The sequence below is a fragment of the Lutra lutra genome, chromosome 13 (assembly GCF_902655055.1).
Source record: "Lutra lutra chromosome 13, mLutLut1.2, whole genome shotgun sequence".
Taxonomy (NCBI): Eukaryota; Metazoa; Chordata; class Mammalia; order Carnivora; family Mustelidae; genus Lutra; species Lutra lutra.
The window spans coordinates 76,759,876-76,904,054 of record NC_062290.1 but is presented as its reverse complement, the minus strand read 5'-3'; the positions used below and the strand labels follow the sequence as shown (position 1 = coordinate 76,904,054).

Sequence of the window (144,179 nt, the reverse complement as noted above, 5' to 3'; positions counted from 1 at the left end):
CAGCTCTCAGAAGAAACCACAGCACTGAGTGTGGGCTTCCGGAACCCTTGTAGAGACCTCTCATTCCAGCACAGTGCTCCAGGGAGGAGATAGGGCTCCCTCAGGGGGGCTGGCCAACAAAAGAAATAGTTAAAGGATAAAGTCATACCAGGCAAGACGCCAAACCCCAAGTAGCCCTGGGGGGGTCACTGGCTGAGGACCAGGCTGTCGGGGGCCTGCCAACAGGTCATTTATGCAGTACCCTCTGTGCCTACCACTGTACTTAGTCAACTGAGACCATAGTCTCTGCCCAACACTCGGGGGCATGGTGAGGAGAAAGAGAAGAGGCTCTGGAGATAGAAAGCTGTGCATTCAAATGTTGTTCCTACCATTAAGTATCACGTACCCAACCTAAATATCCAAATGCTATCAAAAGAGAGAGAGAGGGAGAGAAAGGCGGAGTGGAAGAAGGAAGGGAGGAAGGGAGGGAGGAAGAGAGACAGAGAAAGAAAGAAAAATGCTGTTATAAGAACTAAAGGGAACACATATTTAAAGCATGATTCTTTGCACACATGACTTTTTAATATATTAGTGCCCTTCCTTAAACTGACTCACTGTTAACATAAGGATCCCTTTGTTACTTAGCTCAGAGGTCCCAAATTTGTGCAAAGTCACATAAATTAGCCCTACTATTGTCCCCAAATGAATATAGATCTCATAAATACTTAACATGTTGAGAATTGGTCACCTTGGTGAGGGCAATGAGGAATATCTTCTGTTGAACACATCATGTTCACCTGCAAATGTCTTTGATGACCATGTCCCTCATTGCTTGCAAAAGCCTTTTATATTTTTGACTTTAAACTTTCAAATATCAGAATCCTAGTGCCATAGAAGATAAGGTTCTAGTCAGTCAGGCCTAAATGAAAATCTCAGTTCTACGAATTACTAGTTGTGTGGTTCCAGAAGTGTCATTTCATCTCTGAGACCCAAAGTCCTTATTCATAAATGAAAATATCTATACTGTATGAAGTATAAATATTAAATGACATCACATATTTGACATTATCCAACACAGGACGTACTCATTATCTTCATTCATTCATGAATGTATCATGAATGTATCAAGCACTTTGAATGGCCAGGAGGTACTCTGGGGACAGGAGATACAGTCATGGACTGAACAATGGCTTGCCTTCTTGGAGCCTTCACTCTAGTAGGGGAGCAGGCAACAAAAAGATAAACAAATAGATTTCTCTCAGCTGGAGCAAGTGCTATAGAAAAAAAAAAAAACAGCAGAGTGATAGGATGAACAGTGATAAGATGGTGGTGCTCAAAATAAACAACAGATTCTTTCCCCTTTTGCTCACATGGTTCTCTTTGTGAACCCCAAAGTCTCCCACCCGCTGAGCACGGGCCTCCAGGAAGGAAAAACAAGAGGTTATAGTCTGTTGAATAGAGTCATCTGACATCCTTTAAGTAGAGTTGTGGACACCAATAGAAGAGTCTGTGGTCAACAGTATGGACAGATTGTGGGTCGCTTTGGAGACCCTTGGAGACTCGTAGCTGTCCTGTCTCCAGGCTTGTCATGGTTGACACTACAGAGGCCATTCTTGGGGAATAACTCTTCCCCCCAAAGGAGGCAGTCCTCAATAATGCCATCTTTGTTGCAGCAGAACATCAGTGACCTTGTTCTGAGCTGGGTCCAAGCTGAAGGGAGAGAAGGGAACGGCCAGCTGTGAAAAGATCAATTTGTTTCCAATCCACTCTTTCTTACCGTCAGAGCGGCTGGCTCCCCACATTGGCTGGGTCTGTCAGGGACAGATGCCAAGTAGGGCACAGACTGAAGAAACACCCCCTGTTCCCACTGAAGCAGGAGCATTCAGCCTTCTGAGCAGTCTATGGCATTAGCCATCACCCGGCTGTCTTGCTTTTGGGAGACCCAGGCTGCGGTGGCCAGGAGAGAGCCTTCAAAACTCTAACTGTGCAATTCCTCTTGTTCACATTTGAAAATACCTAGGGTTGGCTGGATGTAAGAGAGTTAGCCCTCCCATATAGCATAGTTTGGAGTGTAAATAGGTGTAATCTTCTCCATGTGACAATATCGATGGGAACTGAAACCTTTGTTGCAACTAGTCCACTTCTAGGAATTTCAAATAAATTTGCAGAAGTACAATAAGATGAAGCCACAGGGACGTTTACTGCTGCTTTGTTTGTACTAACAAAAGCCTGGAATCAACTGAAAGTTACCTTACAGCTTAAAAAAAAAAAAAATGAGGCACATGTAGATTTATGTAGAAAGGAGACCAAAAGAAAAAAAGGGTAAGGCAATATGGATGGTAAAATCCATTTGTTATATATGAAGTTAATCCCTCCATCCATGTGTAGGTCTCATTGTATCTCTGCTTAGACTTCTGTCTAATCACACCCCAGTTCTAGTATCTGATAATACTCAGGTGGCAAAAGGACTCATGTAGGGCGCTCTGAGTGTGCAGGATGTTAGGGATGAGTGGAAACCATCTGTAGATGTAACAGCATAGTAAGAGGCCTTGCAGGCCTCTGCTAACTCCACTCTGTGCATCTGTTTTCCTGGACTGGGATGATGTAGAATCCATAGCCAGGTGAGTGGAGAATTGCTTATATGGTTTTGGCTTTTCCTGAGCTCCTTCTGGATGAGTAACTAGGACCACCCAGTATTTTCAGCATCTTCATAATGGTTGACCCAATTCCTTCTCTCAGCAAAGAGCACAGAGAACTAATGTGAAGGAACCCAAAAGCTCTCCCTAAAAGAAAGAAAAATCCATATTTGCACCAAAAGAATTTTCTCCCTTACAGCTTTAAAATATCCAAACACTTGCCAGTTGCAAATAAAACCAAACTCAGAATGAGCACCAAATGTTGAAGAACAAATAATCCTTCCCACCCTGCCACTAATCAGCTGTGGAATTTTGGTGGAGTTTCCTGCTCTCACTGGGCTTCAGTTCTCCCTGGGGTCCCTATGATATGCCAGGCTTATACAGAGGACCCATGCCACTTCTAGCCCTGCTTCCAGGGCCAGAAGACAGACATGACTCATCAATCAAAGCATTCTCTCCTACAGATCCCAGAGGATTCATCCCAATCCTTCCTGATACAGAACTCTAAACAGTCATAAACGATTAACCCAAGCCAATATTAAAGATAACGTTTCATTGCCTTCTCCAGACTAGATGATCTCTAAACTTTATTCCAGATTTAACATACTGTTTCCATAATTGAAGGATTCATATGATTCCAAGCTTGCTCATAAAGTCAAGCTGCATTGCAGAGACACAAGTTAGTTTTTCCCACTTCTGAGTTATAGAATCTGGTCCATGTAAAGTCAATATGAACTTGACTTCTGGCTGCTTTGCACTGTTATCTCCTTGTTATTACCTGTACAACCTTGCTGCCTGTCTGGGGATACTTAATTTCATTATTGAAAGGATATCTCATAACACAATTTTCAAACTCCAGTGCATTGTACCCACAGAGGTACTCAAAGGTTTTCCAAGGTCCCCAGATGGCGGATAGTTTTAAGGGAATTTTTAGATTCTCAACTTTCATTTCCACTCTTTCTTAAGAATCTGAGGACAAGAATACTCTCCTTTTCATAAATGCCTTTCACCCACTTTGCAAAAGGAAGCCATACTTCTCACTCATCTTGACTTGCCTGGGGGTATAAATTTGTCTGAGAGACCAAACAAAGGTACTATTCAAAATTCTGTTGTAATTGTTGAGAAAATGAATGACTAATAATCTAGTAACAAATTATTTTGCAAGTCAGATGACTCCCAATGCTTTGGTTACAACAAAACTAAAGGGGAACTTAATTAAAATGTCAGTTAAAATCCATTAAAAAGGCTTTTTAATGATTATTCCTATGTGATTTTTGGCATACAACCTGGTAAAAGATTATTAGCACTGCTATAACAAAAGTCCTTCTTTTCTCATCTGTTTATTTCTGTGAATGGGTTTCTCAGGCTTACGACCTAAAAATGAAAACTAGGAATGGAATTTATATAATACCATCTCTAGCAATAATGTATATTCCTTAACAGATATATGATCTAACTGAAGAAAATCCATCTCATTCAGAAAGCACTTCCAGGGGCACCTAGGTGGCTCAGTCAGTTAAGTGTCAGATTTCAACTCTGGTCATGATCTCAAGGTCATGGGATCAAGTTTTGTTTTGGGCTTCACACCGGGTGTGCAGCCTGCTTGGGATTCTTTCTCTCTCTCCCTCCCAGCCTCCCCTGCCTCCTATAAATAAATAAACAAATAAATAAATAGGAAAGGGGAGGGGAGGGGAGGAGAGGAAAGGAAGGAATTTCCCATAAAAGCTTGTTTTATGTCATAAATATTTATCAAAATTTTATTAAGTATATAGTGGATTTATCAATTGAATACTTCTAGTAACTGTTACAATATTCAATCTAGAAGAAATTATCTTGTGCTAGAACCCTATACCTACAGAACATTAAAAAAATTAATAATGTATATAATTTATATACATCTTTTGTTTTAGAGTTGTAGGATAACAAAGAAAAACTTTCAAGTATGAAAATACCCTACATATGATAAACTCCTGTGGAGGAAATTGAATGGAAAAAGACATTTAAGGAGGAAAAGAAACTATGTAAGTTTTCAACTGTTAAGAAAGATCTTATTCATGTATTTCTTAATGGATAAATAGGACCAAATCAGTATGGAATTTAGATTTTGTGAAATCCATTTCAAAGAGTTTTATTCAAAAATGATATATATTTTAATATACTTGAAGTTACAGCCTTTGCAACCACTTAAACATACAGTAACAGCATTTGTCAACTTTAAAGGTAAATGGTTTTCTGAGATTATTTTGGAGGTACAAAGCAAACTCTTAAAGACTACTATATTCACCACCTGAAGATTTACTGTATTTACCACTACTGTATTTTGCCATCTCTTCAGTAATTATAACAGGGTAGATCAAATGGTAGGTGTTTAAAGGGACCCTGTGTGTTGATAAACTAATCTGCGTAAAGGTGGGAAGGATGACACGTTTTCTAAGTATAAATGTTGCTTGTCAAGTTGGGCTGAGATTGGACTAGATCTGGTCCTCTTTGTCAATCTTAGTCCAGTGTTCCTACACCTGAACCCATGATACCTTTTGTAACTGGTCACCATAGCTTACGTTAGGAAATGGAAAGATTTTAAACTCTGGGTTTTGTTGAGAGATTAAAAAAAAAACTCTTAAAAAAAAAAACTCTTCAATTACAAAATATAATGCTGGCACCTTGGAATCAATGCCTCATCTGGAGAACACAAGCAAAGCGATAAATAATTTTTTTAAGATTTTATCTATTGGGCGCCTGGGTGGCTCAGTGGGTTAAGCCGCTGCCTTCGGCTCAGGTCATGATCTCAGGGTCCTGGGATCGAGTCCCGCATCGGGCTCTCTGCTCAGCGTGGAGCCTGCTTCCCTTCCTCTCTCTCTGCCTGCCTCTCTACCTACTTGTGATCTCTGTCTGTCAAATAAATAAATAAAATCTTTAAAAAAAAAAAAAGATTTTATCTATTTATTTATTTATTTATCAGCAAGAGAGACAGAGCGAGAGTAAGCACAAGCAGGGGGAGTGGCAGGCAGAGGGAGAAGCAGGCTCTGCACTGAGCAAGGAGCCCAATGGTGGGCTCAATCCCAGGACCCTGGGATCATGACCTGAGCTGAAGGCAGACGCCTAACCAATTGAGCCACCCAGGCGTTCCGCAATAAATATTTTTAAATCATTTTTTGGGATAACCTTACCTTCTTTGGTCAATTCCAGATGCTTTCCCTTCTGGGCAGATTGCCAAACTGGGGTAAAGGCCAGTTAGGGAGGTAGTAGGAGGAAATGAAGCATATCATCTATCTACTGTTGCTCCAGTTTTAAGTGGGTTTATTCATCCATTGACTCACTCAGTAAGCCTTACCTAAACACCCAGTCTGTGCCAACTGCTGGAACTTCCAAGTCCAAGAGGACACAGGTTCTGCCTTGAAGAGGTCACAGTTTACTAATAAGGGAATGATAAACTCATGAACAAAAAATTAAGATACTCTGTAGTAAGCATTTTATTAGAAGAACCATCAAGGTACTATGAATCAGAGAAGGGTGGGGAGACCTATCTTGTAAGAGCTGGTGCTGTTTGGGCAGGTTTTAAATCAGCGAGAAGACAAAGCAGTTCCAGCAGGAGGCCCAGCACATACTTTGACACGGCAGCAGATACCATTATCACATTTGAGGAATGGAAAAGAGACTATGGTTAATACAGTAGGTGGAATCAGTGGGTGGGAGGTGGGGACAGGAGATACAGCTCAGGAAGAAAGTTGGGGATAGGTCACAAAGAGCTGGGAAAGCCTTACTGAAGCTTGATCCTTTGAGCAGTGGAAAGAAGCATGACTAGATCGGGATTCTAGGTTGATGATCCTGGATGCAAAGAGATTATCCAAAAACTCTTAGCTGACCTCTCAACAATGTTTTCTCCCTCAAAAAAAGAAGGGCTCTGAATCCATGGCCTCAGTGTATCCAGTCTACGTTTTATACTAAAAGGAGGAGGGAAGGAACCAAGAGGAAGATAGTGCCTCATTTGCTTTATCAGTATTTATCAGGTGCCTCCTCCCTTATATGCGCTTCTACACACTTTTTCCTCTCTACGATAAATTTATCAGGCAGAAACTATGATTCCCACCTTCCTAATGTCTACCGCAAGTTACAGATGGGCTGAGTAACTTGGCCGAGGTGACTCTGCAGTAAGAATTAAGACTATTTGCAAACCCCAGCAGCCTGGCTTACATGAACTATTTCACTGTTCTGGACCGTGACAATAAAAACACAGCAAACCAGTGAGGAGAGCCCTTCGAGGGATGAATTTGGCCTACCCTTGGCTCCATTGCAAGTGAGGGGTTCTACATATATGAGCTCACAGGCCAAGTCTGGAGATGGATGGAACATGGACACTACATCCTTCTGAGGCCAGGGTCACAGAGGAGTCTTTTCACGGCTATGGCTTCTGTTGCTGAGCTGGAACTGCCAGGTCCAAATGGTGGTCATCTCATTTTTCTCCTAATCCCACTTTGGTAAATAACATCACTATCCTCTGGGCTCTGCCTCCAGGATGCTGCTTCTCTCTATTTCATTCCTCACATCTGATCAATCACCAAACCCTGGCCAGCTTGTTTTTAGAATCACTTAAACCATCCACTTCTTCCATTCCCACAGCTCCAGCCCTGGCCCAAACCACCATCATATCCTGCTAAAATGATTCTGATGGCCTCTCAGTGGTCTCCCTGACTCTAGTTTGCCTTCTTCTGAACCCCCACTTCATCCTGCAGCCAGGATGATATTTCTTTTTTTTTTTATAAACATATATTTTTATCCCCAGGGGTACAGGTCTGTGAATTGCCAGGTTTACACACTTCACAGCACTCACCATAGCACATAGCCTCCCCAATATCCATAACCCCACCCCCTCTCCCAACCCCCCTCCCCCCACCAACCCTCAGTTTGTTTTGTGAAATTAAGAGTCACTTATGGTTTGTCTCCCTCCCAATCCCATCTTGTTTCATTTATTCTTCTCCTACCCCCTTAACCCCCCATGTTGCATCTCCACTTCCTCATATCAGGGAGATTATATGATACTTGTCTTTCTCCGACTGACTTATTTCGCTAAGCATGATACCCTCTAGTTCTACAGGATGATATTTCTATGGCTTGAATCTATCCTTGTCCCTGCCTTGTTGACATCCTGGAATGGCCTCCCATCACCTAGCTGTAGGAGATACTGAAATCCATCACATGGCTTTCAAGGGCTGCATGGGAACCTACCAACCTTGCTTTTCTCACCAGCCCAACTCCAGTGATCCCTCTGCTCCCCACCAGCCTTTCTAGATTGCAGGATGTTGTTTCCCATCTCCACATGCCAAAAGGGCAAATCTCTCTGCCCCTCTCCAACTCCTTTCCTTCTTTCCTGTCCCCTACTCTGTAACCCAAAATCATGTCCAAGACTCTGTTCAGGTGCAACACGCTCTAGCAAGCTTCCCCCACTCTGACTCCCACCCACATAGATCTTCTACCCACTCTACCATGGCACTCGTCACATTGGATCATAACTGTCACTGTACTTGTCTGTCTACTCCCTAGGCTATAAGTCTCGTCAGGGCAAGTCCTGTGGTTCATCTAAATTCCACACTGCCCAGAATAATGTTAAACATAGAACAAGTGATCAGAATATATGTATTAAATAAATAAATATCTTCATTGTCATCTTCACCTCATAATGGACACTATATGTTCTCATAGTAGATGCTGTGTTTGCAAACAGGGTGATTGCAAAAGTTAAATCAGCTCAAACTTTGCCATTAACTCATTAGGGTCATCCCCAGCCTCCCTCTCCTGGGGATGGTAAAGATGCCTTTATCATCTCCATGAGACCATGTTCCCCTAGCAGGGGAACCAACTCATCCAGCTAATTGGAAACAGAGGCTAACAAATGCTTTCTCCACAGTTTTAAAAGTCTGAGCAGACCTTCTGACCATGGATGAGAACATAATGGCTTTTTCACACCTGCTTTTCCAAAAACAGAAAGGAATCCACTCCAAGCTCTGCAAAAGAAAGGCTCTTGTAACATTTCCTTTTTTGGGGAAATTTTCCAATACTGTGGGCCCCAGACTACTGAGTGGAAACAACTTCCTCACTTTTGCCTCCTTCCCAACACACACACATACACACACACACACACACACAGAAAGAGAGAGCCTGAAGCAGATGTTTGAAGATTTCCCTTAACCGGGGATTGACCCTAGGAAGGGTTGTGTCCTGTAAGCTCTTTCAAGGGAAAGGCACACTGGGCTTGCTAAAGGTCAAGAAAGAAGACGAAAAAGGGAAGGACACAGAGTGGTCCAGATGCCTAAGCCTTTTCCACACTGTGACACGTGGCTGTTTCAGAGAAGTTTTGCAAATCTGATCCTAAAATATATAGCAACGTCACTGAACATTGTCTGTGTCATGACAAAGCACAGAACAATAGATGTCCCGTGGTGTAAATGCCTGTGGCAGAAGCCCAAGTTTTAGTGCTCTGACTCCTTGGTTACGCCACTGTTGAGCTTTCCTAGTATTTGTTTTCTAATATAAAACAAGCCTTGAATGGATATTGTATCGCTTGGGGAGGGAAAAGAAGAATTCCAAGGATATTTGTTCCTATCATTTTTTTAAAAAATTTTTAAAAAGATTTTTATTTATTTACTTATTTGACAGAGAGATCACAAGTAAGAGAGAGGAAGGCAGAGAGAGAGGAGGAAGCAGGCTCCACGCTGAGCAGAGAGCCCAATGCAGGGTTCAATCCCAGGACCCTGAGATCATGACCTGAGCTGAAGGTGGAGGCTTAACCCACTGAGCCACCCAGGCGTCCCTGTTCCTATCATTTTTCAGAACTGTTGTTATGCCATACTGATGGACTGTGCAGAGCAAGATAAAGATGTAGATTGTTAAACCCTCCAGGGCTTAGCATTAAGAACTTCCACCTACTCACTTTTAATATGGAACTAGTAACATCTGCCCACACTCAATCTGAGAAGATTCCATGAAAAAAAAAAGTGTCAAACAATTATCCCAGTGCATGGCACATGCAGGCTCATAATAAATGTTACCTTATTTTATAATCTCATGAGAGAGGCACATATGGAAGGAATTATTTATGATCCTGGCAAAGAGAGTAATCAAGGAACAGAGACACGAGTAAAATATAGAGAGGCATTTGGAGCGGAATATCGAGGAATGACTTACAGAGCAGGTGGCACTCGGGCTGAGCGTTGGGAGATGAAATGGCATTTTAGATAAGATGACAAGGCTGTCTTCCCAGAAGTCTGTGTAACTGAAACGCAGCACTTGAGTGAGGAAAGAAACATTTCCTGGCTCAGCTAGTGACTATTGTGTCATTTGTTAACATTATCAAATCTTTTCCATGTGTTTCTGCTTCCTATCCAAAAATAGATTACAAACGAGAGACTGAGATTCTAGTTCCCAGCGCATCCTCTAATTTGTCTCTTTCATGAATGCCAATGACTACGGGGTGTTAAGTTGCTGTAGAGTGATGATATGATGACTCGATCTTTTTCTCTGGAGACTGGAAACAACTATCAGTCCCCTGGGGCTGGAGAGAGGGAGGACATCATTTTATTGGAGAGTCCTTGGGAAAACCAAGAGTGGTACCCAAGTAGGTAGAGAATCAGTGCCCTCTGTTGCACACATTATTGCAATAAGAGGCTAAAAGGTGTAGCAGAGATTGTGTGTGGACAACAGCTCCAAGGGCAAAGCGACTAGAGTAAGTCCCTGGCCTAGTGAGGTGTATGCACGTGGTGTGCTGGCGGGGCCCAAGTCAATATGGACAAGCAGCAAGTTCTCACCAGAGCCAGCCATGGGCAGTTCCCTTGTGTTTCATGAAACCCTCTATTCCCCCATGGACACTGTCCTTTCCAGAAGGTCAGAAAAGCTGAATAAATGCATCCTCCTCTGCCGGGCACATGGTACTCATCATGATCTAGTCCAGCTGCATCTCTCCCTCATGGATCCTGTATCCATCCCTTCTGAATTATTCACTGCTCCGGAATGTTATTCTGTGCCTCCCTGCCTTTGCACATGATGTGGCTTTCACCAGAACATCCTTTCCCAATTGCTTTGCTCTGAAGATGTTTTAAGACTCAGTTAATCCTCTGTCCAGCCTAGGTTAGATGATCCTCATCTAGTTTGTGCCTACCTCTGCCACAAGGCTCATTCTGCCCCATTCCTCATCTTTTCCACACTTGAATGTAAGCACCCCAAGGGCAGAGGCTGGATGTTTAGGTCCCCACCACCTCACATGCTCAAATAAATGTTTGTGGAATAAATGAGCCAATGAATTACTCACAATATGGCTAAGCTCACATGGAACAGGAAGATAAGCGGGCCCCACCGATCCTTCTTCCCAAAGAGTTCTATTTTCATCCTATAAATTGGTCCAACCCTCCGGGGAGTGTTGCTCACCACCTTGCCCCTGTTTCCACCCAGAAGGGAGGTCTATACATAGAAAGAATTAGTCGTCAACTCAAAGGTGAGATCTGAGGGGCATGGCCGGATCTCTTACCTACAAGAATTTCTTCCTTATCCCTGACCGTCTCCTCCAGATTCAAGAACAAGTTCATTGATCCCCACTTTGGCAGGGATGGTCTATCTCTTCATCAAATTTGTTTCCTCCCTTTCCTAAGTCTCCTAGATAAACTTGCAGTTGAGTGCAGTCCTGTGATTGGGTTCTAGCCCATGGAATGTCACTGCTGCCTCTGTTCCGTAATCCCATCCTTGCAGTCCTCCTTTTTCTTTTTACAGCTGGCTCACTGCGAGTAAGCATGATCTCCAAGGAAGTCAAGGGGGTACAGCCATAGGTGGAAGCATTCTGGTGTGACTGCTTAATGGAGAGTCAGCCCCCTCGTGGGGCTTTTCATGAACAAGATACAAATTTCCATTGTGTTAAGCCACAGAAATTGTGTAAGTTTTTTTTTTTTTTTTTCTGTTACAACTTTCTACTTCTACCTACAGATGTGTCACGATTGAGCCAATGATGCTATTCATCAGATAAACTTAAGAGCAAGGAATCTGGGAGGATGGGCTACGAAGAGGGCAGAAAACACCCTAAGCTTGAGACAGAAGGCAGCAACGGCATGGCCAGGTGAGAAATGTGTGCCCAGGGGAGACAGAGGGACTTACCGGCACCTGTTCTACCTGTTTGCTAGAGGGCAATGCCAAGAGGAGTCCTAGATCCTTCCATCACTCCTCAGTGGCTAGGATCCTTCCATCGCTCCTCATGTAACTCCTCTTGGGTTAGCCATGCCTTCTGCACTAGTGAGAGGCATCTAGCTTGGTGAAGACCGAGGCCTTGAAGGAAGTGAGACCTAGGTTGAAATCCTGGCTTTGTCACTTAGTGGCTCTGTGCTTGTGGGTCAACCAGCCTCACTCGCCCTGTATCCTGACAGCTCTCAAGGGGAGATGCTAATCTACACATCACTGTTTCAGTTACATGAAATAATAGTTGTGAAGCACACAATAGTATCTGGAATATTATAACCAGTAAGAATTAGCACCCATTCCTACCCTTTCCTATAAAATACAAACTCCTACAAGATTCCTATCACTTATGTGTTTTTCTTTCTTTTTTTTTTTAATTACAGACTTCTTGCCACTGGTGTGGTAAGCACAAGAAATACACACAGAGAAACACCCAGTCCCTGCCCTCAAAAGAGGATACCAGCATCCTTCGGCTTATTTCTGTTTCCCTCCTTTCTCTCCTGTGATAAAGCTGCAAACGAACACCTCTCCTTGCCTGTCTTGGGATCCGCTTGAGTTTGGAAGGTCATAGGCCAGCCCAGAGAGCACCAGGCCACTGTGGGTCTCTCAGAGCCAGAGCTGCTGTGGATGTAATCCGATCTGACCACAGAGACTGTGACTAAGCGAAAGCCCATCTGCCGCGAGGCTTCCCATGTTCTCAGGAGGGACCAGAGCAGGATATGAGGCGGCGGCGATCCCGAGGTGAAGGCTCTGTGCGGAAATGGTGAGATCCCCCACATGTAATGTGTCTCACCGCAGGCCTGTGTGGGTCTCCCCAGCATGACCTCATCCCGGAGCTCAGCACGTCTTGGATCCACACATATGTTCCCTCCATGTGCGCGGGGGGCATGGGGCTGTGCATAAGTGTGAGCACGTCTGTGTGCAGTGTGTGGTGTGCATGTGTGCGTACACATGTGTGAGGCGCTAGAGGGGATAAACCAGGGCTGCTCACTCTCAACACCACTGATGTATTCATGCTGTCTAAGCCTTTGGTTCGGGGGTCGGGAGGAGGCCCATGCATTACAAGGGGTTCCACAGCATCCCGGGTCTCTGTCTGCTAGTTGCCAGGAGCATTCCCACCCAGGTTGTGACAGCCAAAATTATCTCCAGTCGTTTCCAAATGCCCCCTCGGGAGGAAAACCCCTTCTCTCCCAGGTCCAAACCGTGGGCATAAACCGAAGAGTGAAACAAATCAGACCCCTTTATATCAAAGCAGGGAAAAATTCAAGAGGAAAGTAAAATGCAGTAAGTCCCCGGCTCCTTTAGTCTTAGAGATGAAGTAAAAGCTGGTAAGGAAGCTTTGTTCAGGTTATATTAGTTCAATAAAGAGAAAAATCTAGAAGCAATAATAATTACCAGTTGTTTAGCATTTCGTATGTCCTGAGCATGGTAGTAAGTGCTTCATCTCACTGACTTAAGAACGTGAATGTAGTGGTTTTTACCTCCATTTCATGGATGAAAACACAGAGGCCCAGGGAGGTGACCAGGAGCATGCAGTCTTGAAAATAAGAGAGCTGGGATCTGAGCCCCGGTCCCTGTGACTTAAACCCCAAGCTCAGAACCACTGGGTTCTCTTAGTGCATCACTTTGGAGTATGTATGCAACGTCACAAAAATGTCAAAGTCCATGATTGAAACCAGTGAGTATTTAATGAGAACGTCTACATTCAGCCTCAGCCTAGACGGAGGTGGGTGGGTTTGAGTGGAGGAATCAGACTTCCTGTGCTCTTACTGAGACAAGACTAACCAACTCACATTTGTAAATCAACATGAGAAAGAGACGGAGAGCTTGCATATAATTAACCCCTAACGGGGTGGTACATTTTAAGGCAAATAAAGTAAAGGGTAGGCTGAAGAGAAGGAGCTTGATTCAGGGACTGTATGTTTCTAGTATCTGCCCCAGAATGGGGTGGCCCCTATGCTGTAAGACTCCTAAGTGGTAACGTGGAGCTGAAGGCTTGTCCTTGGCATTGGACGGTGCCAGGATCTAATTCCAGCTCTGACACTTACCAGCTGTGTGGCTCTGGGCAAAGCACTTCACAACGGGGAGCGTCAGCGAACTCTCTAGCAATAGAGAGATGGAAATGCTCAGTTCTCACGCCATTAGATGGGCACATGTCAGAGTTCATTTGCTTTGGTAACTCCTCAAGGCGCAGCAGTGTAGTGGTGATAAGCAGGGATTCTGGGAGTCGAAGAGGCAGGATTTGAGTCCTGGCTCTGCCATTTACCAGTCATACCGCCTGAGATATGTTATCTCACCTCTCTGAGTTCCTGAGCTATTTCCTTAACTTTGAAGTGGAAATAATAGTGATGAAAATAGTATGTCTCCACTAGGTTAGGAGGATTAAATGAGTTTGCCACCTGGGACGCACTTAAGTCCGTAGCACAAAATAAATATTATATAAATATGTTTTAAATGAGTAAAGTAAAAATTCACATTCCCATTCTGCAAATTGCAAAGGAAACCAGTATCATTAATAAAGAAAAATAGCTTATGTCATTTTTTTTCTATCAATAGCAAGGTATTTTTTTTTAAGATTTATTTATTTATTTGACAGAGAGCGAGAGAGAGAGATCACAAGTAGGCAGAGAGGCAGGCAGAGAGAACGAGGAAGGGAAGCAGGCTCCCTGCTGAGCAGAGAGCCCGATGTGGGGCTCGATCCCAGGACCCTGAGATCATGACCCGAGCCGAAGGCAGAGGCTTAACCCACTGAGCCACCCAGGCGCCCCATTAGCAAGGTATTTTTAAATGGCTAAGTATTTTCTGCAGAAATCAGTTTTGTCTACAAGGAGTGACTAAATTATTTTTTAAAAAATACAAACTTTAAAAAAGTCTCACTCCTCAGGACTGAAGTAAGTCCGTCCAGGAAATAGGAACCAATGTAGAGCCTCTCACAGTGACTTGGTTCTTGTTTTACCACACTTGTCACTGTTTTGTTTATGAGTACATGCTTTTGGTGTACTTATGTGTTTTGTGGTCACCTCACCATGAACCTGAAAGTTCAGTGAGAGTGGGGACTGTGCCTTTTACTCACTGCCTCTCTAGCACCTGACTTAGTACATGGCACATAATAGATACTCATTTTATGGAAGGCTGAGTGAATAGAAAAGGTCAATGCACTCTTTCTCTCTGCATTTTCTTGTTAAAATAATGAATCTCCTGATATGGGAGGTGTTCGAGCAGTGGAAAAAATTAGGTTCTCTGTACCTCTGTGGTCTGCATCATAGGCTCATACAGGGACTTTCACTACAACACGTATCACGTTGTCCCACAGTCACCCGTTTCAGTGTCTGTCTTCTCCCATGGGGCTCTGAGCACCTGCAGAGCTGGATGGATCACCTTCTAACCCCTGTCACATGGCCCCATTACGGGTAGGTACCCAAGGTGGGATACATGTCTGAGTCCAGTAGATAAAATTTGTAAAATGAAAACATTGACGTCTTAGAGGGAAGGCATCGTCGACCAAACCACATTACCACAAATTACCAGTCTGATATCTTCCTCCTCAACTCATCAATTCTAGGCTTCAGCAGTTCTAACTGCTATCAACTCTGTTCATGCAACATCCAACAATGAGGAACAAAAGATTGCAGTCATTATTTTTATTGCTACAGGAAAAACATAGACAATCAATAATTCTGTACTAAATTAAATTGGCTGTTTTTATAAAGAAAAAGCATGAGCCAGATTTTCACATCCAAGCTTGTGTTTCAAAGATGATGAGATTCAACCATTCATAAAACAAATATCTACAGAGTGCTTGCTATAGGACAGTCACTGTTCAAGGTACTGGTTAAATATTGTTGGATGATTCGAGACCTAGAGAATGATTTTGCCATTGGGCATTCTTCTAAGCTACCTAAAGGAAACTAGGTGTTTGGGATAGAGAGAACAAAAGGACTCAGAAGTCTGAGAGACAAACTCTCCATCCTCTGACCTCAGCACCTTGGGAGAAGGAAACAACTGATGCACAAACAAAATAGTTATTAAGCCACAGACAATTCCTAGCCAGAGGGTAGCCTCCAAAGCAGGTGTCTGGGCATTGAGAAGTCTGGCAGACTTCCAGGTCTCATCTCTCCAGCCATCATGTAACTAACTTCCCTTTAAAGCAACTTCCTTCATCACCTCATTTATGATTGTTCTCCATGGGAAGAAAGAAGGATTTCTATGGCTGGCCATAAGCTGGTAGCTTTATGTCTATAGCCCTGGAGTAGATCTAATACTCTGCAACATTGGAGCATAAGAAGCATGGCATTTCTTTATTCCCTTCATTTCTCTCAACCCTGCCTTTCTGCTCAATGTGATCACCCAAGTAACTGGTAAAATGAAATAATAATAATAATAACAATAGTCACCAACCATCCAGTAGAATTCAGTCTCAGCTGGTGGGGAGTTGTTCCTGGTTCATTCAGGCATTCAAGGATTTTACATGCCCTCGAATATCTGGGACCACTGCTCTCCTCCTTTGGCTCTGGCCATGGCAGATAGCCTCACTGGGCAAGACTGCATCCCTAGCGGTGAGCGGCTGTGCTCTGTGCACACCCAGCTGTGGTGCTGGGATCTCAGCAAGGCCTGAGTTCACTAGTTGAACTAATATGTAAGTGCCAGCTTTGTAGGTCAAAGGTAGTCAAATACCAGCAGTTTCACATAAATCATCTGTGAGACTCACTGTGGGCAACCAAGACTGCAACTTGCTGAAGAACCAAAGTACTTCCACTTCCTTTGAAAGCATGCGTTCACTACTGAGTTCTGCTCATGAAGCCAGGCTCCCAGAAGATCTCTCATTGGCAACAGGATACTGACACAGAGGAGCTACTGGCAGAATGTGCTTCAAAGTGAGCCCCCCTCTGCTGGTCGCACAATGCAGCTGTCGCACTGATTCATTCCGGCTCCACCCCCTCCTGTCCATGGGGATTAGCAAGGCTTCTCTGGAACTTCCTTATAAAGTACTTACAGGGAGGAAGTCCCCTGTCATCTGCTTCAGACAGTGAGTCACATATCTATCCTTACGCTAGCGCACACCCCCCACCCCCCACCACCGTGTACCATCCTTCTGCGAGTCGGGTCCATTCCCAGCCTGGGCAGGAGTTCTGAAGGATTTAGGAAGCCTTTGAACTTCCCCTACAGAGAGGCGGGTCTCTGAGATGGGGTCTGAGAGCCTGGCTTGGCATCTCACTATGAGGCTTCTTTGGTCCCCAGATACCACAGCTCCAAGTGATGCGGTCACTGGGTGAACTGGAAATCTGAGGGAAGTCCACGAGAGAGAACTTGTGGATTGTGCACAGAAGCCGGGAGGCAGAGCCATGCCTGGCAAGTGACCCTCGCTCTTCCCAGCCACCCTCTTACCTCTTTTCTTTCTAAGTAGAAGAAGCTCTGTGTGGGTGCCTGGGTGGCTTAGTGGGTGAAGCTTCTGCCTTCGCTCAGGTCATGATCCCAGGGTCCTGGGATGAGTCCCACATTGGGCTCCCTGCTCTGCGGGGAGTCTGCGTCTCCCTCTTGTGCTCTCACTGTCTCTCAAGGAAATAAATAAAATCTTAAAAAGAAGAAGAAGAGGCAGCTCTGTGAAGGATTTTCTTTTTTTTTTTTTTAAGATTTTATTTATTTATTTATTTGACAGACAGAGATCACAAGTAGGCAGAGCAGCAGGCAGAGAGGGGAGGAAGCAGGCTCCCCACTGAGCAGAGAGCCTGATGCAGGGCTCGAAACCAGGACCCTGGGATCCTGACCTGAGCCGAAGGCAGAGGCTTTAACCCACTGAGCCACCCAGGCGCCCTGTGAAGGATTTTCTAAGAATTCAACTCCTCTGGCCTCTGCGAGTCTCACAGAAACTCGACAGGTCCCTTCCTCCCTATGATCCATTGCTCTGAGAATCAGCAGCGCTGGACTTTAGCCTCAGCTGACCACAATTCACAGTGTATGGGCAGAGCAGGCCACGGCTCCGAGCCTCCTTTTCTTATCTCTTCCTCAAGCACAGGGATCTCTTAGCTCTTTCAGCTTGACAAAGTGTGCGGCAGAGGGGTCTGAGCTCAGAGTTACAGATGAGCGGCTGCCTAGATAAGCCTGACACTTATGAGGGCCAGGCTGCCGCTGGAACGATAAGGACGTGATGGGTAAGTCCAGCTTTTCCCCTGTCTCTGGACTAAATCACTCAACACTGCAAAACTCGCCCATCCAGAGGCCACTTCAAAACTATCAGGCTAATGGGGGAGGTGGAGCTCCCTCCTGCTTCCACTCCTTTCCCCATCTTCCGGACAGTACCTAAAAAGTCATATCCAAGGAGCTGCGCTAAGAAGATATTTGAGAATCCGGTGATGCGGAATGACCATTTCTAAGGCCTCAGCAGGGAGCCTGCTTCCTCCTCTCTCTCTGCCTGCCTCTCTGCCTACTTGTGATCTCTGTCACATAAATAAATAAAATATTTAAAAAAAAAAAAAAACAAAAAAACAAGAATTTATTCCCTTGCCATTTTGGAGGGCCGAGAGTAGTCCCCGGGGCCAGTTCCTTCTGGAGGCCCCCCGGGGAAAATTGTTCCTTGTTTCTTTCAGCTTCTGGTAGGGACCAGCAATCCTTGGCATGTGGCCACAACCCTTCAATCCCTGTTCCCTGGTCACTCTGCCTTCTCCGCTCCTGCAGTCCCATCTCCCTCTGCCTACCTTTTGTAAGGTCACTTGTGATTGCATCTCGGATAATCTCCTTACGACACCACCCTTAATTTAATCACATCTGCAAAGTCCCTTTTGCCATAAAAGGTAACATTTAGAAGTTCTGGGGAATTAGGTGGTGGCCATCTTCCAGAGGGTTGGGAGGTGCTTATTGGCCTACCGTAGTCCTCATGTCCACTGAACAGAGTGAGTAGTCTCGCCCCCCATTTTATAGGCAACGACCCAGATGGGGCTCACAGCAGTGAAGGCATTTGAAACATCACACACTATATAAATGACAGAACCCCGATGATACCCAAGTCTGTCCAGTTTCAAGTGATGGGCTTCTTCTGTTATGTCACCATACCTCACAAAACTGAGGCAATAATACCCATATGGACAGCTTCCACAGTGGAAACCAAGGAGCCCAGTATTTTATGCGCAGAAACCCTCTGTCAACCTACATACTGGTTATGTGACTTTAAGTCCCTTTACCTCTCCTCACCTCAGTGTCCCCCCCACCCCCTTAATCAGGGGGGAACGTAGGCGTGAGAATAGAAGTAACATTAATGCTTTGTCATGTTATTAACAAATATAAGTGGTCTATTTGCCGCCACTCCTGCTGTTGGAAGGCTGTGGCATAGGGAAAGATTAGAGGTGGGACTGCCCATCAGGACAAAAGCCAGACCACGGTGCTCCCCTAGGAGGAGAGTAACCCCATACCCTATACAATCCGTCAACCTCTAGGCCCTGCCGAGGGAGCTTCCAGCTCTGAGGCAAGTGATACCTTCCAGCTGACTCCAAATAGGGGAGAATTTTCCAGCATCACTAAGGAAACAGAATGCACAAAGGCTTGGAAAACTGTGGCAGGACAGAGACCTTAAAGCCGGCTACAGGAGGGATTGGCAAATGTAGTTCTACTACTCAAAGGAAGTTAATGTTACTTCTTCCAGATAAATCATCTCTCAAACCAACACTAAACATCCCTTCGGGGAAAATACTCAGTGAGCACGCCTGTGTGTGCACATGTATGTGCATGCACGCGTGTGAGTGTGTGTGTGTGTGTGTGTGTGTGTGTGTGTGTTTTGCACGTTCATAGCAGGATGGAGGGGAAATCTATGTGGGCTATTTGAGTAAATAAAGTAATCAGTGAACTCAGTTTGGCCAACCTGGGAATTTCAAGCTATGTCTCAATCTCTATACATTCTTTTTGTGAACATTTTTATTTTAGAACATGACTCTGAGATTATCTTTTCTGTCATTTAAGATGAGGAAGTAGGGGCGCCTGGGTGGCTCCGTGGGTTAAAGCCTCTGCCTTCGGCTCAGGTCATGATCCCAGGTGATCCCAGGGTCGGGGTCGAGCCCCACATCAGGCTTTCTGCTCAGCGGGGAGCCTGCTTCCCCCTCTCTCTCTGCCTGCCTCTCTGCCTACTTGTGATCTTTATCTGATAAATAAATAAAATCTTAAAAAAAAAAAAAAAGATGAGAAAGTAAAGTCCCAGAGTAGAATAAATGACTTGTCTGTAAGAGTCGGTGGCCACCATTTTGAGATTACTCAGAGTGTGGCAAGCATAAACATTTGACTGGGTGTATTTCCTTTATTCCTGAGAGCAACTCTAAGATGTATCAGTTCATATTGGGCCCATTTTACAAGTGGGGGACCTATAACACACAAGTTAAGTAATATGGCCCAGGTCCTCCTTCTTCTCTTAACTGGTTAGTGGTTGAATTAGGATGGGAACCAAATCCAGACCGGACCCATTCACAACTCTAGTATTAGCATGGATGGATGGGGACTTCTCACTGAGCCCTGCTGTTAGAGCACCCAGAGACACCTAACCAATGCCCTTCTTTTTTTTTTTTTCTAGATTTTATGTATTTATTTATTTGAGAGAGTGAGCATGAGTGGGGGTAGGGAGAGGGCAGAGGGAGAGGGACAAATAGGCTCCATGCTTAGTGTGGAGCATGACGTGGGGTTTGATGTCATGACCCTGAGATCATGACCTGAGCCAAAATCAAGAGTTGGATGCTTAACCGACTGAGCCACCCAGGCACCCCCACCAAAGCCCTTCTTGCCTCATTAGATTTTTATGCACAAACTCCATAGTCTGTCTGGTTGGTCCATCTGGGTCCAAGCATGTCATCTTTGCCTCTGGGTAACTGTGAAATATGTAAGGAAGCACCCCCAAAACCAGGAAGCCAAGGATGGAGTTTACAGCCTGAGTTAGGATCTTCTTCTTGCTGCCATTTGTTGCTCATGGGTCTGGCATGAGGTACCTACTAACATCTCTGTACCTCACACTCCCCGTCTGAAAGAGGGCAATAATAAGAGTGTCTATCCAGGAGGCTCATGGCAAACATCACAGAACTGAACACAAGCCAACGACGTAAAAGGTGCCCTACATGACAGGGACCACTCAATAAATGTGAGCTACTATTATCTACCATTGTCCACAAACAAAAATCTAAGAAAAACCAAGGAGAAGAATAAGGAAAAGGGATAAGTTAAACTTCCTCATGAGCATCTAACTCATTTGCGGCAAATCAGTCAACATACCCAATCTGCATTAACTTCAAAGCTATGCATTCCCTCTGTGACCTGCACTGTGCCCCAAGATGGCTTGACTCACTTGTATTTGTCATTGCAGCCTGGGCTCAGACCAGTAAACATGCCCCAGACCACTTCCCCAGCCATCTGGAGGGAATCCACAACTTTAGACCTTCCAACTTCTCATGGGCCAGTGCTAATCTTTTGAACCCTCCCTCTTCCCCTTGGGCCTCCAGCTAAGAAGCCTTCTTTGGAAAGTGTTAGAAGACAAGACAGCACCAGGTGGCTTCAACTCCCTTCTCTCCCCTGTTAAACCTGCAGAAGTATTTTAGACAGAACCTGGGATTCATGCTTCTATAAGTGCAATTGAGTGATGCAAAGTGTGAGCATCTGACTGGAATTTTAGGGGGAAAAATCATTTATTATCCCCCAAATCTGTATAAATCATTACAATTTCTCTTCCACTCTCTTCCTTCATATTTAAACCAATGCTTAGAGGTACTAGGGTTTGGAACTTTTATCTGTCTCACTGATGGGGAATCTGAGTTTCAAAGAAGGGACATGATTTCCTCAAGGTAATTCACCTTGTAGATGGTCAAGCTGATGAAACCCCAAACTACCAGTCTTATGCCTTTTCCATCATCTAGATAATCAGTTAGTCAATCATTTCATGGGAACATTAACTGACTTCTCAGTGCTTTGGGATGGGAAGCAGAATTCTTGTCTTGAAGAAGCTCTCATAGTCTCAATGAGGAAATAGATGAGGAAATCAGTGATAACAATAAAGTCTCCAATCATCTAATAAATCATTCCAAGAAAGGGTTTTGGTTTTTTTGTTGTTTACCTCCAGTATCTACTGTGGGTCTAAGCCATTCTAAGAACCATGATGTGTAGGAATGATATTCACAATAATTAGCAAGTGGCATGGCATAGGAACCAACCATGAACAGATCTGTTAATAAGCAGAGGAAAGGTATGGTGCCTACCCTCACGGTCTACTGGGATAAAATATACAATGTGCTAAAAATCAAAAATGAAAATCTGGATGAGAATAGAAGAGGGGTCCTTCTCTCTTAGTGGAAAGCCACGGAAATGTTCTTGGAAGTATATAAAGTAAATCTTGAGAAATAACATAGGAGTTTGCCATGAGGACAAAGAGGAAGGAAGGTTGTTCTAGGGACAGGGAATTGAATGTGCAGTCTCAGAGCCCTCTAAATTATTTCTTTGATTATTTTACTTAAAATTTTTAAGTTGCTAAGATCCTTAGGGGTGACTCGTTCGGTAACCAGGACCCTAAAAACCAAGACAAGGAAGGGATTTGCCCCAAGTTACCCAGTAACTTGACGTGCATCAGGACTTGAACCCACTCTAAACCAAAGCTCCATCCCCCCTGCTATGCTGACCAGTCTACCTACCCGTTGATTATGCAGCTGATTTGCCCTATTCCATCAAGCAGGAAAGCTGTCTTCTAGCTTGCAGTTCATTCAATGATGCCTTGAGCCTTCTTGTCCTTTGTTGTCTCAGGAAAAATGAGAAGAGATGACAAAAAGCACCGAACAAAGACTTGCGGACAGCAAGTTGGGGAACCTTGACTCCAAACAAATGCGTCTAATTGAATGACTAGCCCGTTGTGTTGGGTCCGAGCTCCTTCATTGCTCTGGGAGAGATTTCTGGCAATTGTAGAGTCATGTGGGATTTCTGGAGTTAGCACATTTCAGGAGTTAGCACACTAGATGAATCCCAAGAAGAGGAGGAGATTGGGAACAGTGAACGAGTGGCTAAGCAAGTGGGAGGCAGGGGGTCCTGTGGGAAGGGGGTGCCAGATTTCTCAAGGAAATGGATGCCTGACTGCCTCAGATAGTGGTAGTCCTGACCGACATTCCACTCACTGGCTGATCCATCTGGAAAAACAAAAAGAGCATTGCATTTCACAGACCTTCAAGGAAATGAGAATGATCTCACCTGAGGCAAACCCTCATGCTCCCTCTGGCCTCCAAACCACAGCCTCCACCAGCAGCCATGAGCGAGGACTGCAAACAAGCAACAACAGCATCAGCCTTTGGCCCACTCTGTGCAGAGGTGTTTCCAAGCACTCACTCCACCCTCTCATGTGGAAGAAAGTGCTTACAGTACCAAGAAGGACAAGACCATAAGAGATCGGATGCCAAGAGGTATGGCCTCTGCCAAACAGGAGGGTGAGTGGTTATTAATTCTATAAGGATCCCCTGCTGTAATGTCTAGAGTGGAAAGCAGCCATGGTGGCCTTGGGCAAGTAATTTCTGTGAGTTCCCTTTCCTCATCTGTGCAATGGGTGTGTAGGACACGATAATCTAGTTTCCCTCTCATACTCTATGCATGAACAAGGACAATGTTTAATGATATAGCACACCATGTCAAACATTCACTTGTTCCTCCATTACTGTATTCATCCATTAAACTCTATTTCCTGAGTTTCTGCAATGCCCAAGGCTCTGTGCTCAGCACAGAAAAAGCAGGTGTGATCCCTGTCCTCTGGAAGCCTAGAGTGTAAGGGGAAAAATCTAGACATCCATCTTCCATGTACAGATAACAAATGTCCTAACAGAATTCCCACATACTAGGGTGTTTGGAAACACTTTTTGTGGATGAAATCTAGGAAGCTCTTGGGGAAGTTGGATCAGAACTGGACGATAGGTGATGTGTGCAGGTGGAGGTGAGAATTCTGGGTAGAGTACAGCATTATTAGCCAGGGTTCAGCTGTTGGAGAGCGTATCCAGACCCTAGATTTGCCTGGAACAGAGGCAGCAAAAGGCGCACAGATAGATGGAAAGGAGTCCTTGTCTGGACCACTCCTTACACAAAAGCCAGGGTGTGGCTCTCAAGATGCCACATGGGTTTTAGAGAAACTTCCTAAAATTCCTGTCTCTTCTAAAGATACATAAATAAAGCTAGCCATCTTTTTCATATGTTGTCAGAATATACTTCCATGATAGTAACTTAATGCTTACTCAGAGTCTCATGTGTTTACTCCATTGACCTATTCCTGCCTTGAGGACCAGTCTAGTGATACCTGGCTTTGTTTTCCCTCTAATTGTCTAAGACACCTGTATTTGACCCCTAGTCTATCCTGTGGAAGACTGGGAGGATAGACGCTGTAGGTTTGGGATGTTCCCAGAAGTCATATTTATTACCCTGTTTTCTAGCATGCTTGCTTTCTTCTTTTTTTTTTGAAGATTTTATTCATTTATTTGACAGACAGAGATCACAAGTAGGCAGAGAGTGGGGCAGGGGGAAGCAGGCTCCCTGCTGAGCAGAGAGCCTGATGTGGGGCTCGATCCCAGGACCCTGAGATCATGACCTGAGCCGAAGGCAGAGGCTTAACCCACTGAGCCACCCAGGCACCCTCTAGCATGCTTTCTTACTGCAGTTAAATACACACATAATCGCAAACATACACTGATTACATGCTATATGTAAATGTAGCCTATTCGCCATATGAAATGTATTACATACTGTTCTAATGTTTTATTCCCTAACCCCGAGAGATAAACTTGGTTGAATCTGGGAAACCAAGAGGCCAGGAAGCATTCACTGCGAGTTGAAAGACACAGTCTCGTGCTACTGCAACATACTTTGGCTGAAACACAGAATTAAAAACTTCCAAAACAACCAACATTTGAATCAGCCAAAATGTTCAAAAGTTCAAATGAGCTGTTTTATGACATGACTATTTATGGGCTTTCTTGCTGTCTGGGAGGGTCACTTAAGCAGAAGATCCTAGAATACAGAGCCATAGCAACCATGGGGATGACCTAACCTTGTCCCGTTTTTTCCAGACAGAGAAACTGAGGCCCACAGCAATAATAATAACAAGTATGGGCATTACATCATTCATTATTAAATACATTCATTATTAGTAATGAATCAAAAAAAAAAAAACAAGGATCTCCCTTTAGCTCTTATGGAACAAAGAAATATATTTTCTATATTTAAATAGAGCAGTGATTTTTGTACAAGCCGTATTATAATTCAATAGGGCATAAAACACTTAAATATCATCTGACAATGTTCCTGGACAGTGGCGCACAGTGGAAAGAACTATGGAGTCCCGTGTTGTCATCTAAATGCTTCCCAGGTGTATTCCCTAAGTGGACTGAATTACTTCCGTAAACCTCCCTTTCTTCGTGCGTCAAAAGGGGTCGACACCTGCTTGGCTTGAGCAAGCCTGTAATGAAATAATATCCATAAAGTGCCTCGCAGAGCACCTACTATAGACTTAATAAGGGTGGGTCCAACCATAGCCACAGGTTCCATGATGCCTCATTTCCCTCCGCTATCACAAAACTGCTGTACGTTGTGACAAGCTGAAACGTGGGTGCCGTGCCCTCAAGGCTTCCCGACTGCCTTGGATGCCTGTGTGTGCCCTGCGGATCCTCAGTGCATGCTAACCAACGATCGAACTGATGACTCAGAGCTTGGAAAGAATCCACAGCACGCTGGAGAGCAAAAGCTCAGTTTATGTCTCAAAGATTAAGTTGTTAACCTTTTTTTTTCTTTGTGCTGGACACTTTGCCGCACTAAGAAAACTTCAGAAAGGTTTTCCCCAGAAGGTGTTACTTAGAAGACCGGCCCACTCACAGAACACGGGCATTGTCCACAAAGCTGCCCCTGGTAGGGCGGGGGGTTGGGGGGGGTGCTGGGAGGGTGAAGCCTCTGGGCAGCTGGGCACAGCTCCCTCCGCCCAGAAGACCAGCTGGGCAGATCTGCTGCTCCCTGCACTGCCCTGCTGCTGACAGCTAATCCTGGGTTATCTCTCTGCTGGCCCAGAGAAACCCAACCACCCCAGGCTTCTGCAGGGCTTTAGGTCCTCTTTCCAGGAACTGGGCTCAGCCCCTTTCCTTTTGGAGGTGCCACTGAGCAGCTGCGGAGCAGAGCCCCGGCGCGCCGGGAGCCCAGGGTGGCAGTGGAGTTTCCAGCCCGCCTGGGCAGCAGAGCCAGAGCTGCCGGTCCTGCGCCCTCTCATTCCCTGGGCTTCTGTCTCACAATGAGAAAATCAGTTTGGGGAGCCAAGCAAAAATCACACCTAGCTTACAGCTGCTCTGGGTCTGGGTTGGGGGTGGAGAAGGGGAGGAGGCAGAGGAGGGAAGCTGGAATTCCTACTTTTGCCATAAATTGTATGCAAATGGGTTCTTTTCCTGGCAGGGAGCAGGGAGTGAGTGCGTCTTTCATGAGCTAACCCTGTTCCGCTGGGAGGGCTGTTCCTTTAATTCACCAACTGAAAAAGTAGGAAAGGATGTCTGGAGGCGAGGCGTCCCATTACAGAGGCAGGAGCTGCTATATAAGCCAGCCAAAGCTGGCTGCGCTGGCCACAGCCTGCCTACTGTCACTGCTCTCCCGCGAGCGCAGACTCACACCGGCCTCTCTTCGCACAAAGACTGTGCGGCTGCGGGTGACGCCGGGGGCAGCGCACGTGGGAGCCCCGCTGCTCACAGCCAGGCACTGACTCCATGGAGCTGGTTCATTCAAGGATCTAGGTCCTTCCCAACTCCGGAGAGGTAAGTGTGTTTCACCCCAATCACCAAAGATCGTTATGGCTCACTGTTTGCATTCTTGGTGCCAGAGGAGCGGTGGGCTCATCATTTTAAAACTTCCTCCGTGTCTTCGCCGTTGGCAAAACGGTGTATTTGTTATGATCAGATGCACCTTGACTGTCTTCTGCTTACCCCTTCCCGACTTGGAGGTTTGGAGGGGTTGTTTGAGTTTTATGAGCAGTCGCACGTGGAAGGAACTTTCTGTAAAGTTTTTATCTCTGCGTCCTCCTGAAGAAAAGTGGGAATCTTCTCTTAACTCCCTGCCTGGCTGATTCACCTGTGATTATTTTGGTCTGCAGGGGAGACTGGTAGAATTTGAAGGTGGAGATCATTGTGGTCTTGCTCTGGGATAGGTTAAGGGAAGGCTGATAGAGGATGATAGAACAATAAAATTTTATCTCTAAAGGGCGCTCACCTTGCAGTGTACAAAAGTTTTGTATCCATCCCTCATTCCACGACATCCTCCCTGTGGTTAGACAGAGAGAGGGAGGAGGGCTGGAGAACAGAAGGGAGGAGGCAAGTCCTAGGGCCAGATGAGCAGCTAGAGTACTAGGTGGGAGGGGGGACCCCAACTTCCATGCTGAAGGGCAGGGGGACTCCCCGTGGGTATCTCCTGATTCACTGATCCTCGGGCTGGGTACCTGTGCATGTCTTGGGGTGCTTAGAGCCAGTGGTACCCTGCATCTTTCTAGAATCACCTCCCCCTCCTCACTCCTCATCACAGAAAGCCCTGAGAAACCCCTTGCCCCCTGGCTGGGAAGATCTACCTGGCAGACTCTGAGAAGGGCACAGGGGCTCCTCTCTCTCTTCAGTGTTACAAGGGGCTTAGGAGCTCGAGTTTCGAAGCCAGGCATCAGTCATTTTGGTGTCCCCACCACCACTATCAAAGATGTTACCATGATGAGAATCTGCAACCTCTGTGGGCCTCAGTGTCCACTTACCTAAAATGGGCACAATAACTTCTGTTGTCATTATGAGAAGGAAATGGAGCATAAAGCATTTGGGAGAGTAAGTGCTCAGTAACCGGAAGTTTGGAAAAATCACTGTCATTTGTCAAACACTGCCATCACCTTGGAAGTTAAAAGAGGCATTTAGGCGATCTTGGATTGTTTCTCGTGTGTTCCTCACTCCCTACCCCGAACCCCCTTCTTTTCATCTCCCTGGTCTGAGGGCGTCTCACTGGGCTGGCGGGTTGGAGACTTGGCTATATTTCACAAGCAGAAGGTTGTTTTGGCACAGGTTAGGAGAAAGGGAACAGCCCAGGGCTGGATGTATATGTCAGGTTCTGACTCCAGAATGCACAAGATTTTGAGTTTGGGCGTTTGCAGATTCGAAAGCTGTCCGCTACAAAGTAGGATGCTGCCGGGGGGTCTCCTTGGAAATGCTCTCCGTCCCTAGTGAGAGCAGGACAGGGAGCCCCACTTGAAGAATGAATGCCTCTTTTTCATGTTTTGTGGACTCCCCCCACCACCACTTTTTATAAAGCTTTCCCATATGTGCTTTAGAAATAAAACCTGCTACCCACCCCAGCCAGCTTTCTGCCTTGCCCTTCGGATATGGTCAGCCCGATGGAGGACTGGGGGAGGTTTGTTCAGCACTAAAGAAATCTGGGGGAAATTTGCTGGCATTGTGTGCATCGGGGCCCATTACAATAGAGGTGACTGTGCTTTGACCGTATGTGTTTCAGGTGGGTGATGGGGTTTGGGGGAAGAAATGCGTGCACGGTATGAATATTCTCTGGTTTGCTCAGAACAGTGTGAATCGGATAAGGATGAAAAGGGGTATTACCAACTCTACAGTCTTTAAAGATTTTTTTTCTCTGTGCTTTGTTTGAAAAACCCTAACTTCCCTATCTCATCTTCTACTAACTGCTTGTCTCCTCCCTCCAAAGAAGTTACTGATCTTCCAGCCCTCAGTTTTGTTGTCCATATAAAGAGGGTGACGATCTGTATCTCTCTGGGCTCTTGTGACGGCCAAATGAGATAATATATGGCAGATTCGGTACCTGACACGTAGTAGGGGCTCAATAAATGGAGGTTTTTCTTAGTTTTCTTGCTTCTCAGTTTATAAGGACTTATCTGAAATTCGTGTTCTCAGACAGTGGTTTTCAAACTTCTGTTTAGCTGTGGAAACATTCATTAAATGAAATTGATGGCAGAACTCCAATATGGATGTAAATGTGGGGCTGCTTTGGCTGACGTGGGAGTGGAGGGTCTGAAACTCACCCCATTGTTCTCAGCCCTTTGGGACATTTCCCCAGAACCTTGAATGACACAAAATGCAGTTAAAAATCATGAAACAAGGCAGTGCACATTCAGGCTGCCGTTTTGCATTGCAGTTTGCCCCTTCGGGTCCCCACCTGGAACAGGAATCAATACGATTCCCCGAGTAGGACCGTAGACAAGAATACGGGAAACATAAAAGCCTTAACAAGGGATGCTGATTTTAATTTATTTTAATGATACCAGTAGCCAAAATACATGGAGAGCCTAGTCTATTCTATGCCCCCCTTGTGCACATCATCTCACGAAACATCCACACTGCGTCTCTGAGAAATGGACCATGCTTATTGGATAAAGACATAAGTTGAAGAGTAGAGAGGATGAATAATTTTTCCAGATCCTAGAATGCAGGGTGATGGAGCCACTTTTCAGACCCAAGTCCCGGTGACCCCCAAATCAGAAACACATTTCACCGTGTGCCTTCTGAATGCTGCTGCTTCTTGCGTTTGCTGTCTTTAGAAGGGGAAAAAACTTCCTTTCTGACTAAATCTACGCTCCAGCCAGGCTGTGGCCACCCATAAATACAGCAGTAGCCTGATCATATAACCAGAATGGAATTTGGGAAGGGAATTCAAGCTGACAGAATGAAAAACATGTCCCCCTTAAGTCTCCCCCTTCTGATGCTCACGATGAACTAAAAACACCTATTCTGCTCTTCCCCTGGGTTTCTGTAGAAATACAGCCACGTTTTCTTACAAGGAAAGCAAAGCTATCTAGCTGGTATAAAGCACAAGTCTCTCCACATTGAAATCACTTTAGTTTGGAAAGTACCAGACATTCAGCTCACCCCAGATACACAGCTCCTTGTGGTGAGGATAAAACACATACACACAGTAATTAACATTGAGGGCTAACTGTGTGATAGAGTTTGTCATTCCTTATCTAATTCTCAGTGTAACACTGCAAGTTATAAATCACTCCCTCTATTTTATGGACAGAGAGTGAAAACCCGAAGAAGTTTAGTGGTTCACATGAGGGTTTTCCATAAGTCAGGAGCGGAGTTGGCTTTGAACCCACACGCTCTAAAACTCTACTCTTCTTTCCACGGTGCTTCATTGCTTCCTGACGTCAGGCAGGGCTGACCCCTTATGGAACCGTGAATGATCTCTTTCAGTCATTGGCCAGATGGTAGAGAAGCCCCGGCTGGCATTGGTATCTATTGACTTTACAGAATAGCCCTGCATATATCATTTTTCATGGTGCCCAGAAAAGGTCAGCTTATAGTGGTGCAGTTCTCTGCCTGGAAACAGAAAAGTTCGAATTTCAGCCCCGAGAGAGAGAGAAGAATGACACTAAAGGTAGCAGTCGGGTCATTACTGTTGGTTTTCTTCCCAGGAAAGGAGGCGCGTACTTTGCTGTGCTCTGCAAGCTGGAGCCCTGCTTGGAGAAGCAGGACCGCACCTGCCCCGCACCCTCTCTGAGAGCCAGCTGAGCTGAGCACCTGGTGTAAAAGGGCTGATGTGGGGACAGAGTGAGATCAGTGTGCCCAGCCTTGGGGCAGTGAATCTCAAGACAATCAGGAAATAAAGGGTTGTAGGCTCCAAGCCACAAATTCCCCTGAAGTCCTAGAGATGAGGGTGATGGTTCAATTACTTCTCGACTTGAAAAGATCACAGGGGATTCCCGTGAATCTAAACCCAGCCAATCTGAACATCTCCAACATGTGGGAAACATGAGCCGAAGGCTCCCTTCCAACAGGGAAAACCCCATCAAACTCCTGCCATCTCCAGGCAATAACCCCATCCCGACCAAAGGCCTTACCTGTCATAAAGGGCTGCGTGTACCGCGCGACTTCTGGGTAGAGGGGAATAGTCTGTGTGCCTACCTGTTTCCAACCCTTGTGACCAGACTTTTCTTTCAGTAATGCCTCAAGCCTAGAATTGTTTTTCTGTTTCCTTCTGCCTTGTGTCATATCTCTGGCCTCTACTTAGTCATAACCTCACTGAGCACTGTCAGTGTATCCTTTGACCCTCCGTGAAGGATTACGAGCAAAATGCCCACACTGAAAGCAAACTGTGTGAGTTAATGTCCTTCCACATGCATTTCTAGTCTCTTTGTGAATGGAAGTGAAAAAAAAAAAATCATGCCAAGTTGTTTCAGATTTTTTGCAATTTCCTGAAATTCACAGGTTCTTAATTCTGTAGCCATGGTAACTTGAATAGTTTTGGCTGGTCCTTTGACACCCACTCCCACCCCCCAAACACCCTGCGTCAAGAGCGGGAGAGATTTAGTAAGCTCTGAAAGTTGACAGCTTTGCCTCAGAGCAAACCAGTGGCTAATTCTTGCCCTGGAGGAGGTGAGTTGGCTGCTATGAACTCCTTCGTGAACAGGTCCAAGAAGGGCTTCTAACTGGGGTGTGGGGGTGATTGTAATAGCTAACATTTCCTAACAACTCTACAGGCATTTTGCCTTTGAGTCATCAACCATCCAGCCAGTGTAACCACCCCCTGTTCAAACATGGGGATCCTGAAGCTGAAAAAGTTTAAGTAGCTTCCACACAGATAGTAAATATCGGAGCCAGAACTCAAACCCAGCTCCGAGTCCTGAACACATACTTAAAACCATTAGGATAGGGGGCACCTGAGTGGCTCAGTGGGTTAAAGCCTCTGCCTTCGGCTCAGGTCATGATCCCAGGGTCCTGGGATGGATCCCAGGCTCTCTGCTCAGCAGGGAGCCTGCTTCCCCCCTCTCTCTCTGCCTGTCTCTCTGCCTACTTGTGATCTCTGTCTGTTAAATAAATTAAAAAAAAAAAAAATTAGGATATGCACGTCAAGCTTGACACCTTAATTCTATTCGTTTTCTGGTAACAGAGAGGGCTAGACACCCTCTCTAAGAGAGAATGAAAAGAGAATGAGAACCCCAGTGTTCTTCTCTTCAGCGGGGCAGCCACTGGCGGTATCTCTGACTTGCTCCTTCTGGTTTCACTTCCTGTGGAAACTGTAATGAAATAATTAGTGTATAATTCCTGATGCAATGTGTTTCTTCTACTGGACTCTAAGCAGCCCAGGGTGAAGGCTGATCCACACCTGGGGCCCCTCACCAGCCTGAGACCTGAAGCAAGTGCACACACAGAAGCAAGTGCAGCCTCGTGAAGCCATGCTTAGCCCGCAGGCTGGCTCAGCTACCCCTCTCCTGGTTCCCTCAGAACTCTCTGCTTCTCCGACTGACCTATGTGTGTTGTAAATACTTTGATAATCCACTCCCTGCCCCACCTAACTGCACACCCCTGACGTCAAGGTCATCAGAGAGGCAGCAACTGTGTCTTGCTCATTTTCCCCAAAGCCTCGCCACCTGCTGACAGGTACCAGGCCCCCAGTAAGTTATTGTTGAAGAAACTCTCTGCCGTCCCAAAGGAAATGGAACAATAGCACAGCATTGCCTCGCTTCTGAACTATGTTCCATGGCTTTTGAAGCATTTTTCTCTGTTGGGTCAGTTTTTGACAAAGTAGGATGCACATAAATTTATAAACATATAAAATGACTTTCCCATGCCTCACTCTTAGATTATCCCAGCAACCATAGATAACCTTACAGGTGGGTAAACTGAGGCTACAATGGTTGTCATTTGCACAACGTGGAGAGTAGAAAGCTCCCACAACTATACCTTCACTGTGCCTCTCAGCCCTTGGGTTTTCTTCCCTTTTTCAGAAAAGAAGGAAGTTAAAGACAGCAGGTTACTCTCCAGGGGAATATTTACATTTTTAAAGGGCAGTTCTGTAGAGAGAGCAATGCTTAACTGATAAGAGAATTGCCAGTGTTGGACTTCAGGCCAGGGGATCCTTGGGAGGAGGAGGAGAACTCAAATTTTATCATCCAGGGGTATGTTCAGGGTCAAAACCATACTTGGCAGAAAGAAAGATGTCAGGGACTGAATATTGAGCGCAAGTCAGTATATTTCTGTTCAGAGCTCTAGGCCTACATGTGCAGCATAAGGACCTCCTGGCTCGTAGCAGTGCACTGGGGAACTTTCTAGGCATGTGGTCCAGCAGGAACACGTGGCCTCCCTGCAGAAGTGACACACCACAGCCAGAACAAGGGAGCTCGAAGCAGCCCTGGGCTCTCAGCCAGCCCGATCCTCTCCCAAACACTGCATCCAGTCTAGGCACCAGGATACAAAATAACAGCAACAACAGCAACACCAAGAAAGCATGGGGATACATCCAGACAAGAAAGCCACAACTTTCTGGTTAGGGAAGAAACAGTCTCGGAGAAGCAGGTACACAAGGAGCGGGAAAGAACCCATCTGCTAGGGAACTCTGGGAAGTAAAAATCATCTCATGCTGGGCACTGGCACCTTTGGTGCTGCCCCCAAGGGAAGCGAGCTGCTCTCTGGGAAACTCCAGCCCTGGGTCCTGGGATGGTCACACGGAGGTGGCTTGATGTAGAGATGTCACAGTAGAGTGTTCTCACTTAGAGAGTGTTCTAAATCACAGGTGGTTTGTTAAAAAATTTTTCCTGAGAACCTAGAGGATGTTGACATTAAAAGGGCTCATCAGCAGCCTCTAAGCCGGGGCTCCACCTCCAAGGTGATTTGGGGGCTGCGTGGAGAGATGGGGAGGCCAAGCAGGGGCTCTACTCAATCTGATTTTAACTTAAGCCCTTCACTTTTATCTGTTTTGTGCACAGAGCTTCCTCATGAAATGTCCTTTGGTCAAAGAGTTCTGTGGCAAAAAAAATAATAATAATAAAGTTTCTGTAAATTGCTGGCCTGGTTTAACTCCCCTTATTTGGATGACAGTGAAACTGAGACTCAGAAGAGGGAAAAGTCCCTCTAAGATTTCACGCCAGTTGGCAACAGGGTCAGGTCTCGGTCTGAAGTCTTCTGATGCTTGCTCTTGGAAGCCAGGGACAATATAAAAAAATGTCAGAGTTAATATATTATTTTAAAAGGGAAAATTATCGGAGTCTTATTCTCTGAACAGCTTTAGCACATATGGGTTGAGGCAAGAGGCCACTGTATTTGTTATCTCTTGCTGCGTAATAAATTGCCATGAAGTTTGGTGGTTTAAAGTAACATCCGTTTGTTATCTTAAAATTTCTTTAGGTCAGGAATCTGAGCATAGCTTACTTAGCTGGACATTTTACTTCATGGTCTCTCTTGAGGCTACACTCACAGTGTTAGCCAGAATTGGGGTCTCATCTGAAGGGCCAACTGGGGAATTATTAGCTTCCAGGCTCACGTGCATGGTTGTTGGCTATGGTCAGTTTCTTGAGGTCTTTTGGCCCAAGGCCACCCTGAGTTCCTTGCCGCATGGACTTCTCCAACATGGCCATTTGTTTCTTCAAAGCCAACGAGAGAGAGAGAGTAAGAGAGAGGGGGGAGAGAGAGCCTGCAAACAAACAGACATCTTGTACAGCTTAATTGTGGAAGTGATACCCATCACCTTAGCCATATTTTTTTTTTGGTTAGAAATAAGCCACTAGGCCATCCCACACTCAAGGGAAGAGAATTGCACAAAGATCTGAACAGGAGGGGCATCACTGGGGCCCATCTCAGAGCTTCTCTGCCATTCCAGAACTCCAGTGTCAACTATTTCTGACAACTTCTTATCAATAACAAGTTCACCCAAGCCACCTGCACTTCTGTTGATTGGCAGTCAACAATTATGATAGCCACTAGAGTGGACTGTGTCTTATTTATGCTTTCCCTCCATGTATAAGATGGAGCCAGGTGTTTTGCATTAGATATCCTATTTCACTGGGGAACCATCATTCCTCTTGAATATCTCAGGATAGTATTGTCCAAGGCAGTGACTTCAAATATATTTCATTCAAAGGCAGGACATTTGAAGTGACAAAATCTGAAACTCCTCCAATTTCTCCCCTTCCCAACCTTATTCCTCTCTTAGCAGATATAATGAAGACTAAAATTTGGGATTAATTCTTTCTCCCTTTCCACTTTTTCTTTCCTACACCACCATATTCCAAATCTTGTGGATTCTATTGCCTTAACAAGTAAATCAGTTCACTGCCTCCCTAACCCTCCCTCATCATCCTAGTTCAGGTCATGCATCTCACAGATAGACCATAGCAATAGTTTTCCCAGTGGCTCCCATCCCACCAGCCTTTCCTTTCAATCTGTCCCTCAACCTGGGTTGTAGGTAAACCTTCCCTGTCCTAAAGACTCCCAAATGATTCTCTTCTGGCCACAGAAAAAATTCAGATCTTCAACCTAGAATTCAGTTTCTTTCATGGTCTGGCTTCCAACCTCCAAACACATCTTGTACTTCAGCTGTAATCCCTGCTCTCAACACCAACTGTTTCATGATTTTTTATGCCCTAGAAAATGCCACTCCCTCTTTCCTAGAATATCCTTCCCTGTGTTTTTTTACCTATTCATAATCTCCTTTCAAAATTCAGTTCAAAAACCACCTCTCTCCTCCGGATAGAGGAGATGTCCTTTTATTGTCATCCCATTCTACCCTGTATCTTTTTCTGTCATCACCCTTATCATTCTGGAACTGGCTGTCTGCTCCTGCCAGTATAGTTCTTGAAAGGAGAATTTATATCTGGTTCATCTGAAATTGAGCACAATTGGAATAAAATTAACCTTCTACCACAGACAGGAGTTCTTACTGTGTCCCAGATTTGGACTTCTCTTTCCTCACTAGAGTTTATTTAGAAAGCCCAAAACTTGAGGTTGTTTTCATGTCTTGCCCTCTGGGCTTCCAACTGTGTAGACTACTGTCTACTGTCTACTACTGTCTACTACTACTGTGTAGTCAACTGTCGTGACTTATGACAGAAGGAAGCCAGCCCTGTTCTGGGACAGGAAACTATCTCAGGGCACAGACTTCAAGGAATGCCCTTGCTTTCAGAGGAGGCTTCTGGATCAAAGCACGCCCTGCCTGGGGTTTGGAAAAACCAGTACCAAGGACAGAGGAGGCCTGTCTGGGGATTTGAGGCTGAGTCACAGGAGATCCTGTTATCTGGAGGTTGTAACAAGGATCAGTCTACAGCCAGTGGGAGGAGGGATGGAGACAAAGAGTTCTCTATCTTAGGACATGGAGAAATTCACAGCACAGGAGAGGATCAGCTAATGGTTCAGAGTATGGCTTTGGCATTAGTTCTGGGTTCAAGGGCTTGTTCTTTTCTTATCAACATGATCTTGGCCAAGTTACTTAACTTCTCTTACCCTCATTTTCATCCATAGTAAAGGCAAAATAGTAGCACCTACTCCAAAAGGTTATTGTGATGATTAAATGGTATAAGGGTGAGTGCATTGCTTAGTACAAAACTCACACTTGGGTATGAATGTTTTATTGTCATATTTGCTACCTATTGTTGAAATGGTCATGGGAAATAAAGCTCCATTAGACAAGCAGTTCCTAAAACTGTGGCCTGTGGAGCAACATTCTTGTGAGATGCTACTATAAAAGTGTTCTGTGGACAAAGAGGTTTAGGGAATCCTTGGCACTGTGTCCTGTTCTTGGGAATTCTTTTTTTTTTTTTAAGATTTTTTATTTATTTATTTGGCAGAGAGAGATCACAAGTAAGCAGAGAGGCAGGCAGAGTGAGGGGGGGGGAAGCAGGCTCGCTGCTGAGCAGAGAGCCCGATGCGAGACTCGATCCCAGGACCCCGGGATCATGATCTGAGCTGAAGGCAGAGGCTTTAACCCACTGAACCACCCAGGCACCCCGGGAATTCTTAGCTCATATTCTGGAGGTGGAGATAAAGTAGATAAGAGGACATGCAAGATCCTTTTAAGCTCCTCATGGAGCTTACATTATGGAGGAAGAAGATAGATGATAATAAGGAATCAAATAAACTTTTTTTTTTAAGATTTTATTTATTTGACAGACAGAGATCACAAGTAGGCAGAGAGGCAGGCAGAGAGAGAGGAGGAAGCAGGCTCCCTGCTGAGCAGAGAGCCCGATGCAGGGCTCGATCCTAGGACCCTGAGATCATGACCTGAGCCGAAGGCAGAGTCTTAACCCACTGAGCCACCCAGACGCTCCCTCAAATAAACTTTTGAGTACAATTTCAGGCAAGTATTTGCCAAGAAGAAACAGAAAACATAGTAAGGGAACAGACAATGAGATGGTATTGAGTGGGGTGTCCTTTTCAAAGGGTGAGACATGGAGATGACATTAAGCAGAGATCTGAATAAAACAAAGTAATGAGCTCTGTAGGTACTCTGCTGGGAGTTTAGATTTTATTCTAAGTGTGGTTAGAAGCCAGTGGGAGATTTGGGGGAGAAGAGTACATGATCTAAAAAATCCTGTAGCAGGAATCTACTCAGCTTTGTTTAACCTATATCCCCCAAGTTACTTGACCACAAATGCCATTTTCCACAGGACATGTACCTAAAAACATTCTGGAATGTATTCTGGTAAATTCTGCACTAGAGCACAAGGCTTCATAGATTTTTAAAAGGACTATAAATTTGCTCTCACTCATCTAGACCTATGGTAAAAGCCCAGCAAACCACTCGGGCTGAAACAGGAATGCCCAGAGCAAGAAAACCTAACTCTAGAGGTAAAGTGGGGTGTCGCCCTAATTAGCAGCTCTTTTTGGCTGAGATGATCAATGAGCACAGCCAGGCTTCAGCAGACTCTGGAATCCCATCTCAGGCCAAAGGAAACTTGCCAACAACTGCCTAAAAACTAATAAGTGTTTGCAAACAGTACACCTTGGCTTAAGCATTCTCCAAAGGGGAAGTGTACAAAACTTGAGGTCCAGCCAGAGGCTCTGGGAGAAAGAGGTCAAATATTTCAGTGCTTACACACAGACAGCCACCAGATTGCTGCTAAAGATCTAGGAAATGGAAGGTGAGGTGTCTGCTCGGGCTCTGATCTCTCTCTTTACCGAGCAGCACTAATTTAAATTTTCACCTTATATCTCTGCCTATTTGTGATGTCTGTCAAATAAATAAATAAAATCTTTTAAAAAAAATTTTTTTCACCTTATATAAACAGGAAGTTGCTTGATGAATCAGCCTGGGTAGTAATTGAGAGCATGCATTTTAGAGTCACAAGTTAGGGTCCAAATGCCGGCTGTCCATCTAAACCAGTCACTGAATCTCCCTGAGTCTCAATTTAACTTTCAGATGTGCATAATAATACCTGTCTCACCAGGTTGCCATGACAAATGACAAGATAAATGATAGCATGTATAAAAAGCTTCTAGCATAAGGCATGGCACAAAACAGATATATAGAAGGCTCTCAACAAAAGGTTAGTTTCCTTCTTGTCCAGTTCACTCTGTATCTGGTTTTACAACTATAGTCCAGCATCCATCAGGAAGCCACCAGGTGGCAGCCTATTTTTATAAATAAAGTTTTATTGGAACACAGCCATGCTCATTCCTTTATGCCATGACCATGGCTATTTTTTCTGCAGTTGTAGAGTTGAGTCTTTGTGACATAGATCATCTAGCTGCAAAACCTAAAGTATTTACTGTCTGGTCACTTAGAAATAATACGGACTCCTGCCAGTGTGTTAACTTTAGATACCTAATTTTCAATCACCACAACCTAGCAAGGTGTATATTATTATATTTACACATATGATGCAATTGAAACAGAAATAAAGGCTCATCTAGTAAGTCCCCCTCCAAAAACATAATACTGAAAGAAACTTCAAAGAATGACAGAAGAGTTATTCATTTTTATGATTCACCCTCGATTTCCCCCTGGAACCTCCTCTGTCTTTTATCTCTCCCAGGCTAAATTTGTTGACTTCCCTGTCATATGCTGAATTAAATGCTGTTGTCCAGAAAGGACTCCCCCCTCTCCACAATTTTCTTTATTTGCTTATTTGTTCATGAAAGTCCATTCTTTTAAAAATGAAAGTTGTAATTTCTAGACCCTCTGCAAGACTCTCATGCCTTGACTGATTTCTTGGAAACAGTACTCTTTTTTTTTTTTTTTTTTTTTTTTTTGGTCATACATAGCATGAGGGCCAGTTTTCCAGAAAGGAGAGATTTCTTAAGCTCCTCTGTCTGCTACTTCTCACTTTATCTTCCTCTCACTTACTCACTTTCTCTCCAGACCAGACTCAAAGAGAGTAGGCTGTTTCCAGGGGCTTTAAAGATTTGCCTGAGACATAGATATTATAGCACATTTGGCTTCGTGCCTCCCCTCAAGTTCAAAACTGTACATAAAATGGCCATATGCACTCCGGCTCCCCAGCCCCGCCCTCCTAAGGGGCCCCATTTTAGGGATCCAACAATTCTACTTGCATGAGTGATATTGTGTATCCCTGTGATATTTGTTGCATAAATATTGTTTAAACTTAAGATAAAGTGAATCTTACTTAAAAAGATAACTTGGTATAGCAGAAAGAGCGTAGGATTTGGAATTATAAGACTGAGTTCTTAATTCTAAATAACATAATTAGTGGCTGGGCAAGCTATTTCACCTTCTGAAGCCGTCAGCTCTCATAACAGTAAAATACAAACAGCACTTCCTAATGGCTAAGGTTGCCATCACCATTAAAGGGCATCTGCTGCGAGCCCTGAATGGAGTGCAGTTGGTTAAGCATCTGACTCTTGGTTTTGGCTCAGGTTGTGATGTTAGGGTCATGAGATTGAGCCCCACTCAGCACTGAGTATGCTTGACATTCACTCTCCCTTTCCCTTTGCCTCTCCTGCTCAGGGTCTCTTTCAAATAAATAAATAAATCTTAAAATAAAAAGGGCATCTGTAAAGTTCCAGTCAGAGAATACGCGTGACACTGTCTGCCTCACTCACAGTTTACATTGGTGAAGAGTCTCCATCCACAAGCCTTGCACTCAGAGACTGGCCATGATTGAATATCATCATTACTCCCATCTAACGTGTAAGGAAATGGAAGGAGGAGGGTGTAGATTTGTTCCAAATCTGCACTTTCCCCATTGTGTGCCACCAAACCGAATCCTGTGACATACTTCAAACACAAAATAATCAAGTGGGTTTGGAAAACACTATAAACTCTCCCCCTCTTGGAGATTTCCCATGAACACAAACCCATTTAAGACCCTGGAAAACCCTGAAGTAAACAAAGCTGTATAATTTGTTAGGTTTAAAATAACATTTGGTTTAAAATAGCATTTTCCAAACATGTTTAACGAGGAAATCTTTTTTCCCCTTGTATTAATACCTGCCAACATGTTGTAGATTACATTTTACAAAATGCCACCTAAAGTTATACAGCTAATTAAACCCAAGTCAGGGGTTAAAAATATCTATTTTTCAGGCTCATGTGCAGCTTCTCCAGCTCTCTCTGGAAGTAAAGGTCTTTTATTGTCAATAGTTACCCTGGACCCTGACCCTGGGTCCTTTTGAAGTTTGCCTTTTTGCTTTGCTGTGCAGACCACACTTTGACATCAGTCAAAGATGGCAGCAAAGCTGAGGGTTAGGAATGGCTCTCTAACACATGAGTCTGTCCCTCTGAAATAAATCCCTGCTGCCCCTTTCTAGCCCTGTGAGCTGGAGCGGTGTGAACCTCAGTTTCCTCATCCCTAAATGAAAAATAAACAAACAAACAAACAAAGAAAGGTAACTACTTCATAGGCCTTGGAGAGGATTCAACAAAATAACCCAAGTAAGACAGGCAGCACGATTCCTGGCACAGGTGTGTTCAGTCGGTATTAGCTCCTGTTGAAGCACAGAAATGGGCCCATTTGAGAAAGAGAGAACAGACAATGAAAGTATGTTCCCTTGTGTGAGTATCACACAAATTAATTGCCAGAGCAGTGCTAGTTTTCCCTGAGAGTCCAGTGTCCTGCTTCCAATTTTAGAAGCATAGTTTCATTTCAGGAGTCAACTTCTATCAAAATGCATCAAGTTTTATTGCACTTGATTCATACCGGCCTTTATATCATCAGACACTCCATCTGGTTCCCTCTGTCTCAGGTCTCAATCGGCATTCCATTCATTCAAATATCAGCACATTGGCTCAGAAAAGATTGCCAAAGCCATCTAGTCTTGCTATGCCAAATATTTAGCACACATATCAATGCTCTCTCACTTCACGACCCATGGAGTTCATTACTAAGCCATCGCAACACTTTTACCCCTGAGTCCAGACGAGGCCATGGTGCCAAGTGGCCATATCAGCTGACTGAGGTTGACAAGTAAGCTAAAACTCAGCTGTGTCCCAAACCAGTTCAACCTCTCAGTCGATGTTTGAACCACCTCTATAATATTACTATTTTCTATTATGTCTGATGCTGAAGAGCTCCCTAATAAGGGAAGCCACAGAGGAAGAGAAGAGAAAAGCAGAACAGATACTAACATTTAGGTAGCACTCATAACTCTATTATTCTAGTCACTGTCTCCAACAACCCTGGAAAGATCCTGATTTTATAGCTGAAGAAGCCACCATTCAGAAACATTATAGGTTTTAGTCCAAGGCTCCCCAGCAGGTAAGCAGACTTTGATCTCCAGTTTTTCTGCTCGAAAGGCTATGTTCTTCTCTATCCCATCCCAGTGCCTCCTTAAGAATTTTCAAAGTCTTACAAGGCTACATCTCTGGCATTGGGTGGCTAACAACAGTTTCACAGGGGTCATCATGTCCCAGAGCCCTTTTTAGAAGGTCTCTTATATAACGTTGAGGCATGAGTCAGTCTGTAACCCATCCCTTCTAGACAAAGCTCTAATCTCTTTGCTTTGGCTCAAGAGCTCAGGAACCTACTTCCAGTAGAGTCAACTAGATTTCCTGAAATTCTGGATGAAGGCCAGAGGAGGTCATTGTTCCATTAGGAAATGAACTGAAATTTACATTTGGAGCAATTTTCCAGAATTTTACAAGAGCCTATATTGTTGCCACTTGGTCAGACCCACTTTTTATTTTCCTTTCTGTCTAGGCAAGAAAGAGGAGAGAGAAAGCAAGTGCTCTGCAGAATTTTTATTTCAGAAATTGAAACCAGACCACACCAGGGCAGTTTGTGGTCTAAATGTATCAATGGATCTAGTCATATTTCATCTGAGCTTTTCTTAGGTATACTAAACCACAAATATGAATCTCATTATTGTGTCTGGATGGAAATATTTTATGGATTAAGACTTGTGAGTTTAATTGGGTTGGTAAGGAAACTTCTGTTTGGGGGATGGGAAGAAGGAACCCACAAAGTACCACCAACCCTTCAGCCAAACAGCAAAAGAAAGAAACAGTTTGTGGGGAGCAGAGGGCTGTACTTAATATTGGCTACTTGACATGGGTCTAAAATGAAGTCCAAATTTAAGTTCAGCAGAAATATTGCCAAATTAGCAATGGATCACAGGTCCCTAGAACCAAAGAGTCAAGGACTGGGGATGCACACTCTTCCTTATTTGACAGGAGAGTGGATGGGACCTGCCCAAGGTCCCACAGTGAGTGGTTGGCAGGACTGTGCCTCAAAGCTCATTTTCTAGCCCTTTGATCTGCTGCACTCCCCACTATGTGGTCTCAGTAGAGCCTCAGATCTCTGGGAACTGAAAAATAAGTAGTGAAAAGTCAAAATTCAAAAGGAGAGGGAGTGACCTAATCTAACCAACAACAAATACTGCTCTGGAATGGAAGGAATTGCTGACTAATAACCCAAGAGGGTTCACTCCCATTCAAACCAGAATTTTACACTGAGTACATCACAGCCCTGGTTGAGTTCATCTCCTGCCAAAGGTCTAGTTGAGTTTACTTTGTTCCTGTGGAAGGTCTGTCTCAACACAGACAGTACCAGGCTCTCAAGAACCCTTGAGGTGTTGCCTGGAGTCTCATGGGAAGAAGCCCAATGTGTCTTGGTCACCCTGTGCTTAGTGTAGTATCTGGCACATAGTAGGTACTCAGTGAACAGCTGAGTGAATTAAAATGAAGTAATTCCTGGGGTGCAGCTATAGTCAATTCCTTGATACATCTTGTCTTAGAAGAGATCATGGGAGAACTAATTCTCCGAGAGCTATCAGGAAAATAAGAGTATTTGTTCATTCAGTCGTTCCATGCATAGGTACCCCTGCTATGTGTAAGTTCAAAGCAAGAAATATATTCAGCTTTATTTCATGTAAATATAAACATATTGTGCCTTCCCTATGTTGTAAACACTGAGCTTGGTGTTGGGTAGTAGGAGATGAATGACTCAGATATAGTTCATGTCTACATGGAGATGACAGATTCCATTCAATCTAACTCCTTATAGTCCAACATAAATACAAGATAGAATTGGCTTGTGCTCTAAAAGCGGAAGATATACATATGTAATGAGTCACCCAAAATCAATTTTAGAATGACACATGATGGAGATCATATGAAGTCAAGAACTCAGAGAATTCAGAGGGAAAAAATTACCCAAGAAAACTTCTAACAATAGATGACTTTTTTTAGCTCTGTCTTGAAGGACAAATAGATTTGTCCACTCAGAGATGGCAAAGGGGCTCTTGAGCAGCCTTCAAGATATCTGGTACCCTCTCTCATTGATAACTGGGCTATGACAGCATCTCCAGAGATTTTCCTAGTTGAGCCAGGTGTTTGAAAGTTATGGAGACAGAGCTCGGGACCGGTCTTGAACCACAACCTTTTCCCCAGCCTTCCAGCACTAAAGGCTGTAGAAGACCATGATTTAGGGCACTTATTTGGATTCAGATGGACTTGTGTTCAAATCTTGACACCACTACTTAATACGTGTCTGAACTTGTATAAGCCACATAAATATTCTCTGCCTCAGTTTCTTCATCTTCAAAATGAGAATAAAGATACTGCCTCATACCATTTTGTAAGAATTTAAAATTGGAAACTTAAGATACTTACTAGCAAAATAAGCACACATGGAATGGTCATAGATGACGTTTTTATGACTTTCATTAGCCTTGTTATTATTTCAAACTCTTCCTTACCTTCAAGGCCTTTTTAATCAACATTTGGTGGTTCTGAGCATTTCCTCCTCCAGGAAGCCCTCTGGGAGCTTACATGCTCAGACTGACACTTTCTTCAATTCCTTCTTCAGGCCAGCACTGCTACTGAACCTTGTGTATGTTCTAGTTTCTGAGATTTCTGGAAACAGAATAAGTCCTTCTGCAGAGTCTCCCTAGCACTTAGCACAGTGTGCAACCCATAGTAAGTAAATAGCAAGTGTCCCTTAAAAGAATCTTCTCACTTAGACTCTTGCTGTCAGCCTGAGAGTGTGTGCCATGTTCCCAATCTGCAATGACACTTAAGAATATCACAAATATTAAATCCGCAGTACATGGACTTAAAATCAAATAAATTTGTGGGCATCTGGGTGGCTCAGACAGTAGAGCATCCGACTCTTGATATCTGCTCAGGTCATGATCTCAGAATTGTGAGATTGAGCCCCACGTCAGGTTCCCATTTGTCCATTGATGGGCATGGAGCCTGCTGGAGAGTCTCTCTCTCCCTCTGCCCCTCCCCAACCCCACACATCCATGCACGCTCTCTCTCCCTCTCTCTCTTTCTCTGAAAAGATAAAAAATAATAATTTTTTAAAAACACTGCATTTGTGAGCTTTCAGGAGGAAATTGTAAGCTTTATGATTAGAACATGCTGATCTTCCTCATTGTTGTATCCTTCATGGTTCACTCAAGGCCAGGCAGATGGTAGGTATTTAATAACTATGTACTGAAAAGATGGTTGGTTGGTTGGTTGGTTGGTTGGTTGGTTGGTTGGTTGGATGGATGGATGATGGATGGATGGATGGGTGGATGGATGGATGGAAAACTGAAGAAACCTTACAGGACCAAGAAACCTGGAAATCTCTTAACACAGAATCTCTCCAAGACCCTATTTGCTGATACTTCTTTCTGAAGTATCTTTACAAAGACCCCAGACTAAGAATTACTAGAAACCTCTCAGATGCCCTTATTTTTGAAGGGCTTTCCGTAGCTAGGGGGAAGAGATAAACCTCAATCAAATTCATTGACCAAGAGGGAGGATCTCTGGGTTTTAATATCAACTTTACCACTAATTATCTACCGACCTTCTCTGAGGTTTCAGTTCAGTAATTCCCTTTCAAGGCCTGTACTACATCTCCTGATTCAGATGTATCTACCTGGAGGGATGTGTTCATACCAACTGGGAAGCAGGGCTCTGTGGAAATGGATAGGTGCTGATTAGCAATGCCTGCCACATATACTAGAAGGATGTGTTTTGGTGCTACAGATTTGCCACCCCCCAACTCCATGATCTTCTACAGTTGCTTTTAAGCCCCACTCAAATCTTATTTTCACTCATGTCTGTCTGTGTCTGTGGAAAGTGCTGAGAAGCTGAGCCAAACGTTTCCCATCAGGAGTAGTGTCTTAAAAGAGTAAACCGCAAGTAGCCTCTTCTGAAGAAATCCCTGGCGGAGCGGCATGGACAACCATCCCAGGAGGAGCACTGCCTCTTGGCCAGGGTACTGACCTCCCAGAAAAGAGCCCCACCCTAGGCTCACAGACTTGCCTTTCTTGCTACCAGATGAGAATAAATAAACCAGGAGAAAAACCAGGGCTGGAACCTCAAAGTTCTCACTCCACTGTGGATTTCAGAGTATCCCTCTCCCTTGACAAACTGAAGCACTAACAATGGTACACTTCCAAGGAAAAAGGAATAGTGGGCAAGAGGGGGCTCCCCCGCCGTCTCTTATAAATCTCCCATCCTTCAGAGACTAGCCTTCTAATAACTGCCTTCTCCAAATCAAGGACACAAACCATCACACAATAACAACACGCACAGATTTCTGAGATCTCTCCCCCCTTAGGCACTGTCCTAAATATTTTCATATATTATCTCATTTAATCTCATTTTCTGCCACTTGCAGTTGAGAGAACTTTATTGTGAGGTTGATACTAGTGTTACCATTTTACAAACAAGAAAATTGGGTCTCAGAGAGGCAAAGTTACATATCAAAGGTTGTAGCTACTAGATGGAACCATATGAAGTTGCCTTCTATCCAACCATTTCTGACCTACAAAAATGGCAATTCCATAGGGGTCAAACTGAGAGCAAGTGGCAGAACCAGGGTTCAATAGTACTCGACTGATTCTAGAATAGATATTCTCAAACATTGCACAGACGGTCCCTGGATAATGGTCCATTTTAGCATTTATCATTCTTCCCTCTAATTATCTGTTGACATGTCTGTTTTCTTTACTGGACCATGAATTTAATGAGAGCAAGAATGATCCATCATGGGTCTCTCAAACACCTCACTATCCCTTGGGCTATCTTAGCACTCATTCAATTTATCTGTGTTGAATGCGAGAATGAATAATTTTCCAAATGAGTTAATTCTCAGCCCTCTGGGATGATTGCTGGCTCCAGTAGCATCTGAGTTGGGCACCGGTTAAGTCACCATGCTACATGAATGGATAAATGCTTTTCAGTGCTGGAATTCAAACACCTAGGGCTTGGAAGTGCTTTGGTTTGGCAGTCAGAGTTCTCTTAATTCTTTTAAGACAGGTTGTGCTGGCCTCACTAACTGTAAGGATCAGATGTCCTCGGAAAAAATCCACCCTCAAGGCTGTTTCCTGGCTCCTCTCTCTTCCTGACACATTCCAAGAAGGAATTTATGGATGTTGGGAAGGACAAGGGGTGAAGAATTTCTAGAACCTTTAAGAATGCCATGTAAGCAACTCCATGCTTAAATGACTGTGTGCGACAAAATTCTCTTGCCTGTAAGCAAGAAGAAAAAATTTGGTGTGAGCTGCCTCATGTAGTGGAAAGAGATTCATCGCCATTTCTAAACACTAGGAATCCTCCTCGCTGCCCCCAACCTAGGGTATTTCATGTGCGTGCCTAAGTCAACAAGATAGATATATTCTGGGAACCACTGAAAATGAAGTCATAAGTAACTAATTCTGAAATATAATTCTAGCCAGTTGGAAGCTTTATCTTTATCTAAAAATGAAATTGTTTATTCTCCAGCTGTGACCAGGGAAAAATTCAAAGATTGTTGATTCCTTTATCCAGCAATGGTCTTTGTCCTGTGGCAAGGTGCCTAAAAATAACGGATAGTTTATGTCACGGGGCTTCCAAAAGGTTAGCTACAAAGCAGCTCTTCTTAGAGATGGGGTGGGTGCAGATCTGATCACCAGATAAGAGGCACCTTGAAGTGTAAAATTATTAACCAGAAAGCCCTTGGGATATGGCACCACAATACCAACCTGCTCTCCTCACCTGTTAAATGAAGTGTTACCTCAGAGTAATGTTCTGAATAAAAATCTGTGATGCCAAGATCTGGGAAATGATCCTACACTGGTAACATCTAATACTGGAGAAGGTCAACCAAGAATTAATTTTTATCTTGAAATAGCCATGAAGTCCTAACAACTCAATGCCCTCCCCAACTTTAAAAAAAAAAAAAAAAAAAAAAAGACTTCAGGACCATTATTTCCATCTCTTTAAATCTGGAGGGCGGAACAGTAAATATGCCAGGATTTGGAGACCAGGGACTAAAGACAGAAGCCTGTGTTCTACTTAGTCCTCTCGACAGAGGACATTGAGCAATTAGACACTTATTTTAGAGAGATACAACGAGAGAGATACAATGTTGCTTACTGGGCTCAGTGCCAGCTTCACCTTGACCTTTCATGTACTCCTATTCCTAACTCTGGTTCTACCAACTCTGTGTGCTCACTCCTTTCCACTCCCCTGCACGTCTTTGACCCCCCAGTAGAACTAAACTTCAGTTTTCCATCCACGTGACCCCCACCTCTGCCTCTAGCAGGGAGCCACAAAAGGATGCATTTGTCATCTTCTTTATTCTCCGTATCAGCCATGCACTCCAAGTCCCTTGCCTTTTCTCTGTTCCCTTTCTAGACTTCCACCGGCTTTGAATTTTACCCACCTGCTGCAATTGTATCCATTCACTTTCCAAAACTGCCACCCATCAGTTCAGGCCCATCCCAGATGGCACATCTTTCAACATGTTTTTCTTAAGCCCCTCAAAAGAATGCAGCCTCCCTCCACTTCAAACATACATAGACTTGGGTTGACCAGTCTCTGTTGTTACCTGTTACATTGTTATTATAAGCATGATGTATCTCCCCGATTCTCCCATCTCTTCTAGATGCAAAGTTTCCTTTCCGGTCCATTCTCTATTTGACCAGTGTTACTATTGCTTCTGCTATTATTAGCCACCATATATAAAGCACGTGCTGTATGCCACATGCCATGCTAGTAGCTTAACATATATCTCACTTCACTCCATTCTGTAGGTGGATAGATGTAGGAATAGCCATGTAGGGGATCCAGGCAAGTGGGACTCAAGGGGTGAACCCATGGCCACAAGAAGCAGCTACTAAGTGGACAATTTGGATTCTAACAGGTCTATTTCTTTCCAAAGATCAGGCTCTTTCTCTCACACCCAGCTACTTTTTCAACAGAATGGTTTATATTGCTGAAGGGAAGGGACTGAGTCCTCTCAAAAACTCTGGAGCCAAGTAATGTATGGGTCAACAGAAAGAAGGCCGTAAGTTATCTCTGACAGGTTCTACCAGCTTCCAAGAGAAGGGTGAGGCCAAGCAGGAAAAGATGTTAGGCAAACCCAGAGTGGTCTTGGAGTAGCTTATCTCTCTGCTATGATTTGAGGAGAAGAAACTCATAGAGAACTTGGGGCTCTGAAGTATGAAGAAAGAAAGAAAGCGAGAGAAACAGAAGGGAAGGAGGGAGGATGGGTGGTAGGGAGGAGGAAAGGAAGGAAAGAGAGAGAAAATGTTTCCTATCCCAAGGGGAGGATGGGGAGCAGGGTTCAGGAAGGATGCCGATCTGGGGCAAGGTGGATGTACTTTCAGATTTGAGGAGGGCAATAGCCGTAAAGACCATTTCTCACCTGTACCTGGATTATGTTTGGACATGTAAGGTCCAAAAACGTAACAGAAATTATACTGCACATATATATTTTCTAATGTTTCGCTGAGTTACAACACAGACACCATCTTCTTACATGAGTCTCCTGCCATATGTACCTGAGGTACTCCCCTATTTTCACGAGACAGGACACTAGGCAACATCATACAGATTCTCTCTGACTTCTCTGAACTTCAGTTTCCTTGTCTGGACCATGGATTTAATATCACTAAACAGTCCTCTCAACCAATCCTGCTCTGTAGAATTTCCTGCCATAATGGAACTGTTCTTTGGCTGCATTAATGTTCTAGTCACTGGCCGTGTACCACTATAAAACACTTGAACTGTGAGTATTACAACTAATGATGGAGATTTTCATTATATTTAATCTTAATTCATTTTCATTTTAACAACCGCTTGTGCTGCTGGCTGCCATATTGGACACTAGAGCGCTAGACCAATGCATTCAAAGTTTTCTGCCTCTTCTTGAACCTTCTATCTCATGAGGGAATGTTTATGGTATTTTTTTTCTCTCCATATTAATTATGTTTTGGGAAATTCATAGGAAAGGAGGGATCTAAAGAGTCTCAAAAAAAAAAGCACAACAGTTCATTTGGATCTAAAAATTGCTTTTGATGAAGATACAAAGCAGAGTCCGCTCTGCACTACTTTTCTGCACCCAGAATATATGCTGAGACAGGATAAAGAGCAGGGCAACATGCAAAGCTTGGAAATAGCCCCTTTGTCCTAAGCATGTAACCCCAGCAGTCTATGTATTGAGCCAATGCAAAACTGTGTCTCGTCCTGCTGTTCTCTTTTACAAATACTGATACTCAACTAGATCCTTTAATCTTATCATAAAATATAGGTAGACCTCGATCTGGATCTACATCCATATCTTCAAAAGTGTATTTGTCTGGGAACGAAAGAGGAGTCTCTACTTCACTATGGAACTTTTATCCTTGCTTTAAAAACAGACCTGTATATGCCAAGGTAGATTTCAAGAGTTGGGAGAAAGAAAATTCTAGAAAAAAATAGTAATTGAAGGTCATACTTTCCACTACAAAACCTTCCCTTTGATGAGCTCCTGCTGCTGACAAAGGCCATGCCATCCCTGCTACCCACATTATCTCCTGCACTTTTCACAACAATCTTCTGAGAACCCTTGTATCACATTTTAATGATGATGTGACTCTGGCTTAGGAGATAGCGTTTTACCCAAGAAAGAGAAAGTTGAACAGTGACTCAAACCCAAGACAGTGTGTCTACAGAAGTTGTGTTCTTCAACACTAGTCTACATTCCAGTGCCTTGGGTGGTGCTGTGTTCTCAAAGAAGCCCTTTCTATTGGAGAGTTCCAAGTAGAAAAATATTTCTCCTGTTGTGCTGAAATTTGCCTTCTTGTACCATCCCTCCTCCCCACTCCAACATAAACATGCATTGGCCCTTGTTCTGTCCTTTGAGGACATAAGGGACTAGCCAGATCCCACTTCCCTAGAATTTATACGTGGTCATCCTGTCCCTCTCAACCTTGGCGTTTTCAAATAAAGGCTAAACACACACAATCCACACTCGTTCCTTCTACAAAATAGTTTCCAGACCTTCCATTGCCTGGTCTCTTCCTATAAAGATAAGAATCTGCTTGTGTTTTTAAAAAGTCTCTATAGGATAAGTTGTTCATTCTGAAATTTTACAAGCCCTACTGTCAGAACATGACCCTTCACGTGTAACCTAAATTATCACAAACTACAGTCTAAAGTAATTATCCCTAGGTCTATCCTCAAGGGAGACATTAACCAGCCAGTTGTCTGCATGAGAATATTTTACATTTTTAAAGATTATTATTTGCTCCCTATCTTTTTCCTCTCTGGTGTAAATATTTCCAGTACTAGAAAATTTATCTTCATAAGGTTTACCTCCTCCCCCATCAGCAGTTTCTACAGGGCCTCTTTTATCTAAATCCAGGTTGCTACAGAGTTTAAGACAGGACTCAGTACAGAGGTCAAGCTCAAGCTTAAGCAAAGGAAAAGCTATTAAGCTGGACTCACGGCTACGTTTTGTTCTAAGGAGTACAACAAAACAGTAGCTCCTTTAAAAAAAATTTTTTTTAAGATTTTATTTATTTATTTGACAGAGAGAACACAAGCAGGCAGAGGGAGAGGGAGAAGCAGGCTCCCCACTGAGCAGGAAGCCCATTCAGGGCTTAATCCCAGGATCCCAGGATCACGACCCAAGCAAGGCTTAACCGACTGAGCCACCCAGGTGCCCCAGCAGCTCCTTTTTAATGTGTGCCTACTATGGGCCTGTCACCATGCTGGGTGCTTTCTGGACAAATTTCTAATCCATAATTCCCTTTGGAAAGACTTCCACTCACATTTTACAAATAAGGTCATGATGAGAGAGGAGAAGTCACTTGTCAAAGTCACAGAGCTAGCGAGTGGCATTGAACCCAGGTGTGTCTAATTCTTAAGCCCAGGCACTTTCCTCCACACCAAAGATGCAATGGGTCTTTTCCAAAGTACAAAAAATATCCACCTGCCCTCAGACCACTGTGAGCCAATGCAAAATACAAAACCCTCAAGAATCACATTTCCTTCCTCCAAACAATGCAGCATTTGGCTGTGCCAGTGTAAGTCTCTGACATATGACAGTGAAAAATCCTCACTCAACCCATACTCTGGTCATTATTACCCTAGACTCATTGCCTCGGAGTCTCAACCAGCAGCTCTAATGGCCTTTTAGATGGAAATTTAAGTCATTTAGCAACACACAAAAAAGTGTTGGATGAAAGTCTAAAAGCATTTCAAGCTTGGCCCATGGCCCTTCCTTATAAAAAAAAAAAAAAAAAAAAAAAAAAAAAGGGAAGAAGAAGAAAGAAAGAGAAAGCTAAAAATTGTTGGAAAGAAAGTGGAAGGAAGGACTTTGTGGAAGGCAAAGAGAGTTGAAGTGATTGCAATAGAGTGTGCAATTAATGAATATTCGTCCACTAAACAAATAAGATGGGTTATGCTGGCTTAAAAGAAAAGAACTTGCCAAGTTTCTCTTCTTCATAATAATTTTTATTCAATGGGCTGGCCTAAATCGCAGATCCACACATTCTTATTTAGGAAACTAATTTGAATAAGAAAGCATACTCAAAAGAAGTGTTTGTTTCCTTTTTGTTGTTTTGTTGCTGTTGTTTGGGGGGTTTGTTTGTTTTTGCCTAACTGGAGAGTAGATGCCCAAAGTAGCTGTTGCATGGATAGCTGGTAAAAATCTCAAGTATGAATATAATTAGGACGTAATGGAGATGTGTGGGAAGGAATTGATTAAATGCATAGCCAGTGCTTTCTAGTCCCCAGACCTGTGCTCAGTCCTACTGAAATGTTTTTCAGTTCAGTTTTCCCTACCATCACCCCTCTCCAGATTTCACAAAGACTTCCTGTTGTCCTGCAGGAGGCAATCACATGGAATCATGTTGATGCATTCTATCATTGGGATAAGATCTTTCTGGAGGAAAAAAAAAAAAAAGTTGGAGGACCTCTGTAGAGTTAGCATTCCAAATACTGCATCTAATTGATGTACATGGTCATCTCTGAAGGAGCAAGTATAAGAATAACATGGGCATAGAAAAATGCCAGTTTGCAAAGTGACCGATTAAAAACCAAATACATCTCAACTATTTTCTTGAATTATATTCAGGAGTATTTTCCAATTAAATAGGAGTATGAATGACTTCATTCCCTGTATATATCATTCCCACATGCATCCAGACCATACTTAGGTCAATTTATAACCATCTAATGTTTAGCCGTGTCTTCCTATCCACTCAAGAATTTCCCAACCACCTTTGACAACAGCCCTTGCCCCAGCTACCTTGATTGTCCATACAGATAAATAGTCATAAGACAGATAAATAAGACAATTTAGCAAAGTTAGGAACTGCCTCTCAATAACATAATCTCCTCCATACTCTGTTGGTATCTAATCCTCTCTCTTTTTAAGGCTTAGTTTAGATTCTGTCTTTTCCAACTACCACTCTTCGACAATTCTTTTCATTTGTTTCACACTCCATAAGCAGTAGTACCCTATACCACAAAATCAGTCATTTGCATTCCTTCCAACTTTGTTCCTTAAGTATTAAATGTGTGATTCCATTTTATTTATAATTCTATTGTTAAGACCCCTGAGGGTAGCCACTTGGTCTTATGTTTATTTCTACCTCCACAGAACTCTGACTATTGTGGAAAACACAATATGTTTATTAGTCTGTTCAGGCTATTATAGAAACATATCACAGACCATTATTTTGGCTTAAACAGCAAAAATTTATTCCTTACATATTCTACAGGATAACAGTTCCAATTCAAGGTGCTGGGAAATTCAGTCTGGTGAGGCCTCTCTCCTTGGCTTGCAGATGGCTGCCTTCTCAGTCTGTCCTCACACAACCTCTCCTGTGTGCACAGAGAGAAAGAAAGAGGGAGAGGGGGTCTGTCACATTGGTGATCCTCCTCTTCTAAGGACACTAGTACTAACAGATTAGGGATGTATCCTTATGACTTCATTCAAACCTAATTACCTCTCTAAAGGCCCGATCACCAAATATAGTCCCATGAGAAGTTCAGGCTTCATTCAGTATATGAATTTGGGGAAAGGAGAGGACAGGATTTAGTCCATAACACTCAGTGAGAATAGTGTAAGTACTTGCAGATTGGAGAAGACATCAGAGGCTCATGGACATTCTTTGTGAGCCCTCTCCTGCCCTCAATCATAGTTTGGACAATTGCTTTAGAAACTTTCTATTAGGTTCTCCAAAAAACCTGACTTTTTAAGGTTTTAGAAATAAATCAAGGAGAAGAGAAATTGAGGCTCAAGGAGGTAGAGGGCTGTTTCAATGGCGACATAACAATTAAGAAGCTGGGCTGGAATTAAAACTCACCTTGCCTTCTAGCATGTTCATTGTTTGAACCTCTGCCTCCCAGGGTGGAGGGGAACCAGCAGATGCTACTAAGCTGGGACTGGAGGACCAATAGTAAGAGGCAGGAAATACTGAACATCTACTGTGATTACGGCCTCTTGGCACTACAATGACTCATTCAGTGGGCTCATTGAGTAAAGATTGAAAGGGTTCATAAATCTATGAAAGATTTCTACTTATAATATTGTTACTTATATCATTATTTTAACTCTGACATTAGCCACTCACTGCACAGAAAGAGAAATAGGACAAAGAAAAGTTACCTGACTTACCCAAAGACACAGAACTAGAGCTGAGATCCAAATCCAGGTCTGGTCTATACTGTTCCAAAGTTTTGCCCTTTTCTCTATTCCTTGCCATCTCCCTATATTTCCGGAAGCTGAAAAGTGAGTGAAAATCATTCCTTCAAGACAGCAATATTCTTCTAAAGGCCAGTTTGTATCAACACTATAGGCAATACTGAAGGAGTATCAGGAAAACTTCAAACGCAGCAGATAGAACATCAAAATTCACTTGGAATGACAATATTCAATAGAGTCAATTAGCAACAGATACTAACGAGCTTGTTGTTTTCCCTCATTTCCTTGTAGAAGATAATTCCTTTGAGAAGATCAGGAACCCACTCATCTGGATTCTCCTCTGTGCTTCCACATCCACACTTCTGCCTGAGACTGAGACACCCTAGGAGCAAAAGCACAAAAACCCCCCAGCCAAACCCACCTCCACCATGGGGGCCATGACCCCGCTGTTGGCGGGCATCCTCCTAGCCTCATTCACCCTGACAACTGAAGGTGGGGTCCTCAAGAAAGTCATCCGGCACAAGCGACAAAGTGGGGTCAATGTCACTCTGCCAGAGGAACAGCAGCCAGTAGTGTTTAACCACATCTACAACATTAAGCTGCCTGTCGGTTCCCAGTGCTCAGTGGATCTGGAATCAGCCAGTGGGGAGAAGGACCTGGCCCCGCCATCAGAGCCCACTGAGAGCTTCCAGGAGCACACGGTCGATGGGGAAAACCAGATTGTCTTCACACACCGCATCAACATCCCCCGCCGAGCCTGCGGTTGCGCAGCGGCTCCCGACGTCAAGGAGCTTCTGAACAGACTGGAGGAGCTGGAGACCCTGGTGTCTTCCCTGCGGGAGCAGTGCACCATGGGAGCTGGCTGCTGTCTCCAGCCCGCTGAAGGTACACCCAGCCCCTCGCCGTCCACATGGGAGAAATGATGAGCACAGCCAGCTCCCTCACTTTGTTTCCAAAGCAGGTTCCCTGGGGAACTGGCCTCACAAAGTGTTCATTGAGAAGAGATTTTATGGTCAAATAAATGTGGAGAAAGTAGCTGTCTCTGTTCTGCTCTTAGAGAGTCTCATTAACAAATGTTTCTCAGAGGAGTTTCTAGACCTCTGAGAAGTCTTGCGTGGAAAAACCTTGTTATACTTTAATGACCAGTTTCTAACATTTATTTGACTATGAGATCTACACATTCTGTACCCCAAAACCCAAGAATATATTATGAAATTCCTGACCAAAGATCACTCTCTAAAAGGTGCCGATATGACCCCATCACCTCATTGTCCAGGCAGGAAAACTAAGGCCCAGAGGGAGGGTGGGATTCTTCACAGTCCTGCCATAAGTGATAGAGTTAGGGCTTGAACTCACAAAGATACAGTCCTGCCTGTGACGGTACAAAGTCTGGGAACTGGAAAAAATGTTCCAGTTTAATGGCAGCAACAACCATCATCACAGTATGCATTGAGCCCTCTTTTATGCATCAGGCACTGTAATTCATTACCTCATTAAACCCTTCCAAGAACTCTTTGAGATAATGTTTAATACTCCCATTCTACAGATCTAACAGCTGAAACTCAAAGTTAACTAACTGGCATAAAATGACAACAGAGTAATAAGAGAAACAAGTTCTGAGTGCAACTGTGGTCTCCAGAGCTCACGCCCCCATCCCCTCCATAATAGCCTGTATCCGGTGCTTCCTTTTCTCTGGGATTTTGCCATTTTAGAATTGTCTTCATCTTCACTGCCTAGACTTGACAGGGCTACGGAAATTTTGGCAGCTTCAAATCAGAGCTGAACACCTTTATTTCTGCCACCACCCCCCCCCAAAAAAAACGAGAAAGCACTTTGATAAGTTATTTCAAGAGTAGACCTAATCACCCTAAGTGGAGAGGACTATAGGACATACTCTAGGTTTCTGAGGTGGGGTAAGTTTCCTTTAGGCACAAATGACTTTATCTTCCACTTCCATCAACTCCCTGGCAAAATGCAGATGGAAGTTACACAATAGGATTAATGCTAAAGAATGGGTTGAAATAATTGTTGAATGCAGTGCTGTCCAGGAGAAATATAATGTGAACCAGATAGTCTTAATTTTTCCAGTAGTCACATTAAAAAAATGAAAAAGAAAAGGTGAAAATAGTTCTAATGAAAATAGTTTTACTTAGTATAACCATATTATCCACTTTTCAGCATGGGATCAATACAAAACTTATTAACGGGTGTTTTATATTCCTTTCTTTAAACTAAGCCTTTGAAATGCCATATGTATTTGACATTTATACCAAATCTCAATCCAGAGTAGCCATGATCCAATTGTTTAATAGCTACTGTGTCTTATGGCTGCCATACATGAAAACATATGATTCTCACCCTTCAAACTCGTTTTTTTTTTTAAGATTTTATTTATTTATTTAACAGAAAGAGAGATCACAAGTAGGCAGAGAGGCAGGCAGAGAGAAAAGGGGAAGCAGACTCCCCACTGAGCAGAGACCCTGATGTGGGGCTTGATCCCAGGACCCCAGGATCAAGACCTGAGCTGAAGGCAGAAGCTTTAACCCACTGAGCCACCCAGGTGCCCCTCAAACTCGTTGTTTTCATTGCCTTCTTCCCTGCTGTTAGGAAGGAGCTAAAACATATTAATACAGCTGTATTTGGGTGCAGAGAAAATGGAACGAGCTTTGTTTCTTCTCCCTGGCTCCATGGAGACTACGCCAGCCACTCCTGCAAGCTGAGCCAAGACATGAGACAGACTTCAAAGAGTTGGAGGCATGTCAGCCCTGACCATGTCTTCCTCAGATTCACCCACCACTGCAGCTTTTCAGATGGGAAGGAAAAAGCTAGACACACATGAGCACTGTGGAGGCAGAGCCACATTAGAAGCCGTACTGACAGAATTAGAAAGCCATTCTTATGCTGCCTCATTTCAGTAATGGAAAATCAGAAAGTTCAGTCACATAAATCCACATAGTGTCTTGAGTGAACCCAAAAAAACTCTGCAAGAGAAGATCACAATGAGAACAACAGTAGGTCTGTAATGTCCTCACTTAACCCTGATACACCCCAGGGAAGCAGGCTGTTGGTCCCATTGACTGATGAAGAAACTGATGTCCAGAGCATCTAACTCGCTTTCCAAATGCAGCACCACTACGGAGCCAGAATCAGAATTGAGTTCAGTTCAACAAATATTTCTTGTGTGAAACAATTATTCTCTTATGTGCCTGACCTTGGCTAGGTGTAGGAGAAATTACATAGCCCAGCCTAATACATTCCACGAGGCAGTGATCTATAATCACCAGGGTCATGGGTATACTTGAAAATTCGATAAAAACTACAGATCCCCTCCCCAAGGGTGGAAAACACACACACACACACACACACACATAAGTATACAGTCTTTCCCCTGCAGCCCGGGTTTCAGAGAGTACAGGTGAAGAATTCACGCCTCCTCTAAGGGGATGTCAGTTCCCTCTGATTTCCCACCTGAGGCAACTAGTTTTCAAGCCCGCTGGGACCCGAGGGTGCCACCATCTTCTGGCTGCGTTGGAATCGGGGTCCCGCGGGTGGTAACAGGGAAAGCCACTGCTTGCGCTCAGTTGCCGGCCTCTGCGCTCTCGTTGCAGGCCGCCTGGACACGAGGCCCTTCTGCAGCGGCCGCGGGAACTTCAGCACGGAAGGCTGCGGCTGTGTGTGCGAGCCCGGATGGAAGGGCCCCAACTGCTCGGAGCCCCAATGTCCTGGCAACTGTCGCCTGCGCGGCCAGTGCGTGGATGGACAATGCGTGTGCGACGAGGGCTTCACGGGGGAGGACTGCAGCCAGCCGGCCTGCCGCGGCGACTGTAACGACCAGGGCAAGTGCGTGGGCGGGGTCTGCGTGTGTTTCGAAGGCTACGCGGGGGCCGACTGCAGCCGGGAGCTGTGCCCGGTGGCGTGCAGCGAGGAGCACGGCCGCTGCGTGGACGGCCGCTGCGTGTGCCAGGACGGCTTCGCGGGCGACGACTGCAACGAGCCGCTCTGCCTCAACAACTGCCACGGCCGCGGGCGGTGCGTGGAGAACGAGTGTGTGTGTGACGAGGGCTTCACCGGGGAGGACTGCAGCGAGCTCATCTGCCCCAACGACTGCTTCGACCGCGGCCGCTGCGTCAACGGCACCTGCTACTGCGAGCAGGGCTTCACGGGCGAGGACTGCGGCCAGCTCAGCTGCCCGAACGCCTGCACCGGCCACGGCCGCTGCGAGCAGGGCCAGTGCGTGTGCGACCCGGGCTTCGCCGGGCCTGACTGCAGCGAGAAGAGGTGTCCCGCCGACTGCAACCAGCACGGCCGCTGCGTGGACGGCCAGTGTGAGTGTGACGCCGGCTTCACGGGAGCGGACTGCGGTGAGCTCCAGTGTCCCAATGGCTGCAGCGGTCATGGCCGCTGTGTCAACGGGCAGTGCGTGTGCGACGAGGGCCACACCGGGGAGGACTGCGGCCAGCTGCGGTGCCCCAATGACTGTCATAGCCGGGGACGCTGCGTCCAGGGCAAGTGCGTGTGCGAGCCAGGCTTCCAGGGCTACGACTGCAGCGACATGAGCTGCCCCAACGACTGCCACCAGCACGGCCGCTGCGTGAACGGCATGTGTGTCTGCGACGACGGCTACACGGGGGAAGACTGCCGGGACCTGCGCTGCCCCCGGGACTGTAGCAGCCGCGGCCGCTGCGTGGACGGGCGCTGCGAGTGTGAGCACGGCTTCACCGGCCCCGACTGCGCAGACCTCGCATGCCCGGACGACTGCCACGGCCAAGGCCGCTGTGTGAACGGGCAGTGCGTGTGCCACGAGGGTTTCATGGGCGCCACGTGCCGGGAGCGAAGGTGTCCGGGCGACTGCCACGGCCGCGGCCACTGCGAGGACGGGCAGTGCGTCTGCCAGGAGGGCTTCGCGGGCCCCGACTGCGGGCAGCGCTCCTGCCCGAATGACTGCAGCGGCTGGGGCCAGTGCGTGGAGGGCCGCTGCATCTGCAGCGAGGGCTACTCCGGCGACGACTGCTCGGAGGGTGAGTCCCAGCGCTGGTTCGGGCTGCCGTTGGTTCGGAAGCCCCCCAGTGCGGGGTGAAGAGCTATGTGTCCTATTACACCTGCTCCCATGCCCGGGAGCACACACACACCATTGCAGGGGCCCGCGTTACTCACCTGTCACAGGGCTGCCTATTAGAAGGCTCGGAGGCTCATAAAATTTTCCCAAGCACTCTTATCTGGTACATTCTAGAACTGTTATTTGAGTCTACCTATCTAGTCTACACGGAGTATAACACCCAGTGCCCTGTGGGGAGGTGGATGAAATGAAAACAGCCTTTTTGCCAAATATGAACCTTCTCATCTACTCCCTACTGACACCGAGCCAAAATAACCTAAATCCTTCTATTTGGATGAGAGCAAAAATTCAGTTCAATTGAATGGACAGTGAGATTACATAAAACTGTTCTACACGCACACTCAGCTAGTGAGTAAATGCTAATTAATCACTTGTGAGGTAGACCCATCTCTTAACTCATTTTTTCATGACTGTCTTCAATCCCAAGGATTATGAGCTCCTTCAAGGAGTGCTATCCTGACGGCAGAAGGCATGGTATACAGTAAGAGCTCAATAAACCCGGATTGAGTGAAATACAACAAAGAATGATAATGCTTGTGTTCACTGAGGGTCTTCTTTGCACTCCTATCAGCCACCCAGACTATACTCGTTGTAATAGAGAATTTCTGTCCCAATTAAAGGTATCATTGATATGAATCAATAAATGTGTTTAATGGGCCCAAGGCAGGGAAGGCTGGTTGAAAAGAACACCAGGCTGGCAGGGAGGAGGTGTGAGTTCCCAATTTGCTGAGAGAAGCAAAGTTGGGCCAGTCCCTCTGCTTCACTCATACCTAGAAAATGAAAGAATTGGACCAAATGAGCCCCAGAAACCCTTCCAGCATTAAAGATGAATGACCTGGAGTTCAGAGCAGAGAGTCAAGCTCAGGCTGCATGTACCCATGCCAATGGCCCGAATCTGAACTAAGGTCCAGAGAGTAGAGAAGTTGGAAAGGTCAGATCACAAAGAAACCTGAAGGACAGCCTGCAGACCCAGCACTATAGCCTGAAAGTCACCAAAGGTTTTCAAAGTGAATCACAGCAGGAGGTTCTTTTTTTTTTTTTTAAAGATTTTATTTATTTACTTGACAGAGAGAAATCACAAGTAAGCAGAGAGGCAGGCAGAGAGAGAGGAGGAAGCAGGCTCCCTGCTGAGCAGAAAGCCCGATGTGGGGCTCGAACCCAGGACCTGGGATCATGACCTGAGCCGAAGGCAGCGGCTTAACCCACTGAGCCACCCAGGCGCCCCAGCAGGAGGTTCTTGATGAGCTTTTCATTTAATGAAATGGAAGCTGGACTTTAGGGCTCAGTGACTGGCAGTGGAAGGGACAAGTGAAGGGAGACAAACCTAAAGAGAGAATTTACAGAGGACCTTTCTGACAATACCTGACCCAAGCTATCCTTTTGTCTTCCTGCCAGTGTCCCCTCCCAAAGACCTCATCGTGACAGAAGTGACTGAAGAGACTGTAAACCTGGCCTGGGACAATGAGATGCGGGTCACGGAGTACCTGGTCATGTACAAGCCCACCCATGAGGACGGCCTGGAAATGCAGTTCCGCGTGCCCGGGGACCAGACTTCCACCACCATCCGGGAGCTGGAGCCAGGCGTGGAGTACTTTATCCGCGTCTTCGCCATCCTGGAAAACAAGAAGAGCATTCCCGTCAGCGCCAGGGTGGCCACGTGTGAGTTCACAGAACCCACCCCCACCTCCACCCCCAGCAGCGTCTGCTGCCCTTGTCTTGCCCAGTGCATGACCCACCCCCACAAGTCACTGCTTCCCCTTCATGCCCATAGCAGCACAGCTGTCCTTTCATCGTTGCACCGATTAAGACCCTAAGATCCAGTTAAGCCCACTGAATTTTTTTTAAAGAAACCCCTTGCCTACCAATTCATTTAACTCACAATAACCCTATGAGATCAGGACAATTATTAACCCTTTCTACAGACCCTTTCACCATCTTCTCCCAAATCAGACTCTTAATAAGTGGCAGAGATGGGATTTAAACCCTGGAAGTCTGGTTGCAGGTTTATGATCTTATCCATTCTATTCTACTGTTTCCTTTCTATGGAGCTCACTGTCCACATATTAAAAAAAAAAAAGAAAGAAAGAAATATTAGGGTTCAAGTTCTTCCTTTAAGAATCCAACATCAGTATAATTCCCTCATACCTAAAAAGCAAGGCTAGAAATTGGTCCTTATTTTTGCTTAGTAACTATAACATTGGCTGCCACTGTATTGAAATGCACTGTGCGCCAGGAACCATGCCCAGTGGTCGATATGCAACGTATCACTCAGTCCTCAAAATGTTCCCAAGAACAGGCCCACTTACCTCTTCCTCCCGAATGAAGAAGGTGAGGCTTAGAGCACTTTCTGCAATTCGCCCCTGCGCACACAACTTGTAATGAGGAGCCTAGATTTGAGCCCAAGTCCCTCGCATTCCAAACACTGGGTTCATACGGCTTCACCATATGAAATTGTCAGGATTTAATCCTATGGTGGGTCCTAATGCTAATTGTCACACTGCCTCACAGTAAACAGCATCCCACAAGTAGTCAGGAATAGAATCCAGCTCTGACAGGGGTGGGGCACCCACCGGTGGGGTTCAGGGGAATCACCGCTGTGTCCACTGCCAACCCCCACCCCCACCGCCAATATGCAGCCATCCTTCCCTCTGCTCTTCCTGACAGACCTGCCTGCACCTGAAGGCCTAAAGTTCAAGTCCATCAAGGAGACATCTGTGGAAGTGGAGTGGGATCCTCTGGACATTGCTTTTGAAACGTGGGAGATCATCTTTCGGAATATGGTAAGGGGCACAGAGGAGCGGGCATATTTGACCTCAAGGATCAGAAAGATCATCTGGGGGCTCTACAGACTTTTATATCAATGTTATTGCCTTCGCTTCTGGTGGGAGACAGGGCTGTGGTTTACTTAGTCCCTGCATGTCTGCGAATACATTCTAAGTGATTTTAAGAAGTCAGTAAGCATAGCGCTTAGGGCTGTGAGCTCAAACAGATGCTGAGCTGTCCCCTTGCTCCTCATAGTCTGGGAAGCGTCTACTCAAAAGAGAACAAATGAGCTCTGTCTCCAGATGTCCCCAGGCATATCTGACCTTCAGTATCCCTTCTCTCTGGGAAGTAGGTTCCTGAGTCCAGGCTCTGGCACTAACCAGCCAATGGGACAGCCCCACAACTTCTCTGTTGCTCACTTCCCAGACTGTCAAAAGAAGGATTGAATCTGTGGCTGTGGACTGCTTTGGCTCTCACATTCTGGCACTTGACTTGAGTGTCCAAGGAGTGAGTACAGAGGTTTATAAGAGGCAGAAGCCAACTCGAGAGACGTCCTTATCCTCCGTGCATCCTCTGCCATGCTGGTCTGCTGGCTAGGGAGAGCTCAACGAAGGAGTGGATGCAGAAGGAGCGAGCCACAGAGGAGGAGAGACTGGAACCTTCTTTAGGTCTTACCAAGACTCTCTCCTGTCTTTCAGAATAAAGAAGATGAGGGAGAGATCACCAAAAGCCTGAGGAGGCCAGAGACCACATACCGGCAGACAGGCCTAGCTCCTGGGCAAGAATACGAGATCTCTCTGCACATCGTGAAAAACAATACACGGGGCCCAGGCCTGAAGAGGGTGACCACCACCCGTGAGTATCACCTTTAATAGCACGGACCCTGTGATAAAGCTGACCGTGCCCCACAGTGCTTTCTCTGGATAACATTTCCTCTTACAGAGCTTCTGCATCAACTAGGTTTTGCTATGTAAAGAACAAGCTCCAAACTTAAGTGGTTTGAAACAATAGTTCTGCACATTGCCGATTTGGGGTTGGGCTCAGCTGGTCAGTTCTGTTTTGGAGTGGGCTCGCTTCTGCATCTGTGTGGCTGGGGGCTGGTTGGCCTCGGGTGGCCTCTGTAGGCCAACCTGGGCCTGCTCACATGGCAGCTGAGCCTTGAATCACTCCGTCAAAGCACATCTCAAGGCCAGTCCAGATGTAAGGAGCAGGAAACAGATCCATCCCTTGATGAAAGAATCCTCAGAGTGACATATCAAGGCAGGCACAGGTACAGGAAGATCAGTAAGAGAGACCATTATAAATAACCTACCACCTCACCTAATCTGATACACCGGTCTTGGGAAAGAGGTTGGGCAAATATTATTGTTATTATTTTTCAAGAGTAGAAACTAAGGCTTAGGGCTTCGAAATCAGTTTAACAAATGCCACATGGTGAACACTTGGAGGCCACCACGGGTCACAATTGTCAGTGAGGGTCAGTTTTATAACTCTCACCCCCTTTTCCACTGGCACTGATGAGGTGCTGGTCTACGTAGAATGTTCATCCCGTATCTCCAGTAGGAACATACATTAAATGTCACTCAATAATAAAGATGTCAGAACTTGGGGGTAGAATAGAATTTGGCACTACTAGATCCTTTGGTGAGGAGGAAAAAGAAAAATCTGGATTTGGAGTTATTCTACCAAGAAGTCAAATTTTGAACACCAATAAATAAATAAATAAAATTATTTTGCATCGCCATTTGGGAAAACCTCTCCATCTTCTTTGAGATAGCATCTGTGCCAACTGTTTAAGGGATTGATTCTTTTTGGCAGGAGGTTGTTGGAAAATTTAAACTTGTGGACTAATGACAAGAAAGAACATCTTGCATTTAAATATTTGCACATTTTGCCTCACTCAGAGCCAACTCCTAGATTGTCTCCTCTATAGACAAGTGTTTTCCATCATTCTGACACCATCCCTCTGTGGTAGGTAGAGAGCAGGTATCGACAGGAAAAAATCATTAGATCACCAGAAAGGCGTAGAAAAGATCCAGCAAATGCTTACCTGCTGTAGAGAGGGCACACCGAAACTCCAAAACACATTTATCTGCTCCTTGCTTTTTAATTTACTTCTGGGGATTAGCTGCTTTATTCTTCTTGCGGGACAAACATCTGAACACCTAAATTCCCTAGTCTCACATAAATATCAGCACTGAGGGGCAGACAATTCCATGTTCATTTCACTGCTGGCTGAACTTTATCCAGGTTTAAAGGACCTCAAAGTTTGGGTGACAAAGCATTTTTGGCTCCTTCGCACTGGTATCTGTATAAGGCTGTATTACAACCATTTCTGGCACCTGGATGCTTTTGAGAGACGTTCACATTTAAAGGAGCAAGAGTATGGGCTTTGGACCCAAACAGACCTGAATGTGAATTCCAGCTTCGCAGCTCACATCACCTTGTGAAGTTCTACTTCTTGAAGCCTGTGACCTGCCATCAGGAACATGGGTTTATAGTGTCCTTGCAGGGTTGTCATGAGAGTTAAGACATACAAGACAGAGCACTGCGCTTGGCATGTAGTAAACTACAGCAGTACTAGGTCTCTCTGTTCAAGGATCCAAATCTGGGGGGTGCGGGGGTGATCAGTGAGCTCGACTCAATCCCGACTTCTTACAAAAGGGCTGCTAAGGACAGGAGCAGGTGTGGTCGGGGTGCTTGCTAACACTTGTAAGAACACGGGACAGGCAGCTTCACTGTTGAATTGTAACTTTGTTTTCATTGTGCATTCTATGGGTTCATTGTCTGTAGGCTGAGGCTGATGGATGAATGCTTAGAATTCAAAAGATAGACTCTGCAGGTTTCTCCTAGTCAGATAGGACTTATTCTTCTTCATTCCCCATATAACACTGAAATTCCTTTCATTGGAAAGGAACTTTCCTAATTGTTTCCTAAACCAGCACTAAAAACACAAACGTAGCTCTTTTTAAATTGAAGAAACAAAGAAACATTGACTGGATGTCTTCATATCTTAATTTTAGGCATTTGCCAAATTCTCAGTGAGTTTTAATGTTTGCATTAAAATTGTTTATATAATTAGAAAAAAAGAATTCAGACATAAAGGACAAAATCTGATGCTATGTTGGGGATGAAAAGGAAGTCAAAGACCCACTCTCCAAATAAATGAATTTAAACCTTATCTAAGTTGAATAATACATAAACTGTAGAGAAATATGTTACAGAACAGTGAAAAAAAGTGTATTAGGATTCTCTCTCTCTCTCTCTCTCTTTTTTCTTGGATTCTCTTATTTATAATTGTGCTAAGACCACTTAGAATGTGATCTGCTCTCTTTGTGAGTAGCGTTCCCTCCGGTCCCTTTGTTGTCGGGCACATCCCTAGAACTTACCCATCTTACATAAACTGAACCTTTGTACTTGCTGGGGAGGGTGTATGTGTTCACCTGATTACAACAAGGGTCAAAGAGGACTCTTGTTAGGAAGTGCCATGTAAGTGGGGTTTTGAGGGATGACTAGGAGATTTTTCGAGGGGGAGGGGCGATCTCAGGAAGAGCAAATGCAGAGGCCAGGAGGGGAGAAACAGCATGCCGCACCTGCTGTCACAACACAACACTTGCACATGACAGCACAAGGCTGGGTGGGACAGGAGGAGGCTGAGGTGAAGGTACAAAGATGGTGAGGCCTGGGACAAGCCATGGCTTTCTGCCTGAATTCTTTCCTCACAAGTAACTCTCCATACCCGGGCAAACCAGGGGTGGCCTCCCTTTTGAGCTCCATAATTCTGATCAGCCATTCAGGGAGTTTTGCTTATTTAAAAAGCCAGAGAGACTAAATCAATGATTTTTTTGTTTTTTATTTTTTAAAATTAAATTTTATTTAAATTTTTAAAATTTAAATTCAATTAACGGCACTTGTAGTACATCATTAGTTTCAGATGTAAATCAATGTTTTTTTAACTGAAAAAGGCTCCAAGCTTGTTTCTTAACTCATGAGCATGGTAACGATAATAATAATAGGGAAACGACCATTTATCATGTGACTGCCATGCTCCAGGCTCTGCGCTCGGTGCTTTGCAAACATTATCTCCTTCCTGTTCAAAAAAACAACAAGCCCTGCAAGGCAGTTGTCATCGGCCTATCTAGAGTTTGTCAAATGGGAAATGAAGACTCAGAAAGACCAAAGAAGGTCAGATGGTTAGTAGACACTGATCTGTCCATGCATGGAGATGGATGGCTGCAAACCCCTCTCTGCTCAGCCCATGGCCCCGGCCCCAGTCTCTGAAACCACTCTGCTGTCTGCCCGTCACAGGCTTGGACGCCCCCAGCCAGATCGAGGTGAAAGATGTCACGGACACCACAGCCCTGATCACTTGGTTCAAGCCCCTGGCCGAGATCGATGGCATTGAGCTCTCCTACGGGATCAAAGATGTGCCTGGCGACCGCACCACCATTGATCTCACCCAGGATGAGAACCAGTACTCCATCGGTAACCTGAAGCCGGACACCGAGTATGAGGTGTCCCTCATCTCCCGCAGAGGTGACATGTCCAGCAACCGGGCCAAGGAGACCTTCACAACAGGTAGTGAGCCTACCCTGGTGAACAGCCAGGAAAGAAGGGTTGTGAGACTTCCATCCCACTCTGCTGGGGTTCCTTCCAGGCTCCTCTGACAGTAGAAATAGAAATAGACAGTAGAAAGGGAAATTTCATTCCTTAAAATGTTTATTTAAAAATATTGTAGTGATTGATCAACTTTTCCAAGTAAAAAAAACTCTATCCAAATAACCTTCTAAAACACACACACACACACACACACACACACACACACACACACAAACATACTGGGAAGGTGCTGGTTTGACAATCTCAGGTAAAAGAAGTTCTGATTAAAATAAAATTCATGTAAATATTTCCATAATAAAAGACAGTTTATGGAAAGCATGAATAACAAAGGTGCCTCTGGTATTCCTTTTTTTTTAAGATTTTATTATTTGAGAGAGAGAGCACGAGTGAGGGTAGGGGCAGAGGGAGAGGGAGAGAGAAAACCCAGAAGCCGACTCCCAGCTGAGCACGGAGCCGGACACGTGGTTTCATCCAGGCCCTTGAGATCATGACCCGAGCTGAAAACGGAGACTTACTGACTGAGCCAGCCAGGCACCCCTGTGGCATTTTCTTAGAAGTCCCAACGGATCCATCGATCATTGAGTCAATAAATATTTTTTCAGAGCTCAGAAACGTATGAATTATTAGAAATACAGCGATGGGCACAGCAGACAAGTTCTTACACTCACAGACCTTATTCGTAAGTTTCTGTGTAGTTTTTTCGTTTTTTTTTTTTTAAGATTTTATTTATTTATTTGGTAGACAGAGATCACAAGTTAGGCAAAGAGGCAGGCAGAGAGAGAGGAAGGGAAGCAAGCTCCCTGCTGAGCAGAAAGCCCGATGCAGGGCTCGATCCCAGGACCCTGAGACCATGACCTGAGCCAAAGGCAGAGGCTTTAACTCACTGAGCCACCCAGGTGCCTCTCTGTGTAGTTTTTTTAAGCATAAAATCTGAGGAGCATGAAAATGACCAGAGTATCACACACATTAATAACGGGGAAAGGTAAACAAATAAATAAAATAAAATAAGGGCAAAAGAGGTGTCTGAGATGCAGTATTTGTTAGATCTGTCCGTTGGGTATTGAGTTGAGGGGGTGTTGCCATTTTTTCTCCAGGCACAGGTGCATTTCATGTCTCAGCTTGAATTTTCAGACTCCCGCTCTCCTAGTGCCTGGCGTTTTCAATGCAAATGTCTCTTCCTCTTCCAAACAGGCCTGGATGCTCCTAGGAATCTCCGTCGCGTCTCCCAGACGGACAACAGCATCACCCTGGAATGGAAGAACGGCAAGGCGGCCCCTGACAGTTACAGAATTAAGTATGCACCCATCGCGGGAGGTGACCACGCCGAGGTTGAAGTCCCACGGAGCCAGCAAGCCACCACCAAAGCCACGCTCATAGGTGAGCTCTGCCTCCCAGACCCAGCCCACACGCACACCGGGTTGGGAGGGGTGGGGCATGTCCCCATTTTGCAGCCCCCCACAGAGAGAAGTGCAAACCCAGAAGTTCTCTCACTCGGACTTCAGCGAGACAGTCTGTAGAACACACCCGACACTGAGAGATCATAGGCTCCAGTAACAGACAGCACGGGACTGTCTTCATGATCCTCTGAAAGCCTTTCCAGTTTGGGGCTAAATATCCACCTGCACATTCTCCCTTAGGTTTGAGGCCGGGAACTGAATATGGGATCGGAGTGTCTGCTGTGAAGGCTGACAAGGAGAGCGATCCAGCCACCATCAATGCGGCCACAGGTGAGACAGCCATTGGTCCCCACCACCTCTGGGCTGGCGCTGGCAGATGCGCTGGGGCCCAGGAGGCAGAAAACCTATTTGGAAAGAAACAGTAGATGCACAGAGGAGAAAGAGGCCCCTAGAATCATCTAGCCCAGATGTCCAATTCAAAAGTAACATAAGCACACCGCATCTTAATGATCCTAAAGGGGAATGAGGTTTTTTTTTTTTTTTTTATGAGAAATTGGAACCAGATTTTATAAGAAACCTGCAAACGTTTTTTTTAAGTTCATAATCAGTTCTTTTTCTTTCTTCTTCTTCTTTTTTTTTTTTTTTTTTTAAATAAACCACAGTCTGATCAAAACACATCTGGGAGATTTTCTTTTAGGAAACACCTGACTTTTATAGTATACCCTTGTCCTACAGACAGTAAGTAGCAGGAACATAGTTCCAGACAGACTGTGCTCTTACTTTCATCCTGAAGTTCCAGGCTCTGGAAGAGGGTGATGAGGAAGGAGCTGTATGATTTGAAGCCATTGATTCTTTGCTCAAGTTTTCTCCCCTCCCTGGAAAATTTGTTAAAAGAAAATTTTTCCCTCTACTTCTCCACCAGCCTCCTCCATCCTTCCCCCAGTCACTGTGGAGAAAAGGGGTCTGGTGTGCAAAGGGGATGAAGGTCATTCCTCATAGAGCTTCCCCATTATGCAGGACTCAATGCTGACCACTTGCACAAACACACTTTTTTTTTGTAAGATTTTATTTATGTATTTGACAAAGAGAGAGATCACAAGTAGGCAGAGCAGGAGGGAGAGGGAGAAGCAGACTCCCCAGTGAGTAGGGAGCTCAATGCAGGCCTCCATCCCAGGACCTTGGGATCATGACCTGAGCGGAAGGTAGTTGCTTAACTGACTGAGCCACCCAGGTGCCCCACACACTCTTTTTTATCTTTTTCTTTGGAGGTAATTGTCAGTTCACATGCTGTTGTGAGAAATGACACAGAGAGATTCCCCCTAAACCCTTTGCCCACTTTCCTCCAATGGTTAACAACTGTGTAATCATTGAACAATATCACAACCAGGAAATTGACATTGACACAATCTATCAGTTTTATGTGTATTTCACCCGGCAGTGCATGCAGCTCATTTTTGTAGGTGGGTATACTTAGCCCTACACCGTTTTATCCTGAGCAGCTTTTCTCATCCATCGGTATGGTTAAGACACAGAATAGTTCCATCACTAGGGTCGCTTTTGTCCCCTTTTTTTATAGCCACAGGCAACTCCTTCCCTCCCTCCCTCCCCCTCTCCCTAGCCCTGGGCAATCCCCAGTCTTCATCTCTGTACTGTTGTTATTTCAAGAATGCTACATATAAGGAATCATACAGAGAATGCAACTGCAGAGAGAGGCTTTTTCACTCCATGTAATTCTCTCAAGGTCCGAGGTCTGTTCAAATTGTTCCTTGTGTCAACAGTCAGTTCTTTTTAGATGCTTTTAACTGAGTAGTATTTCATGGTATGGATATATACCACTATATCCTTTTTAATCTTCCAAAACGTGAAAACAGACCCAGATGAGGAAGTTGCCTGCAGCCACACAGCCCCTGTAGAGCAGAGCTGGGATGCTTAGCCCAAAGCAGCCCTGCCTCCCCGCCTGAGGCCTGGACATCTCTCTGCTTTCCTCCCAGACATGGACGCACCCAGGGACCTGCGCGTTTCTGAAACCACAGAGACCAACCTGACCCTGCTCTGGAGGAGGCCTTTAGCCAAGTTTGACCATTACCGCCTCAACTACAGCCTGCCCTCCGGCCAGCCGGTGGACGTGAAGCTTCCGAGAGACACCACGTCCTATGTCCTGAGAGGCCTGGAGCCCGGGAAGGAGTACAGCATCCTCCTCATCGCCGAGAAGGGCAGACATAAGAGCAAACCTGCACAAGTAAAGGCATCCACAGGTGAGGTCAGCCTCTGAGCTCTCTCCAGACCCTCTGCTGATTCTGAGGTTTGCAGACCCAGAAGTCAGGCTGTCACCCCAGGGGAAAACCAGGTGGGAAAACACACAACTTTCTCTACATAGTGCTTTGAAGGAGCTACTTAAATCTCTTTTCCTTTGTCAACTGATTCAGCGAAGTCTTCTTGCTGGGAAATCACTATCATTTTTTAAGATATTTCTTCCTAGGAGAACTTAAAGCATCGGGGTTTGTGTTTGTCTTGGTTTTTTTTTAAATTTTATTTTATTTTGTGCATTTTACAGAGTTTTTTAAACCATTTCTTATTTTTTTGTTCCCCTTCTTTAGCCTAACAATGAATTTACTTCTCATTTTATTTTTTTTTCAAGATGACCAAGGTGTTGGTAATAATTATTTGGTTTTTTCCCACTTAATGTTTTTTATGTTTATTTACCATTATTATTATTTTTTTTTTTTTAGTAATTTCTACACCTAACATGGGGCTCAAACTTATGACCCCAAAATCAGGAGTCATGTGTTCTACAGACTGAGCCAGCCAAGCACCCATCCCACTAAATGTCTTTATTTCAGGTCTTCTGCTTCCTTCCAAGGTTACCTGAAAAGTTGCATCTGATCCTTGGAGGCTAGCACAGTGCCCTCCTCATTTTCTCTTTTCTCCGAGTCTCTAAGAGGCAAACTTCTTTATTCCATGACAGCTAAATCCTGAAGTGTGGTGTTCCTTCTAGCCCAATATCCTGTTCCTGGTACCTGTTGCCATAGTTCCTCAGTGGCTAAGTTGAAAAAAATAATCAGAAAAAAAAATCCATTCTTCCAGTATGAAAAATATGTGCATAGAATTGTGGCCCCAAACTATTCAAGAGGTATGGGTGAAAAATGTTAATTCTTCAGGGCTTGACAAGGAAAGTCTTTAGTCTCAATTTAGTCTTTATTGAGAAAACCCACTCAGTACATTGTAGTGCGTTGATATCTGAGGGGAAAGTGAGTCCTGTACTTAGCATTGTTATTTTCACTCATGTGCTCCTGCTCACTGTCTGTGGGGAAAATTAGACAGTGGGAATATTAGATTGAACGCCATCACGGAAAGGGGGTGATTGGGAGAATCAGGGTCAGCTGGAGAAAGTGTCACGGCAGAGTTGTTAGTCCAACTCAATCTCGATAAGCAGAAAAGAAGTCGTAATGATGGGCAAATCTGGAAATGGCCTTGAAGAGTCTTCGTCATTTATGAGTACCTTCCCTCGCAAATAACAGAGAACTCAAAAAACAGTCACTTCAGCAAAATGGAAGTTGGTTTCTCATAAGGTAAATCTGAAGCTAGGTGGTTCAGGTCTTGGGTAATAGTGCCAAGTTATCAGGGACTTGGTCTCCTTCTCTTTTTCTGTTCCACCATTCTTAGTCCTCAGCTCCATTCCCAAAGTCACTTCCATGTCACAATATGGCTGCCACAGTACAGCCTTCACATCTGTGTTCTAGGCAGCCCGAAGGAGGAAGAAACAAAACCAAGAAGGAGTACCTCCTAGAAGAGTCTTTCTGGAAACTTCACCATTGACTACTACTCATATTTCATGGGCTACTCTACCCTATAAGCAAGTCTAGGAAAAGTAGTCTTCTGGCTCAGCTTGTTGCTGCCCACATAAAATTATGGTTGTTTATAATAGAGAGAGAAGGGATTATTGGTAGACAAAGAGCAGCCTCTTCACAGAGTCTCAAGTGAGCTCAAGTGGTCAATTCTGTTAACTTTGCACTGCTTCCCACCCATCTATGAGATGACCATCAAGGCATTCTGGAGGGACAGTTCAATCCTAGGTAAGGAGGGGCAACATAGAATCCAGAAGAAATAGATCTCTGGTAGAGATTTGAGTGTTTCAACTTTATAATCATGAGCTTGTCAGAAGGTGTCAAGGGACAGCAAATGAACCTGAAAAACAAGAGAGAAGACATTTCTTTCTCTTTGTTCTTCCTACTTCCTCTCCTCCTCTTCCTTCTCTCTCTCTCTCTCTCTTCCCACTTTTCCTTGCATTTGACAAATGCTATAGCAAAGATTTTCTATCTCTACTCCATTTCACTCCGTTTTACTCTCTGGCTGTAGGTAGGTTATCTCCTGTCTCCAGCAGAGAAGCCCCAGACCTCAGCAGCTCAGGAAGACAAAAGTTTTCAAGTGAACCACAGGCTGAGATTACTTTGTCTCCAACTAAAAGCCCAGTTTTGGCATCCCAAAGACTCAGTGGTTTCATTTCCTCCACCACACATCCTTAATATGGTTTCCAAAAAATCACGTTGTCTATTTAAAGACATCTTTCATTTCAGGGAAAAAAAAATGTGCAGAGTCCCTTTTATTGGCTCTTCCCCCATGGTCTCCAGAATATTTTTCCATAGGGCTTTCTCCATAGGACAGTTTTATTTCATTAAAAGTGAGGTGGACATCTCTTTCCTTCTCTCGAATTCTATCTTTTCAAGTCTTCTACGTTACTTGATCGGTAATGTTTACAGCTGAAATCTGTGCACTAAGTTCTAGGGATTCTAGATCAATTAGGATTAGGATAGATGTGTGCTGCTGAGGAACTTGCTGATACACAGCCCGACAACACAACACTCCATTTGCTAAAGCTGGGGGAACAGAGAGTTCAGCAGGAACATGGGATGATTTCTGGGCATCAGGAAAGGCTTGAGATGGGTGGAAACTCTTGAGCAGACACGTAAAGGCAAACAGGACTGTGCTGAAGATTATGGAAATAAGTACAAATATAGGCTTGACCTCATACCTATGAGAAGAAGAAAGAAACATATCACACGGGACCTCCTGAGCAAGTGTACTTACGGGATTTTGAGTCCCAAGATGTCACAGGCCCATAGGTTCAAACCTCAGAAGCAAGAGACTCCCCATTCTGCATTGCTAGATTCCTTTTTTTTTTAATTTCCTTTTTTTAAATATTTGTTTATTTATTTGAAGGAGAGGGCATGAGCAGGAGGGGCAGAGGGAGACAGAGCAGGAGGGGCAGAGGGAGACAGAGCAGGAGAGAGAATCTCAAGCAGACTCCATGCTGAGTGCAGAGCCTCTGATACAGGGCTGGATCCCACAGTCTTGAGATCATGACTTGAGCTGAAACCAAGATTGGATGCTCAAACCACTCAAGCAGCCCCATCACTGGGTAAGAGCACAAGTCTGCAAAGGGGTCTTATGGAGAAGATGTGGAATTGGCTGTCCCCAGAGCAGTTTTTCCCCAGGGAATTCCAGAGCTCTAACCATGGAAATGAGCCAAAGGGCAAACTTTTTCCTTGACGCAGAACCAAATTAAAAGTATGTGTAAGCCAGCTGCCCATCACACCTGAAATAAAATCCAGAGACCCTACCACAGCCTACGTGGCCCTAAAGGATCTGTTCCTTCCAGTCTCTCTGACCTCACTCCCACCATTTATCCCCTTGTTCATTTCACCCTGGTCACCCTGGCCTTCCTGCTGTTCCTTGAGTATACCAAGCCTGCTCCTACCTCAGGGCATTTGCACATGCTATTTCTACTGTCCAAATACCACTCCTCTCCCGGTTATTCATTGGCATCCCCCTCATTTTATTTAGCTCAAGTGATTTCTCAGCAGACTTCTCTGGCCACCAATCTGAAATGGTGTTTCCATCCTGACTGACTCCTTCATGCTGCTGCAGAATTCCTTACCTGCCCTGATATTTTTCAGAAGTTGGTTTATTTGCCTATGACCTGCCTCCTACTACAGACCAGAATGTAAAGACTCTGTCCCCTTTATCTAGTGATGTGCTGCATCATCCCCAATGCCTTAGACAGGGCCAAGCATAAGACATATGCTTCATGAGGCTTTGGGAACCCTAGCTACTCCAGAGTGGTAATGTTTCCATTGAATCTCCTGGTCTTTTCCTTCTACTTCTGCATTAACAGCCCAAATTCCCTCTGTTCAGGATTAAGGGAAGAAAAGTTACTCTGTTGTCTTCAGTTAAGCCTACTCTAGATAGAAAAGGAAGGAAAGAGAGGAGGGAAGGAGAAAGGAAAGGAGGGAGGATCGGGAGAGGGAGGGAGGGAGAGAGAGAAGGAAAGAGAGAAAGGTAGAAGCCCATTAAAGTTGAGGAAAATTAATGTGTGCCAGGCATCTCCCCCATGCTCCACACCCTGCATTTATATTTTGATAAACTCAATGAAACCCCACTTAAAGTGGAGGCCATGAATTTGCTGTGAGCACGAGGGACATAGAGCAGAGAGAATATGAAAAACACAAGGCCAAGAAAGCATCTTTCCTTACCAGCATAGGAACTCATCTGTGATACCCCGGTAGTTCTCATAGGTTTGGAAAGCAGAACGGTGGCATTTTGCTTGTAGTCACAGCTGCAAGTAACAGGGAACATTCTGCTGTGATACCGTTTTGATTTATTCATGGAGCAAACCGAATTTATTCAAATATTTAACCCTCCAACAAATATTTATTACTTAACTGCTATAGGTCGGGCAATGCTGGTGTCTCTGTAGAACAGGAAGGCACACAGTGAGGCACACTGCAGTGAGAAAGAAAGAACCGAAACCAAAATTATAAGACTATAACTAGTCTGTTTTAGAGGGAAGTTTGGGAAGCTATGGGAGCAGAAACAAGGATCCATTCCAGACCTGAGCAAAGGGAAAGATGGATACCAGAGAAGGCCTTTTGGAAGACGTGACACTTGGCTGAGTCTCCAAAGAGGAAAGGAAGTGCAGAAGGGGGTAATGACATTTCCAGCAGGAGGAACAGCATGTGAGAAGACATGAGCCACTTCCTACTAGTGAAACACAGGCTTTCCAGTCCTGCCCTAAGATAGAGTAGGAGCACAGCAAGGTAGGGGGTTTGAGACATCATCAGAGACTGTCTACGAAGGGCAGTGAATATCGTGCTAAGGGGTTTGGACTCCATTCTTGACAGTGATAAAGAGTCACTGAAAAGTTTTAAGGCAGGCAATGCATTTAATTTTAATTATCTTGACTTTGCAAGGTGAGATCAAAGCAATTAACTCTACCCTTTGGGTCCTCAGGCTTGAATTTGGCCATCCACCTGCTTTGGGAGAATCACTCTCTCCCATCAGTGAATGCCTCAAGTGAATTCCTAATTAGCTAGCACTTGGTAATCACCATCTACAAGATGGTGGAAGATTTAAAGCTGGCACATCTGAAGGTTTAAAGTTGGCACAGCCAGAAATTCCTCCAGGCCAGCTGGTCAACCCACCCTGAGCATAGAAATGGGATTTCGAAATTCTGATTTCCCAGGCCCACTGACATTGTTCAGAGGGTAGATGCCAGTGCACAGCTGTAAGAAAAAGACAACAGCCTTTTCATAAAGAAATGCCAAGAAATGCAGCGTGGAACAACACAGCGGAAACACTGGGCTTTGGGGACAGTAAGGCCACCAATGTGTCATTTGCTGTTGAAATGTAGAGTTTGCATTTATGTGAAACTTCTTAGTCCCCACCTCAGCTATTGTCCACTGTATTTTTGTTTGTAGCATTCCCTCTAATTTCATAATTATCCCTTCAATTTATCTCAATTCTATTCACTGAAGTTATACCTTTCACTTATCTGACTGGCATTTGTTTAGTGAGAAAGGGTGGGGGTAGGGGATGCCAATAGCACCCATGACAGAAACAGTCAGAGCATGGCTCACTAAAGATAAACTGATACTCTTCCTTGACCTGCTTGTTAAAAAAAAAAAAAAGTAGAAGGATAGTCAAATGTTTTGGTGGAAACATCACCCTGATTATTACTATTTACTGAGCAACATGATGTTATGTGGAAGTCATCTGTCAGCTATAAGAATGGAGGGAGCAGGACGTGAGAGGTGTCATACAATAGTGTCAGTGGCATAAAAAAAAAACATTCTAGAGAGAAGAGATGGTTCTCCTCAGGAAGGGATAGTTCCCACTGCGCATCCTCTCCTGTCCTTTCTGCATCCATCTTTACTGCAAGAGCTTTCCTAAACCATCCCTGACCCACTCCTCCCCACCCCAGTTAGGTAACTCGCCTCACCTTCCCTGCAACAATGGTTCTTGACATTGTTTTCATGGGAAAAAATAAAAAAGGCTTTATGTCTGAATTAGAAAGACAGCTTAAAAAGCAGTTAGCTGAGAAGGAGAGATGGTGACTTAATTCACATAAAGAGGAAAATTGTCAGTGCCATCCAAGCTCCTCACAAGCAGTTTTGACAGCAGGAGAAAAGGAGAGGAAAGTGGGATGAGTCACAGGGGGCATGTGTGGATGATAGGATTAATCTCCCTACCCTTGAAGTGTGGCTTAGATTGGTTTTTGTCCTATATCTCTAAATGCATGAGGACTACTAGAATATTTGAAAAGGACACACTCTTGATTTTAGTTGTGCCTAAATCCCAAGATCAAGGAGACAACTGTTACATCAGTAGCAGTGCTTTTGGCCTCACAAGGGCCAGTGGGTTTAAGGATGGCTGACTTTCCCTTTCTTTCCCCAAAATGAGATGCATTGGGTCCTCTCTTTCTGATCAATATCACATTTGTGTGGTTAAGAACTGCTTCAGGTAAGCTTCAGGGCATAAATTTGCGTTATATGAGGAGCCCGTAGAGTGGAGTTCAAGATGAAGCATGGCCAACATTTTCTGTAAAGGGCCAGAGAGTAAATATTTTAGACTTTTCAGGCCATAAGTTTTCTGTCACAACTATTCAAGGACCCCTGTAGCACAAAAGCAGCCATCAACAATACATGAATGAACAAGCATGGCTGTTCCAATAAAACTTTATTTATACACCAAAATTTGAATTTCATTTGTATTTTCATATATTATGAAATATTCTTCTTTTTGGATTTTTGCCCCCAACCATTGAAAACTATAAAAAACTCTTGTTAACAGTTCATTACCAAAGTAGGCAACAGGCCAGACTTGGCCCTCGGCTCATAGTTTGCAGACCCCTGTTCAGATCAAATAAGATTTGCTGGAGTGCAGGCTTTGTCAATGTGAAACACTAAGGAAGAACTTTTCCCAGAACTTGGAAAAGTCTGAATTAAATAGATTCTTGAAAATAAAGATTTTTTCCCTCAGAAAGGATGTCTTCCATCCAGTCAAGCTAGGATTTTCAGGTTAGAAGTGTCCTGTAATGGGCACATAGGGCTCTTTTGAAACTAGCAGCCAATGGGAGGCATAAATGGAGAAACAATTTGTTCTTTTAAATGAGCTCAAGGCAGTTCTTGCTGTGTTGTTTACAGGATCCCTTTCTAGAGAAAGTCCTTTATTCCTAGGTCATGAAAAGCCCACTTAAGCTCCGCCCTGGGTGAATTGTCACCGGGAAGGCATATTCAGACAGGTGTGTTATTGCTGTACTTTGTGTGTACAGGAGATGATTGAAGATGGCACCTTTGCTTTTAATTGAGCTTAATAAGCTCTGTTTGTCCCAGGCCTCAGTCTTTCTCTCCAGTAAGGGACTGTTTTGCAAAGACTCCTCCCCTTCCTTAGTACAACCTTACTTGGACCGTGTTCATTTATCTCTGATCTTCCTAAAGTGGTTTTATGTAAACTGACTTGAGCCCCCGGAACTGACAAAAAATCCCAGCATAGAGACTATAAAACAGATCTTCTAGATGAGACTGAGGAAGCAAGATCCAATTTTCTCAAAATGCAGAAGGCTGAGCAGCTTAGACCCAGCATCCTGGGAATGCCTGGAGGCTGTTCCTTATGGGCTCATCCTTACGATGACAGACACTTTCCATGATGGAAACCAAAGCCTAGAACACTACAAACATGGATGTGTAGAGTTTTCTAGATCCACAGGACGCTGGTCAGGAGGAAAATGCCATTTCCGAAAGACACAGGCAAAGAGGCAACAGGGAAAAATAAGTATTATACTGAGTTTTCTGTTGATGTTTTGATGGCGGCCATAGTGCTGGGGCTTACATTGAGAGAAACATGGCGATCGGCCCCACCCCAGCCCCCACGGCAGGCCTTTTCAGCGTTGGCAATGACTTTGCCATTTCTGGGTTCCCAGAAGGAAAGGAATTTGAGGAAGGGTTTAACTGACCCATCTCTGTCATTATTCAGGCCATACCCCTGAACTGGAAAACCTCACCGTGACCGAGGTTGGCTGGGATGGCCTCCAACTCAACTGGACCGCAACTGACCAGGCCTATGAGCACTTTGTCATTCAGGTGCAGGAGGCCAACGGGGTGGAGGCAGCTCAGAACCTCACGGTGCCCGGCAGCCTGCGGGCTGTGGACGTCCCAGGCCTCAAGGCCGCCACCCTGTATAGAGTCACCATCTATGGGGTGATCAGGGGCTATAGGACACCGGTGCTCTCTGCCGAGGCCTCCACAGGTACCTCTCTCTCATGCTTCCATTTCTAGCTCCTGCTGTCCCTAACAGGAAACCACCCACGGCTCATCAGACACGACTCACTTCTGAATGGACTTGGTCTGCCCCAGGTCATAGTGCTGTGGTGTCTCATAAAGGGGAGCCGTCAGGCTGTACGACTCCGGGGGCACCTTTGACAGCGCACCCCATGTGAACAACACCCTTTGGGGTTGCGCAGAGCCCTGCCTGGGGACGATACACACAGCCCCAGCGGCGGGGTCGTGAGCTTCATGGACTCCCTCCCAGGAAGGGATGTGAAGACATTATATTTAAGAGAAAAAAAAAAAAATCAGAACATTAATCTCCCTGCGCACTGAGGGTTGGGGCAACTCTTTAATGAAATAAGATATTTCATTAAATATAAATATAATAATATATATAATATATTTATAATTATATAATTATTATATTATATTATTATAAATATATTATATAATTATAAATAATACTAATATTTTTCTAGCCCTCATGCTCTTTGCTCGCTTTCTCAAATTCAGGAAGTTGCACGATGCATGTTTGTCTAGAGAAAGTCCTGTATTTTTCAGTAATATGAAGTCTACTCAGGTGTTCAAGGTTCCCTCATCTTGCTGTGTGATTTGATCATGAAACTCGTTCTTTGTCCTTCTGCAGGGGAAACTCCCGGTCTGGGAGAGGTTGCTGTGTCCAAGGTGCGCTGGGATGCCCTCAGGCTCAACTGGACTGCTCCGGAAGGAGCCTATGAACAGTTTTTCATTCAGGTGCAGGAGACCGATGCGGTCGAGGCGGCCCAGAACCTCACAGTCCCGGGAGGACTGAGGTCCGTGGACCTGCCTGGGCTCAAAGCAGCCACTCACTATAGTGTCACCATCCGTGGGGTCACGCGGGACTTCAGCACCACTCCTCTCTCTGTTGAAGTCTTGACAGGTATTCTAGACCAGTCCGTTAATCTGCTTCCTCCCCTTGTCTCTGCTCAGGGGGCATCCGAGCTCTTCCTGCTGTAAGCTGGGCTCAGCCACCACCCCCCGCCACAGGGGAACACCGGTGAATCATTCCCACTTCCCTCCAAATGTCCTAGCCCTTATTTGGACATGTCCTGGTCCAGCATGGTAGCCAATTCCATGGAAAATTCCACCTACTCTTCCCTTACAAAAGTGAGAGGTGACTTTTCTTTCAAAGCAAGTTTCAATCATAATAGCTAAGGAGTTGGAAAGCACACTTTGCAAGTGAACAGAAAAAAAAACTGGTGTGAGCTCATTTTAAGAACACACTAAAAGATTCCCTAAAGCCCCATTTATATGTTAAGCATGGAAGTTATGAACAATTCCTAGAACTGTCTTTCATTCCCGGAGACTGAAGAGAAAAACCCTGGCTTTAGTGCCCACAGTTAGAGCATGCTCCATACCTGCTGTAAATCACGCATCTGTAATCAACACTCACCAGACGACTCCGCCCAGCCTCGGCCTGGCGAGGGTCATCTTACCCGAATCCTCGAATGCAGTTCCTTTTTTTAGTAACTCGGCAACTCTGTGTCCTCATGCAGAAGAGGTTCCAGATCTGGGAAACCTCACAGTGACCAAGGTCGGCTGGCATGGCCTCAGTCTGGACTGGACGGCCCCCGATGGGATCTATGAGCAGTTTATCATTGAGATCCAGGAGGCTGACCAGGCCAAAGAAGCTCACAGTCTCACGGTTCCCGGGAACCTGCGCTCCGTGGAAATCCCGGGCCTCAAGGCTGGGACTCCTTACACAATCACCCTGCATGGCGAGGTCAGAGGCCGCAGCACTCCACCTCTTGTTGTGGAGGCCATCACAGGTATAGGACCATCCTCCCACACCAGGGACTTGACTGAGCCAACCTCCTTTTGGGATAGAGAACATTCCCCAAGCGTCATAGTTTCATCTCCATGCTCCTGACAGGCAGTGCGAATGCAAGTTCTAACTCAGGAAGGTCTGGGTTGGAAGTCTGCTTTCCTGGCTGAATGCTCTTGGGTCTGTCGTTTGACATGTCTGAGCCTTCTTTCCTCACCTTCAGTTCAGAGATAATACCCCACCTCAAAACGTTGTCCTGAAAAGTGAATGAAACCATGACCGAAAGTGCTTAGTTAAGCTCCCATCCTGTAGGAAATACTGAACAGCAAATAGGTTAATACATCAGGCAGCAACGTATCATAATGAAAATAGCAGAAACGGTAGGGCTGTGGTACAAGAATAAGGTCAAAAGTTTCTAGAGAAATCTTATCATGAGTAGCCTCAGAGTCACTGATTGCCGTCCAACGGGTAGTCATGTGTCCATGGGATAACCTTTGAAATGATCTGGCCATCTTCAGCTGAAACTATCTGAGTCTCTCACTCTCTCCTTAACAGACACTCAGGGCAGCCCGCACATTTCCAAAAGAGAGCAGCAGTCACATTTGACTCCAGTGTTTTTCATTCAGTGTGGAGAGGAAAAACAATTTATCTCAATTTGTCCCCTGGAAATATGCTGTTGCATCTGTTATAGGAAAATTCTGTGCTGTTTGTGAGGTTTTTAGAAACAGCCTGAAAGGGGGCAAATGAGCCAAATTTTTGGTGGGTTTTTATGCTGTGCCCTCAGCCCATGCCCTTTGCTATACGTCCTGTGTTTTGATAATACCACCCATATAACCTCATTCAAATAATTTGTTCTTCTTGCTCACATATACCAAATAAATTTGGTCCTCGCGAGAAGGATTCCAAAAATGAGAAAGGTGATGTCACAATCCACCAAAGCTGGCCAGGTTATATGGTCCTGTGCTGCTTGAAATATCTTCAGACCAAAGGAGCAAAGGGGCTTTTGAGGCCCGTGTGGTCTGGATACGGGATGCTAGCGGTCTCTATCTGTAGTATGTAAACTTTTGTTTTGAGCAACAGAACTCCTTTTGCACATGAAATCTCACCAGGAACCCCACTCCACAACAGATAAATGGATAGCTCTTCTCAGTGAGCGAGGGAGGCAGAGGGCCCTTCCTGCACGGATAGCCCCCAGAAGCATCACGGTCATGTGGTATGGCTTGAATCAGCCCCTCTAACAGGCTGAGTGTGCTCAGACTCACCACTGAGTCCTGAAATATCTAAGAATAAGTACTTCAGGGGCACCTTTTGTGGCTGAAATTCCTATAGATAATTCCTTTTCTAACTTCGAATCCATGGCCCTTCAGCCTTTAAAAGGAGAAGAGCCTGGGGTTGCATTTTATCCTCAGAAGTGTTCCCTTCGGCAGTGGGCTTTGCCATGTTCAGAATCCAGACTTCCTAAATCTGCAATGAGAACTACATTAACTGTCCTTCCTACGTGGTGGAAAGATAGATAGTGGGCCCTGCTCTGCACCACTTACCAAGCAAAACATAATCACTTTTAATTAAAAGTGGGCCCTCATTTCGCACAAATGGCTTTGCTCCATGGTGCAGACATTCCTCATCCAGGCACAAAGTACTCGCGGAAGGTGGGAGGGGAAGAACTGAGCCAAGATTCCAGCACAGAACATTTGATCCCTGAAAGCCAAGTCAAGTCCAGGGATAAAACAGCAGACTTGTCCAGACCGAGACAGCGTACACTCTATAACGCCAGTCCAATAGCAGGTGGCCAGAAATTGGACAGTCTCTCCAACGTGAAGTCATGAAACGAGGCAGACAGTTGTTTCCAGTACCGCTGAGAAGCTCCAAGGGGAAACATCTGAACAGTGATGTGTTTGTTGTGCTGCCGCTTATGGGGCACTCACCGTGGGTCAGGTATGACCCTCAGGGGGGTTGTAAATGGTCTTTAAGCATCACACAGTCCAATGACAGGGCACTGTCCTCTCCCTCTATAGATGAAGAGAGTGAGACTCAGGGACGAGCTGCGTGATAGGTCCAAGACTCGCCGGTGGTTAAATACCATTGTTGGAGTTCCAACCAAGGCCCAGACGCCTGCAAAGCCTTCACTTTTAACCATCCCTGCCCTCCTTACACTGACCCGCAGTCCCACTTTGCCAGCTGCCCTGTGGGTTTTGACCCTGCATGCCGAGAGCCCTCCCAGGTGGGTTGTTCAGTGGTCCGCTGGACAGCATTGCTCCCTCAGTGAGCCGTGCAGGTCTTCCCCTTTCTGGCCATTTGCAACTCCTAAAGAAAGCTGTGGGCAGGTTACAGGTGTTCAAGCTGGAAATAAATGCCCAGAGACCAAGAAGGACCACACATGCCCAGGAATACTCTCCCACCTCTTTCTGTCTTGCGTAGAGCTGGGCTGTGGGACGTTTTGGTTTCTTCCTTTTGTGCTTCGCGGAACTGACCGATACCTCTCTGTCCTTCTTCAGAGGAGCTCCCCCAGCTTGGGGACTTAGCCGTGACCGAGGTTGGCTGGGATGGCCTCCAACTCAACTGGACCGCAACTGACCAGGCCTATGAGCACTTTGTCATTCAGGTGCAGGAGGCCAACGGGGTGGAGGCAGCTCAGAACCTCACGGTGCCCGGCAGCCTGCGGGCTGTGGACGTCCCAGGCCTCAAGGCCGCCACCCTGTATAGAGTCACCATCTATGGGGTGATCAGGGGCTATAGGACACCGGTGCTCTCTGCCGAGGCCTCCACAGGTACCTTCCTTCCCACTGCCGATGCCCCTCCCCAAGGCGCCTGCTTCTTCTCCAAGAGACTCTGCGGAAAGTCAGCTTCTCTCCCTGAGTTCTTCCTTCTGCCTCTTAACAGCTGCTCATGCATGCTGAGCGACAGCCCTGGGAGCTGTGCCTCGGTCTACAAGCCCCGGCCATTTCGAGAATGAATGATAGAGCCATTGCCTTTTCTGACCTCCAGCCTCTAGCCTCTCCCAGCCTTTACCTAGTCCTACCACTCCCTCTCTTTCCAAATGATGGCATTCTGTTTCAGGAGACAGCCTGATGGTTTTAATTCTCTTCTCCAGGGCTGGAATAGAACTAAAAGCTGTCCCCTCCCCTCGCCGTGTGTGAGTTCTGGTAGAGCACAGATTATTTACTTTAGAGAGTCCTTTTGCTAGTTGGTAACCAGTACTTTACGATCCCAGATCCCTCAAGGGTATGGGTTCTGTGGTTCTTGCATTTAAAAGAAATGTTTTAATTTAAATGTTTCTTTAAAATGCACTGAGTATAATAAGAGAACTGAATTAACCTCCTCCGGGCACTTCTCTCAGATACTGAGTCATTGTTAGGACACCAAATTAGCTAGACCAAAAAGGGAAGGAAAAAAAAAAAAAAATCACACAATTATGACTAGAGACAGTACCAAAGAAAAAGCCATTCATTAGGAGAAGTCCACACAGCAGCATTCGAAGCAAGGAATGTCCCAGGCTATGAATGTCAAAGACCTGATGCCCTTTTTGCTCTTTTAATCAAGAGGTGCTCCCTGGAGTGTTGGCCTCCACGGGGCATACCCCAAGGGCCAACCCAGGAAGGTGCATTAAACTCTACTCATCACTCTGCTGCAGCTGGCAAAGTGGCAAGGCATTCAGTGGCCCCCAGGAGTCTGCCACAGTGAGCAGCCTTCCCAAACACTGTTTACCTTTGCTCCCCTTCCTCCATGCCTCCACTGAGTAGAAGCTCAGCAGAGGCCATCGCGTTTGGTTCTGCAGGTGCTTGCCCCATTTTTAGATAGTTACTGCAACTAAACTTCCGTGCAAACCCATACAATCTCCCTGATTCTAGCAAAAGCATCGCTCTGCATTTTAGCCTTAATCATGTCAATAATCCTTGCTGAGACAAACATAATACAGACAGCCACTGTGTGAATGATGACCTTGAAACGCCCAGGAATTGCAACTGAGGCTACCCAGGATGGACCCAGGGTCCTTTGATCTGACATAGGGATCATAAATCATCCCTCCCCAGAAAGCAAGAGAAATCACTTGCCATTTCTGATCTTTCCTGCAGACCTTGTGGTTTGGGTGCCCTTAGTACTTTTATGTGTGCGTTTTTTTTCCCCCTTTTTAATGATATCAACAGTCTTGTTTCTGATGAACTGGTAGGAGGGCAGAAGGGCTGTAATTCCATCCGATCTGTGTCTCACCACATCTGATGGGGTGGAAAGGCCTTCTCCTTCCCTGCTAGAGAAGCAATATTAGCTCTTACCACCTTGCTTCTGCCTGCCCTCTGCCTAGTTTATTCCTGCTGCATGACAAAGCGTTGGTGGGGCAGTCTCCCAGACGAAAATGCTATTTCTTGGCCGCATAGGGCGGCCTGAATCCCTTGCCTCTGCTCAGCTCTCCTGGTTGGCAATGCAGTAGTAGCTTTCTTGGCCCATGCAGAAGCAGTTAAGAGAGGACGAGCTTTTCCAACAGAATATGAAAACAGCCAGCCCTCGTCAGGGGTATATACAGAGACAATACCAAGAACCACGCTGATGAGTTGCTTGTTCCCTTTAAGTCACAAAAGCAGAAGCCTCCAGGTACCACCTTGGGAGGGTAACAGCATCAGAGTTACTCAGTCTTCATTTAACTAGATGGGAGTTCCTTCAAAGCAAAAAACACCCCCAGGAGGGTGCCAAGCAACTTTTGGTCTCCTGAGTGCAATTCAAGAGACTGAGAGCTGCCAGCACGCCTATCTTTTGAGCGATGGCCAGCATCCCCGCCGTGGGGCTCCCCGAAACATTTGAGCTTAGCTCCGCAGTTCCCACTGACATCATCTATATGGCTTCTCCCACTCAGGATCTCAGCCAGCCCGATCGCGTAAGGCAGCTCCAGAGCAGGAAAATGCCCAACCTTCTTCTTGGTCTTCCCTTGTTAACAAATCCCCTCTGTCGCTCCCGTCGGCTCCGCCGGGTAACACCTGCCGCCTCTCAACCGTAACCTTGAACTAGCAGATCCTTCTGCCCAGCCGTGGTTCTATTAACAACCTCAGCTTAAAACACAAGCCTGATCATTAACCCCTAATTTTTTTTTTCTTCTCTCCTGCCCCCTTTTTCAGCCGCAGGACCTGAAATTGGAAACCTAACTGTTTCTGACATAACTCCTGAGAGCTTCAATCTCTCCTGGACAGCCACTGATGGGGCCTTCGAGACCTTTACCATTGAAATTGTTGATTCCAATAGGTTCTTGGAGACGATGAAATACAATATCTCTGGTGCTGAACGAACCACCCACATCTCAGGGCTACCCCCTAATAATCACTTTGTTATCTACCTCTCGGGACTCGCTCCCAGTGCCCGGACCCAGATCGTCACCTCGGCCACCACAGGTACATCCGCTGTCTCCCATGTCTGACTCCTTCTCTCTAGGTCTCTGGAGTCTTCTCGGCAAGGGGAAGCCTCTCCTTCTCACCTGCTGAGGCCATAGCTCATGAACTTCTCCAGGAGGCAGGGCTGGAGCTCTGCTTAACCTAACTCTCTTCACACAGCGGTCCCAATGGGGAATTTCCGTGAAGTCCCCTGCCTGATCTATTACTGACCAGGACACGAGCAGCCTTAATCTGGTCCAGATTGTCGAATGGAATCTGGAGAAAAGCATTCTGCCCTTCCATACCTAAAAAACCAGAGTTGTCCTTGATTTGGAAAGACATCTGCATCAATCAAAGAGGTCTTAAAAATTATATTTTGTGTTATCCTAGTTGACCTCCTAATACCCAAGTATCCCAATGATTTAATGAAACTGGTGCTATTTGTTTTGTTTCAACTGGGAAAATGTCCTAAAGAAAAAAGAAGAGCAAGTTACTAATCAGATGGGGGCACGAGGAAGCTGTGCCATCCAGAATGCCCCAATTCTATCACCAGCTCTAGGAGCAAAGACCTGAGCATGCTGTCTTGCCCCCAGAGAGTGAATGGTTGATTTCAAAAATAGAAATAGTCATGTTTCAATAAGGAACTTGGTCAACCAAAGCATAAGCTGCTCTTACTTAAATTTGTACTGTCTGTGGTAGACATACTATGTGAGATATTCTCTGGGATGCAGCAAAAGGGCATGCTCTATCTGAATTTAGACAGGAGAAGCTTATCCATTCAAAATAGCATTCTTAGCCCATTTGGGGCAGTGAATCAGTAAATCAGAAAAGAGTTCACATCATAGCATCAAAATCGTCCATCACAGAAGTTACCCATGGCTGAAGGAGGGTCTTTCCTCATTTTATGTGAGACTACAAATTGTCACGGGGGTGGTGGAGAGGTTGTCCCGTCCAGATTCAAGTACACTGAGACCTAGGGAAGAAAACCACCCAACCCCACCTCTTCTTTTCCAATGGCACAAACTGGGTTTCAACAAAGGACCTGTGTCTTTATCCAAGGGTGAGGTCTAAAACTTCATGGATTTAGTCTTATGTGTTTTGGTTTTTGACTCTGTAACCGTGTTTTAAACTGACACGCTTTCATATCTCTTTGTTTTCTGCTTACTTTAGTAGCCGAACCTCTCCTTAGCCACCTCACTATCTCAAATGTGACCTGGGCCAGTGTGTCTCTGTCGTGGAAAGCCCAGGAGGCTACCTTTGATAGCTTTCTTATAGAAATTAGGAATTCTGACCCCCACCAGGAAACAGTGGTACACTCTCTGCCCGCAGCGTCTCGCAGCTCTGTCATCGCCAACCTCAATGCTTCTTCTAATTACACTGCCCACCTTCATGGGCTGATTGGCGGGCACCGTGTTCAGACTCTGACGGCCCAGGCAACCACAGGTACTTGCCACAATTGCTTCGTCTCTCTCCGTTGAACTTCCTCTGAGGGTGTAAAAAAAAAAAAAAAAAAATCACTCATTACCCATTTTTCATCCTCCTCATTCCTCCAGATCATTCTCAGATTTGATAGGGCCACCCAAATCAGAGCTTCAAAACCTAAAAAAAAGAAAGAAAGAAAGAAAGAAAAGAAAAGAAAAAAAAAAAAAGAAAAACCCTCACCCCAAATTAAGGAACTTTGGCATCACCCTCTTTTTCCTAAATAGGCACTCACATCTGGAGTTGCTCTGTGTGTTTTATAGAATTAACCTGACTTGCCTTGGTTAAATTTCTAAATCATCCTTCCATTTGATCTTGAATAATCATTTCTAGTTTCATCCACTTTATCATCTGCCTGTGGTCTAATCAAAGTTTACCTCTGTTGTATTCAAAGGGGTGCGTGCATGCCAGTTTTGGTCCCCTGATCAGAATGTTCTACAACCTCTTTCTCTCCCCCAAGATTCTGAAAAGTGGTGCCAGGAGCATGCAGAGAAAAGACCCTAACGCACGTGAGAGGAACCAGTGGTCCCATCGTGTTCTTGAGAATTCTGTTTGCTTGCCTTCCCTACAAACAGACTATTCCCTTTTGACATTTACCCTATGAAGCATGCTTTGTCATTTACTGACAACTGTCACAAATTGTCAGTCTTCTTTCATCTGTCATCGCGTCCAAATCTTGGTGCATGTGGTGAACATTCAGAGCATTAAATTTCTGAAAAGATCCGTGTTTCCTGGAAGCAGACAGCATGCCCAGGAATTGTCTGAAGGATCAGAAGCAGGGACGGAAAGATGTCCCAGCTTGCACGAAGCACTGACCCTGCCTTCCCTCTCTATCTCTGAGGTCCTTCTTGCATTTCCCTTTTCAGCTTGGCCACCCACTTTGGGAGCCAGCTGGAGGCCAAGCTGCCATGAGAACCCAGGTCTTACTCTGCATGGTGAATGTGTTCGCACTGCCAGTCTCTGTCTGGTGGCATGAGAAGAGTCCTAACATGCATCCTTACTTGGAGAGATCGCTTCCACAGCAAAATACAAGGAAGGAACAAATAAAGGCCTCTTGGGGGGTGGGGGTGGGGTGGTGTTCTACCTTCAGTGCGGTTGAAGTAAATTGCCAGGGTTGTGGCTAAAAATTAGAGCATCATTTGCTTCTCAAACGAGTCGCCGAGGAGGAGATCCCGTGCCATCCCTTACGGCCGTGTTCTGCTTCTGAGCCAGATCCTTGTTACCCTTGGAGACTTTCTGGCATTGCATTAAACTGTGCAATTGTCCAGTTAAGGTTTCTCCAGGTGTACCCCTTCTTTCCTCTTAACACCGGAGCTGCAGCCACACAACTCCCAAGTCCCTGGAGGAAATCATCTGCTTCTCTCCCTAGCTCTAAAGGCTGGCCCCAGTACCTCAAGCCTCCAGAACCCTGCCTCATTCTAACACAGAGTTGGAGTTGAACTCATTTTCATGGTAGTATTACTTGATAGGTGTGCATTGAGGAGGTCAGACCATCCACACCCCGGCTGAAACTAGTGGTACAGGCCCTCTACATTAACAATGAGTCCCTTCATCCCTGATCTCCTAGTCCTCAAGGGACAAGAGAAACCTAACCTCCAGGGGAGCCAGCTATCTTTGCAAATTATCCAGTAAGTGGATTTTCTAGGCAGAAAATGCAACACCTCATTAAATTTTCTTTTAACTTCTGGATACACCAGGAAGGATTTCGTGAAAGCCATTTTAGCTTTGCAGTACATAGGGTAGGGTGCAGATCTCCCGATGGTGTATAGGAAACTTAGGTTTCTAAATACTATGAAGAATTTCTCTTGTGTGGATATTAGCCTTTAATTTGTACAATCCAAACAGATCAAAACAAGACGAAATAAGGAAATTTCAAAGTAGCATTTTCTAAGCTGTGCTCAGTGGACCGCCAGCATCTTGAGATGTTCAAAGACTATTTTTCCAAACGCGTATCCACTCATCAAGTCAAGTTTATGAAATTCTGGGCTACGTAAAATTAAGGAGGTTTCTTTATAGAACGAGCATTGCAGAAGCTATAACATGCTTTGTGAGTCTCTAGGGTGAGAGAGAATATCCGTAAATACTTCACTATAAAGCTGTTTTTCTTAGAACAGCTACAGAGCGAGTGAGTGCCCCACTGCAAACCTTAGAAATGCACCCTTAATATTCCACTGTTAATGGAACCTTAATATTCTACTGTTATTCTAATATTCAACCTTAATATTCTACTGTTCTAATGACCTGTTTGCTCGTCTTTGTACATGGCCAGAAAATGGTCATGTCTGTCCTTATAAAGAATGTGCATCCAGGCCCGCAGAGAAAGCAGTGTATTCTCTAGCATTATAGTCGATGCGGGTGTAGCCACAGGTGGATAGACTACCTTTCTGCAAATATTTGGAGGGATTGGCACTTTCATGTCCTATGGCCACATTCTGGAAAGATCCGTCGCTTCCTCTAATAATGTCTCTCTCTCTCTCTCTCTCTCTCTCTCTTTCGCCCATGTCCCTTTCGCTTCAGAGCCAGAGCCACAGTTGGGCACGCTAATCCTTAGCAATATTACTCCTGACAGCTTCAACGTGTCCTGGACTGCTCGAGCCGGGCCTTTTGCAAAGATTGTTGTCAATGTTAGCGATTCTCACTTGCTGTATGAGCCCCAGCAGCTGACGGTCTCAGGAGACACACAGCACGCTCACGTCACGGGCTTGGTGGAGAACACTGGCTATGACGTTAGTGTGGCGGGGACCACCTGGGCCGGGGACCCCACCAAGCCCCTCACGGCCTTTGTCACGACAGGTACTCATTCAGAGGTTGTTGCTTGTCTGCTGAGAATTCGGAGGTGGGGAGCGGGGGAAAGGCAAGAGGCGTTCTGAAGGCTTTCGACCCCAAATCCAGTCTTCGCTCCAGGTGTACACATCTAAGTGAAGAGGGAGCAGATCCTGTAGCAAAGAGGGGTATTTTGCCACCATTTGTGGGAAGTGGAGACCGTGTATTCGACAGCTGTGTCAAGTTCCCAGGGATTTCCCTGCCTAGCTTTATGGGCTGATCCATATTTTAGCGATTCTGGCTGAAGAGTGAGTTCTAAGGTAGTAACAGCCAAGAACAGGAATTTTGTCCATAAATCATGCTATGCTAAGGCCGTTTATAAGCCACCTGCCCCAGAAATGCAGTAATTTATCTTTTTTCTTAAAAAAAAAATACTTCATCTTAAATCAACATCTACAACAGATTTTGAAGGTTTGACCTAGCATAGCAGATAAATCCAAACTTCATTAAAGCTTACCCATTTATTGAACTTGACCTCTAACCTCTCTTGGAATTACCTTAAGAATTGCTTAAATATACGGCTTTCCCTTTTTTTGCCTGAGATTACCCCAGATCGATGGCAAAGCCTACAAATGGTGTGCACTTACCATATCCCTAGCCTGACAAACCTCAGGAAGTCGTTAGAAGTCTTCAGCCTCCCGCTAATGATAATTTTCAGGAGACTGACTTTACCTTCTGATTCTCACATTAAACCAAGCCTCTCCCAGCATCCGAAGTTGCTGCCAAGAAGACATGCTAATGTGTTCAATTAAATATTTAGTTGGAGGCAGCCGTGATGACCTCGAAGCGTGAGGGTTTTGATATCAGGCCTGAGTGGTTTCTGATCTTCTCCCACATCTTAGCTGCATGACCTTGGCTGCTGTTTAACTGCTCTGAATTCCAATTTCGTTATGAATGAAGATGGGACGCCCACAGCCACTTGGGGCAGCCCTTGTCTCAGGAATTAAATGGATACAATGAACTTTAAGGGTCTGGTTTCCGGCAAGTGCCTCACAGATGCTGGGTTCTTTCCACTTCCTAGCAATAGGAGGGGAGCAGTGTTCTGAAAAATAAGCCACAAGTCTAGATAGAAACTCAGCAACTATTGTTGTGAAATCATGACTTTCCTGTGATTTTTAAGAGAACACAGACATGGTTTTAACAGGAGATCAGAAAGTGTTTATATTTTCTATCCCGTTGCCTACTGTGAATTCAGTCGTTCAGACAAGTCTTCAAATACAGAACATGCTCCTTTCTCAGTGGGGCGGGGGAGGGAGCAGTGGGGACTCCCATTCTCTCGCATCCCAAAGCCATGAGATGAGCTGGAGAGGAGGAATGGCCAGCCACCCATCCAGGTCAGTCAGGCCCTTACTTGTCGCCTCGTCTCCTGCAGGACCTCCCACAGAACAGGGAGAAGAAAGGCAGGCTGGGAGTGCTGGTCTTGGGAATCCTAGATCTGGTTACAGCATTGTCTCAGCTAATCCCTGAAGTGAAAAGACCCCGAGTTTTAAAAGAAGCATATTTTTAAAAAAGAGAAAGGATAAAAAAAAAAAAAAAGCTGAACATGAATGACTATAAATAACAGGCCCTGATTGACTGACTAATTAGCCTGAAGCCCTTGTTTTCGTTGGACTCTGCCGCTTTGATGGGGTGGAGATGCCAAGGGGCTAGTTACCAAAGAGGCCCCATTTATCTAAACAAAACTCAGCAACAGAACTTGAGAGCCATGTCTTGCACACAGAGAAGCCTCTTTGCACAGCGTATGAAATTTCATCTCTGCCTTTGATAGACTTATGATTTGGGGTAGATCCTTAAATGGAAAAACAACAACAACAACAACACCAAAAAAAAAAAAAAAACCCCAAAAAATAAACCATCAAAACAAAGAGCAAGTGTGTTAAAAAAGTACAAGTCCAAACCACAACAAAATTTAAATCACTGCTTCGGGAATGAACATATTCATTCACTTGTTCATTCAATCACCAAAATCTTTATTTTTCTTTACATCCCGTGGATTAGACCCTGGGTGTTCGTGTAAGGTCATTTATTTCTTTGAAAGTTTCTATTTAGAAGCAATGGAAAATGTGCCTCCAAATGAGGGGGAGCTAAAGCAGCCTTGGTCATGGAGTTCCCAGCCCCACGCCCCCTCCAATGAAAACCAACATTCACCAAGACCATGCTTTGTTTTGCTAGAGGCACTGGACCTTCTCCACCGATCCTACTTACATCTCCAGACTTGCCAGCCCTGATGGGGTCACTAATTAGACGTTGGCCCAGGGTGTGGGAAGAGCGTTGAGCTTGGAATCAGATGGCCTGCGGGGGAGGCCAGCTTAGTCCCCCAGTAGATGTGTGATCCTGGATAAGTCATTGACCTCTGTTTCCTTAGATGTCATGGGGGTGAGGGGACAGGTAGCAATAGCCACTTCACAGTGTCATTGTGAGGTTTAAATAGGAGAACAGATGTGGAGCCTGATCAGTTGGGACATAATGGCACCTAGGAACTTAAGTGATATAAGCTCAGTCCTTTTGGAAACCCCCGTGTGTAAAGACCCCACAGCACCTGGGACACAGATATTTGGTGAATGAATGAACAGATGACAATAGAACTTACTAAAGATCCAATATGTCTTTATCTTCTGACTTTATCCAGGAAAACAAATAGCCAAAGAATTAACAAATCCTAGTATTCCTTAACTTGGCTGCAGTCATAATCTGCTAATTCTGACACATGAAAAACCTTACCCCCCTCCCTCTAGTTCAGGTTATGAGGACATATGTCACTAACAGGTCTCATCCACTTGATTCAAAGTGAACTAGAAGTGGAATAGAAACATGAAGTACACCAAAAAGGAAGTATGTATTTAGTGGGGGAGTGGGGGAATTGATTTCCTTCAAGACCTTCAGAAGACAGAGGGAAACAGAGAAAGGGATCCAAACCCAACAAAAGCCATCCAATTTTATAGGGAAAAAATCATGGCCTTTGGAGTGAGACCCAGTTAAAACCTTCGCTCTGTCGCATCCTTGCTCTGTGACTTTGGCCAAGCCAATCGACCTCTTTGAAACTCAGGGTTTTTTGCCTGCATAATGGGAATAATGTCTATCTCATAGGCCTATTGAGAGATTGGCACAAGATAACATCATCTGGCCCCTAATAAGCTCTTATTAAATATACATTTTCTGAGAATTTAACGCATTTGGTGATTGGGTATCTGTCGCTATTTGTGGAGACCTGTGCTATCTCAGCAGGGTCAGCGCCGCTAACCTGAGTTGTTTTCACTCCTCCCTTCTTTCAGAGGCCCTGCCCCTTCTGGAAAACCTAACCATTTCCGACATTAATCCCTACGGGTTCACAGTTTCCTGGATGGCATCGGAGAATGCCTTTGACAGCTTCCTAGTAACGGTGGTGGATTCTGGGAAGCTGCTGGACCCCCAGGAATTCACACTTTCAGGAAACCAGAGGAAGCTGGAGCTTAGAGGCCTCATAACTGGCATTGGCTATGAGGTTACGGTCTCTGGCTTCACCCAAGGGCACCAAACCAAGCCCTTGAGGGCTGAGATTGTTACAGGTATTTGGATTCAAGTGAGCCATTTTCCCCCTTCCTTGGTTCTCTTCCATGTAATCCATCTACCACATCACCAACGTCCTTGTCCATTTTCTTTACGTAATCCATAGATGTGGCCTGCTCTTTTGTGTTTCCCCCCACACTCTCCCTTGTCTTGTGTCTCTACTGAGCACTCCTCTTCTCCCACTCCAGAAATGAGAAGGTCAAAATGTTTGCCCCTTGGCATCCCAAATCTTGTAGACCGTGTCTTGTCCAAGTTCTTGTGTGCTTACTCCACATCACCCTCTTCTGTGTACATCCTGGCTGGTCCTCAGCTATGTTTCAGCCTTCTCAAAAGAAATATACCAATGAGGATATTTCAAAAACTTATTTACAACATTTGCCATCTCAACATCTCAACTATGATCTTGATAAACTTACCGGGTGGACTCGTTATTGGAAACCTAACTGCGAACTTATTTTATTGGTAAACACTAATATCATAGAGATTCTTTGACACAGACTAAATCCATAATTTTCTCAAGACTAATAATAATTCCTAGATACATAAAACATTAACAACTTTTAACAGTCAAAAATCTGTGTTTCCCAAAGTCTTTCCAGATTTTACTAGCTCCATAGGCTATTCAAAGGTCCTGCTTGGTGAAGAAGTTCCATGTACAAATAAGTTTTGGAAACATAGTTTAATAGGATCCTTGACAACAGGACTTTCCAGAATAGCCCAATGTGCATGTGTCTTTTCCAAGAGGGACTTACCCAAGCAGTATTTCCCAAACTTATTTGACATCAGATGCCTTTTAAGGAAGAGGAGCAAAGAGGAATGGTTTGTTCTGAGTACACTTTGGGAAACTCAGCTCTAAATTTACCTTGACAATGAGTTTTGTCTAGTGAAGGCAATCCAAGATCATACCTTGAGTCCAAAGTATGGAGTACAAGAGGTTTCAAGCCTCAGTTCTATCCTCTGAATGCCTGTCTAATGGTTTAAAAAGCAAGCAACAAAGTCAAGAGTAGGAGCCTTCTTGAGTACAACAGTTCCAAGAAAAATGCAAAAAGACCATAACATAACATTTTAAAAGCCATTTTGCTCAGGATCAAGGGAAATATAATCAGCAGTATCATCATGGGCAACTCTACAGATCGTTAATACTGGTTTATTTGTCTTTTTAAAAAGAAAAAGACAAAGGTCTCACAGAGGATGGGCACTCAGCCATTGGAAGACAGAGAGCAAATGTAAACAAGTTACTGGCTTTGAACTTGTTTAATAATGCATGGGAGGGGCCAAAGCAGAGTCCAGATGTGGACTGATAGAATTGCTTTTAGACAAAACTCACATATACAAGCATCCACTTGGCTTGTATTGGATGTATGAACTCCATCTTCCCCTTCTCCTAGACCTACTTTTTTGTGTTGAATGATTTTATTTTCGGGAACTCAGGACACTTCTGTCCCTGAGAGCCAGGGCCAGTGCATACTAATAACCCACCCTCACCCCCCCTCATCCCGCAGAAGAAGACTGCACGGGCTGGTAAATGATGTTTTCTCTCCTCCTCCCACCATGTTCTCCTCCTCTAGAAGCCGAGCCAGAGGTGGATAACCTTCTGGTTTCAGATGCCACCCCAGATGGTTTCCGTCTGTCCTGGACAGCTGATGAAGGGGTCTTCGACAGTTTTGTTCTCAAAATCAGAGATACCAAAAAGCAGTCTGAGCCACTGGAAATAACCCTACTTGCCCCCGAACGAACCAGGGACATAACGGGTCTCAGAGAGGCCACCGAGTATGAGATTGAGCTCTATGGAATAAGCAGTGGAAGGCGATCCCAACCAGTCCGTGCCTTAGCAACCACAGGTACCGTACCTCCACAGGAGAAAACCGAGAAAAGTCGTTGGCGCGGGGGTCTTCTTTCACAGGGCTGGGAAACTGCAAGAGCTTTGAACGCAGCCAAGCTCTTTCAATTACAGACGGTGCGAGTGTGGAAAATTTGGCTGAGCCTTCGTGCAAGAGGAGCAGGATGCCATTTATTTAATGGGGTTGTTGAGGATTGAATGAGATAATTCATGGCAAGCTCACAGCAGAGGGTCTGGTGCATAGCAAGGGCTCTGCAAATTAAAGCTAACTGGAGTTGCATTATTTTCATTAATACATCATCATCATGACAGTTATTGCAGTTTTTAAATTCCAAAGACCCTTCTTCCAGCCGATTATCGCTTTTTTTTTTTTTTTTTTTTGGATGCAGAGGTACTCTGGGCAAATGTTTGACCTTACAATGTGCAGGGGATAATGGAGAAGTGGTACCTCCACCTATAAAGATGAATATTTATCAGATGCAATGTGTAAATAATCCATTGCGTGCTCAGGAAGGATCAAAGGAGGGAGCTGACAAGGTCGACAGGCTGCTCATCGTGACATTCATGATTTTATAGGATAGATACTCCATGGCAGGTCTAAAAGGCACTAGAGGGGAAAATGCAAACCCTTTTCCCTATGAGTTGTTCCAAGGAGGAAAAAGGAAGTTGATTGGTAACAGGACTCTTTAGCGGGAAAGACCTATAACAGGTGTGGTGAATTCCTTCCTGAAACTAAGGGAGAAGGAGAAACTAGCATTCCCTAGAGAGACTGCTTCAAGAGGAATCAGAAGAAAGAATCACAAAAGCACAGGAAGAGGTAAAAGGGACCAAGGAAGGGGGTAGCCCAGCCTCTTCTGCTCGTGCAGAAAGATGCGATTTGCCTCACGTCACACGGCCAGGTTTGGTGTAGAACCCAAACACGGCTATTTTAATACTATTTTATTATTGTATTTTAATACTTACTTTAATACTAATTAATAATTAATATTATAATTATAATTATAATATTAATAATACTAATATTAAATGTAAGCAGGCTGGATGACAGAGAACCAATGAGTGTACATACTTGCCGTCTCTGAAAAGCAGCACGTTAGCCAAAAACTCTGTGCGCATAGGTGGGGGCATTACCATGTCAAGGTGCAGGACCCTCGGAGCTCTCTCAGAGAAGCCACCTACAGAAACCATAATCCTTATCTGTGGGTGTGGAGGAAACGCCGAAGTGCAGACAGCAGTCCAGGTGAAGGAAAACCCGTTTCTTAGTAGCTTGGACAGCCTGTCCATGGGATGCGGGTCCTTGTCTCCTCCTCCCTGTGGCTGCGCATAAAACAACCTCAGATCACAGACTGAGCCTGATTTTGACCTCGGTTTGCAGACACTGCCTTTCGACGTTTGCTTCTGATCACTGATTTTGTTTTGCCAATCTTTTTTGCTAGAGGCCCTGCAGTTCTAAAGCCAAAAAAGAAGGAATAATCAAGAGGGTTTTGTTTTTGTTTTTTTTTTTCTTTTTGTAAGAACCAAAAAAAGAAAGAAAGACCCTGCTCTTTCGGAAAAGCTTTTCTTTGATTTCTTATTCTGGGGATTTGTATTTCAAAGCCAACGAGAAGTAAGGGTGCGTGTGTGTGTGCGTGTGTGTGTGTTTGTGTGTGTATGTGCCCACATGTGCCTGCGTCCCTTGCTCCATACTTGGAAAGGACAGGACAGGTGACTCCATTAGACAGAATACGCCTTATTCCATTGTAACCTCATGTGTTTTATGAAGTTTCCCTCTTGTTTTCCATCCTCCTTCTTCTTTCCTTCCCTGCGTAGTTGTAAACCCTTCTCTGGGATGTTCTGTTCCTCTTTATCCTCATCAAAGCTGCTGCAGGTTCTCCTCTCACTCCCAGAGCACCAGCTGCCAGCCCCGAGTGCCCAGCGGCAGAAAGGGCGGTCAGGGTCAGGGGCGGCGCATACAGCGATTTGGCCTAGAGCCTCTGGGGAGAGTCCCTGGAGCCTAATCCTTGCTCTACCAGCTGTGCGGTCTTGGGCAAGTCTCCTTTCCCCTCTGAGCCTCGGTCTCCCCATCTGGCAAGTAGAATTTAACTCAGAATTCAGCCATGAGGTTTTTTTTTTTCTTTCTTTGTTTTTAAGGATTTTATTTATTTATTTACAGATAGAGATCACAAGTAGGCATAGAGTCAGGCAGAGAGAGAGCAAGGAAGCAGGCTGCCCGCTGAGCAGAGAGCCTGATGCAGGGCTCGATCCCAGGACCCTGGGATCATGACCTGAGCAGAAGGCAGAGGCTTAACCCACTGAGCCACCCAGGCGCCCCTCAACCATGAGGTTTAAGGAAGATCATGAATGTCAAATATTTCGTTTCCTTGCCCGTTGTAACAATACTAACTGTTACTATGTTTGGGTGATTTCATGTAAATTTAATTTTTTAAAGGGGTGCTTGGTTCAAAGTTCAAAAATTTAGAAAGGATCTATAGCAAAGTCTCTCTGCAACTCCATCCCTGCTCCCTAGCTTCTCAAAATACAGGCATTCGATATTGCCACTTCTTTGTCTGTAGAAATAGACAAAATTAGACATAAATCTATTATTCTCTTTTTTAAAAGATTTGAAGAAAACCACTCTTTCACAGTCTGGTATATGTGGGTTTCTTGCTTACTGGATCAGAGAGATAATCCCATATGCCTTCTTTGCTTCCCCAGCCCCTACTAATGGATTCATAGGTTAATCCCTATATTTGCAATGGCAAATGGAAGTTTGTGCCAATTCCTCCCAACAGCCATGGTCCCTCTTTGGAAAGTCCAGAGTTGCCAGGAGCATTTTTGGTCTCTGGGGAGCTAAACACCAGTGTGCCTCCGTGCACCAAATGGAGGGGCCCTGGAACAGACAGAAAATAGTTAAAAACCCAGCCACGGAGTATGATAGCTTTGTCTTCCTCTTCTGGAGATTAGAGTGCTTAGTGAGGAGCCTGAGATGATTCCTTCACCTGTCTCCGTCACCGCCCCTAGACACACACCCTCCGTACTCCCTTCCACCCCAGAGGCCATGGGGGTAGTCAGTGCCCCTTCTCCCAATTCCCAGAAACCAGCCCCCTTTCCCAGACAGTTAACCTCGCAACTCCTCTGCCCAGTTCCAATTCAGATGCACTTGAAACCACGCACCACCTAGTGGCAATGACTTTGTGTCCGGGGGCCTGACCCAGCAGGCCTGCAGAGACCCAATCCTGTGTGAACCAGGCTCTTCATGCTCCGTCCCTCGGGCTCTGACTCCCATGAGGCATAGAGACGGTAACCACCAATTACAAGGCATGTCCTCCATGCCGCATGGGCAGGGCAACGGACACCTTTATCTCCACGAATCACCGTGACACAGCCAGACCAAGGGAAAGCCAAATTCAACCCACTTCACAGTTGGGGAAACTGAGGCTAAGGGTGTAAGGTGTTTTAAGCTAGGAAAGCCAGAACAGAATTCAAACCCAGGTCAGTCTAACCCCCAAATCCTTGCTCTTAAACCATACTGGTTCCAGTAGCTATCCTCGAAGCTTAATATGGGACCTGGGACATATTAAGTATTTGGTAAAAACATGTTGAAGGGAGAATAAATTTTTTTAAATGACTTTTCATGGCCACCTCATTAAAGCAATGGACATTTGCTCCAGATTTGGGCATGGCAACTTTTTATGCAAATTGCAGATGGAAGCCCTCTTCTACCTCCTTGGGAGTTTTTAGCAACTCCAAATATTTCCCTAATGGAGTTTTTATTGAAAACCAAGCATCCACTTGGGAAAAGAGAGGCATCGTTGTGCTTATGTCTCCCAACTCTTCAACAGAATGATTTAGTTGCTGTGGGAGGCTCTGTCTTCAGGTTCCCATTGACCATCTCCTCTCCTGTGGTGCTGGAGGCTTATGGGCGCTATTTATGACAGAAGGAGATATGCTAAAATCACACATAGTCTTTCACACCGAGAAAGGCCTATCATCCAAAAATAGCACAACACTGAACCTGGATTCCCATCCCTCCCAGGCCATTCCATCAAGTTATTAAGCAAAGCTATTTCCCTGCTGCCATTCTGATGGAGCACGGCCATCAGGTGCGCACGCTGTATGACGCGACAAATTCTAAAGTCTTCTAAGACAGGGCAGATGATATTGCCGTTTGGTAGATGAGAAAACCTGGCATCTAGAGGAAAAGGCTGTGGCCACAGAGATCCATCTAAAACGTGCTGAGGCTTGCAGTCAGAGCGAAGGGCCACCTGGACAAGGCTAGCCACAGGAGAGCCCCGGTGCCTGCTTTCACACACCTCACTGGGTTTTATTTTCAGCCAACCTTATCCAGATCTTTCCTGGGAGTTGCTTCAAAATCAGGGTAGCCCATGGGAAAAAGAATTACATGGGGAAGAAAATAAAGAGAGAACAATCACTTTTACTGAATTCTTACTCTCTGCAAGATTCTGTTAGGGGTTTTACACCCATTAGATCTGCTAATCCTGGAAAATATTCCCATAGGTGGGCATGACTTCTCCCACTGACAGATGGAGCAACTGGTGCTCACAGAAGTGAAGGGAACCACCCCAGGTTGCCAGGGCCCTCCGCGGTATTTGGACAATCAAGATCTTCCAGGCTCCAGAGCCCTTGTGGTTTCAAAGCTTGGTTCCAAGGAAAGGGCAGAACCCCAGGCAGCCACAGAGTCTGACAACCAGGAGGAAAGGTCACAGGAGAAAGCCAAAAGAGGAGAGAAACAGAAATGGAGAGGGGGGAAAACATCTCCCCCACGTGGGCTGTGGGGTTTTAAAACTTAATGATCAACGTGGGTTGGAGAGGGAAAAGATGAGGAAATGAGCTCCCCGGAGACCTGAAAATTGTTTCCTGATCTCTGGTTAAATATGGTCAGCTGAAGAGGGCAAAGAGCTAAGCCAAAAAATACACAGGAAAAGCCAGCAGAAACTGGGTTTTGCGGGGAGGTATTTATGTAATAGAAACTGACCCGTGGGCAAGGCTCTCCCCACAGGTAGACCCATGTGCAGGAGGTATTGTGTTTACTTTGCTTGCTCTCCAGGCTCTGGACCTCCATCCAGTTCTGGGAATGGGTTCATCGAGGTCAGTTTCCATGTCAATGTTATTTCCAGGATCCCCGGACTGCGCCAGCTCTGCTGCCCGGTCCTGGGCCCAGAAAGGTCACACCACAGCAACATGCGTCGGTGAACCAAGCCTCAGTTTCCTCCTCTGTAAAATGGCTACAACCACACCTTCTTCTCAGAAGTTTCTAAATGAGGAGTAATCCTTATCGGTTACAAAGCACCACACAATTGTCAAGTCTTGGAATCATCTAATAAAAGGAACTAGAAAGCAAAGGTTTGGGGGAAAAAATGCTACAACTGAGAAATTCTAGGATGGCATATTCCAAGCTGTGAAACCACCCAGCCTCACTTCCTCAGGTATCAGCTGGGTGTTAACATTCTACTTGAACAAAACCTAATGCCAGCTCTACGGCCCTGGGCCCTGGGCCTGAATGAGGGATCAGTTGTCTCTGTCAAATCACAACTTGACCACAGATCACCGCATTCTCCATCCTCAAGGCTTGGCTCAGACACTAACTCTAGAGGCTGAGTCTTCTTAGATAAGGAATCCAGAAAGAATCATTGACGAGCAAGAGAGTTGACTGTTTCTGGGTTTCTCATGTGCTTTCTCCTTGACAGCTATGGGCTCTCCGAAGGAGATCAGTTTTTCAGACATCACTGAAGATTCGGCTGCTGTCAACTGGATGGCGCCCTCTGCCCAGGTGGAGAGCTTCCGGGTTACCTACGTGCCCATTGCAGGAGGTAGGGCCCTGGAAGGGGGGGTGGAAGGAGGAGCAGCCCCTGGAGGGTTTGAGTGGGATAGTGAAGAGACTCTCATAACTTTGAGACTCCCAAATAGGACCAAAGAAAATTACTTTCTTCTGTTGGAAACCATCTCTATAGATTTCATTTGTAAAGGACTGTAAGGTCCTTGGAGGAAGTGCCTTGCAAAGGGTCATTTTATGAAGACCCTCTCTGGCCTTGAAACCCCTCTACTCCTATGAGAAATAGACCCCAGTGTTGTTTTCACACAATGGCAGAGACTCTAAATACACTGGTCCTTTTCTCTTTGAGCACACTCATCTGAAAAGCTGATCCTGACCTGCATGTATGTGAGGTTTTACCCTTTGGTCCTCAGATGTGTCCATCTCAGTGCAGATGGGGAGTTGTGGCTTTGCTAGTGGAACTGGGAGTTCTAGTTCAACACACAAGGGCTAGAACAAAGACCATGGTAGGGGCAGGGGGGATGCTCCGTCAGATCTGCGCAAAGACATTCTGGCAGGTGGTAGTGTGTCCTGAAAGCATGGCTGATACCTCTTCAGAGCGAGGCTGTAACAGCTCTATAGAAGTTTGGCTTGCTGGTATATAAGCTCTTTACCAGCCCTGAAATTCTAGGAAACAGAAATTGCAGCCTTCTTCATAAATATAAGAGCACAGTCTTGACTGTGACCATCTTCTTTTCTTAAAAGAGTAGGCTGTCTGTAGTGAAATAAGTCAAACAGAGAGAGTCAATTATCATATGGTTTCACTTATTTGTGGACCATAACAAATAGCATGGAGGACAAGGGGAGATGGAGAGGAGAAGGGAGTTGAGGGAAATTGGAAGGGGAAGTGAACCATGAGAGACTATGGACTCTGAAAAACGATCTGAGAATTTTGAAGGGGTGGGGGGTGGGAGGTTGGGGGCACCAGGTGGTGGGTATTGTAGAGGGCACGGATTGCATGGAGCACTGGGTGTGGTGCAAAAATAATGAATACTGTTATGCTGAAAAAATTAAAAAAATTAAAAAAATTAAAAAAAAGAGTAGGCTGTCTGCTGGGAAGGGAGTCTGTATACTCCAAAGCTAAGACAATGGGTTAAATAAATGAGATATACATTACATACTGAGCTTTTCGTATTCTTTGTGGGGGAAAATAAATAAATACAAACATGCCAGCTCTCTACTGAACGGAATCTTGCCATTTTTAGCACATTGTGACTTCATGTTTTTTTCCCCTCCTGGCTGGGTTTTTGGCATCTGCACTGATGGAAAAAAAGCATTATACAAAAAGTAAGACGTCTTCTCTTATGCCAGAGGGCAGGAGTAAATGAGAGGAAGTCAAGAAAATGGTACTGGATCAAGATATAGTTTCGTTTCCAAATCAGATACACCCGTTCTTGGGGCAATAGTAAGTTTTAGTGAGGTTCACCATTCCTGATCTTGCTTTTGCCCTGTTCCAGGGACACCATCAGTGGTAATCGTGGATGGAACCAAGACTCGGACCAGGCTAGTGAGGCTCTTACCGGGAGCAGAGTACCTTGTCAGCGTCGTCGCCATGAAGGGCTTCGAGGAAAGTGAACCAGTCTCAGGATCATTCGCCACAGGTGTTTTTCTCACTTTATGCATGATTGCTTGTGACTCAGCAGCTGGAAAAACTTCTTTTATTTGGGGAAATCCTAGTGAGAAATGGAGTGAATGTGGCGCACCAGAGACCTCATTTCTGGTCCCTGGCCTCTTACAGGCAGGGTAACCTTGATTTCATCCTTCACCGTCCTGAGCCTTCATTTCTTGGGTTAGTGTGGAAGAAAGAACACAGTTTGGGAGTCTTACTGACCTACGTTGAAATGCCAAGTGTACCACTTAGAGATACGTGAGTTGTCAGTTAATTTCTCTAGGATCTAGTTTCCTGCTGTAAAATGGGTACAATTCTGCTTCCTTTGCAGGGTGCCATAATTTATGACATGATCTATTTAAAACAACCTGTAGATGTAAATGACTGCACGTGAATCCACCGGGAATCCTTTTAGCAGGTGCCTCGCACAGACAGAACAGGGATTGCTTTAAAGTAACCGTTCCTGATTGGGCAGCTCCTGCATGCCAGGCACTGCTATTAAACCCTTTGCATTTAAACCATGAAAATGCCTTCTATCGTTCCCATTTTACAGAGGAAAAAACTGAGATCCAGGGAAAAGAAATACCTTGGCCAAGGCCACCAAACTACTACATGCTGGAGCAAATTTGAACTTAGGTCAGTCTCACTCCAAGCCTCGTGTTCTTCTAAAATAGAGGATTATTTTCCTATTATAACCTGATTTGTACAACGTACTATAAGGAGGGAGAAATAATGAATTGCATTGAGGGAGAATGAAGTGGAAAATTTCTCTTCAGGCAGCCATGTCTCTGAACAATTTATCCTTTGATAGAAGAGCAATTATCCAGTCTAATCCATTAAAGGATCCAAAGAGCGGGCCTCATAGGAAATTTTAAAAATACCCTAATAATCAAAAAGAGTTGATTATATGCAATTATAACATCCCATCTGAACCCAGAGTCCTCTCTGCTCTCCACACAGGCCCGTATTTCCCCCATAGAAATCTTTCATTTATGGGCTCTCCGGTTGCAGACGGCGGATGCATTCCCTCCCGAGACCCATTGTCCTGGACATTTAAAGGAGATCCTGTACAGACAGGCTGAAGCAGGAAGGAGCTCGGAGCAGACCATGTGGGCTCCCAAAAGTACCCTGCCTCTGCCTGCTTCTCAGGCCGGTCATCACATCTCTTGGGGCTCAGGAGCCTCGTCTGTGAAATGAGCTGCTGACAGCTGCCCTCCAGCCTCCCAGGGCTGTTGTCCTGGGATAATTGAGTCATAAATGCAAATGCAAGAAGATCATAGTCCTATTTACATTAACTTCTGAGAAAGGGATGCTGGGTCGTCGCAGGGGTCGGTTAAACAGGCCAGTGTCCTCTGTCAGTACAAGTCATTTGGGAATCACGTCAAAGATGCCAGTGATGTTAACAGCCATGTTACTAATAGCAGCAGCCATGAGCGAGCGTTGCCCCAGCACGTTTCACACATGCAGTGCCTCGTTCATCCTTCTAGCAGCTGCCCTGGGACACCTGAAGAAATGACGCTAGGCAGAGAAGGCACACTAGAACCGGGGACTGCCAGCTTCTGGGGCTCCACAGTGCCCACCAGCCCCCTTACTGGTGCTCTCACTCAAAGCCCAGAAGAGCCTCTGGCAGCCCTGACTCTGGGAGGCTTCCCGTTTTGTAAGTTCTTGCCCTGGGAACAGTGATGAACCACAGCGATAACCCCCATGATGTTTATACAGCTCCTTTCCACCTCCACTATCGTGTAAGCCCCAGAGTATCACTGAGGATAAAGCCAGACAGAATGAGGATGCCCCTTCCACAAGTGGGGACACAGAGACCCAAGAGAGCCCAGGCAGCAAGGAAAAGCATCATGACTCAAACCCAGGGCATCCCCGCTCCAGACTCAGGATGCGAAACTCTGCGCACACCAGGTGCCACGTCCCAACCCCAGGAGTCCAGGAGCAGTGAGAGAGCGGAGAAGCTGTGGGCTGATGTCTGACCCCACCATGGCCTAGCTCTCCAACATATCATCATCTTTCTTTGCAGCTCTGGATGGCCCATCTGGCCTGGTGACAGCCAACATCACCGACACGGAAGCCCTGGCCATGTGGCAGCCAGCCATCGCCCCGGTGGATAATTACATCATCTCCTACACAGGGGAGAGAGGTAAGGCCATGTCTAAGACCCTCCCCACCAGGAGGAGTGTCTGTTGTGTCGTTCTTCCTCCTCCCTGTCATGTTTGGCCCAGGATGGCAAAAATACATGGGTAGCTTGAGAAGGCCAGTGATGTCCTTGTGGTTCTCAGAATAGACTCATGGGCTGAAGCCGGGGCTGGATAGGCCGGTGAGGAGGGCCTGGCCAGAGGGAAGCAAGGGAGACCTCACCCATCCTCCCCTGCTTTTTGACAAGTGAAGGGCATCAATGTTGTGGTTATACCAAGGAAGGCCGGTAGGCCATTTGGAGGAAAACTAAGGGCACATCTCCAGCATGTATGTGTTCCCCCAGCCTGTCCCCCTCACCTGTTAGTCTCCTTGCCTGTCACCATGAGCCTTCCTCTCCAGGCAGCAGCTCCCATCTCTTACAAAGAATGAGTTCAGAATCCATAGTCATAAACAGGCTATTTCAGGGGGCACTGGGGAGCCTGGGCCTCTTAGAGGCTACAGAGGAGGTAACAGATGCAATTGAGAAATCAGAAATTTTTTTGTCCTCATGTTTGCAGACATCTGTGCTAATTAATTTGCTTAGTTGGCTGACTAAACACTTGTTTGGGCACCAACACATCATGGCCACCAAAACATAAGATCAAATACAAGTAAGAGAGAGGAGAAAGAGATTGTTTTTCAGAGAATGAATTCATGCTTTTGTAATGAGCTACTCTAGAAGAAGACTTCACTATCTGAATCCCAAGGCATATGTTAAGTTTCCTATTTTTCAGTTCAGGATTGTTTTACACACAGTGACAACATGTAGGGACGCCGTGACCCATGCCTGGAGCCTATGAAAGTCTGCATTCACTCCTGGGCCACTACCTAAGAGAGTTCTTTATGGGCATAGAGCAAGCTGGAGAGTGTGGGAAGAGAGATTTGGGGGTTTGTTCTTTTTATTCTTCTATTCATTCACTCATTCATCTCTTCAATTCTTAAATATTCCCAATGAGCGAACTCTGAGTCAGGGCAGCTGGTGATGTACCTACAGTGAACCAGAGCATTGTTCACAGGGAATATGGGATTAGTAGAGGCAGACCTAGAAAAGGGCCTGGTCCACGAGAGGGGGTTTCATGGGTGAGAAACAAGACGATCAATTCATCCCAGGTTACCCAGGACTTTCCCAGTTCCAGTACTGAAAGTCCCATGCCCTGGGAAATCTCTCAGTCCCCGGCCAGCCCAGGTAGTCGGTCACCTGTGATCAGGAAATAAGCACACCCACCTGGCGCCATGCTTTGGTTTCCCCACTGGACTTGACCCAATGGGTCTGAGATGCAGTAACGAGGCTTTAGTACATCTGCAGCTGCCCGATTTTTGTGGTTCTCCAGCCTCATGATTTAACAATGTTTGTCAGATTATAAAAGCACATGAGAGTAAGTGAAAAAGAGGGGAGAGCAAGTAGCATTAAATCTGGGCAGCCTGAGGCTGGAGACATTAGCTGCAGCTCTCCTCCAGCTGGTTCCTGAGCCTCCGCTGCAAAGCTCCCCCAGACAGCGCCATATGGCAACACCTCCTGACCCCCAGGTCCCCTTCCTCCCGATTTGATGCGTGGAAAAATCCAGTCTCCATATGATAAATCCTTTGTGTATGGGGTGAGTGATCAAGAGAGAGAACAGGGAGTGAGTCATTTCAGAAATCAGACTTGCTTTTCCGCAGGGTCCCTGAAAGTTTCTGCTAGTAGTAGGTGTGTGCACCATGTGCCAAGTGTGCTGATGGTTCGCACGGGGAGTGGTAACTGCCTCGGTGTGTGTATTTCATGTTTAGTGCCAGAAATTACGCGCACAGTGTCCGGGAACACGGTGGAGTACGCTCTGACCGACCTCGAGCCTGCCACGGAGTACACACTGAGGATCTTTGCAGAGAAAGGGCCCCAGAAGAGCTCCGTCATCACTGCTAAGTTCACAACAGGTACAGAGACGCCGGGAGCTGGAAGCAGCCCACCCACAGCCTCCATCTTAAATGGCCATGCTCTCCAACTCCTTCTTTCTTAAGTCAGATCCTTGCAATGTGATGACATCAGCATCAGCTAAATTTACCAGCGCCCCCTCAATCAGGACCTTAAGAAACACATCATTTCCTTTTGAACTGAAATGACCACGTTCTCCCCATGGACTAGGAAATGGTTTTAAGATGAGGGCTTTTTTAAAGTGTAAAACCAGTCCCCATTGGCCCTCAACCCAGTATTTAATGATCCTTGTTCTAGGCAGGGAAATATTTTTAAGAGAAGGATTTTTCAGGTATGTTTTCCTAGATGTCCATTAGGTTTTTACATAATGAGATCTTTTTGCAAACTGCAGCAGGCCGAGAAAGTGAAGAAGCATCCTCTTGTGGTAGGGGTGAATGCCAATATTAGCATTCATCTGCCTGCTCGCTTATTCAGGACCCAGAGGGGTTGGGAATCATGTTCCCAGCTGTGTCTTTCTCCCCAAATCCACCCTAGGCCAATCTAGAGTGTGTTGGGCTCAGGAAAATCTGACCTTCAGGATGAAACGAACCACAGAGAATTCTGTCTTCAGAGATCACATGACACAGCCTCCTCCTTACAGATGGGAAAGGTTCCACCCAAGGTCCTGTAGATGAATGGAAGGGAAAGCCAGGCTTCCTGACAACCCAGCCAAGGGAGTTTTGTCCTAGAGTTGCTGACATATTTGCTGACAAATGACTTACCTTCTGCAGACCTTGATTCTCCAAGAGACTTGACTGCTACTGAAGTTCAGTCGGAAACCGCCCTCCTCACCTGGAGAGCCCCCCGGGCGTCGGTCACCGGTTACCTGTTGGTGTATGAATCTGTCGATGGCACAGTCAAGGTATCTTGCAGTATATAAACTCCCCACTCCCATTTGAAACTTGGACGTGATCCTCAGTGGAAAGAAGAATCACCCCGGGGCTGTTTCTACATCTCAGTGCAGCTAGGGAGCTGCAAACAAAAAAATTAACAGGGATTGGATGCCATGCCAGACCTTCTCAATCATATCTCCAGCCTCCCTGTCTCCCTTTAACCAGACTCCCAGTTTTGATAGGTAAAGAACCACTGCTCACAAGACTTGCGGACGTTCTAGGAGCTGGGTGAATGGTCTTTTAATGTTTTATTGAGCAAAAGCCAAGGGTTTCTTTAGCATCTTCGCCATAGATACAATATCAGAGGTGGCGTCATTCCATTATATATTGAAACATATGTCACCATGTTCTTATGACAACAATTATTAATACTATCTACGACAAATGTTATTTATATTCTCTGACCCTTAACATCTTTTCTTTTACCTTCCGTTTTGAAATAACTTTAGCCCTTCCTTTCACGAAAGTGAACTTGATCTCTAAACTTTATTTTCTGAACTCATTGTTGAACTTTTCATTTTGGTCATCACACTCTACATTTCCACAATCTTTTCCTTATTCTGGGTTCATCCATCTTTCTCTTGCATATTGTTTGTATTCTGCCTATCCTCTCCTCTTTATCTCTAAGAGTATATGTTACTGGTGGGTTTTTTTAATATTTTATTTATTTATTTGACACAGAGAGACATCACAAGTAGGCGGAGAGACAGGCAGGGGTGGGGGAAGCAGGCTCCCTGCTGAGCAGAGAGCCCGATGTGGGACTTGACCTGAGCAGAAGGCAGAGGCTTAACCCACTGAGCCACCCAGGTGCCCTGTTACTGGTGTTTTATTCTACAACCTGCATAGTGTCTCCAAGTTCTGTTCTGTTCGTTCATTCATTCATTCTTTTTCTGTTTCACTGCTGTTGTTTGATTTGGGTCTTCATCTTTCATGGTGGAGACTTCAACCCAGTGTCTGATGGTCCTTTTGTACTTGCGTCAAGAACAAAACAGCTTATTGGGAGTTCCGACGGCAGACACAGGGCTTGCCAACTAACAGGGCTATAGGGCTTACCACAGAGTAAGCAAGTGCCCAGCAATTTTGTTGGGGGACTCGAAAGTAACAGCTCCGTAAGCCTTTTTTCTTGACCTAATCCACCTCCCTAGAGGATCCTCCAACTCCTTCAAGCCAAGCTGCCCGGAGTGGAGTTGGAGGAGGAGCCTGGGCCCCCGCCGTGCACACACCTTTAATTCTGTTCCCAGATAGCTCCGCTGGGCCTGGCAGACTGGAATCCAGAGTCTTCTTTCTGGCTCAGTGTCTCCAGAGAGTACACCTCAGCCTTTCATCTGGACTGGGAAGGACAGCCATCCAGACTGGGGCGGGCGGGATGGGGTGGGTGGTTAGAGAAATGGGGAGAACTTGGAATCTGTTCCTTATTTAAGCTGTTAAACAAAGTTTTGTTCAGCCATGCCCCACACCGGCCTTCAAAGGCATCTTTGCTTTTATACATATTCCGTTCCTGAACTTGCTGGGCCCTGCGGCATTCGTCAGCCAGCCTCGGGCTGGCCCCCCACCCCCACTCAGCCAGCTCTCCCCGCAGCCTGCTGGGCTCTGTCCCCTCGCTCGGTACCCCACCGCAGCCCTTCCCATCCGTCAGGATTCTGTGGACATGGCATGCCTCTGTCTGTCTCATCTGTCATCCACTTCATCCTCATGGACTTGTACTTTCTGTCCCTTCACTCTCATTCTAAAAGAAAGCAGAGCTAAACTGGTATGTCCAATCCGCCATGTTTGACTAGAAGTGGACACACATTTCTACTTACTCCCGTGGCCCTACTTTGACTTGGCAGAACAACAGACTGACTCACTGTGTGCGTGGAGGCAAGTCCCTCAACTTCTCTAGGTGTCGTGTTCCCATTTGTAAAATGAGTGCAGTGGACTCACCAGCGCCCTTCCTAGAACTGAGCTTACCTCAAGTCCTGAGCCTCATTTCGATCTACCCTGATTGCCTAGAAAAGGACTTCGCACAGCCGCTGAGAGAGCTGAGTCATAATTTTATCCCCAAGTAATTCAATGAACCCAGCTTAATAGCTGATCCTTCCCCAGGGACCAGACCTGGGGGCCACGTAAAGGTCACTGGGTCACATGTGTCAGCCTACTGACTTACCTTCCTGCATGTCTAGTCCCCATCACTGTATGTTTCACTCAAGAAAACCAACCTGGTGCAGGAGGAGAGAGTCCTGGGCAGGTTGTGGGGAGACAGGAGTTAAAACTGGCCCCTGCCCCCCACCACTTACGGAGTGAGAGTGGATCCCTCAGCTTCTCTGGAAGTCAGTTCCCCACCCCTCCTCCCCCATGGAAGAATCAGGAGAGCCCACCTGCCCAGCATGAGGATGCGAGAGAACCTTGCGGGACCTCCGCACTGATTCGGTATTGTCTACACCTCGCCGGCTGGTTTGCAGGTCACAGCACAGCTGGGCTGGGTTTGCTAGCAGCGTAGGTTGAATACCAGACACCAAGGTCATCTGCTAAAAAGTGAATTCACTGGCGTTGGAAGCTGGAAAGAGGATTTGAAAAGGAGGAAGACTTCCTGAAAGCTGAAACAAATGTTCTCCAGACAGCAGTGCCGTGAGCAGTCACAAACTACAGGGGGGAGTGCGAAGAGGTCTGGTGGTGGAGGGACACACATGCGTCTCCTGGATATCTCTGTTCTAGAAGGAGACATGCTGGGTCGGCTCAGGCCTTTGCTCTTGCCTGCTGAGCTCCTGCAGTCATCCCTTGACTCGAGATCCCCACGCTGACTGCATCCGAACAGCTCGGGGAGCTTCTTCAGTATGTGCCTGGGAGAGCCCCACTTCTGGCTCTTATGATGTGGCCAGTCCGGGATGGAGCCCAGGCTTTGTATTATTTTCAAGCTTCCCAAAGGACTGTGAAAAAGAGCCTTATTAGGGACCACTGATATAACTGGTCTGAGAATCTAAACCCTTTGCCCTTTGTGTGATTCATCTTGCTTCCAAGTTAAGCTGGGTTCACTTCATTCACTTGTTCAAAAACTTTTTGGGAATCCGCATTCCTTATCATGATAAGCTTCAAGTTCCATAGCTTGGCACTTTAAGGCCCTTTGTAATCAGGTCTTTGCCCACTTCTTCCACCACTCCAGCACCCAGCACAAAGTGTGGTTCACCTAGGTCATTACTTCCTCCTCTGTCCCTTCTGGCCTCAGGACATTTGCTCATGCTGCCCTCCCCTGTCTTTCATGTCCAGAAGTGAGCATGGAGCCTGACATCGAGTGAGACTCAGTGGATCCTTTTGAATGAAGAAATGAATGGATGGGTGAATGAATGAATGTATCATCTGTACCCTGAGGATTTATGTGGCAAAGGACTATTACATTCTTTCTTCTGCCCCTAGGAAGTCATTCTGGGTCCAGAAACCACCTCCTATAGCCTGGCAGAGCTGAGCCCCTCCACCCACTACACCGCCAAGATCCAGGCACTGAATGGGCCCCTGAGGAGCAAGCTGGTCCAGACTGTCTTTACCACAAGTAAGGGGCTCCGGGCTCCGCTGGGCTTTGAGATCGAACTTTGTGAGACAAGACCAACCCTCCACTTCTCCTCTGACTATGACTGAGTTTTTCCCTCAAATCTCTTAAAAGGATCAGTGCCTGCCTCTCCCTGCAAGCCCGAGGAATGTGGGTGCAGAAGGTTAAGGACCTCGTGGTGAGAGGGAAGGAGGGCCAGTAGTGAGAGCTCTGGACACAAGCCCCATCTCCACCACTTGCTCTGGGTGATTTAGGAAAGTTACTGCCGTCTACGGCCATACCACCCTGAACGCGCCCGATCTCGTCTGATCTCGGAAGCTAAGCAGGGTCGGGCCTGGTTAGTACTTGGATGGGAGGAAAGTTACTGCCACTCTGCAAGCCTCAGTTTCTTCATCTATGGGATTCACAAGTATCCCTTCCTCAGAAGACCCCTGTGCTCTCTGAGCCCCTAGCCCAGTGTGCGGACCAGGGGCTGGGCTCACTATAAGCTGAGGCCTTTTTTTCCTTCAGCATGCGGGCCATTACAAAACCCGCCCATGATCAAAATCAAAACCAGTCCTCCCACCAAGCTGGTAGGATCATCAGGTCCCGTTTTCTGCAGGGGTAGCAGAGGCTCCCAGAGATGAAATGACTGTAGGTTCTAGCATGAGTGAGAGGGAGATCTGGGCTCGGGGGTTCTGGGCGTGGCCACCAGGTGTGGTCTGCAGACAGCAAACGTGCAAGGCATTTCTCTGGTGAATTCAGAGGACTTGCACATTCCTGAGAGGGGGAGAGGGGCCTCTGGAAAAGCCCTGAGCGTGGGGTACCCAGAGGGCATCCCAGTGCCTCCTGCCCTTCACACACGGCTCCAGTCACTCTGCACATCCCTGCTGACATTGCTGCAGAAGCCAGGGTCCCCTTTGCCAGAAGGGGTCAGGTCAGAACAGCTAACTCTCTGTCCCACCTGCTCAGCATAGCCCAAGATTGCGTTTCTGTCAAGTTTGACGTTGCTTTGCATCACATTAGAGCACTTGAAGGTTTCCCAGGCATTCATGTTTGGTCCCTCCCAGGCTCAGAGCAGTTAAATGACTTCTCCAGGGTCCTGAGGCAAAGGAGTGCAAGTTCAAGACTAGAACTCTTGTCTTTGGCTCCCAAATCCTCTGAAGAATTCGGAAAGCATGCTTGTTAGATGCTCCATAGAGTGCCCTGATCCACAGCGAGCCACCAACTTGAGCTAGACACCCAGCCATCCTGCCAGGACCTGGATCTGCTCGAGGTAGATCAAGGTCAGCCTGATACTCGCTCCTCAGGGCAGCTTTGTTCTCCCCCCACCACCCGGCTGACATCACTGGTGACCTCCATGAATAGAAGGGATGGAGCTGGGTGCCTTATAGCCATAATCTTTAAACCCTCATTGCACTGCTGCGAAAGAGGCTTTATCCCCGACTTGCACACAAGAGAACGGAACCGGAGAGAGGTCAAGCTGCTTGCCTCTAGACATCCAGGCAGCATGCAGTGGGGCTGCAGTCTGAAAGCTCCTACCCCAATCCTCCTGCTCTAAGAGGCCCACTCTTCCTTCTTATCCTGCAGCTGGGCTCCTGTACCCATTCCCCCGGGACTGCTCCCAAGCAATGCTGAATGGGGACACCACCTCTGGCCTCTACACCATTTACCTGAATGGTGATAAGGCTCAGGCTCTGGAAGTCTTCTGTGACATGACCTCTGATGGGGGTGGATGGATCGTGAGTATCCCCAGCTCTCAGGCCTGGGGCCTGGGGGCAGAGGGCACAGCAGGGGAGGTGGGGAAGGGGAGGGGGAGGCATGTCCACCCATGTACACAGACCCCGATGTTTGGAGGTTTTGCAAGATCGAGCCTGTCATCCAGAGACACTCAGGTGCGGTCTCTGAAAGAAAGGAATGGGGAAAAAGCTGGGAAAAAAAAAAAAAAACAGAAGAAAATAATTTTCTTGTAATTTATCTGATCTGATCCTCAAACAACTCTGTGATGCATAAAAATGAGGGCAGTCATGGAGCCCAGTATGTGGCTTAATTAGCATTTGCTGTCTACCACTGTGCTAAGAGTTTGATGTGAATTATTTCAATCCCATTTCTGTTTGAGCTGGGTAGTATTTTTTTTAATTAATAAATCTTTTTTTTTTTTAATTTGAGAGAGAGAGAGCAAGAGCATGGAGGAGGGCAGAGGGAGAAGAAGAAGCAGATTCCCTGCTGAGCAGGGACCCTGATGCAGGGCTCCATCCCTGCACCCTGGGATCATGACTTGAGACGAAGGCAGATGCTTAACAGACTGAGCCACCCAGGGGCCCCATAAACTTTATTTTTTAGAGCAAAGTGAGCATAAAGGCACAGAGCGTGCCCACATCCCCCTGTCCCATGTGCATGGCCTCTCCCCATATCAGCGTCCTACCCAGAGTGATGCATTTAGACCAAGTGATCCATCTTAATTTTTTAATCGTCATTTTTAATCCCTGTTTTTCAGGTGGAGGTGGCCTGCCCAGAGTCACACAGCAAGTTAGTGACAGAGCTGGGGACTGGTGCTTTTCCCACAGCTCCGATGCCCTTCCTGTCAGAGAGATGCCTTCTCTTTCTTCTGAGACCTAACGTGCGCCCTGATTCTTATGTTCCAGGTGTTCCTGAGACGCAAGAATGGACGTGAGGATTTCTATCGCAACTGGAAAGCCTATGCTGCTGGGTTTGGGGACCGCAGAGAAGAATTCTGGCTTGGTAATGCACCCCTGCCTGTGTGCGTCCCAAGTGCCCATTTCTGCCCTCCTTGTCATTGTTCCTAAGCCACAGCAACCCATGGGAGAGAGAGAGAGCCTAGGAGGAAACAGTAGCTCTGGTAGTAGACACAGGATACCAACTCTTCCTTGGAAAAGACTTTAAATTCTCTAGGTCATTAAAAATAAAAATGTGGTCCAGGAAGAGCCAACAACCAGACGTGAAGGATAGCCTAGATTGAATTCATTCACTGAACCACAAACAGACTCATCTTCACTGATATTATTAACTGTTTCCATCCTGGGCTCCAGGTGCTGGGATGGGCCTTATAGCCATAACCTGGAACACCCAGCACCTGCGCAAGCTACAAAATTCCCGGATTGCACGTGGGAAAAGAGGAATGAAGTCATGTGCTCACAAGAATCTAGCCAATAAGCAGTAGAGCTGCCACTTGAAATCTCCCCAAACACCACCACGAAGCCACCAAACACCACCACGAAGCCACCATCCATTCGCCCATCCATCCATCCACCCATCCATTCGCGCAGCAAGCACTTTCCCACAATCTCCCTGCAGGGGGCACTGTTCCGCTCTCCGGCGCCCTCACTGGGAAATGTTCACCCCCTTAGCATCCACTGCCTTCCTCCTGCAAGGGGCTTTGGAGGTTAAAAGTGCTTTCTCCACCTTATCTCCTGGATCTTCACGATGCCCTAGGAGGTGGGCAGGGCATAGATGCCACCTTGAATTTCCCTGAGGCTCAGAAACACCCTAGATTTCACCTGGTGTTGTGCCAGCAAGGAGCAAACCAGACCAGACCGCAAGGCCGTGTCTGTGGGAGGCGGAACCTCTTTGTAGAGCCCAACCGCTGCTCCTACAGGGTGATGGAGTAGAAGCAATGGCCTCAGTCACTCAGGCTTCCTCTGTAACCCTCGCCTGTCCTCCACAGGGCTGGACAACCTACACAAAATCACAGCCCAAGGGCAGTACGAGCTCCGGGTGGACCTGCGTGACCACGGGGAGACCGCGTACGCCGTCTACGACAAGTTCAGTGTGGGGGACGCCAAGACTCGCTACAAGCTGAGGGTGGAGGGCTACAGCGGGACCGCAGGTAGGGGACAGCCACATGCCCCGCCTCTGGAACCACAGAAGCCTTCCTTAGGCTTTTAGCTCATTCCTCCCTCATCCCTTCCTTCACGAATCCATCCGCTGATACGGTCAACAAATATCGGAATCCTTACTAGGTACTAGACCAGAACTTCAACTGGGCAGAGTAGGGTAGATACTTTGGTCACCAAAGCAGAGTAGGGTTGAGAATCAGAACAATATGTCTTTTCTTACCCATTTTTAGATATCAACTGAGCCTGAAGACTCACCTAACCCACTGCATCTAAATGTTATTTATTTATTAAAATTTCTTGTACATACAACCCCCCAGGGATCCCATTAATGAGCAGGTGCGGACACACTGAGGTTCTGCGTTTCTTATGGGTTCCCTGGCGCTGCCACTGTTGAGGATGCTGCTGGTCTGTGGACCCCACTCTGGGTTGCAAGCATTGACTCCTTCCCCAGCTGCTTGCATCCTTTCGAGGATACCCCTGCAATGGGGTCATCCAGCCACAGCCGCCAGACCCCATGACCAGAAGCTCACTACCTGCCAAATGGTCCTTGTGGACCTTGTCCCGTGCATAAGCTAGCTCAGATCGTGCAGATGTCATGGACTTGGAACGGCCCCTGTGTGCTTTACCGGCTCTGCATTAGAGGAGAAGTTAGTAAGGAAGCCACACGCATTCAGGCCTATGAGGGAGCCTCTCCTCTTTGCAGCTGTTCCGCAAGCATTACCCCCTTCCGATTGTCAGGGACACTGGTCCAGGAAGATGTCCCTGTGACACAGATGAGGACACTGTGACCCAGAAAAGCTGGGTGATTTGCCTGAGGTGGACCCAGGGGGCGGGCTTGTCGGCAGACAGGTGTGCTTCGTAATGAGGAGGGTTCAGGTCTGACAGTATCCCCACCCTTCCCTGCTCTGGGGTGGCATCGGGTTATGTCTATGAAAACAGAAAAGGCAGAAGCTGTGGTACCTCCCCAGCCTCTCTGAGCCTCGAGAGGAAACATCCATAATGGGGAGAGTCTCCAGAGAAAGATTTGCTGTCTAAGGAGAGGCTAGGCGCTTGCGAGATCAGCGTGGCGGTAGTAAACACAGAGAGCCAGGGGCCAAGATGGTTTTCATTCTTGTGTCCCTCGAAGAGGTCCGACATTTTATTACCTGGCAATAAATATCTGTTTGAGTGAAGTGGCTTCAGGCAAGAAGGATATTGTCACCGGGTGGGTGGGTGGTGGGGCGGGGGTCACTGAGCAGCGGGAATGTGGCTGCACCTGCCTCTCTCTGCCTTCATCTCCAAAGCCCCCTCAGGAAGGGGACCGTGGTAGAGCTGCTCCTGGTGGCAGCCTGCGCTCCACAGGAGGGTACCTCGTTTCCTCCATACCTACCTGCTTCTGGTCGCTTCCTCCTTAACCAGGCATCTGAGGCACTTTGAACCTTGCTTCAAAATATCAGTCCTGTTTTTCCCTCTCTGAGCCCCATTATGTAAAGGAATGCAAAACAAAATGATCAACAGCGAAAATCACAGCTGTTACGCGTACCCCTCTACCTTCATATCCACTGACTGTCCCCACCACACACTGAGGTGGGCAGAATCAATGCGCTGGTTCCTTTTTCTAGAAGAGAACACTGAGGCTCAGCTGAAGGCCTGACGTGGGCCAGTCATATGTGGAGTGAGAGCCGGACCCTCCAAAGCCATCGCAGGCCTCTTTCTGGCACATTATGCTGCTTCCAACAGCCATGAACCCTCGGGGGTTCCCCTCCAGTCCTGTGCTCGACACTAATTCTGGGCCCGAGGTTCAAGGGCAGTGACCCCAGGAACTTTCAGTTACCACCCCGGTTCTGCCTTTCCAAGCCCCTGAGGAAAACCCGTGCTGGGGCTCCTCAGATCCGTATCTCCTCTCCGCAGGTGACTCCATGGCTTACCACAACGGCAGATCCTTCTCCACCTTCGACAAGGACACGGACTCAGCCATCACCAACTGCGCCCTGTCCTACAAGGGGGCTTTCTGGTACAAGAACTGTCACCGTGTCAACCTGATGGGGAGGTACGGGGACAACAACCACAGTCAGGTGAGCCAACTGCGAGGGTTGAGGGCAGGTGACAGGGGGGCACCCCAGCCCCTCGGTCCCAGCCGAGACTAGGGGGCAGCAACCTCTGGGACATGGTGTCACCTCTGTTCCCGCAAGGAGGAACCTCGGGGACACGGGAGGTTGGGTGAAATCCTTGAGACAGCACCTGTTAACCCGTGAAGATCCCAGAAAGACCACTGGTCAGTGGATTCCAAAACAGAGAGTTCTCAGCAGACAGAGCCAGAGTCTGAACTCCAGAAGGAAAGCAGATTAAAGGGGAGGCGTCTAGATGATGCGGGGGCATAAGTGGGGTGTTTTTTCCACCTTATGATGTTGCCCCAGGGTACTTTCACTCTAGCATTATTGTACTACCTTTCTTTTCTCATCCCCTGCCTCCAAAGTGACACAAAGTCCTTCTGGAAACAAAAACAAAAACAAAAACAAAAATGCATGCCCGAAAGGAAACTTCTTTTTCCATCCTCCCCCCTCTCCAGTGTGGGCTGACATGAAAGGCCACGAAGGAGTTAGGGGCGCCCCGTCCCAGCTCTGGCTCTGCTCTGGCAGCCGTGTGGGCTCGGTGACCTCACTTTCCCTCTCAGCCCTCAGTCCCCAGCATAGAACAAGGAGGGTTTGCATCCCGCTCGGCACCTCTGTCCCCGAGGGACGATGGAGGGCCGGGGAAGGCAGGCCAAGTACTTCACCAGAACTGAGTGGTTACAGACACATTTGCCCATGGGGTAAGCCAGCCATTCTCACACCCAACCTGCCGGTCAGATTCAGAGACCGTCCGCGGTCAGTGAACGCCAAACAGAATCCCATGAAGTGTCTCTATTTTCTTGCCTCATTTTACCAGCCGTTAACTTCTCCAGGTCTCCTCACAGCCCCATAGCGCTAAAGAGAAGAGAGGTCAGAGAATGAGGTGGTGGCCGCCTAGAGGCACTTGCAGAAGCAGACCGTCCTCACACCCCTAACCACACCGTGGGGCAAGGGGCATTATGGGTTTTGACAGGCAGACTCTGCTATCTTTAGACTCTGTGGCAGAGTCAACATAGAATTAGGAGACCCAGACATAAATATAATCTTTTCTTGAGGGAAAAAAAAAATCTCTGGCCAGATTTCTAAGGATGCTTTTCCCTGTTGGAGATGAGAGAAGTCATATATACTTCGTACCTACAATGTGCCCAGCAGTATGATCGCTCCCTCACAAACTCATGTAACCCTCATAGCATTCTTCCAAGGTTGGCACTTCAGACCCAGAAGGGGTTGGGGGATGGGGAGGAAGATGATGAAACTAAAGCCCGGAAAGGTCTGATGACTGGTTCAAGACCATTTATGTCTCAAGAAAGAGCCTTAAGGTTTAACCCTATATGTCAGGTTGTAAAATTTGTGTTCTGCCTGTGTTCTTCCTGCCATTCCAGACAAACCCTTATTAAAACAGTCCACAGGAATCCTGGGAACTAGAGACTTCCCTGCGTATAGCTAGTCAATTCTGTAACCTCCAAGCATGACCTGAATTCCTTCAGCACCTACTCCTACTGATGGGAGGTTTCACCAGCCACCATTTTGTTTCACCAACCACCATTTTATTTCACCAGCCACCATTTTGTTTCACCAACCACCATTTTGTTTCACCAGCTACCATTTTGTTTCACTATGGGAGCTCAAAGCTCAATGCAAATGCAAGTGGCTTCTGACTGACATTTGAAAAACTGAGTCAGATTCAGCCAGCTCCTTTGCAAGTTCTCAGTACACGGATCAATACACAGATAGGCAATAGACAGCTGTGAGATATCAAATGGTCAGGTTCAGACAGAACTCCCTTTGTTCCCGTCAACCAAGCAGCAGTGGTCGGTGAACACCTTGTCTAGTGGAAACCTATCTGGAGGCCTTTTCTTTTTCATAGGGTGTCAACTGGTTCCACTGGAAGGGCCACGAATATTCCATCCAGTTTGCTGAGATGAAGCTGAGACCCAGCAACTTCCGAAATCTCGAAGGCAGGCGCAAGCGGGCGTAAATTCCAGGAACAACTAACTGGGTGGGAGAGGAGCAGGGCCCAGAGGAAGAAGCAAATTTTACCAAAGTCTCAATACAACCTGTCCAACCATCAAGCCACACCCGGGTATTTGGCAGGAGATAAAGGTGACCGTGGATCATGGGGGCCGATGACAGGAGCACTGGCCTCCCCTTCTCTGCGAGGACTTCCTTCGCACCAAAGACAACAGTCTCCACAGGTGTCTGTTTCATTGCTTGAATCAGCAAACATCTCCCAGTGGCGGTGTCGAGGTGGTTGTCTTGGGTGGCTCTGGGAATGGGAGAGGGGTAGGCTGTACAGTGGTAGTTTGTGTTAGAACCGGCTGTATTGTACACAAAGCTGTATAAGTATCATTATTTTTGTTCGCAGTGATTCGGTGTGTGTCATGGGAGGCCGTTCCCCCCTCCCCGCCTTTTTTTTTTTTTTTTTTTTTTTTTTTTTTTTACATTTCATGCAACAAAAACCAGAAAAGCAATACTGTTTGGATTTTAAGGATATGATTAATATTATTAATATAATAATAATGATGAAAACTAAGAATTTTTAAAGAGATCTTCCTTTCCAAAACACATCTGGACAGTACCTGATTGTATTTTTTTTTTTTAATAAAAGCACAAGTACTTTTAAAATCGGCTGTTGTTGCCTTTCGTTGTTCAGCCTGAATTCCACCAAAGCCAACGTACTTGAACAGAGGAAGGAATGCAGGATAGGAACAGAAAGGAACAGTTAGGAAGAAGGGAAGAAGAGAGGGGGCCTACAGGCTGGGAGAGAAGAAAGCACTTTTTTGAACAGAGTTGAACGAAGTTGGAGAAAGGTTACCACTTGAGCCTCAGCTTCTTGCTCAATATTTTCAAGACTAAGAGTGTGTGGTTTCAAAGATGCTTGTATACCCATCTTCTAGAAATTCCATGATATAGATGAGGAGATAGCTGTTAACCCAGCAAGGATCAACATGCCCAGTGGCAGACTAGCTGAGTTCAAATCTTGGCTCCACCATCCCCTAGTTCCCTAATCTCTCTGTGCCTCAGTTTCCCAATCAATACTCACACTTCCTAACTCTGTAGCATTTCTGTGGAAAAAATAAACACCAGTCAGATGAGCCCCTGAACATGGTGCCTGGTGTGGAGGAGGTGCCAGTAAGAGTCAGTTGTCTTTATGATCACTTTATATATGATGGGCTGGGGTTCATGGAAGGGCAATGACTCGCCCACAGGCTACCCACCCAAATAATCATAGGACTGGATTTCGACTCAGGTCTCTGGCCCCCATGTTCTTGCTCTCCCTCAGGACCCTGATGAAAATCCCTCCTTTCCCGAGGAAATGTGTGCCCTGAGTTGCAGAATGATGGAGTACAAAGAAGCCCAGCAGATCCTTCCTACAACCCCAAGATCTTGGAAGGAGAAAGAATGTCTGTTGGGAAGATCTCCCCCTCCCCTACTCAGCACCACCCCCACCCCGTGTCACCCAGCCCCAGCCTAAATGCGTCTAGGGGTGGAGGAAACTCACTGTCCAGCACAGCAGATCTGCTAGTACTCGGGCAATATCAAATATGGGGTCAGAACCCCACATTACACATTCGTCTTTGAAAACAGGGTGGGTTGGGGGGTGGGGAGAAATTCCCAGTTCATTCTCTTGGGAATTTTCAGCAAAGGGACTTATTTAATGAAAATATTTGGGCTTGATAGGCCTCATTCAAATGGAATGTGGTGGCTCAGACTTGAGGACCAGAAAAATTTCTGGCTCGGGCCAGATCCTTCGTGGCTGGGTTTATCTTGCTTTAATAAATGCTGTCTCGTTATATACACAATGGGCTGCTCCAGATCATAAGACTCGTTGCCTGCCATTCCGCCGTAGCAACACTGGCCTTGCTGTGTAAACCTGAACAACCAGGCCTCAAGTGGGAGGCTTAACCCTCTGCTAGCAGCTCCCTGGGGAGGCTCTGAGAGCCACTGCCGTCCTCTCCCGGCAAATACAGATGTAAGGAAGCGGGTGAGGTACTTCCCAGAAGCCACACCAGAATCCAATTCCCCATCAAACAGGGGTCCTTAACCTGGTTGCAGAAGCCCCCAGGGGGGGATGGGCAGGCAGAAGGGCCCGAGCCAAGACGCGCAGAGCTGCCCACGTCCTGGTTAAAGCATGAGCTTGCCACTCCTCAAACATGTCCTCAGTCCCCGACTCTGGGTTCCTTTAAACAACACCTCCCTCCTGGAAGGGGTCCTGAGACTCCGCCTTCCGGGACGCTCTCAGCTGGGAATGAATTTCCAGGGAGTCTGGCCTTCCCTTTGCCCTTCCTCCAAATGCTTCTCTCCCTTCCCCCTGCTTGTACCCTTCAAGGCCACCCTGCATGGATTATGTCAAGGGACCTCTGTGCCCTCAAGTTTCTGGTTGGCTATCAGAATGGGAATTGCTGAGACACTGGGGGGTGGGGCGAGGGTGTTCAGGGTCCTTACTTTCCAGTGCCACCTCTGTGGCATCACAGGGGCTGACAGTTTCCCTCCTAGCAGAGGCACAGCTCCTGTCCATGGGCCATCCCCGCTCAGCTCTCTCTCCAGCTGGCAGAAAACTGTCCCCTCTCAAGTCCCTTCAGGTCTGAGGATGGTCCCACATCTCAGCCACTGCCAGCCCTGGGATGGTGTGACCCCCTGTGGCTCTCCTCCTCTTTGTCTGCACTGCTGGAGACAGTCCCTCTTCTCCTGCCTCTCCTGGGGACCCTGACAGACAGGCCTGTTCTCTGGGACACTGGGAACCACTGTTGTCACTGGCTGCTGTCCCTACACCATTCTTTCCACTCCCGCCTCCCACCGTGGAAGCCACAGGGGAAAATACTCCCTCCCACTCCCCGCGGGAGCTGGGGCATGTAACTTGAACTCTGTCCACTGGATACCTGCAGAGGGACTTCTAGCCTTGAACAAGGAATGCAAATCAAAGAGCCTAGGAGGCTGGTTTCCCCACGACCACCACAGTGTCTGCCCACATATCCCCATCTATTGGGACAATCCATCCCACCTTCTCCCTTTCTCAGCCTGCCCCTCCCATGCCATTCTTCTTCCCACCATTCCCTGTCAACTCCAAGTATGGGACGGGTGCGGGGGGTGTCTCGTGGGCTGTGATGATCAACTCTCTTCTCCCCCAGGATTCTCTTTTCCCCTTTCTGTTTCAAAGTCAGTACAGAATAACCCCCCATCAGTCCAGCACTAGGTGAACAACGTAACCATGGGCCCTGGTCTCTCAGGAGCTTCCATGCCAGGGGAGGCTGGCAACAGCCACCACACCAGACAAGCAAACCGAGGGTATGCTTGGGAAGCAAAGCCGAGACACTACAGGAATATCTAACGAGGACCTGAACCTGACCGGGAAGGGTTCCCTGAGAAAGGACATCTGAATCGTGACCTAAACAATAAGTAGGAGTCAATCAGGGAGGAAGGCAGGGAAAGTAGAGGGCAGGGTATCTCTAGAGGCCCTGAGATGGCCAGACTGCGCAGAAAGCCAGCTAAGAATCCTGTCTTGACGGTTCTTCCACTCCAGGATAAGGATTTCAATCTTTTTTCTTTTTCTTTTTCTTTTTTAAGTTTTATTTTTTATAAACATAGAATATATTTTTATCCCCAGGGGTACAGGTCTGTGAATCACCAGGTTTACACACTTCACAGCACTTACCATTCAATCTTTTTTCTTAAATGCAATGGGAAACTGCTAAGGAATTCTAAGCAGGGGAGGGTTAGGGCCCTATATTTTCTCCAGGCCATCTTTGGGATGGGAAGTGCCACAGGGGCCCATGGGAAAGGTGATGGAGTTTGAGTAGGCATGTTGTCCTGGAGATGGGGCATACAGCTCTGAGAGATGTTTAGAAGGAAAAACCCACAGGACGTGGGGTCCCATAGAGCTGCTCCTCATCCACACCCCAGTTCCAGAACTTCTCTCAGTTCCTGCAGGGGCGTCTTCTAGAATCATCTCCAGTGTCTCATTAGGGGTGTGTGGAGCTGGAGTCAAGGCCCCCTGAGCCCCAAGAACCAAGGCTGGCTGCAGGGTCCCATAGTACCAGGCCTGACTCCTGGGACTTTGGATTGGGGGAGGAGGGGATCAGGGAAGCTCCTTGGAGGTTACTGTTAGAATGGCATTAATGCCATAAGGTGAAGCTGTGGCGGAATACAAAGTGTGAAGGGGTGGGGGGCCTGCCCGGAAGGATTTATGTCCTGTGAGCGCAGCTGAGAGTTGCTGATGGTGTTTAAGGCAGGAGTGACATCAGCGTTGCTCTCACTCTCATGCTAGAAAGGCATTTGCTCCTGCCACCCTGTCCTCTGGCCTCAGTGGGGTCCTGGACATCCTCATAGGTGCCCCCCCACACACACACACACCCCGGCCCGGATTCCAGTGGGTGTGGAATCTTTGTGGCCAGCAGAGGGCTCCCTCCCCTTGTCCTCCTCCCTCCACTACCAGGCCCACAAGTGAATTTAAAGCTCAGGAAGGAAGCAGGAAAAGGATCTCCTCTTGAGAATCACTCCAACCTCGCCGAGACTGGAGAGTAGATTTCCGTGTGTTACAGAAACACACACACACACACACACACAATTCTATATGAGCAGCTCCCATTAGCCCAGTACATGTGCAGCTGCAGGTAGAAGAACTGTTTCAGAGCAGTGAAATGACTTCTCTGAGGTTCACTTGACCTTGAAGTGCCAGAGCAAGGACTGAAATCTTGGATCTTCTGACTCCTTAGGCCAAGCGCCTGGAGAAGCATCTGTCGGCGTACTTACTCCTTTCTCCGTTCTTTCATTCGGCATCCAAGGAACCCCCATCATAAGCTGGTTCCCTCATAACACTTGACAGTTTGCAAAGCCAGCGTGATTGTAATTGTTGAAAGTCATCTTTGCAGTTAGAGCTGAGCTTGAATCCCGTTTTCCAATTACTGAAAGATCTTGGTCGAGCAGCTTAATTCTTCTGAGTATCCCGAAACATTAGGATGAAGATGATATACACTGATGAGAAGCTGTGATGCTTTGAAAGAGAAAAAACAGACAGCTGCCTAGCCTGGAGAAAATGCCAACCACACACTTTCCTCTCTGACGTGGATAGACCCTCGTTCAAAGCTGAGCATCAGGGTAATTACTCAAGTCAGCCAGCAGATGGCAGTCTCCCCCAGCTTTCGGAGAGCACCCCATAAGGCACTCCTAGCAGATGTGTTCAGGTGGCTGGAGACCCGGGGCTCCCAGACACCTTCAAAGAAACACGTCCACCTTCACTCCAATCCCCTGCTCCCTAAGAGGTTCAAATCCCACCCAGTCGCAGCAGGGCATGGCAGGCTGTCTCTTCTGTTTTTGTCTCCCCCTCGGCTACACAAAACCTTATGTCAACAACCACAAACCTTGCTTACCACCTTTTACATCAGGGTGTGGGGATAGGAATGTGGGGGACAAGGAGGGCAGGCTTCTGGCCCACATGTCCAGAATGTTCAACAGCTCCGCTGTAGTGATGTCTCCTCACTAACTTACTTTCCGTTACGAATCCCTTACCGTTGGGAGGGAGGGGCAAGCCCCCACAATTTCTACCATCCTATGCTGGCTCCCCGGCTTTCCCCTGGCCCTTCACCCTCACGACTTCTCCTTTGCTACAGCATACATAATGTTCCAGCACAGAGCAAAGCCCTTTGGGAAATGGGACCTAGTTCCTATTATCATTGCTACTGTTTGACTTTCTCTCCTCAAAATCCTGGCTTAGACGGTGATCCCTCTGGATCTCCCACAGTAGCTTGGACATCAGAAACATAGCCAAGGGCCCTGCGTCCTCAATGCTTGGCTCCTTGAGTCAGTCTATACTCCCGACGAAGTATAGAGCGATCCTTTTAAAATGCTGAGTCACATCATCTCGTTCCGCTGCTCCAAACCCTACAAGCTTGCCTTGTGGCTCAGAGCAAAGCCCGAGACATGACAGTGGCCTTGGAAGCCCAGAGTGGTCTGTCTGTCGATACTGCTTGGAACGCCAGCCACCATGTCATGACAATCCGGGGGCATGGGCCTGTCTGCTGCTCTTCAAACGCAGCACTCTCCCACTGCAATGCCTTCCCCAGGAAGGCTCTTGCCCTCACACCACACATGCGTGCATGTGCACACGTGCGCGCACACACACACACACACACACACACTCAGAACCATTTTCTCACTTCCTTCAAGCAACCTCCCAACGTCATCTGCTCCATGAGACTCTCCCTCACTGCTCCACCTAAACACACATGTGCACGACCCACGTGCAAACCTGTACACACGCACACTAGCCCCCCCAGCCCCCACACTCTTCTCTTTCTCCAGGGCTCCTATTTCCACCTGACTCACTGCTGCTTTACTTACTTACGTGTATGATTTCTAGAAATTAAGCTCCGGGATAGCAGGGACTTCATACGTGTTTGCCTCCTGCTGTCTCACCAGCACCTGGCACAGAGCCGGTTCTGTGGTCTCCCGGTCCTTACCTGTTGACCAAATACAGGGCCAGACCTAGGAAGACAGGCAAGCAGGCCCTATCCACCTCACCTTTTTTTCTATTTAATTCATAGAGTATCCACTCTGTCCCCAAATCATCATTTTCAGCAGAAACAAACTCAGAGAAGTGATTTCTCTCTCAAAGTCGTCATGTGACCAGTATGGATTCCAATCCAGCTCCTGCTCACCCACACCCTTACCACAGTGGGTCAGAACCTGACACGTGGTTTAAAGAAACAGCGGAAGAATTGCTCTATAGAAAGCCCCAGACAGCAGCCACTCCTAGGGAGGTATGGGCTAGGGGCTGGGATTGTCTCACAGCCAAGGAGGGAGAAATCCAGCAGGATAGTTGAATGGGAAGCACCATAAATATCAGGCATTCGAAAGGCAGCATGGTGCGTATCCAGCCGAAGTCGCTTGTCCAGGGACTTTCCACACACGAGTTCCACACATACTGTCAAGGGTAGCCTCCCAATTTTGGACCTTCCAATTTCTGCCCTCCCCCGCTCCCCCAACACACACACTGAGAACCATCATTTTGCAAGTGTTGATGGGAATGAGTAAAATTAGTGACCTGTCAACCCTTTTATTTACAAGAATTAGCTTTAAAAATTTACTGAAACAATAGGGAGAGAGAGAGAAAAAGGGAGAGAGAAACAAAGACAAAGAAAGAGACAAAAATAGAGACAGAGGCCGAGGCACAGAGAGAATTTTCCAGGGATGATAGAAGCCTCATAAGCTAAATTCGCCTAGTTGTGGGTTCAAGAGCTTCTCCAAAAAGAAGTATATCTATTTCCTGACAACCACGGCCTTCTACGCCATGAGCCCAGGAGACGGTGGAGCAGGCCCCAGGTGGGTGAGAGGGGTTTGGTCTCCACAGCAGAGGCCAAGGACGGCCCTCCTCCTGGACCCCCCTTCAGGGGAGCATCAGAGTTGGATTTGAAAAAGCATCCATCTCCACCCAAAAGCCCAGTCCTAAGACAGCAGAGAACTCTCCTCTGAGTGCAGCATATGCCTAGTTCTGACTCCAAGCTGCTGGGGAGCCTGGCCTGCGGGGCTGTGTCACCACCACACCCACAGCGTGGAGCATGGGAGCGGCACCATTAAGGTCTCTGTATTACGGTATGAATTTACAGTAACTGCCAGCGAGTTCTCAGGAAGGGATCTCAGGGCATAACCAGGCCCAGCATGAAAGAGAGTTGTCCTCACTTAAGAGATGTCGTATTCATCTGGTTGTCATCCTCAGAATGGCACCCGCGTAGACAATCAGGGAGAGAAGGGATTGGAAACAGCCTCTTTCTAGAGAACTAGGTGAGATGACGAGCAGGGACATCACCTCAGTCTTAGAATCTCTGCAGGCACGTCCTGGACGAGAGAAAGTAGGCTCGTCCTGGTGGGTGACCAAAGGAAGAACTAGGGTCCCCCGGTGAAATCTACATGGGGACAAATGGCACCCAAGCAAGGAAGGAGCTTGTCACGACCACAAACAACCCTCCAGGGTACAGACGAGCCATCGGAGAAGCAGAGAGCTCCCAGCCCTGGAGGGATCCTAGGGCTTGAGGTTCATGTATTCAACAAAGCGGCTTTGTCATGTCCCTTCCAGCCCCAGAACGGACCCATTCTCCCCTCCGGCTCAGCTAGTTGGGTCATCCAACCTGTTGAAAAGCTTCTGCTCTGGGTTTTCAGCCTCCAGCCTGAGTCTCAAATGCAGCCAAGGAAAGCCTGTCATGACAGAGTTAAGAGACCACAAAACACAGATTTATTGAAAGAAGATAGCCCCTTCGGGAGACAGGAGATAAACCCAGCATTCACTGCTCCCTCAAAGCCCTTCCTCCAGGGAACGCGCCGGGAAGGAACCACCCCTGCAAGGTGGCAAAACCCTAAATCTCCTACTAAAAATTCTAGGTTTAATGAGTTTCTTAGAAGCCAGCTCCTTAGAGAAAAAGAAACCTGCAGCCCCAACCGTGACCCACCGCCCAAGAATCTCACTGCCTCTTGGGCCAGGATATTGGCCGCAAGAAAATACTCAGGATCAGAGTCCCCGTCCTAACTTCGCTCAGGAATCCCGGTAGGTTTGCACAAAGCAGCAGTCTCTGGAAAGGAGATCTTAAGTGTAAACAGGGATGTCATGTTATCATTTGGCCCCCAATCTCATTCACACCTTAACCGTTTCTTCCCACTAATGTAAATGCCGAGAGCATTCAAGGGTAGTGTGAGTGACTTCATGTGCATCCTACAATGCATGCGTTGGATGGTAAGGCTGAAGGTTGGTTCTAACAAGAACACTAGACACGGGGCCAGGAGAGTGCCCACCCGACCAGACTCTGGGTGTGCTGGAGGCAGGAATCCGTTCTTAGCAAACTCTGGATCCACAGCCCCTGGTGAGGAAGATAGCTCTATGCCAAATCAGTGAATGAATCAATCCACCCATGGATGGTTTCAAGCTTTGGCTCTGCTAGGAACTAGCGACGTGATCTTGGCAGAGCTGTACAACTTCTTGAAGCTTAAAATGTTTTCATCTATAAATCAGAAATGATGGTAACCACCTTGTATGATTTCAATAAATGACATGATGCGTATAAAGTGTCCCAGAAGGGGTGCCTGGGCGGCTCAGTTGGTGAAGCATCTGCCTTTGGTTCAGGTCATGATCTCAGGGTCCTGGGATCGAGCTCCATGTCAGGGTCCCTGCTTAGCGGGGAGCCTGCTTCTCCCTCTCCTCCCCACTTACACTCTCTCGCTATCTCTGTCTCTCTCTCTCTCAAATAAATAAATAAAATCTTTTAAAATAAATAAATAAATAAAGTGTCCCAGAAAACTAACTGAAGAGGAAACTTGCAGAAGTGGAAGTGGGTTGGGGGATGGGGTAACCGGGTGAAGGGCGTTAAGGAGGGCACATGATGTGATGAGCACTGGCTGTTATATGCAACTGATGAATCCGTAAACACTACATCAGAAACTAATGATGTACTCTATGTTGGCTAATGGAATTTATATTTAAAAAATCATTAAAGGTAAAATAAAATAAAATAAATTAAGTGTCCCAGAAAGTGACTGGCATATAGTAGGTGCTCAGCAAACAGCACACCCCTTCTACTTCCTAGGACCATCCTTCACACAAAGGAGATTTGTGTGACAAAAACATTGCCTGACTGATCAATACTTGGAACTGATATGAATGAGCTCAGTTAACTGAGGAGGAAGCAGAGGCAGGTGAGGTCATGGGCCTTGGGTCACGCGGCTGCTCCACGGCAGGGTTTGGGGCAGAAGGAGAGAAGGGAATCCACTTGGATTTGTCTTTCATTTACACTGTGATTTCCTCTTAGACATTTGGCAGCTAAAGGCAAAGTCCCCAGATCTTCTGGAGGATTCACCAAAGAGTCACACCTTTAGCAGCTTCTCATTAGTAAAGCTGGACATACAGACATGGCAAACAGTACTCAAAGCCATTTATCCTTAAAGGACCCACATAATAAATTCTTACTGCATTCACTTCCCTCTTTCTGCACCCAAGAATTTATTTCTGCACATGAATGTGTATTTGATGCTGCAGTCGGGGAGTGAAACGCATGTCACCCAATGTGTCTCCTCACTGCCTTAGGTGCAAGGATAGTAAAGGCAAGCTCATTGCCCCCTTACTCCAATCGTCATGGCTCAGGTCTATGGCAAATCTATTCGTTCTAGTTTCTTCCACTGGTTTCTGTTCTTTTTTTCATCGTAACGGTTTGATTTTGCCTTCTGTTTAATCCACAAGTCTTTCTGGGTGGGGGGAGGGGAGAAAAAGAAGGTAAGCAAGAAGAACATCAAAGATAAAAAGGCTCACAGATTCCCAGTTTGGACTTTCCTAGTCTGAAAACAGTACCTGAAATCCTGCGAGGAAAGGGATATCGCTGTACCCGTTACACAGAGGAGAAAACTGAGGCAAGGGAAGGTTAGAGAATGTCAAAACCACATTGTTGTGCTCTATTTAAGGTGATCAGAATAAAAATGGAACGTCTAATTGAGAACCTCGTCATCCAGGACCCAGGAAGACGACTGAGTATCATGAGTACACTACAGGCTCTGGAGATGAAGTCAGCCCACCCAGCACAAACACCAACCACCGTGATCAGGAAAAATTCCATGTTCCATCCACCTTCCGCATTCCACTGTCAGGAACAGCAGAACCTGACAATGGCAACAATGTAAGCCAAGAGGTTATTTATTGCTGTAACTGGGTTGGAAGGAGAAAAGACCGATTAAGGTAAAAGGGCACACACCCTAATGGTTTCTCTGCCTCCAAGGCAGACACAGCCCTCCACCAGCTCCCTCTGAACCTGTGCCTATCCGGCAGTGTGGAGAATGGAGACCGGGATCGGGGGAGAGGGAAAACCTGCAGCCCCGGCTCCTGCCCACAGGCTGGAGGGTGACACATGCTGTGCAGACGAGCCGGTCCTGCTGAGCTCGTCTCAAAGAGAAGTGGCTGCTCTCACCTGTGGCTTGGAAAACATGGTCTGCAGAAGAAGCTGCCCAGCTGGTCTGCATTCCAGAGTCTCCAGAATCCCAGGGGCCACAGCAGGCTGTGCTGCCTGTGCACCAAAACCCCAAAGAGCCTCCTTCCCAGTCCCAGATTCCCATTGCCCTCAGGGTTTCGGCATGAGCGACAGCCGGTAGAAATGCATCTTTGTGGCGGTGTGCGTGGAGGTCACCATTTCTCCCAAACCTTAACGACATCATCGGTGTGGCCACCATGGGAGTGGAACTCACATACACGGCAGTGCCCTTGAAATGGCCAAGCAGGACCGGGAGGGGAGCCTTGTCTGTTCCCAGGAGAGCTTCCCGCCAGCCCAATGCTGTTTGCGGAGATCACTGGGGACCTGCTGTGCCCTCCTGAGCACCCACGTCCTGCCGCCTGGTTCACTCCCCTCATTGCCTGCCTTCTCTGCTGTGTCTGACTCTGACACCTTCTACCCCTACACCTGACAGGCAACCCAAGCTTTAGCTCGCCTTTGGTGCCAGCTTCCTGGACTGGTGTCGACATTTGACCTTCTTGCTCTATAATGAGCCCAGCCCAGGTCCAGGATGGGTCTGTCTGAACAGATCCCAACACCAGGATGTACGCACGAGCTGGGAGGCTTTGAGCTAGCCTGGCCAGGCTGCCAGAGAAGGTTCACAGAAAGAAACATGTCACAGGATCATGGGAAGGAGTGACACAGGGAGGCTCCTTCAGATAGGAAGGTGACAGTGGCACCTCACCCTTTGGTATGGCACAGGGCAACTGTCAATGCAAAGAGGCGGGGAGTGGGAAACAGCTTGCTGAGGGTCATGGCCTCTGCAGACATTCCAGGATCTTCCCTGGTCCCTGACATCAGCACAACTGCAGGGTCATGGGCTGTCCTGCAAGATCGCCTCTCCGCCTCTCCCCTTCCTTCTCTGCCTCAGGCCTTTCCTCAGAGCCTGGGAAGCCACTCCCATCTCACACAAGGACACTTTCCAAGTGGGAGGTGGGCCAGGCCTGGGGACCCTCCACCGCGGAAAGACAGGCATGAATGACTAGACAAATGCCCCAGGTCCCTCTCCTTTCACAGAAGGAGGCACATTCTGCAGGCGTTCCCACGGCCTTCCCACGGGGGCCCCAAGGGGACTAAGTTGTAGTCGCCCGTGCAGGAACAGAACAGCAAAGCCCACATTGGGCGTCCTTCCTCCCTGGCTCACCCTGTCTTCGCCCTCACTCCTGCATCTGGGGTTCGTCTCCCAGGCTCCTGCCTCAGGCTCTGCTGTAGGCCTGATGGGAAGGGGACACTCATCATAGTTACAGTGAGAGTCAGGAGGGCTGCATAAGATCATGTCAAGGAGGTTAACACAAGCCAGAGGGCGAGTAGGCCACGGAAGAGCTTGAGATTTCAGACTTCCTTGCCTGATTGGTCAAGGTGCCTGGGAAGCCTGCCAGTGGGCCTGCAGGTGGCGGCGGTGGTGGGGGGTCTGGCCTCACCAGGGCTAGATGAAGGTTTGGGGCCTCCACTGAGCCGGCACAGGGAAAGGATTGGGATGGGCAGGGACACTGACACAAAGGGCCACTCACCGAAATGGGGCCACCAGGGAAGCCACAAGGTGAAGGTCTGACTCAACCCTTCTGCCAGGGCCCAGAACTAGCACACTGGATTTGGCATGAAAATAAACCGCAGCTTTCCTGAGCCTCTTTTCAACCTGCTAAGCAGTTTTCATAATGAGCTCATTTCGTTCTTAAAACAACCATAGAAGTCATTCTCCCCATTTTATAGATGGGGAAGGTGAGCTCATTAGGCCCTCAAACCAAGACTTGAATCCAGAGTTCTTGGATTCCGAACTGCAGACCCCAGCCGACCAACTACCCGCCCGAGATCCACTGGGGCTGCAGTCCAGGCTCAAGGTCAGCAAGTGACCTTGCAGATGGAAGCTTGAGGACTGCAGGCAGGAGGAACTGAAAGAGAGGTCAGAACGCACGCGTAGCCGGGATTCACTGGCCTCGCCTGGGGAGAGATGCCGCCGGTGCCTGAGACTCACAGCGACAGTGACCATGTGCTCTGTGGTCATGTGGAAAATGTCCTTCCATTCGTGTACAGTGTTTCTCAGACATGTCATCTGCTTTCAGGGCCCGAAGGGAAAGGACTCCAGGTTGGGGTGGACAGGATGCTTACTTTTTTTGTCATTTAGAAAAGAATGTAGAGCCATGCTTATCTCTGCAGTCCACACTCCCATTTATAAAACATATTCTCGTCCTCAACATCATGATACCGAGGCTGGGGAGAGCAGAACGTATGACTCGAGTTCCAGAAAGGAGCAAACAGGATCAGCGGGGTTGAGAGGCAGGACAGTGTGGTCGAAATACCAGCCATTGGCCTCGGAGTCGGGAATGCCTGCTCTAGCCTGAGATCTATCCCCGACTGGCCTCATCTCCCCACTGGTTCCCAATTCACCTTGGACCTGACTTTGCAGGCTGGGTGTTGGAGAGGCAATAGGGCAAAGGCGGAAGGAGCCTGATTCCCGGAACAAGCCCACAGAGCACAGATCAAATCCACCAGCGGCAGTGTTCTGTGACGGGAGCAAGCAATGCATTTTTATAGCATTCTGCTCGTGGACTCATTTATCACAGCAAGTAGCTAACCTTGGCTCATGGAGTCCCTGTGCACTCAAGGCAGTTTTCTCCTCTGACCTCAGTCCAGTGGATTCAGCACCATTCAGAGCCTCCCTCTGGTGCTTTCCAAGCTGGACTTCACTGACTGCACATTCTTGGGCAGTCTGGATGTCTTTCCTGGCCCCAGTCCTTGCCCACTGCCCTTGAAATCAGCGAGGACACAAAGCCCAGCACCACCCAGCTCTCCTCTCTGGTGGAGAAGGGCCAGCCTCATCAGATAATCCAAAAGCCAGATCAAAGGGCACCAGACCCAGTCACAGAAGACCTGGTACTGACCTCAGCTGGATTTCTAATTTGCTATGTCCTCAGTTTTTGGTCACACTTTCCCACCTCGAGAACTACGGGGGTGCCCTCAAGGACACCAAAGCCACCGCTCACACTTTAGGATTCTAACATGTATATTCAAGGCCTGAGAGAGAAAAACAGGGGTTAATTACTCAAAGCTATGGGATAATTAAAGACAGTGGTTTCCCCAGTGTCTAAGGGAATAAAGATTTTCTTGAGGCAGATGTCACGTTTGTGAAGGCAAAAGAGCAGACTGTTTCCATTACGAGCCCATCCCGTTGTTTGCAAGGTAGCCACAAGGAATGGAGAGGCCACAGGTTCTGACCTGGAAAGACCTCGTTCAAATCTTGCCTTTACCCCTAATGACTGTGTTGGCGGGAACTCACCTCTCCAAGCCTCCAGGTCATCACTGGCAAAGCAGCATCTCACACAAAGTTGTGGTAATTAAATGAGACAATGCTAGCGGCACACACTCTAAGCTGTGGCAGGGAGTTCCCTTTATTGTCATCAAGCTAGGGCGAGGGGGAAGCTGGTCTGGGAAAGCAGGGGAAGGGATGGAGACATTTCTTTCATTCATGCATCGAATCATTTATCTCAACACGGTGTGTCAGGGGCTGAGATGAATAAAACATAGCCCTTGACCTCAAGAAATTCAACGTCTGGGTGGAAAGTCAGATGCATACACAAGTTACTGATCCCCTAGCGTGATAACTGCCTCATACATGTGTAAGGAAGCCAGCACCATCCCTTCTAGAACATGCTCCACAGAGACGTCCAAGGATGCCCATGGAAACATGTACAACAGAGATGCCTGTTGAAATTTTGGTTACAAATTTAAGAAGTAGAAAAAAAGTTAAAAGTCCATCAATAAGAGAGCAGGTAAAATGCAGCACATAAATCATTAACATGGAGTCTCACTAAGGTTGAGTGGAAAATGTAGTTATCAGATTATATATACATCTGGGTATCCTTTGGCTGGATTTTAAAACCACACACCAAATATTCTGTATTTTTCACAGATCTGTGCAATTGGGTGTATAAAAGTATTTTTTAAAATGGACTAGAAGAATCCACGTCAAAGTCATAAACCTGGTAGCTTCTGGGGAAAGTAGGAAGGAAATGGGCCTAAGGTCAAAGGGGACAATAATTTCATCTGTAATGTTTTGCTCATGTTTAAAATAAAACAGAAACAAATATGATAAACCTTAGCATTTTGCTGATTCTTTGGATAGTGTTAATTAATATGTGTGATATTATTCTTTATACCTTTCTGTATTTTTTAAATTTGTCAAAATAGAAGTAATCAGAATATAGAAGCAGGTCATACAAAGAATGATGAGAATGTCTTTCCCTCAGTTATTCTAAGCTGACCTCAGAGTAAGTCCACGCTAGAAGGGGGTGGCCAGAAGACAAGATCAAGGCCAATAGGGGTTGGCCAGTGGTCGCAAAGGCTCATAGAGCATATCAGTTGGTCATGGTGACATTGTCTGGGGATCAGCATGAAACTTTGCTTTGGAGAAATGAAGAGCTAGTTTTCCTGAATTTACCACTTACTAATATAACAAGGTTGTAATCACACATCAGTTCTGAAATCTATCGCCATCTCTCATGAAGCTAGTTCCTCATGCTAGTTAATGGAAAAAGGTGGACTTTAAATTCTATATAGTTTCCATTTCAGCCAATGGTTTAAACAGGCTCTTTAGGAACTTCCCAGGCTCTCTGGGAGAAAAAGATCCAATCCCTAAGTCATGGTTTTCTGCCGACCATCCCCAACTCCTCTCCAAGATGGCACCCGGGTGTGGTTTATACAACCTCATAATGGGAGGGCAACCCCAGGGCTCACAGACAGAAAGCCAGGTCAGTGCTGGTGTCAAAAACAACAGCCATGATCCACCTAATTGCAGACTGACCTGCTAGAGCTGGCATCTGAAGTCTGCAACCAGGGATACTTGAGGTCTACTGTGTGTGAGTGTGTCTCTCTCTCTGTTGGGCAAAGTCTGGGTGCTGCCTGGCTGATTCAGAACCATAGAGCTTTATGAGGCTTGGCAGTGAATCCATTCAGGTTCAGCCCAAATGGTTTGTTATTTCCGTAGCCTTCTATACAGAACCACCTTGGTCCTACTATGATGGACCATCTACCCGGCACCCAGCTGTCTGCAGCACACAGGAACCGAAGGCAGATGGAGAGGGCTAACCCTCTAAGCCTCCCTGGGCCTCACAGACATGACACTGCCATGTTATTTTGAGGTGACTGCCCTGATGGTACCAGGTCCTCTGAGGTGGCTCTACTAGGTGGCTTCCTAAGCAGAGAGTGGAAGCAAGAACCATCCTGTGTTCTGGATGTTTTTCTCATTTATCTAAAGTGCTTTTCTTGGCCAAATGCCCCCAGAGAATGTTTCAGTCCCCTCTCTTTTCCCCTCCCAGTCTTCTCTCCATAAAACCCTTAGCTGGTGTGATAGTTAATTGTCTGGGTAAGTGTGGCTTGACCACAGTACTAAGATATTTTGTCAAAGACACCCAGATGTTGCTGTGAAGGTACTTCTTAGATAAGGTTAACATTTAGACTTTCATTAAAGCAGACCGCTCTCCATAATGTGGGTGTGCTGCATCCAGTCATCTGAAGGTCTTAAAGCAGAGACTGACCTCCCTCGGGAAAGAGGGAATTCTGCCAGCAGACTGCCTTCAGTGTCAAGCTTCAACGTCAACTCTTCCTTGAATCTCCAGCCTGCTGGTCATCCTTTCCTTCTCTATAAGGTCCAGTTTGCAAGCCTGTGGTCTTACTGAGGAGATCAAGTACCTGTCTTCTGGGATAATGAACTTGTTGGAGGTAGGAGGCTGCAAGGAAACCATGGTTAAAAGGGGAAAATTTACATCTGTTATTATAAGTTTTTATTGCCATTATAGGGTGTGATCTTGAACAAGTCTTCTGGCCTCTGTGAGCTTCTGTCTCACAGAGTTGCTCAATCAAGATATTATTATTATCGTTAGTAGTAGTACCCACTTTTGGAGATTCTTCTAGTCCCACAGTGTGACGTTTACAGATATTGTAAGTGTCAGAGTTGAGATTTTGCAAGGGTGGAGGTAAAGAAGTCAGTGTTCATGGGCCACAGTGAAGGTTGTATGGAGCACATCTGTGTAAGCTTAAGTTTTAGATAGTCAAATCATGGCTCTGTCATAAAATCCAGGTGGTGGAGAGAACTCAGACTAGCATGTGGTCAGCAAGGACAAGCCCAGTGATTTGGAGGCAGTGGGATCACAGCTGAGAGACAGAGAGAAGTCATCTGCTCCTTTGTCCCACAGCTTTTTGTCCCAAATGGTGTGATCATAGCAAGCTTGTCTTTGACGAAAAACAACAATCCTCGCAGGAGTCAGACTTCACCTTCTGCCCTGCCAGGTAAGAAGCAAACCTTCTAGCAACTTCACCCTTGGAGTCCGAGAAGGACGGGAAATTCCCCTGGAAGCCCAGAAAGAACTGAGGCCAAACTCTGGGCTTTTTCTGAGCAAACATTTTGAGAGAAACCAAAGTGATGATGATGTGGAAGAACGGCCGGGGCTGTCCCCGCGAACGGCAGCGAGGCTTACGACAACACAGGGATTAGTACAGATGAATCATTGCCAGTCCTCTCCCTGACAGCGCTGGCCAGGGGCGAGCCGAGAAATACCAGATCTCTGAAAGCGCTGACGAGTTACCCACCAGGCCTGGGAGGTGGATGGCTTTTGAAATTGGTGGGAGGAGAAAGCGGGGAATGAAGACACGGAGGCGTAGCCCCCCTTCCAGAATTCACATTCTTCCTTTTGGTAAGATCATTTCCTACTTTTTCAGAAGTGTGGGTGATTCTAGAATCTGGATGAATGGCGCCCATGATCCCAACCTTCTGTTCTTCCGGTGTGGGTGGGAATTCATGGCCTTCTGTGACTCTTGCCCTTTGACAAGCAAGGAGGAGATGCTCGGAGGCGAGCTTCCTTGGTTTGGGTTAGTAACAGGGAGGACAGACTAAAGGTCTTTGGAGCATGGCTTCAGACAGAATCTAGTGTGAGCCCGGCTTTAAAGGCACTATTCCCTTTGGTGTCTTGACCAACACAATGGATACACAAACATACAGATGTGATAAAATGTGTAGAACCACACACACACACACACACACACACACTAACACAAGTAACACTGGGGAAACCTAACACCGTGAATTGTATCAATCTCCACATCTTGGTCTCAGTATTCTGTCCTATTATACAGCTTTTCAAAATACTACTACCAGGGAAAACTGGGTAAAGCGTACACAGAATCTCGGTATTATTTCTTTTAAGAACAGAAACGCGTTTGGGGCACCTGGGTGGTTCAGTCAGTTAAGTGTCTGACTTGGGCTCATGTCATGATCTCAGGGTCCGGGACCCACATCTGGCTTCCCTGTGAGTGGGGAGCCTGCTTCTCCCTCCTGCTTGTGCTCTCTCTCTCTCTCAAATAAAATCTTTAAAGAAGAAAGAATAAAAACAGGTTTATTGAGATACAATTCACAGATCATACAAGTTCTTCATCCAAAGTGTACAGTTCAGTGGCTTTTAGTGCATTCACAAACTTGTCCACTCGTCACCATAATTTTAAAACTTTTTAATTATCCTAATAAGAAATTATTGCTCCCTTTATCTGTCATCTCTTAATACCCCCATGACCCAAGCCCTAGGCAACTACGACTCTACTTTCTTTTCTCCATAGATCTGCGTGATTTGGATATTTCTTGTAATTGAAATCATACTGTAGGTGGTCCTTTGTGACTGGTTTCTTTCCCTTAGCATTTTTGGTGGTATGCATCAATATTTTGTTTCCTTTTTTTGACGAACAAGAGATTCCATTGCACGGATAGATCACACTTTATCTGTTCATCCGTTGATGGACATTTGGGCTGTTTCCATTTTGGGGCTAGTAGGGATAATGCTACTGGGAATATTCATGTACGGCTTTTTGCGTGGACAAACGTTTTCGATTCTCTTGAGTACATACCTAGGAACGGAATTGCTGAATCATACGGTAACTCAATGTTTAACCTTTCGACAAACTGCCAGACCATTTTCCAAAACAGCTGCCCCATTTTACATTCCCACCAGCAGTGAACAAGGGTTTCGATTCCTCCTCGTCCTCAGCAAGACTTGCTATTTTGTGTCTTTTTCTTTATTATAACCCTTCTAGGACATGTGAAGTGCTATTTCATTGCGGTTTTAATTTGTATTTCCCTGATGGCTAATGAAGTGGCACATCTTTTCCCATGCACCTTGCCCATTTGTGTATTCTCTTAGGAGAAATGTCTATTCAAATATTTTGCCCACCGGCTGCATTATTCATCTTTGAATTACTGAGCTCTGTATCCATTCTTGCAAGTGCACATGAATCTATAATTATCTCAGGACGGTTTTGTTTTTGTTTTTGTTTTTTTTAAAGAAAGGATATTGGGGAAAAATAAAAGACAATTCGAGAATTTAAAAAAAAAAAAAGAAGGGCAGAATGTCACTAGAGAATATATACTGACAACAACCAAGCATATGAGAAGGATGCACAACATCATTAGCCATTAGGGAAAAGTAAATTAAAACCACAGTGAGATCTATCTACACATCTATCAAATTGGCCAAAATAAAAATTAGTGACAAAACCAAATGTTAGTGAGGATGTAGAGAATTTGGGTCACTTGCTGATAAGGGATATAAAACACGACAGCCATCCTGAAAAACAGTCTGGCAGTTTCTTTTAAGAAATAAACACTCATAGACCCGTGCCTGGGTGGCTCAGATGGTGAAGCATCTGCTTTCAGCTCAGGTCATGATCCCAGAGTCCTGGGATCGAGCCCCACATTGGGCTCCCTGCACTTCTCCCTCTCCTACTGTTTTTCCTGCTTGTGCTCTCTCGCTCTATCAAATAAATAAACAAAATCTAAGAAAGAAAGAGAGAAAGGAAGAAAGAAAGAAAGAAAGAAAGAAAGAAAGAAAGAAAGAAAGAAGAAAGAAAGAAAGAAAGAAAGAGGGGCACCTGGGTGGCTCAGTGGGTTAAAGCCTCTGCCTTCGGCTCAGATCATGATCCCAGAGTCCTGGGATGGAGCCCTGCATTGAGCTCTCTGCTCAGTGGGGAGCCTGCTTCCCTTCCTCTCTCTCTGCCTGCCTCTCTGCCTGCTTGTGAGCTCTCTCTGTCAAATAAATAAATAAAAGTCTTTAAAAAAAAAAAAGAAAGAAAGAAAGAAAGAATAAGAGACATGCAACTGTCATACAACCCAGTAATTGTACTCCTGGGCATTTATCCCTCAAAAATGAAGACTTATGGGGAGCGCCTGGGTAGCTCAGTCTATTAAACATCCGACTCTTGACTTCAACTCAGGTCATGATCTCAGGGTCCTGGGATTGAGCCCAATGGGGAGTCTGCTTCTCTCCCTCTTCCTCTCCCTCTGCCCCTCCCCCCACTCCTGATTGCACATATACTCTCTCAAAATAAATAAATAAAATCTTTTTTAGAAACATGAAGGCTGTGTTCACATAGAAACCTGTTCATAGAAGCTTTGTCATAGCCAGAAACTAGGAAGAACTCAGATATCCTTCAACAGGTGAACGGTTAAACCATGGTCCATCCAGACCATGGACCTCAGTAACAGAAGGACAGACTACTGATACACTCAGCAACTTGCATGAATCTGCAGAGAATTAAGCTGAGTGGAAAAACAAACAAACAAGCAAAAAAAAAAAAAAACCCTCAAAATGTTACATACTGTATGATTCTACTTACATAATGTTTTTGAGACAACACAATTGTAGATATGCAAAACAGAAGTTTTGCTAGGAGTTGCCAGGAATCAGGGATGGGATGGGGGTATGGGGAGCAGGAGGAGGCAGGGGTGTCTATTAAAAAGGGTAATACGGGGGGGCGCCTGGTTGGCTCAGAAGGTTTAAAACCTCTGCCTTCAACTCAAGTCATGATCTCAGGTCTTGGGATTGAGTCCCACATTGGGCTCTCTGCTCAGCGGGGAGCCTGCTTCCTCCTCTCTCTCTGCCTGCCTCTCTGCCTACTTGTGATCTCTGTCTGTCAAATAAATAAATAAAATCTTTAAAAAAAAAAAAGGGTAACGCGGGCGGGCGACAGATCTATGGCAATGCTCTGCTTCTTGGTTCTATCAGTGCCAGGGTCCTGGCGGTGGTTCCGGACTCCAGTTTCACAAGGTGTTACTAATGGGAGAGAACAGTAAACCCAGTAAGGCAGCATATCCGAACCTCTCTACATCGGCATTTCCTAAAACAGTGAATTTTAAATTATCTCAAAATAGAAGTTTAATTTAAGAGAGACAGAGAAAAAAAGAGGGGTTCCTGGGTGCCTCAACTGTTTAAGTGACCGGCTCTTGACATCAGCTCAGGTCACAATCTCGGGGTCCTGGGATCGAGCCCCGTGAAGGGCTCCGTGCTCAGCACAGAGCCTGCCTGAGGATTCTCTCTCTCCCTCTGCCTCTGCCCCTCCTGTCTCTCTGTCTTTCTCTCTCTCTCTCTCTTTCTCTCAAATAAATAAATAAACTTTTAAAGTAAATAAATAAATAAATAAATAGAAAGGTAGCGTCTTTGTGGTTCTACTTACAGTCCTACAGATTATTCATGTGTCATTCAGGGCAAGTTAACATTGTCAGTTTTCCCACCTGAAAAGGGGGGAGATTATCTACTCATGATTGTGGTAAGGGTCAAATAAGAATAAAAGTGAAAGAGCTTACAGCTAACAAAGCAATTGCTGCCTCTGCCACTCTTACTAGAACATTCTCTGATGTTAACCTACTTCCCTTAGTGGGTGCTTCAGTGTCAGAAATGTCCACTCCTCATCATTGGACTTCGTCATGGATAAGGCAGCTACTGTGAGAAAAGTGCCGGAAGCCACTCCTTCATAGCCAGGCAGAAGCAAAGGTGTTGCTAACGCAGAAGCATCCAGGTCCTTCGAAGGACTCAAGATGGGAGGGAAGCAGGACAAGATCTGGGCCCTCTCCAAGGCCACTCAGAGGGGAGGGGCAGGAGAGAGGCCACACTGGAGTCAGGTCACAAGACTTAGGAACTTCTGGTACCCAGGAGTGGGACTTTTGACCTACCTGCCTGAGTAAGCTTTACTCTTAACCCTGTGGTCTTGGGAAGGTCACCACTCCTCCTTGTCTGCTGGTCAGAAGTAAGCCCATGTCAGTTACAAAGCTGGTATGAGGACCACCTCCATGATGCCAGTAAGTGTCTCCGAAACTCCAGTCACTCCCTCCTGCCAATACATCTGCATTTTGACCAAATTCACTTAGCATGGCTATTGTCATTTATGTACCATTTTTTCACTCAATAAAGTCTCTTCTCTGCTTAAATAACCTTATTTGCTAAAGGAAACAAAAGCAGATTCACATCTGTTTACATTTTAACATCTTTGAAAGCAGGCATGTTTCTTACCAGGCGTGATGTATGATGGTTTAATTAGTAGAATTATTTTTCCTTTCTTAATGGAATCTATAATAATGTTGTTTTATCATCAGCCACATTTTAGATTCTATTAACTATGGAATGTCTTTTCTTTAAGCAGAAAACCAGAGTTGCTTATTAAAAATAGAAGGGTCCGTTTAAACAAATACATTTTTTTTAATTACATTTTAATTAAATTTCAGCTGGAGTGTGCTGCCTGCAAATATGTTAGCCTGAGGTCTGCTCCTGTTCTATTAAAAAATGGGAAATTTAGCAAGCAAAGAGGGTCACCAATAACTTGGGAGCACACACACACACACACACACACACAAAAACCACAAAACTTACTAGCATCAAACTGATAGGATCTTCATGATGTAACATAGTATCCCATGTGATGAATGGTCCTACTCTGCAGCCCCTAAAACTATGTCCTTTAGCAACAAGGGTTTGCCTTTAGAAAGCACTGGGAAAAGGCTGAGTACCTGAGCAGGGAAGACTGCACCACTGCTTCTGGGAGTGAGGGGTGATACACTCACGGTCCCTAGGGGAATGAAGACTACAAAGTAGGGTTCCACACACAGATACAATGTAGCAGGGAGAGATGTTAACTTAGAAGGACATCCAATGACTTGGGTAGAGTCTTAAAATGTTGAAAGTAGAAGAAACTGGATGAGATACAGAACACAGCATCATATATATAAATTAAAAGCTTACCCATTCACTGTAAACCCTACCCATGCTCACAAATATACATTTTTAGGATGGGTGTAGGGAGGATGGGAGAGGAGTGAGGGTACAGGGAAGAAAATAATATTGATAAAATAAAAATTAGAACAAGAAAGTCTGTTGGGACCAAAAATCATACTGTGCCCTGAGATAAAGTATTTGAGTAACTCAACTATCCCTATTAAAAATCTAAATAGAAATGTAAAGTTCCTACCAGTGTCATGTAGGTATACAGCAGATATTCAGAGAATATCAGCTGCTTGACCTTCAGGTGACCTAAGGGCTATCTAGAGTGTCTTCAAGAAGTCAAAGTGGTGCTGAATTCCCAGGGACTGTCTCTAGATAGATGTCCCTTAGCAGACCCCTGAACTGGTCATGGTCCCCCCACTCACCGCCACACACATCCTGGACTCCTCTAGTTCACCACCTCTCCACCACCAATCACCACCCCTCCTCCAAAACCATGGGACCTCTAAAGCCAGGTGTTCTCCCCTAAAACGGATGCACAGTCCCTAAGGAGCTGATTCAGGTAGACACTGCTTAGGAATTAAGTCCCTCCATCCCCTTGCACAGATGGGAACCTGAGGCCAGAGAGCAGCAGAACCTCAATAGAAGCATAAAGTGAATCAGAGAGAGTCCCGTAACTCAATCCAGGTCATTCTCCATTCACATGCACACACATTCCCTCTCCACATAGGGTCTGTAATGCCCTTTATCTGACTTACGGATAAACCAGTGGAGAGGCCACTGAGATAGGATTTCCACCCCTGGTGGGGCAGACATTCATAACCAGGGTGCTTCTCACCAGCCACTGGGGCACCGAGACATCAGGAGGCCAGGAAATTACTCTGAGGTCGCAGAGGACACAGAAGTGATTAACAGCCGGTGGTGTCATTTCTTAATGCCATTATCACCAAGATGATCTATTCTCTGGAAGATAATAGAAAATCAGGCCTGTGGGCTGCTTAGCAATTTGGCCTCAGAGAGAGGGTGGGAGGCAGAGGGAGCAGAAGCCATGAGGTGGGCAAGGGCATGAGCTCTTTTATGAGAATTTTTCTCCTATTCTCCAAATATATACCATTATCTACTTTTTTACAGATACCAAGAGATTGTGGCCAAGAAACTTGCCCAAATTCATCAAGCTAGTAAGGGGTTCCAACAGCGTGTCTGCTCCCCAGGCCCTGGTCTGTTCCCTGCACGGCTTCCTTAGACCCAAGAGGAAAGCAAGACGTTCTGGGTGGGGTTTGAAAAGAGAGAAGCCCAGCTTTGCAAGGGAGCGTGAATCCAGGAGGCTTTTACACGCCTCTGTCACTTGACAGAGGTCTTAAGTGAAGAGTGTACTTTCCACAAGTGGAATGGGGGAGGGCGTTTGGGGTAGTGAGAATATAGGGCACACGCCTGGTGCATGGGTCAGTGGTTGGGTCGGAATGTCCGCAAGTGACGTGGAACAGAGGCAGGGCGCGGTGATGGATGGCTCCGTGCAGATGGACTGGAGCCCGCGTCCTCGGGCTCAGGGGTCTGTGTGCTCCATAGATGGCCCTGCAGAGCTCATGGGAGGATTTTAAGGTGGAGTGTGGCCAGAGAAGTTAGCCACCATCCCCAGAGCCTTTGCTGCTGAGGGAGAGAGGGGATGAGAATTCAGGTTTTGGGTCAAACTGACCCAAAAGTTTGAGTCCTAACCCTGCCCTGAATTAGCTATAATCTTAGGGGAAAAGACTCATCCTCTTACCGAACACTTAGAACAGGTCTGGCACATAGTAAATGCTTTGATATATAAGTCAACAATGATGATGATGATGGTGAAGGTAAAGGTGACAACAAAGGAAGAGAAGGTGGGGGAGGGGAATTTGTTGTAATATAGAGGGGAGGGTGACTCCAAGGGTCAAAACGTACCAAAGGATAAGGAGTCGCTAAGTCTGCAGCTAGTAGGATTCTGGGAAAGTTCTGGAGACATGGCCAGGAATCCCTCCATGGCCAAGA

The 144,179-nt window shown here is 46.2% G+C and overlaps 1 protein-coding gene and 1 long non-coding RNA gene across 15 annotated transcripts; one reads left to right on the top strand and one right to left on the bottom strand.

Annotated features, from left to right (window-relative positions):
- The first annotated feature begins 26,263 nt into the window (after positions 1–26,263).
- On the top strand, positions 26,264–119,577 carry TNC (tenascin C). 14 transcript variants are annotated; one of them, XM_047699924.1, is made up of 29 exons: positions 26,264–26,587; positions 54,187–54,780; positions 57,504–58,913; positions 60,407–60,670; positions 61,676–61,791; positions 62,473–62,629; positions 66,083–66,352; positions 67,586–67,771; positions 68,032–68,121; positions 69,783–70,046; positions 78,100–78,372; positions 79,039–79,311; positions 79,928–80,200; positions 82,692–82,964; positions 85,302–85,571; positions 89,547–89,822; positions 93,125–93,397; positions 94,967–95,239; positions 100,926–101,048; positions 102,508–102,651; positions 104,686–104,805; positions 106,608–106,751; positions 107,520–107,650; positions 111,072–111,204; positions 112,771–112,922; positions 113,826–113,922; positions 114,866–115,027; positions 116,928–117,091; positions 118,995–119,577. In XM_047699924.1, exons 2-29 carry the CDS (start codon positions 54,324–54,326, stop codon positions 119,103–119,105), a joined length of 6,879 nt encoding a protein of 2,292 aa, XP_047555880.1. In that variant the 5' UTR covers positions 26,264–26,587; positions 54,187–54,323; the 3' UTR covers positions 119,106–119,577. The 14 variants fall into 14 exon arrangements, with proteins under 14 accessions (XP_047555880.1, XP_047555881.1, XP_047555883.1 ...); XM_047699925.1 differs by lacking the exon at positions 79,928–80,200 and having other exon boundaries at positions 26,265–26,587; XM_047699927.1 differs by lacking the exons at positions 89,547–89,822; positions 93,125–93,397 and adding an exon at positions 86,721–86,993 and having other exon boundaries at positions 26,265–26,587.
- Positions 70,973–74,402, bottom strand: LOC125083412 (uncharacterized). Its single transcript, XR_007122269.1, has 2 exons — positions 74,322–74,402; positions 70,973–71,976 (listed from the first exon to the last, which is right to left on the bottom strand). It is a non-coding gene; the product is annotated as an uncharacterized LOC125083412 (long non-coding RNA).
- Positions 119,578–144,179: the final 24,602 nt, after the last annotated feature.

Bases quoted from the DNA above. Each gene is read 5' to 3' on its own strand.
- TNC (XM_047699924.1), top strand. From the start codon at position 54,324: ATGGGGGCCATGACCCCGCTGTTGGCGGGCATCCTCCTAGCCTCATTC. The intron at 106,752-107,519 runs GTACAGAGACGC...TACCTTCTGCAG, and splicing joins CACTGCTAAGTTCACAACAG to ACCTTGATTCTCCAAGAGAC. The intron at 107,651-111,071 runs GTATCTTGCAGT...TTCTGCCCCTAG, and splicing joins CTGTCGATGGCACAGTCAAG to GAAGTCATTCTGGGTCCAGA.